The 144,179-nt window shown below is 45.5% G+C and overlaps 1 protein-coding gene and 1 pseudogene across 1 annotated transcript; one reads left to right on the top strand and one right to left on the bottom strand.

Annotated features, from left to right (window-relative positions):
- Positions 1–4,050: 4,050 nt before the first annotated feature.
- Positions 4,051–4,169, bottom strand: LOC137659399 (5S ribosomal RNA; annotated as a pseudogene).
- Positions 4,170–71,497: 67,328 nt separating this feature from the next.
- On the top strand, positions 71,498–123,418 carry LOC137658626 (zinc finger protein ZFP2-like). The gene is made up of 2 exons (XM_068393551.1): positions 71,498–71,631; positions 119,660–123,418. Exon 2 carries the CDS (start codon positions 120,409–120,411, stop codon positions 122,020–122,022), a length of 1,614 nt encoding a protein of 537 aa, XP_068249652.1. The 5' UTR covers positions 71,498–71,631; positions 119,660–120,408; the 3' UTR covers positions 122,023–123,418.
- Positions 123,419–144,179: the final 20,761 nt, after the last annotated feature.

The raw sequence follows: 144,179 nt of genomic DNA, 5'->3' as shown, positions 1-144,179 counted from the left end.
CGCCGAAGGGCGTGGGCGCGCAGGGGGACCCTGGCGCGTAACAGGAACAGGGGCGCGAATGCCTAAGGGTGAGCGCCGAGGCGCTATGTCAGGATCAGCAGGAACATCGGCAGGCGGGCGCGCAGGCGGTGCCTGGCGCTTAGGGGCGAGAGGCACAGTTTCGCGCTCAAGTCCCTGCAGCCCCGAAGGGCCTGGAGACTGCGCAGAGGCAGTATCAGGTGGCGCGTGAAATGCATCAGGAGCTTTAGAAGTAGATGGTCTGGGCGACAGGTCACAATGTCCTGAAGGACGACCATCCTCCGAAGGGGATTGTGAACGATCCCCGGAGAGGTCTAGGTTGGTAGCTGGCAGGACAGGAGAACGGCGAGTCGTCTCCTCCGCAGAGGAATGTGGTGACGACGAGCCGAAGAGGCGCCTCTTAAACCCCTTGAAGGGGGAAGGAAGGCCTCTACGGCGAAGGGGAGGGCGAGCCTTACGCCTTATACGTCCACGAGGGGCCGTGGGATCAGCAGGCTGACCATCGATGGGCCTCCGAAGAGGAGTCTCTGTAAGTGAACTCCCCCGAGAGGGAGTATCACCGGCAGGAGAGACCGTGGGACTAAGCTCCTCCCTCGAAGGATGTTCAGAGGGGGAGTCAGAGCCTTCCGCTACCTCAGCCACAGGAACAGGCGTTTGGCTAGACCCACGGGATGTTTCCGTCACAACAACGTCAACCACAGACAGAGGATCTATCTCCGCTGAAGTTGGCGATTGTTTGACGGCCGCACCCAGTTTGATCATGTCAAACAGAGCTTCCTTGGAGGGCGAACCCTGCAGCCCCAAGGAAGCCCAAAGCTGAAAAAGATCATTATTAGACACAACTCCCTCCTCCGGGGGGGGGGGGGGGGGGGGCAGCCGCCTCGCTATGGGAGGCAACGACCTCTCCCTCACCTCGGGATCGGTTAACAACATTACGGTCTACGCTACCACTCGCCGTCCTCTCGGAAGAGTGGGAGCTTCGGAAGAGGAAAGGGCGGCGGAAGAAAAAGACCTGGGATTTTCTCTCTTCCGAGAAGCCTCCGAAGGAGAAAGATCCCTTTTAGCCTTCTTCTTACATCGCCGGGCAAACCTCTCCCACTGGGCGGTAGACCACTCCCTACACTCAATATGACAAATTCGAAGATAATTTGTATTTTTCCTAACCATACAAACCTTAGCTATTTACATTGGGTTTACCTTTTAGCGCAGCTGAAATGGCGAGCCTTTAAAATTTAACGAGGGTGTATTACCCCCGTGCTAGTTAGCGGGGGGGGGGGGGGGGGGAGTGGTAGCTAGCTACCCCCCCCCCCCCTCACACACCGGTGAAGCTCACTTTCACTTAGAGGTAGAACTTGTCTTGGGGGACAGGGCTGGCGGGCAAATATGTGTAAATAGCTAAGGTTTGTATGGTTAGGAAAAATACAAATTATCTTCGAATTTGTCATTTATTCCGTAACCGAAATACAAACCACGCTATTTACATTGGGTGACTTGCCCCTTAGGTAGGGTGGAAAGTCCCCAGCCATACTGGCTTTGGCTTTACCCGGGGACTCAGAATCCGAGTGAGTCGCACTCGAGAAAAGGAGTCCCTGCACCTCACAAGTTCCTTGCTCCGCAAGGAACCGTGTGGCCTACATAAGCTTGTGTGTGAAGGAAGAAGTGTGACCCGTCCTAGGCAGTTGACCTGGAGTTCCAGAAGGACCTCTGGGTTAGGACGTTCCCAATACCACCTCGTCAGGGTATGGGGGACGCGACAGTATTGACTCAATACTCGGAACACAAGGAAGCATGGTTTACCTGCAGAGGTTCGAGGTCAGCTATGCAGAGACCAGGATGCTGCTTCCCCGTAGAGGGGATGATGAAGAAAGAAGTAAAGGCCAGACATACTTCTTTCGTTCATGCAGACTAAAACCTGATAACAATGCCCTCAACCTTCTGCTACCTGTCCAAAAAGGAGCCTGAGGTTAGACCAGCTGTTGTGTAGCCACCACAGAGCGATAGAAAACGTATCGAAACTCCTGTGGGTCACGCCCTGCAGGAAGCGTGCTGTGAAGGTCATTAGACGCTTCCAGACTCCAGCTTGTAGCACCTGCGTCACAGAGTAGTATCACTCGAAGGCAAGGGACGTTGCGATGTATCCGACATCGTGCTGTAGGGCGACGTGGCGGGGGAGGGTCTGGAGACAGGTCGAGATGAATGTCCTTGAGTCCGAGCTGAAGAGGTATACTGGTGACTCTCCCCCGTGTCCTTCTTGTGCTCCCAAACCGGCTGCAACTGAGGACAAACTGCAGCTGTTCCCAGAGCTAACCTCTCGATTCCTTTACTGGCAAGAAGGAGAAGGTTTTGGGACATCAGATACAGGATGGTGACTCGAAATATTTAAGGAATTGGACCGAAGGGCCGGGACCCCAAGATTCTGAGTCTAGCCAACAACTCAGGAGCGAACCTGAATGTTGTCTTCCCCCATTCCTTAGTAAGGGCGGAGTCGTACAAGACCAAGAAGATTGCTTACACACTGGCCGCGGCCAGAGTGAGCAGGAGACCCAAGACGGAATACGATCAGAGGCCTGATGTAAAGGGTCTTGAGAAGATCTCTTAAGGGACTAAAAAGTCCAAGCCATGCTTCAAGTTGGAGGTCTCACTCCGACTAGGGCAGGGACGTTCGCAGCTTCGCATGAGCGAGGAAAGGTCCAGCGGGAAGGAAAAAGTTATTCCTTTAAGCCTGAAGGTCAGGGAAAGGCTGAGCGACAGGCTTCATTGCCGAGAGCGGAAAGGAGTTTCCTCCCGCCGAAAGGCAATAAGATCGTTATTGCTGGAGAAGAGGCCTCAAGGGAAGAGGTAAATCTCCCACGACACCAACCACAGAAGACCCTTCACTTCGCCTGGAAGACCCCTGCGGATGACTATCGCAGATGACGCAACCTCCGTCCCGCGACTGTAGCGGGTTGTCTCTTCTTGAGGAGGAGGCGTAGTGTCTCCAGGCATGAAGCCGAAGCGACGCCACGGCTCGTGAAAGATGGTGCAGTGCGGTTGTTTGAGTAGCCTGTGCCGTGGGAGAAGCTCTCCCGAGAGTTCCATCAGGGGAAGCAGAGGGTCCGGAAACCGTTCTGCGCATAGTCCCAGTGGAGCTCTCAGGGCCATTGAAAGGTTGACAGACAACCTGGTCTTGTTGAGACCCATTCTCAACACACAACAAAGGAGGGAAGACGCAGGCGTCGATGTTGTCCCACCATCACCGGAATGCATCTTGCCAGAGTCTCGGGGTCTGAGACTGGGGGGAAGAACAGCGGAAGCTTGAGGTTCCAAGCTGTCGCGATCAGGTCCCCCAGACCAGGACTTGCTGGTTACTCAAGGCCAAAGACCCCCAGGTACACTCTCTCTACGAGGCTCTGCTCGGATAGTCGGAGAGAACATTCCTCTGCCTGGAATGAGAGAGCCGATGGTGGTATTGAGAGTATCTCAAATCATCTCGGTATCTCTACTGCAGGATGCGAAGGTGTGAAAATGCGTCCCCTGCTGGTTAGAACACGCCAGAACCAAGAAGTCGACGCGCACGGAGCGACTCGGCAGGAGTTGTAGGATCTGTAGAGAGGCCAGACTACAGCGCCTAAGCCTGCCTGAATGATGGAGAGGTATCCTTCAGGTCCTGACCATAGGCCTGGACCGGAACATGCCCCCCCCCCCTTTTCTTTGACGAGTCTGAGAACAGCATAAAAAATGTGGGGAAAGGACGAGAATATCCACTCCCATCAAGAGGTTCCATAGGTCAACACCCATTGCAGGTCTAATCGTTCCGCTGGTCCCATAGGGGCCAGAAAGTCCGGTTAATCGTTGCTTTGAAACCACCGGAACTTGGACCACCCCATATGGAACTTATCCTGAGGCGACCGTTCGGAACTATAGACGGGTCAATGAGGAAAAGAGAACTAGGAAACGTTCCAAAGTAGGGCTGAAAGCTCTGCTTGACTGAGAACAGGTACTGCGACTCTCCTCAGCCTTGCCACAGTCAACTGAAGGGAAGGCCGGAGGAGGTGGCAACAGAATCTGGCGTCCCCAGGTGGTCACCCATCCAAGTACCGACCAGAACCGACATTGCTTAACCTCGCTGGACGGACGAGAAGCAGGGTTTCCAACGTGGTAAGGCCGTTGACTCAATATCATGGCTAGATACTCCAGATGTTGAGGCAGAAGAAGAGAAGGCTCCTAGCAAAATACCATGAACCCCCACTCATGGTAAGCATCCGGAAGCTCGTCCCGGCGCTGAAGAAGGTCGAACCCGAGCCTACCGGAGTTGACCAGACCTCCAAAAGGCGAAGGAGGCAGATGCCTGCACCTGAGCGGCCATGAGAAAAGCAGGGAGAGTTTTCTGGGGAAAAAAACCTGCGATGCCAGGGCGGGATCGCCACACTGCATCTTAAGCAGGAATACCTGCAGTCTAGGCTGAACTCCACGAGCTTCCTGGAAGATGGATGGAATGGAAACTGAAAGTACCCGTCCTTCCGATCTAGGGCCTAAGGAGTCCTGTCGCCTCGTTACCAGTCTGATCGATTCTGCTGTTCCGCGCTGGACGAAGTTTGTTCGACAAACTTGATCAGGGCTGAGAGGTCGACTACGGAACTCCCGTCTCATATACTTCCTTACAAGAAAGGATCGACTGAAGAAGCCGGGGGTGAAGCCGTCGATGATCCTATGGAGGACCTTCTCCTAAGGCATGGATCATTCTGCCCAAACGGGCAAACTCTTGCCGACCCTATGGCATAGAGGTTCAGAGACACTGAACTCGCTGACAGAGACGGCAGGCACGATATCCTTGGCTGATCACAGAGATCGTGCAGGAATGGGCATCGGGAAGCTGTCATCCGGATGAGTAACCTTAGACATCCTCCCAGCGTGAAACCTGCAAGGGGGGGGTGCCAATCCTAGAGTTCGTGAACTCTGCCGCTCCCTCTAGGACTATGCCCCTTCCGGGAGAGCCTCCCGTGCCATCTGTTCCTGACAGGAGGGAACTGCAATTGGACACCTTGTCTCAGTTGTCGTAGCCGGTAGAAAGCGCCTTGGAAGAGTGATAACGGAAGTCGACTTCCTCCGTACAGCCGCTGTCTATGTCTCTGTCCTTGGGCACAAACAAACTCTTCTCAAGGATGGCCCTAGCTCTGGCTGTCTGAGGTTGTCGACATCCACGGATGAGACACCCGAAAGGGAGCCCTTGGTCATTGCGTCCAGATGGTCTAACATCGAGCTTGCCCGCAAGTTCGATACTTGACGACGAAACGCCAAGGTGCTTGAGCCCGAGAGGAGGAAAGTACCCATGACCTTCCTGTAGCTTCCTTGAACCAAACCTCGGGTCGTAACCGAGGAGGGAAAGGACCTGGTAAGCCCCTTTCACGAGATAGAGAAGAGGAAGGGGTAAACAGTCACCCCTTGGCCGATGGAGAAATCTCGAACGGAAAGCCCCCCGCCAAAAACCCTTCCAGGGAATGACGGGGAAGGGCTAACCCAGGTTCTGGAAAGAAGAATGTTGCTCAGACCTCCCTGAAGATTCTTCTTATTCTTGCATGTGCCGTTGCTCTGCGTTTACGGGGTGAGACCGTGTTCTGGAAATACGCTCCAGAAGACTCGCCAGGCTGGCCATGCTGCGAAAACCCCAATGGGAATCGTGGTCGCAATCGCCCTGGAGCTCGCGCGATGGTAAATCAATGATTTGCGCGTGGGCGAACGTGGAAGCGCCCATGAGCAGGCACGCAGGAACGCAAACGAAGGTGAGCGAAGGAGAGCAGAAGGAGGGCGAGCGTGGTAGGAAGGGCGAGAGCTGGTGGTCGGCGAGCGATAACCCAAAGGCGAGCAATGGAAACTGCAGAAATTAAGCCGACGTTCGCGCGAAGAAACACCGTCCGTCCGTCCGCGCGTCGGAACCGCGCCCGTCCGTCCGCGCGACGGAACCCCGCCCGTCCGTCCGCGCGACGGAACCCCGCCCGCCCGTCCGCGCGACGGAACCCCGCCCGCCCGTCCGCGCGACGGAACCCCGCCCGCCCGTCCGCGCGACGGAACCCCGCCCGCCCGTCCGCGCGACGGAACCCCGCCCGCCCGTCCGCGCGACGGAACCCCGCCCGCCCGTCCGCGCGACGGAACCCCGCCCGCCCGTCCGCGCGACGGAACCCCGCCCGCCCGTCCGCGCGACGGAACCCCGCCCGTCCGCGCGACGGAACCCCGCCCGTCCGCGCGACGGAACCCCGCCCGTCCGCGCGACGAAACCCCGCCCGTCCGCGCGACGGATCCCCGTCCGTCCGCGCGACGGATCCCCGTCCGTCCGCGCGACGGAACCCCGTCCGTCCGCGCGACGGAACCCCGTCCGTCCGCGCGACGGAACACCGTCGGTTCGCGCACGGGCGAACATTGGAGAGCATGTGCGCGGTCGCGCATGAGCGCAGGCGTGCAGGCACGTGGACGTGCGGTCGCGCGGGCACGTGGGCGCGAGGGTGAGCACAGGCGGTCGGGAGACCGATGACGCATAGGCGGGCGATGGTGCGTTGACGAGCGATGGCGCGTTGACGAGCGATGGCGCGATGACGAGCGATGGCGCGTTGACGAGCGATGGCGCGTTGACGAGCGATGGCGCGTTGACGAGCGATGGCGCGTTGACGAGCGATGGCGCGTTGACGAGCGATGGCGCGTTGACGAGCGATGGCGCGTTCTGGCGAGCGATAGCCCGTAGGAGAGTGAAGGCGCATTGGCAAGCGATAGCGCGTCGGCGAGCGATGGCGCGTCGGCGAGCGATAGCCCGTAGGAGAGTGAAGGCGCGTTGGCAAGCGATGGCGCGTCGGCAAGCGATGGCGCGTCGGCAAGCGACGGCGCGTTGGCGAGCGGTGGTGCATTAACAAAAACGCTAGCACGCAGGTGAAGAATCGCGCGGGCACGTAGGCGATTGCCAACGCGAGAGAGACTAGTGATGGTTAGCGCGCATCGCGCTAACAGAAGGCGCGCAGGTGCATCAGGAAGGTGAGCGCTGAAGCAAGCTGTTAATCAGGCGATCCTAGACGGTCAGAAAACCGTTGGCGCCCATTGGTGCGTGGCAAAGAAGGGCGCGCAGATGTGCGCTGGCGATTGAAGAAAGCTGGCGCACAGAAGGACAGAAGTAAAGGTGAGCGCTGGCGAGCAGGAGGAAGATCTACGGCAAGACTCAGCTACCGGAGATCGTGGTCCACAGCAGGCGAGCGCTAGATCGCTACTGATGATGGTCAGGGGAACTGACACGCGTGGCAGATCGATGGTGATCGTTGACACGTAGGAGATCGCTGATGAGCAGGTGAACGTTGACGCGTCTAAGGTCGCTGGCGAGCTGGTGATCGCTGACGAGCAGAAGGCAACGCGTGGAAGCCTGCGCGTAGAAGAAGAGTCCTTGACCCAGACCTGAACTGAAGTTCAAGATCGCGAGGGCAAACGTGGGCGCACAGGGCGCGTAACAGGAACCAACAGGAACAGCAGAGATGATCATCATGAGAGCGCTGACGAACAGGAGAGCGCTGACGAACAGGAGAGCGCCGGCGAACAGGAGAGCGCTAGCGATCATTAAAGCGCTGATGAGCAGGAGAGCGCCTGTGCGCTAACACTGAGCAGGAGAGAACACAGTAGAAGGGCGCGCAGGGGAACCCTGACACGCAAGGGAAGAACCCCCGTGGGAGGCAACCCTTTGCCCCGAAGGGATCGTTGTCCGTCGGGAGACTGATGTCCGTCGGAAGACCGTTGTCTGTCCGCCGGGAGACTGATGTCCGTCGGAAGACCGTTGTCCGTCGGGAAGACCATTGTCCGTCGGGAAGACCGTTACCCGTCGGAAGACGAGGTCCAATTGCACCAGGGGCGGAAGATCAAGAAGAAGGCGGAAGATCAAGAAGAAGGAGTTGTAGGCTGCATACGGAGATTCAAAAAGGCGCCTCTTAGCACCCTTATAGGGAGATGAGAGGCCCTTACGACGAGGCGGACGGTGAGCCTTACGGCGAAGGAGGCCAACAGCAACAGCAGCAGAAGAATCCTCCGAAGAGGAGTCTCTATGAGTGTACTCTCTCGCGTATGAAAGAGAAACACTTCGTAGAAGAAACTGGTCAGCCAGTGACCTAAAAGGAGCAATCCTCCGAAGGGGAGCTCCTGCAGTTGCCCAGCCCCTTGAGCGAAACTGCAGGTGCGACCGCTCAGCACCAAGAGCATAGTCGCACGAAAAAAAGGCAAGAGAAGAACCCCCCAAAAGGGGAAAAACTCAAGCCTGGACAGGAAAAACTTCCCTCGGAGGTAAAGTTACCCACCCAAGGAGGCAAGCCTGCTGAGAGTTCTAAAATGAACTGGAGAGCTGTCAATCGTCACGGGAGTACAGTACTTCCAGTAGAAGGAGACACGCCCCTGACGAAAATCCAAAGGGGAGGCAGCAACAGCCGAATCCCCAGGCCTCAACAAGACAGCTCACACCGTTGCCATATTACAGAAATGAACTAGATCGGTAAATGTAAAAAAATAAAACAAAAATCATTAGTACACATTCATTCCCCCGGGAAGGCTCCAAAGAGGAATCCCGAGGAAAGGAAAACAAGAATTACACAACAGGCACGTGCCCTCACAACCACTTACACTCACGGAAGGAGAGCTGTAACCAAAACAGAATTATAACAATTATAATTATGAACTATGTAATTATGTAATTTAAAAATGAATGAACACTAAAGAAAGAACGAAAACCCCGAAAGGAATCGTTCTACAAAGCTGAAAAACTAACAAATACAATTAGATTCATAAACTAATTGAGACAAAACGTACGGCGTAGCAACCCCCCCACACGGGAAGGAAGCTACGAAAGGCGTAGTAAACGTAGTAAAAGGGTGAACGACCTCAAGAGAGAGAGAGAGAAAGACCGAAGTCAAACTCGATCGCAACCCATAAAATTACACCGTGGTGGCCTGAACTGCCGAGGGCTCCACGGAGATATCGTACACTACACACACAACTCTGAAAGGAAACTTACTGATTTCTATACTCAAATATATATACAAACATGAAAAAATGTTTACATATATATTGAGTAAAAGAAAAGTAAGTGATTAAGTAAAGACAAAACAAACAATGGCTGCCAAGCGAGGACAAAGACAGAGATGTCTGTCCCAGTCCGAGCCAAAAGTGAAAGTGAGCTTCACCGGTGTGTGAGGGGGGGAGGGGTAGCTAGCTACCACTCCCCTACTCCCCCCCCCCCCCCCGCTAACTAGCGCGGGGGTAATACACCCTCGTTAAATTCTAATGTCTCGCCATTTCAGTTGCGCTAAAAGGTAAACCCAATGTAAATAGCGTGGTTTGTATTTCGGTTACGGAACAAACACACGTTAGACCTATCACACCGTTGGCCCCTACACTGAGGGCATAAGGAGTGAGGATCCGTGTCCACGGCCGACATAAAGGTACCACAAGGGCAGCCGGGAAGTCCAGGCCACGTACGCATGATGAGTAATAAAGGCCAACTTCACACACACACTGAAAAGAGAAAGCAAACAAAATTATGGCAGTCAACAAAGAGGAGAGCGCTGACAGGTCTGTCGTCTCTCCGAGCCAAAAGTAAAGTGAGCTATTCACCGGTGTGTGTGAGGGGGGAGGGGTAGCTAGCTACGCCTCCCTACCCCCCGCTAACTAGCGGTGGGGTAGGAAACCCTCATTAAAACTTTATGGCTCGTCATTCAGCTACGCCGAAGTAATTACCCCATGTAAATAGCGTGGTTTGTATTTCAGTTACGGAACAAACTTCTTTAAAAATAATCATGATTTTTCTAAAATCAAGAGATTGTTGGCCAATCTTAGGTCCTTCTTCCTCTGAAAGGATCCCTAAAGGAGCATTAGTAGCGAGAGGATCATCAATTTCCTCTTCAGAGAAAACTTCGTCCGACAAAATTAAATCCTTACGAGAAGGAGAAATCTCCAAATGTAGCGAAGGTAAGGCTTGACATCCTACATCTATTGTTACTTGAGACGTAGTTAAGGCAGGAGGGTCGACGTCACGTCGTGATTGCTGTGACTGTCGATCGACTACACGCCGTGACTGCAGTGACTGACGCTCGACGTCACGCCGTGACTGCGGTGACTGCAGTTCAACGTCACATAGAGACTGCTGTGACTGTCGCTCAACGTCACGTCGTGACTGCGGTGACTGCCGTTCAACATCACATAGTGACTGCGGTGGCTGACGTTCAATGTCATAGCGAGACTGCCGTGACTGCAGTGCGAGATCGCAGTTAGATTGAACAGACTGACGTTCAACTTCACGTCTAGGTTTACGCTCATAATCTCGTTTAGCCGTAAAGCTTACACTGGGGTTAACATTGGATTGACGCATCACTTCACGTTTAGAAGGTTGAAGACCTGACACTCGTTTAGTAGGACCATGGCGCACTGCAAGCAAAGGTTCCTGACGAACAGGAGCAGGACCATAAGCCTGCATAAGGGAGGACAATTTAGACTGCATGTCCTGCAAAACACTAAGCTTAGGATCTACCTCAAGCGGAACAGACCTAGATTTCGGTAACGTCTGTTCAAAAACGTCATCACTAACAACGAGAGACACAGTATTAAGGTCACGTCTGGAACGGCCAGAAAGCACAACGGGATCGTGACTCTTAGAAGGTGCCTCCGGGTCCACAAAAGAAGACGTTAAATATGGTCGCTTAATCGGAGAACCTTCCTCTGAAGAAGGAATACGTTCCGGGCTGCTCCAATGACTACAGCCAGGATGAATACTCTGTTCTGAAGGAACTAATTTTCTTTTCAACGGTCTCGAAACCTGACGCCAGGATTTTTTCTTTGCAAAAGAGTCATCAGAAGAAGAGGAGAACTTAGTCTCGCCTCTCTTATGGTAAGGACGTGCTTGAGGAGCAACGTCTGTAACCTCTGAGGGAACGTCTGCTCGTTGTTTAACGCCTATTGCTACCTTTGGTCTTGTGACATTCCTTCTCCCAGGGGCTGGGGAGCTTGAAAGCGGTCTCGGACTGGGTGAGCGTCAGGCACGAACAGACGAACCCTCCGCACTAAGTACAGTACACTGAACAAATTCCTACCACTTTTCCCTTTATCACTTTCACTTTTTAAAATTTTGACATCAGACATAAGCTGATTTCTGTCTGAGGCCAGCCATTCAACCTTTTCACCCAAGGCATGAATTGCTTTTAACATAGCCTTAAGAGAAGGTTCATTAGTGCAAGTAGGGGGTTCTGAAACTACCACTACAGGGGGAGGAAAAGGTTCAGGGGCATGGGAAGAGGACAATTCTAGCGAACGAGAAGAACTACGTCTACGCCTATCTCTTTCAAGTTTTCGAGTATACTTCTCATATTCTAAAAACTCAAACTCAGACAAAACCACACACTCCTCACATCAATCCCCTAATTGGCAAGTTTTGCCAATACAATTGATACAAATAGAGTGGGGATCGATGGAAGCCTTTGGAAGGCGCTTGTTACAGTCTTTTGAACATTTTCGATAAACCGGGAAAGGTTCAGTAGGAGAAGGGTCAGCCATTATGGAAAATTCAAAAACGAGATCCAAAAACAAGCAAAGTTCAGCAACAGAAAATCAAAAAAGGGATTCAAGATAATTCAAAGAAATTCCAGCACAATGATAGCCAAAAAACCATTACAAGTACTTCACCAATTGCAGAAAACTTTTAGGTTAAGCGCGAGCAAGGAACCAATGTTGACATTCCAATCGGCAGAGAAGAACTGGATGGTATCGGAATATATTTGGTATCCTGCCGACAGTTGGCGCTAGTGTACACCTTGCCACCCAGCATAGTGATCGCCCGCGAGTTTTGAATCTGCCGACCGTCGGAGACGTTAGCTTCATATATATCCACCGGCTAAGTTAAATATTTAAAAACAATATTTATAGGATATTGGAACTCACATAATCAAATAGATCTCTTCAAATACAGTACAGTATTTTGAACCTTATTTCCTATTGTTGGTGGCAACCTTTAACACCTTGTCATTAGAATCTCCTTTGGACAGTTCAAAATAAATTCTGATCGGTGGTTCTTCTGTCATAAGTTAATCATTCGAACAGAATCAAAGTTCTGTTTTATGTCCATACCTATTGGTTTTGTGTTTTAATATAAGGATATACAGTGTAATTAAGACATTATTTCAGTTACCATATGAATAATGATAGTTTAGAGTGGAAACATGACAAATTCGGAGATAATTTGTATTTTTCCTAACCATACAAACCTTAGCTATTTACATAGGGTATTACTTTCGGCGTAGCTGAAATGACGAGCCATTAGATTTTAACGAGGATTAACTACCCTCTCGCTAGCTAGCGAGGGGTAGGGGAGGGGTAGCTGGGTTAGCTAGCTACCCCTCCCCCCCACACACCGGTGAACTGATTCACTTCGCTTAGAAGTAGGACTTGCCTTGGGGACAGGGCCGGCGGGCAAATATGTGTAAATAGCTAAGGTTTGTATGGTTAGGAAAAATACAAATTATCTCCGAATTTGTCATTTGTTCCGTAACCGAAATACAAACCACGCTATTTTACATAGGGTGACTTACCCCTTAGGAAGGGTGGAAAGTCCCCAGCCTACTGGCTTTGGCTTTACCCGGGGACTCAGAATCTGAGTGAGCAGCACTTCGAGAAAAAGAGTCCCTGCACCTCACAAGTTCCTTGTTCCGCAAGGAACGTGCGGCCTACATAAGCTTGTGTGTGGAGAGAAGAAGTGTGACTTGTCCTAGGAAGTCGAACTGAAGTCCTTTAGCTGGAATTCTAGGCTAGGACGCTCCCAATACCACCTCGTCAGGGTATGGGGGACGCGACAGTTTTATCTTAATACTAGGGACACAAGGAAGCATGGTTTACCTGCAGAGGTTTGAGGTCAGCTATGCAGAGAACCCAGGATGCTGCTTTCCCCAAGAGAGGGGAGGATGAAGAAAGAAGTAAGGGCCAGACATACTTCTTTCATTCATGCAGTCTAAAACCAGGTAACAATGCCCCCAACCTTCTGCTACCTGTCCATAAGGAGCCTGGGGTTAGACCAGCTGTTGTGAAGCCACCATAGGGCCGATAGAAAACGTATCGAGGCTCCTGTGGGTCACATCCTGCAGGTAGTGGGCTGTGAAGGTCATTTGACACTTCCAGACTCCAGCTTGTAGCACCTGCGTCACAGAGTAGTTCCTCTTGAAGGTCGGTGACGTTGCGATGCCTGTGACATCGTGAGCTTTAAGGCGACGTGACGGAGGAGGGTCTGAATTCCGGGCGTGATGGATGATCCTATAATCCAGGCTGAAAAGGTATTCTTGGTGACCCTCCTCTTCGTCTTTCCTGTGCTCCCAAACAGGGCTGCATGAGAGGACGAACTGCAGCTGTTCTTTAAGATAACACCTCCGAATCCTTACTGGCATAGTAGGAGAAGGTCTGGGTCATCTGTTACAGAACGGAGACTCAAAATCCTGAAGAAGTCGAACCAAAGGTCCGGGGCTCCAAGGTTTTGAGTCTAGTAACCAACTCAGGGACGAACCTGAACGTTGCCTCCCCCCATCCTCTTGAGTGGGCGACGTCGTACAAGAGACCATGAAGTTCGCTGACACGCTTGGCAGAGGCCAGAGCGAGCAGAAGCACCGTCTTCCAAGACAGGTGACGATCAGAAGCCTGCGTAATGGTTCGCAAGGAGATCTCTTGAGAGTCCTTAAGAACCCAAACCTTGTTCCATGGAGGAGGTCTCACTTCCGACTGGGGGCAGGTAAGTTCGTAGCTTCGTATGAGCGAAGAAAGATCCAGTGAGGAGGAAATGTCTATACCCTTCAGCCTGAAGGCCAGGCTTAAGGCTGAGCGATAGGCTTTCATCGCCGAGAGCAAAAGGCGCATTTCCTCCCGCAGATATACAAAAATTCCGCTATTGCTGGAATAGTGGCATTAAGGTGAGAAATACCTTTCCCACGACACCAACCCCCGAAGACTCTCCACTTCGCCTGGTAGACCCCTGCGGATGATTTTCGCAGGCGTCGAGACATCCGCTCCGCAACTTGTTGCGGAATACCTCTCTTTGTGAGGAGATGCTGGATAGTCTCCAGGCGTGAAGCCGAGGCGATGCTACGGCTTTGTGGAAGAAGTTGCAGTGTGGTTGATCATGTCGTGGGAGGGGTTCTCTCGGGAGTTCCATCAGGGGATGCAGCAGGTCCGAGAACCATTCTGCATGATGCCTCAGTAGAGCTATCAGTCATCGACAGGTTGACCGATAGTCTGGTCTTGTTGAGCACTCTTCTCATCCGACAGAACTGTGGGAAGATGTAGACGTCGATGTTGCCCCACCGTTGAGGAAGACATCTTGCCAGAGAGCCTTGGGGTCCGGGACTGGGGAGTAGTACTGCGGCAGCTTGAAATTCAAGGTTGTCGCGAACAGGTCCACAAGGTCAGGACTTTGTTGGCTACTAAAGAGGGGCCAAAGTCCACCCGGAACTCTCTATCTGTGAGGCTCTGCTCAGACTGTCGGAGAGCACATTCCTTTGCCTGGAATGAAGCGAGCCGATAGTGGTATTGAGTGGACTCCGGTTCATCTCAGTATCTCTACTGCAGGATGGGATGTTATGAAAAGTTACCTCCCTGCCTGCTGAAATAAGCCACCACCGTGGTGTAGTCGCACACGGAGTGACTCGCCAGGGTCTGTTGGAAGTGAGGGAGGGCCAGACTATGGCCTTCATTCCTAGCAGATTGATGTGGAGTTACCCTTCTGGTTCTGACCATAGGCCTGATTCAGAACGTACACCCCCCCCCCTTCTTTTGACGAGTCCGAGAACAGCATCAAATGCGGGGGAAGGACGAGAAGATCCACTCCCTCGCAAAAGGTTTCCGTAGGTCAACCACCACTGCAGGTCCATTCGTTCCGTAGGTCCCATAAGGACCAGAAAGTCCGGGTAATCGTTGTCTGATTCCACCGGGATCTTGGCCGCCAATGCCGGGATCTTATCCTGAGGCGGCCGTTTGGAACTAGATGGGTCAAGGAGGAAAGGTGACCTAGGAAGCGTAACCAAGATTGAGCTGGAAGCTCTCCTCTACTGAGGAAAGGTTCTGAGACTCCTCAGCCTTGCTATCCTGTCATCTGATGGGAAGGCTTGAGGATTGGAGTCAATATCATGTCTAGATATCCCAGTTGAGATAGAAGCAGAGAAGATTCCTCGACAATTACCATGATCCCTAGATCTTGGTAAAGTCCCGGAAGCTTGTCTTGGTGTCGAAGAAGGGTCGATTCCGAGACTACCGGGGATAGCCAGTCTTCCAGAAAGCGAAGGAGACGGATGCCGCTCCTGTGTAGCCAAGAAGATATCAGGGTGAACCTTCTGGTGAACTTCTGCGGTGCTGTGGAGACATCGAAACACAGCCCCTTGAACTGGTATATCTTGTTGTCTAGGTTGAATCTCAAGTACTTCCTGGAAGACGGATGGATTGGGATCTGGAAGTACCCGTCCTTCCGACCCAGTGCACATGAAGACTTGTGGCCTTACTACAAGTCTGATCGACTCTGCTGTTTCATGCTGAACGAAGTTTGTTCGACAAACTTGTTCAGGGCTGAGAAGTCAATGACAGATCTCCAGCCTTCAGATGCTTTCTTTACAAGAAAGAGTCGACTGAAGAAGCTAGGGGGGAGCCGTCGACGACCTTCTGGAGGGCATCCTTCTAGAGCATGGCCTCGACTACTGCCCGAAGGGCTAGCCCCTTTGCCGATCCCATGGCATAGGAGTTCAGCGACACTGGATTTGCTGTCAGTGGAGGTAGAGATGTTAAGAACGGGACGCGATATCCTTGGCTGATCACGGAGATCGTGCAGGAATCGGCCCCGGGTTCCTGCTACCTAAACGCGCAACTTAGGCATACCCCCACTATGGAACATGCAGGGGGGTTGCCAATCCTAGCGTTTGCGGCCTCGGCCGTTCCCTCTAGGAATATTGCCCCCCCAGGAGGACCTCCCATCCTCCCTGTCCCTGACAGGAGGGGGCTGCTGTTTAGACACCTTGTCTTAGTTGCCGGAGCCGGTTCTGATGTCCTAGGCTGACGAGGCTGTTATTGTTGAGGAGCTGGAGGCTTGCAGGGTCTGGCTGTAAGCGCCTTTGGAGGAGTGAATCATGGTTCGACTTTCTCTACCTCTCAGCTGTCCGTTCCCCCGTCCTTGGGCTCAAACAAGCTTTTCCCAAGGATGGAAGAGTGTCTGAGCTTGCCGACATCCGCGGTTGGGACTTACGAGAGGAACCTCTCGGTCACTGCATCTCAATGTTTCAACATCGAGTTTGTCCCCAAGTTCGAAACTTGGCGCTGGAAAACGAAGGAGCTTGTGCCCGAGAGGAGGAAAGTTTCCATGACCTTCCTGGAGCTTCCTTGAGTAAATCCTCGGGTCACAATCGGAGAGGGAAATTCCCTGGTATCCTTTCCACGGCATGGTGTAGAGGTAGAGCTAAACCAGGCTCCCCCACTTGATGGGGCCTGCCTGAAAAGAAGGAGAAGAATGTTGTCCAGACCTTTTGAAGATTCTTCCTGCTCTTGAATGTGCTATGCGCTGCATTCACGGGGTGAAGATCATGACGATGATGATCTGGAAGTGCGTGCTCCAGAAAAACTCGCCAGGTTGCCCGTGTCGTGAAACCCGTCGGGAATCGCGGTCGAAATCGCCCTAGAAGCTCGCGCGATGGTACAATCGTTGGTTCGCACGCGGGCGAACGTGGGCGCGCATGCGCGAGGGTGAGTGGGCGCGCGGGCGCATGGCCTTGCGGGCGAGTGGGCGCGTGGGCACGCAGGCGCGTGGGCGCGCAGGCGCGTGGGCGCGTGGGCGCGCAGGCGCGTGGGCGCGCAGGCGCGTGAGCGCTGGCGGTCGGGAGACCGATGGTGCGTAGGAGATCGCTGGCGCGCAGCTGCGCGCTAGAAGATATCAGCAAGGGTGCAGAACCAAAAGGTGAGGTTGCGCGCAAGGGCGAACGTTCGTGGGCGGCACAGGAGACTTCACGTGGGCGCGCGGGCGCGCAGAAACTAGAGAAGATCGTCGGCGAGGAGGAGAAGGAATAATCTCCTTGCTTGCGCCCAGATCTGGTAGATCGTGGGCGCGTGGGCGAACGTTGGCGCGCATTGCGCACGTCAGGAAAGGGCGCGCAGATGCGAGCAGGCAAGCGTGGGCGTACAGTGAAGGAACAATCTCCTTGCCTGCACCCAGAACCGGAGATCGTGGGCGCGAGGGCGAACGTTGGCGCGCGTTTGCGCACATCAGGAAGGGGCGCGCAGATGTGCGCTGGTGAGCAGGCGATCGTAGGCGTTCAGGAGACCGTTGGCACCCATGGCGCGTAACAGGAATGGGCGCGCAGGTGTGCGCCCAGATCCAGAGATCGTGGGCGCGAGGGAGAACGTTGGCGCGCATTTGCGCACATCAGGAAGGGGAGCGCAGATGTGCGCTGGCGCGCAGGCGATCGTGGGCGTTCAGGAGACCGTTGGCGCCCATGCCGCGTAGCAGGAAAGGGTGCGCAGATGTGTGCTGGCGCACATAAGGTCTCAGACGAGCAGGTGAGCTCTGGCGCCCAGTGAGTGCTGGCGATCAGAAGATCTATGGCGATCGCTGGAGAATTGATTCAGCAGAAGACTGGTCAACAGCAGGCGAGCGCCAGAGCGCTGCGAGCGCGCAGGGGAACCCTAACTCCCAAGGGACTTACCCACAACGTGGGTAAAGTCTCTTTGCCCCGAAGGGACCGGTGCCCGTCGGAGACGGGATGAGTAGGCGCCCACTGCGCATCTGCATCCAGGAACGGAAGGTCTGGAAGGTCTGGCAGGAGTCGTAGATCGCGAACGATCTTCCGAGGGATTGAGAGTCAGCTGCAACGGTCGGTACTCGTCGAGGAGGATCCTCTGCGGGGAACGTCGAATGAAGATGAAGACGACCCCGGACAGGAGCACCATCATCAGTCCTCCGAAGAGGAGTCTCTGTTAGTGAACTCCCCCGAGGGGAAGAATCACTTGCAGGAGAGACCGTTGGACTCAGAAGCCCCCCGAAGGGGACTGAGCCTTCAGCAACAACAGCAGGAGGAGTCCTCCGAAGAGGAGTCTCTGTGGTGAACTACCCCCCGGGGGAGAAGCACTCGCAGGAGAGACTGTGGACTCAGCTGCCCCCCGAAGGAGACTGAGCCTTCAGCAACAGCAGCAACAACAGCAGGAGGAGTCCTCCGAAGAGGAGTCTCTGTGGTGAACACCCCCGAAGGGGAGAAGCACTCGCAGGAGAGACCGTTGGACTCAGCTGACCCCCGAAGGGGACTGAGCCTTCAGCAACAACAGCAACAACCGCAGAAGGAGTCCTCTGAAGAGGAGTCTCTTCAGGGCCGATGGGTCAGCAAGTGACCTAAAAGAGCAATCCTTCGAAGAGGAGCTCCTGCAGCTGCTCAGCCCCTTGAGCGTAGCTGCAGGTGCGACCGCTCAGCACCAAGAGCATAGTCGCACGAATTCCATGGTCCGGACTTGCAACCGCTCAGCCCCTTGAGCAAGGTTACAGAGGCGGTCGCTCAGCACCAAGAGCATAACTGCCGGAGGACCAGGAACAAAATAATAATTAAGGTAAGAGAAGTTCCCCCCAGAAGGGAAAAAACTCAAACCTGGGAAGGGAACCTCCCTCGGAAGGGAAGTTACCCACCCAAGGAGGCGAACCTCCTGAGAGTTCTAGATGAACTGAAGAGCTGTCAGATGTCACGGGAGAACTTCCAGGAGAAGGCGGCCTCGGCCTGGACATGCCCCTGACGAAGTCCTAGAAAGGAGGCAGCAACAGCAGACTCCCCAGGCCCAAAAAAGGCAGCTCTGGTACGTCGTCACATTAGGCAACAAAAAAACTAAATCGTTAACTGTGAAAATAAAAGAATAATCATTAGTTAACATTCATTCCCCCGGGGAAACTCCGAAGAGGAGCCCCGAGGGAAACCAACATAAGAACATAAGAATTACACAACAGGCATGCGCCCTCATACCCCACTGACACCCACGTGAAGGGGGAAAGGCAGAGAACTGTAACAAAAACAGAATTATAACAATTATAATTATGTAATTCAATTAAGAATGTTCACTAATAGTAGGAACGAAAAACCCCCGAAGGGAAGCGGTCTACATAGAAGCTGAAAAGTTAACAAATACAATTAGATTCCATTAAAAAAATAATTGAGATAAAATGAACAGCGTAGCAACTAAACCCTTATTACCGTAGTACGTAGTAAGGGGTGAATGACCTCGAGAAGGAGAGAGAGAGACCGTAGTCAAACTACACTCCCATGTTTCCTTCGCTGAAACCCAAGTTCCCCAAGGAGGAACAGCGGAGAGAACAATAATAAAGTCCAGCGATGGCGACTCCCCACGGCGTCCGAGGATCGGAAGCCGAAGGAAGAACCAAAGGACCAAGGAAGAGATCGCGATCCATGAAATTACACCGTGGTGGCCTGCCTGCCGGGCGGACTACACGGTGATGACGTACACTACACATACACAGCACAAACACTGAAAGGGAAACTTACTGAATTTCTATACTCAAATATATACATAAACATAAAAAATATGTTTACATATATATTAAGTATAAGAAAAGTAAGTAATTAAGTAAAGACAAAACATTAAATGGCTGTCTTGCGAGGACGGGAACAGAGATATCCGTTCGTCGTCCGAGCCAAAAGCGAAGTGAATCAGTTCACCGATGTGTGGGGGGAGGGGTAGCTAGCTACCCCTCCCCTACCCCTCGCTACCTGGCGAGAGGGTAGTTAACCCTCGTTAAAATCTAATGGCTCGTCATTTCAGCTACGCCGAAAGTAATACCCTATGTAAATATCATAAATTCGTAGATAATTTGTATTTTTCCTAACTATACAAACCTTAGCTATTTACATGGGGTAATTACTTCGGCGTAGCTGAACGACGAGCCATAAAAGTTTTAACGAGGGTTTCCTACCCCGCCGCTAGTTAGGGAGGGGTAGCTAGCTACCACTCCCCCCTCACACACACCGGAGAATACTACACTTTACTTAGAGGTAGGACTTATCTTGGGGGACAGGGCTGGCGGGCACATAACTAAATAGCTAAGGTTTGTATAGTTAGGAAAAATACAAATTATCTACGAATTTGTCATTTGTTCCGTAACTGAAATACAAACCACGCTATTTACATGGGGTGACTTAACCCTTAGGAAGGGTGGTAAGTCCCGGCCATACTGGCTTTGGCTTGCCCGGGGATTCCATATTCGAGCGATCAAGTACTCGGACAATAGGGAATCCCTGCTCCTCGCTGGCGGTTGTGAAACTGCCGCGGCCTACGTAAGGTGTGTGTGAAGGTGAAAAGTGACTTGTCCCAGGCAGTTGCCCTGGAGTCCCTCAGAAGGAAATCCAGGCTAGGACTCTCCCAATACCACCTCGTCAGGGTATGGGGACATGACAGTATTACACCTAATACTAGAAACATAAGGAAGCATGGTCTACCTGCAGTGGTTTGAGGTCAGCTGTGCAGAGAACCCAGGATGCTGCTTTCTCCGTGGGAGGAGAGGATGAAGAAAAGAATAAGGGCCAGACAGATCTTTTCATTCATGCAGACTAACACCAGGTAACAATGCCCTCAACCTTCTGCTACTTGTCCATCAAGGAGCCTGAGGTTTAGACCAGCTGTTGTGAAGCCACCACAGGGCTGATAGAAACGTATCGAGCCTCCTGTGGGTCATGTCTTGCAGGTAAGGGGCTGAGAAGGAGGTCTGATGCTTCAACATCCCCGCTTGTAGGACCTGCGTCACTGAATGATGCTCCATGAAGGGCAGGGACGTAGCTACGCCCCTGACATCATGGGCTCTAGGGCGATGCGACGGAGAAGGGTCAGGATTCAAGGCCGGGTGTAACACCCTGCGAATCCGGGCCGAGATGGTACTCCTGGAGACCCTTCTCTTCGTTACCCAGGATCCACGAACGAGGCTTGAGCCTGGAGACGAACTGCAGCCGTTCTCTGAAGACGCCACCTCAGACTCCCTACCGGCAAGGTAGGAGATGGTCTGGGTCATCTGCTACAGGACGGAGACTCGAACCCTGGAAGGAGTCGAACAGCGGGTCCGGAACTCCCGGATTCTGAGTCTCGGCAACAAACCTCAGGGACGAACCTGAATGTTGCCTCCCCCTAACCCCCTGAATGGGCGAAGTTGTATGAGAGACCATGTGACTCGCTTGGCTGAAGATAGGCTAGCAGGAACACTGTCTACCCAGAAAGGTGGTGATCTGGGGACTTACGTAGTGGTTCGTCAGGGGGTCTCTTTAGAGACATGAGGACTCGAACCACGTCCCAAGCAGGAGGTCTCACCTTCAACTGTGGGCAGGAGAGGACAAGGCTTCGGATGAGAAGGAAGAGTTCCAGCGAGGGAGAAATATTTGTCCCTAGAGCCTGGAGGCAAGACTTAAGGCTGAGGGATAGCCTTCACAGTCTAAACTGAAAGGCACATTTATCCCGCAATCCCACTAGGGGCTCCGCTATTGCTGGAAGCGGCATCGTGTGGAGGGATGCCCTCTCCCCGACACCGGCCACAGAAACTCGCTCTTTCGACTGGGAGACTACTGCGGAAGACTTGCGCAGGTGTCCAGGCCTCCTTTTCGCCACTTGTTGCGAAAATCCTCTCTCTTTGAGGAGATGCTGGATAGACTCCCGGCGGGAAGTTGGAGCAAGCTACGGAGGCAAACACATCGATGGTGTCCCACCGTTGCTGGAAGGCATCCTACCAGAGGGCCTTGGGATCCGTGACCGGGGAGCAGTACAGCGGGAGCTTGCAGCTCAGTGCTGTAGCGAACCGGTCCACAGAGGGAGCCCCACCGAGTCAGGACTTGTAGGCTACTTGAGGATCCAAAGACCACTCGGAATGTCGGAGAGCCCATTCCTTTGCCTGGAATCAAGCGAGCTGCTAAGGAGACCGAGGGGGACTCGGACCATCCCGGTATCTCTACCGCAGGATGGGATGGTTGTACTGAAAAGTACCTCCTAGTCTGGGCCACAAAACCATCACTGTGGTGTTGTTGATCCTCATAACCACAGAGTAGTCCGCCAGGCTAGGTGGAGCTACTGAAGTGCCAGAAATACAGTTTCCATCTCTAGTAGGTCTAGAGAAGGTTCTTCCTGGTTCTGACCACCGGCCTGAGGACCCGTGGATCAGAACGTGGCCCCCCCCCTTTCTTTGACGCGTCCGAAAACAGCATCAAGTTTGGGGGAAGGACGAGAAGGACCACTCCCTATTGCAGATCCTCGTCTGCTTCCCACCCCTATGGGTCCGTCTGTACCGGTTGTCCCCTAGGGGTCTCGGCGTCTGGGGAGACGTGCCCCCAACTCCCCCGCGCCCCGAGTCGCCACTGGAGAGAACTCATCCTGAGGCGACTGTGGAAACCAGACGGGCCAGGGAGGAGAGACGTAACAACCTTGGGTTGGAGGGTCTTCTCGTGTGGGGAAAGGTCTCGCGACCTTCCTCTGCCTTGGTACCCTGTTGCTTGAAGGGAAGGCTTTGGGAGATAGGAGCCTAAGACCAGGCTAGGTATACCAGACTCTGAGAGGGTTGCGGGGAGGACTCCTCAAGACCACCATGATCTTTAGAACTTGGCAAAGTCTGAGGAGCTTGTCCCGATGACGAAGGAAGGGATGCCTTCGAGTCTGCTAGGATCGGCCAGTCACCCAGGAAACGGAGTGGACGGATGCCGATCCTGAGAGCCCGTGAAGAGATCAGAGTGGAAGTATCGGTGAACTGTTGAGGTGCTGTGGAGAGGCCGAAGTACAGCCCTTGAACTGGTATATCTGCCTTCCAGACAAACCCCAAAGTACTTCCTTGAAGAGGGGTGAACCGGGACCGGAAGTACGAGTCCTACCGGACCAGTGTACACATGAAGTCTTGTGGTATCACCGCAAAGCTGACCAAGTCTGCTGTCGCTATGCTGAACGGAGACTGTTTGACAACCCTGTACAGAGTCGAGAAGGGAAGGAGACGATTAAGGAGGCCTCGGAACCCGTTGGCCACCTCTTGGAGGGAGCGTATCTCCGACATGGACTGGACTTCCGCCCGGAGGGCCCGTCCCCTCACCGATCCCTACCCAGGGAGGAGGGAGGGGCTCGATACCAACCGGGACTGTTGAAGGAGACAAGTTCGGAGAGCTGGCCCTCGGCCTAGTCTCTGGCGCTCTCCATTCCCTGAGACCAGGGCAAGCTGCACTGGCGTAAGGGAGTCCTTGGGTGAGTAGACTCGGTCTCGGACCGTATCCTTCCCTTACCGAAGAGGAATCTCTGAATCTGGGATCCCCTTGAGGTTTCTCCTGAGGGCCAGAACTTGCCAGAACGCAAGTTCCGACCCCTGGAGCTCCTCCTCCTGATGGACTGGCAGCGAGGTCTCCCATCCCCGGAAGCTCTTCCTGGGGAGACTCATAGACATGCCCCAAGGGTTCAACTGGATCCTGTCGGATCCTAGCGGAAGACTGGGCCTTAGGATCCCTCCTAGGAAGGAAACAGGACCCCAGCGATGAAGGATGTAAGGCTTTCGCCCCCTCCGCACGATAGGACTCTCAGGAAGAGGCGGGGATTCTCCCTATGGAGTGAAGGGGGAGAGGACCGGGTCTTCCGACCCTCCTGGGGATGGGTAATGCTCATCCGCAGGGGAGGGGAGATGAAGTCTGAGGAGGGCTCATCGCCTGCGTAAGGACTCGCGAAGGGACATTATAGTCCTTGGGGGAGATACCATGCCAGGGATTCCTCTCACCCCCTCCAGGGGGAGAAGCTGCTGCTACTGATTAGTGACCCCAGTCAGAAGGCACAGGCTCATCGCCTGCATGAGTGCTCTGACAACGGCATCCCAACAGGGATGCCGAGCCGACCAACCCTCACGCTGACAGGGAGTCCCTCTGAAGGGAAGATGATCGTTCGATCCTCTGGGGGAGATGACACATGAGGGTTCGCCCGTAGAGAATCTGCAATGAAGGGAGAAGAGACCTTTGACCTGTCCGGAAACCTCCCCCCCTCCGGAGAGGGCGCTGCTCTGCGCTGCGGGGGAGGGAAACGCGGAGGTGGCCTGACCGCCATAAGCGCGGTCGCGTCGGAGAACGGTGCGCCGATCACGCTGACGATCGCGCGAAAAGCACAGATCTGGGTAGCGCGTGAATAAAACATGCGTAGCAGTAAAACCGCGCCCGCATGCACGCGTACCCACGTGAGCGTGGGCGTATCGGCGCCCGCGTGAACGATCCCCGCGTATGAAGATCGCTGGCGCTTGCGCGTGAAAGATCGAGGGCGACAGCGAGGGAAACCATCCCGCGCGCGAACGATCTCGGCGACAAAGGATCGCCGGTGCTAGCGCCGTCGGTGATTGCGTGTGGGAAACCATCCCACGCGCGGAAGAAATAACGCTGACAATCTTCGGCGCTTACGCGAGTACGAAGATCGTCGGCGCTAGCGCGAGAGAAGATCGTAGGAGAAAGTGAGCGGGAAACCATTGGTGCCCGCGTGTGTATGATCTCCAACTATGTAAGACGATCGTCGGCGATTCGCGCGAGCACGGACGATCTTCGACGCTCACACGTGTGCGAAGATTGTCGGCGCTCGCGCGCGAGAGAAGGTAGTCGGCGATCGCGAGTGGGAAAACCTCGGTGCCCGCGCGCGGACGATCTACGACAAACGCGAGTGGGAAACCGCGCGTGGACGATCCGCGCGATGATTGCGTGAGCCTCAATCGTCGCGCGCGGAAAACCATCCCGCGCACGGAACGATCTTCGGCGCTTACGCGTACTGTGAAGATCGTCGGCGCTCGCGCGCCTAGCGCCAAATCCGAAGATCGGCGGCTAACGGCCGTCGACGATCGCGTGCGGAGAACCGCGCTCGGACGGCCTCGTTGTCGTGCGCGGTAAACCATCCCACGCACAGAACAATCATTGGAGCTTATGCGTACTATGAAGATCGTCGGCGCTTGCACGCTTAGCGCCGGATCCGAAGATCGCCGGCTAACGGCCGTCGACGATCGCGTGCGGAGAACCGCGCGCGGACGGCCTCATTGACGCGCGCGGGAAACCATCCCACGCACAGACTGATCTTCGGCGCTTATGCGCACTAAAAAAATCATCAGCCCTTGCGCGCCTAGCGCTGGATCCGAAGATCGCCGGCTAACGGCCGTCGCCGGGCTAACGATCTTCGCGCGCGGTAAAACCGCGAGCGGAAGGGCCTCGAAGATTGGCCGCGGGAAACCATCCCCCGCGCGCGCGAGCGATCTTCAGAGCTTACGCGTTAGCACGTGTCAGAAGATCGTCGGCTAACGATCCTCGACGATCACGAGATCGCGCGCGGGCGGTCTTCAGCGCTTATGCGCGAGTGAAGATCGTAGGCCCCTGTGAAACAGAAGATCGTCGGAGAGCGCGCACGCGCGCTTGGCTGAAGGGTCGGCTAACTCGTAGATCAGGAACTGGGATGTGTCCCTAAAAGGGAGGGCATCCCCTGAAGAGGGCCAGGAGGCCTACTTCAGTGCCGACGATCAACTGAGGGACTACTAAATACTCCGAGGAGTAGTCTCTGCGAGGTACCTTTCCCGCGAACGGGAGAGGTGTCCTTCGTAGAAGAGACTTAGAGACACCGTAGACTGAACCGCTGGTGAGCGCCTGTGCGCTATCTCAGGAACCCCAACGATGTGCGCAAATGCGCAGGGAACGTTGGTAGCAGCCTAACTGAATACTGGAACAGGGTGTCTCTGAAGGCAGTCTCAGGCAGGGGATACCTGGCACTTAAGGGACTTACTCAAGGTGTAAGGGAGGATATCGGGGGCGTGGGTGCCCAAGGCGCGTCTGCACTCAGGAATGGATACAGCAGGCAACAGGTACACTGAGGGACGAGAGACCAAGGGTCTAACGTAGCCTGAGTAGCGAGGCCCCGAGGGGATTAGTTGCAAGACCCCGAAGGGTCAACGCAATGAGAAACCGAAGTTTCTCCGTCACTAAACACCGAAGTGTAGAAGTGACTAAAGTTACAAGAGCCCGAGGAAACTGCGTAACTAAAGCTCCGAGACCCCGAAGGGTCAGGGAAAAAGATAAACCGAAGTTTCCCTGTCACTAAACATCGAAGTGCTAGTGACTGAACAGCAAGCTGTTGACAACAGGAACAATCCTCTGAAGAGGAGTCTCTATGAGTGGCCTCTCTCGCGAACGAGAGAGGAGAGCACTTCATAGAAGAAACTGGTGATGGAGCCCCGAAAGGCCGTGAGATCAGCTGACGTAAACAGGAACAATCCTCCGAAGAGGAGTCTCTGTGAGCGTCCTCTCACGCGAACGGGAGGGGACACTTCGTAGAAGAGACAAAAGGAGCAATCCTCCGAAGAGGAGCCCTTAGTGCGGCCTCCCTCGAAAACGAGAGAGGGCCAGACTGATCCTGCAGCTGCTCAGCCCCTTGAGCGTATCTACAGAAGCGACCGCTCAGCCCCGAGAGCATAGTCGCTAGTACCATGGTCTAGCCTTGCAACCGCTCAGCCCCTTGAGCAAGTCACAAGGGCGGCCGCTCAGCCCCAAGAGCATAACCGCCTAAGGACCAGGGAAAAGTAAAAAAGGGAAGTTAACTAACTACCCTGGAGGCGAACCTCCTTATCGTTCTAGGATGCAATGAAGAGCTGGCAGTAGTCACGGGGGAACTTCTCAGAGAAGGAAACGCCCCTGACGATTGCCTCGAGTGACGGCGGCGAAGCCGACTCCCCAGGATAAACAAGACAGCTCTGCTTCGAAGGCACACACAACAGGCACGAAGAAACAGCATCGTAAACTGGAAAATAGAAAAGAATAATTATTTAACAGAAATTCCCCCGGGTGAAACTCCGAAGAGAACCCCCGAGGGAAAGAACATAAGAACGAAAGAAGGTATGCGCCCCCCTCCCCCACCCGGCATGCCCAGGTGAGGGGGGGGACAAAAAGTTAACAAAACAGAATTATAACATTATAATGAATGTTCCAAGGATCACCGACCCCCGAAGGGACGTGAGCCCTGAGCTGAAAAGTTAAAACAATTATATTCATAAAAATAATTGAGACAAATAAAACGAAATAGCTACTCGGTCCTGAGAAGCTATTGTAGGCGTAGTACGGAGTAAGAGGTGAGCGACCTCAAGAGAAGAGCCGGGCTCCACGAAGGCAACCATGGTGGCCTAGGAGTGAAAGGCCGTGATCAAGAAAAGATCGTGGTGGCCTGGCAAGCCGGCGATCACTCTCGTAGAAGTACACAACACACACTGAATAACACTGAAAGCAAAGGAAACTTACTATTTTCTATACACAAAAATATATATAAACATCAATAATGTTTAAATACACTAAGTATAAGAAAAGGTAAGTTAAAAAGACAAAACAATAATGGCCGTCAAGTGAGGATGGGAGCGGAGACTTCCGATCGCCATCCGAGCCAAAAGTAAAGTGGAGTATTCTCCGGTGTGTGTGAGGGGGGGAGGGGTAGCTAGCTAACCCTCCCTACCCCCCCCCCCCCTTAACTAGCGGCGGGGTAGGAAACCCTCGTTAAAACTTTTATGGCTCGTCGTTCAGCTACGCCGAAGTAATTACCCCATGTAAATAGCGTGGTTTATATTTCAGTTAAGGAACAAAGCGTGGTTTGTATTTCGGTTACGGAACAAATGTTTGATATAATTGGTCTGATAATGAGAAATGAAAGCAAAATCTATCGTTCGAGCAATAACAAAATATCTGCTCAAGCGGCTAAGGAGCGCGGCGCAACCTGTACTGCTTGCAAGAACAGAGGGATAATATAACGTTAAACTGCAAGCAAAGAACAATAAGGCATTAAATAGTGATCATTCAAGGGACCAACATAACTTTATATACGTTTAAGTAAAGGCTGGGTTTGTAATGCGAAGGATACGAACGACTACCGAGAAAATGAGATTGAAACATCCAGTCTTCTATGCATCCAAAAGGCCTGACGTTCTACAAAGGTTCTGGTGTTTTGAGTTATGACAGTCGACTTGCATTTTCCCCAAAAAATCCATCCATTTTCAACTAGTTAGTATTAATGGAATTGAATAAGACTGGCATAGGGTGTAATTCATTGTTTTGAATGTTTTTGATGATGATATCTGGCAGAAATTCAGTTTTTTAAAGAAGCCAACCAATCATAACCTAAAAATTAAACCAGTTTCTCACTGGGGTCCACCAATACTGTCGTTATACAGTATGAAGGGGACTAAAGACTCATACAGATGGTTTGACCCAAAAACATGGTCAAGAGAGCAATTAGGAAACATATACAGTACTGTATAGTCCTCGAACAGCCAAAATCAAAGCGAAGGTTACACTACTTGACGGGTGGGTGGGTCCTACTACTACCGCACTTATACTTTAAACAGCTATTAAAGCTTTGCTAAAGTCATACTTATATCAAAGGAAGTAGATTTGCATTATGTTTAGCAACATGTACAAAGATAACTTGGATCAATGGCAGGTTTACTAAGAAACCTGCCCCATTTATTTCCAGGTCTCCCAGGTGTTTCAAACATTTTTCACGATGAAAACAATCAAACCCAAAGTTCTCACGTTAAGGTAATCAACCCACCATGGTTTTCCATCTCAATTTTTCTGTATCGATTATTGTACTATTCTACAATATTACCTGGACATCTTTACCAAAGCCTTTGTATATCAGCGGTCATTTCCTCCCGTGTCCATGAAAAATGAACAACTAACCTAAGGTTCCCCCCATAACCTAACCACAAGCCATGTCCGGTAAATTTGTATTGTATTACAGGGTGTGATTTCGAACAGAAAATATATGTTTTCCTGTAGTAAATAACAAGATTTAACCGAATTTGACCTTCATTTCAACCGCAAACAAACAGAACAACCAATTCGACTAACTTTAAGTTGCCGAATTGGTTTCTGTTATTACGGATGAAATGAAGGTGAAAACCAGTTAAATCACGTTATTTCCTACAGGAAAACATATATTTTCTGTTAAAATGGTTAAATATAATTACTGTTGTCATAAATGTTGTGTTAAAATATTTAAATATAAGCACTTGTTCAACAGTGTCACTACCCTTACGAATGTACTGCGACGATAACATTAGCAACGTTACCAATGATACACAGTGTTACAAACGTTGACGAATGGTACACAGAGTTACCAACGGCACAATGACATTAATAACGATAGCAATGATAGATATTGCCATACGAAGTTTAAATAATTTGTCCATATAAGTTTTACTCAATATATAAAAAGTACAAAAAGGGCACAAAACCTAACAAACCCACCTAACCTAACCTAGTAGTATGACAGGTCACAAACCTCAGGTATTTACTGAAAAAATGACAAATTCGGAGATAATTTGTATTTTTCCTAACCATACAAACCTTAGCTATTTACATTGGGTTTACTTTCGGCGTAGCTGAAATTGATGAGCCAATAGATTTTAACGAGTGTTAAACTACCCCCGCGCTAGTTAGCGGGGTAGGGGAAGGGGTAGCTTGCTACCCCTCGCCCCCCCCACACACCGGTGATTCGCTTCACTTCACTTAGAGGTAGGACTTGACTTGGGGGACAGGGCTGGCAGGCAAATATGTGTAAATAGCTAAGGTTTGTATGGTTAGGAAAAATACAAATTATCTCCGAATTTGTCATTTGTTCCATAACCAAAATACAAACCACGCTATTTACATTGAGTGACTTACCCCTTAGGAAGTGTGGAAAGTCCCCAGCCTTACTGACTTTGGCTTTACCCGGGGACTCCGACTACAAGTGAGTAGCACTCGAGAAAAGGAGTCCCTGCACCTCACAAGTTCCTCGCTTCGCGAGGAACGTGTGGCCTACATAAGTTGTGTGGAGGAAAGAGCGTGACTCGTCCTATGAAGTTGACCTTGAGACCTTTAGATAGGAATCCAGGATAGGACGTTCCCAATACCACCTCGTCAGGGTATGGGGGACGCGACAGTATTAGGCTTAATACTAGGAGCACAAGGAAGCATGGTTTACCTGCAGAGGTTGAGGTCAGCTATGCGGAGACCAGGATGCTGCTTCCCCAAGAGAGGGGAGGATGAAGAAAGAAGTAAGGGCCAGATATACTCTTTCATTCACGCAGACTAAAACCGGGTAACAACGCCCTCAACCTACTGCTACTTGTCCATAAAGGAGCCTGAGGCTAGACCAGCTGTTGTGCAGCCACCACAGGGCCGATAGAAAAAGTATCGAGGCTCCTGTGGGTCACGTCCTACAGGTAGTGGGCTGTGAAGGTCGTCTGACGCTTCCAGACCCCAGCTTGAAGTACCTGCGTCACAGAGAAGTTTCTCTTGAAGGCCAGGGACGTAGCGATGCCCCTGACGTCGTGTGCCCTAGGGCGACGTGACGGAGGAGGGTCAGGATTCAAGGCGTGATGGATAACCCTTCGAATCCAAGCCGAGATGGTGTTCTTGGTGACCCTCCTCTTCGTCCTGCCTGTGCTAACAAACAATGCTTGCACCTGATGACGAACTGCAGCTGTTCTCTTCAAGTAACACCTCAGACTCCTCACTGGACATAATAGCAGCTGGTCTGGGTCGCTTGTTACAGAACGGAGACTCGCGACCCTGAAAGAGTCGAACCGTGGGACCGGCACTCCAGGGTTCTGAGTCTTGGCAACAAACTCAGGGACGAACCTGAACGTTACCTCCCCCCATCCCCTTGAATGGGCGACGTCGTACGAGAGACCATGAAGTTCAGTAACTCGTTTGGCAGAGGCCAAAGTGAGCAGGAAAGCCGTCTTCCAAGACAGGTGGTGATCAGAGGCCTGGCGTAATGGTTCGAAGGGAGGTCTCTTAAGAGCCCTGAGAACCCGAACCACGTTCCAAGGAGGAGGTCTCACTTCCGACTGAGGGCAAGTAACATCATAGCTACGTATGAGTAGAGAGAGTTCCAGCGAGGAAGAAATGTCCACTCCTTTCAGCCTAAAAGCCAAGCTTAAGGCTGAGCGATAGCCTTTCACCGCTGAGACCGAAAGGCGCATTTCCTCCCGCAAATAAACGAGAAACTCCGCTTTTGCTGGAATAGTGGCATCGAGTGGAGAGATACCCCTCCCACGACACCAACCACAGAAGACTCTCCACTTCGCCAGGTAGACTCCCTCAGAGGACTTTCGCAGGTGCCGAGACATTCTCTCTGCAACCTGTTGCGAAAAGCCTCTCTCCATGAGGAGACGCTGGACAGTCTCCAGGCGTGAAGCCGAAGCGAGGCTACGGCTTTGTGGAAGATGTTGCAATGTGGTTGTCTGAGTAGCTCGTGTCATGGGGGAAGTTCTCTCGGGAGCTCCGTCAGGAGCTGCAGAAGGTCCGGGAACCATTCCGCGTGATGCCATAGCGGAGCTATCAGAGACATCGACAAATTGACCGATAGTCTGGTCCTGTTGAGCACCCTTCTCATCAGACAGAACGGTGGGAAGGCGTACACGTCGATGTTGTCCCACCGTTGTTGGAAAGCATCTTGCCAGAGTGCTTGGGGTCCGGGACTGGGGAGCAGTACAGGGGCAGTTTGAAATTCAAAGCTGTCGCGAACAGATCCACGGTCGGGGAACCCCACAAAGTCAGGACTTTGTTGGCTATCTGAGGATCCAAAGACCACTCGGTACTCACTATCTGCGAAGCCCTGCTCAGACTGTCGGCAAGCACATTCCTCTTGCCAGGAATGAAGCGAGCTGATAGTGTTATCGAGTGGACTTCGGTACACCTCAGAATCTCTACTGCAAGATGGGATAGCTGCTGCGAAAAAGTACCTCCCTGCTTGTTGATATAAGCCACTACCGTGGTGTTGTCGCTCATCACCACCACGGAGTGACCCGCCAGGGTCCGTTGGAACTGTTGAAGAGCCAGGAAAACGGCCTTCATTTCTAGCAGGTTGATGTGCAGATACTTTTCTGATTCTGACCAAAGGCCTGAGGTCCTCTGGTTCAGAATGTGCGCCCTCCACCCTTCTTTTAACGCGTCCGAAAACAGTGTCAATTCCGGGGGAGGACGAGAAGATCCACTCCCTTTCGCAGGTTCTCGTCGACCAGCCACTAACGCAGGTCCGCCTGTTCCGAAGGTCCTATCGGGACCTGGAAGTCCGGGGAATCGGATCCTTGATTCCACCGGGACTTGAGCCGCCACTGCAGGGATCTCATCCTGAGACGGCCGTTTGGAACTAGACGGGCCAGGGAGGACAGGTGACCTAAGAGACGCAACCACGATTGGGCAGGAAGCTCTTCTCGCCGAGGAAAGGTTCCGCCACCCTCCTCAGCCTTGCTATCCTGTCGTCTGATGGAAAGGCTTTGTGGAGATTGGTGTCTAACAACATGCCTAGATAACCCAGTCGTTGAGACGGCTGCAGAGAGGACTTCTCGAGATTTACCACGATCCCCAGATCCTGGCAAAGTCTCAGAAGCCTGTCTCGCTGGCGAAGAAGGGTCGACTCCGAGTCTGCTAGGATCAGCCAGTCATCCAGATAACGGAGAAGACGGATGCCGTTCCTGTGCGCCCAAGACGAAATCAGGGTAAACACTCTGGTGAACACCTGAGGTGCTGTGGAGAGACCGAAGCACAGCACCTTGAACTGGTAGGTCTTGCTGTCTAGGCTGAATCTCAAGTACTTCCTGGAAGACGGATGGATTGGGATCTGGAAGTACGCGTCCTTCAGATCCAGTGTGCACATGAAGTCTTGTGGTCTCACCGCAAGTCTGACCGTGTCCGCTGTCTCCATGCTGAACAGAGTTTGCTTGACAAACTTGTCCAGAGCTGAGAGGTCGATGACGGGTCTCCAGCCTCCAGACGCCTTCTTTACAAGAAAGAGTCGACTGAAGAAGCCTGGGGAGCCGTCGACGACCTCCTGGAGAGCATCCTTCTTGAGCATGGTCTCGACTTCCGCCCGAAGGGCTAGCCCCTTTACTGATCCCATGGCATAGGAGCTCAACGACACTGGATTCGCTGTCAGGGGAGGTTGAGATGTCTTGAATGGGACGCGATACCCTTGGCCGATCATGGAGACCGTCCAAGCATCGGCCCCATGTTGCTGCCACCTGTGCACGCAACTTTGAAGGCATCCCCCCACAGGTGGACACACGGGGGGACTGCCACTCTTAGCGTTTGTGGCCGCGGCCGCTCCCTCTAGGAGTCTTGCCTCCCCTGGAGGACTTACCGCCCCTCTTGTCCTTGGCAGGAAAGGGCTGGGGCTTAGACACCACTTTCTTAGCTGCCCGCGCCTGCTTCGGTGTCTTGCGAGGCTGCTGCTGCGGAGCTGGAGGCTTGTAGGGCCGAGATGCAAGGGCCCTTTGGAGAAGGGAGTCCTGGCTAGACTTCCTCCACCTCTCAGCTGTTTGTTCCATGTCCTGGGGCTCAAACAATTCCCCCCAAGCCTGTTGACATCCATGGCGGGGACCTTCGGATGGATCTTCTCGGTCACCGCATCACGACGCTTCAGCACCGAGTTGGCCCACAGGTTGGTAACCTGATGTGCCAGGAACTCGATGGAGCGAGTGCCCGAGAGGAGGAAGGTCTCCAGGGCCTTCCTATTGCTCTCCTTAGACAGATCCTCAGAGCGCAATAGGATGCCCAGAGAACCTAGCCAGACATCCAGCCACAAAGTGGCCTGCATGGCACACTTCGCGACCTTCTCATGGCTTAGGATCTCCGACGCCGAGAACGTCACCTGCCGGGCAGAGAGCTTCTCAAGAGGAACTCCCCTAGTAAGCTCTTCTAACGAATGGTGTAGGGGAAGAGCGAGGCTAGACTCCCCCATGATCTCGAAATACCTCCTCTGCTGGAGACGAGGAGGTGGGAGGAGTTTGTTCCCGGCAGAGAAACGACTGGAGGAAGCGAGTACTGCGAGCTGAGCGTTGGCCCTGGCTCTGGCACTCTTCAGCCCCTGGGACCAGGGCAGAGCCGCGCTGGCCTTTGGGGGCTTCTGAGTTCCATAAACCTGATCCAGGACCGTGTCCTTGCCTTCACGGGGGGCGATCACAGGGTCCATGAACCCGTTGAGCTGTCTCATCAAGCCCAAGACCGGCCAGAAGGCATGCTCAGACTCTTGCTGCTCTCCTTCCTGCGGACTGGCAGCTAAGTCTCCTGTCCCCGGAAGCTCTTCCTGGGGAGATACGTGGACGTTCTCCCGGGGTCTGGCTGGTTCCTGACGAATACGTGAAGAAGACTTCGGCAACGTCTTGGAGTCCTTAGGTTCCCTCCTGGGCGGGATACAAGACTCCAGCAAAGAGGTCTGGTAGGCACCTTCCGCGCGAGACGATTCTCCTCCACAAGGAGGTGACTCCCCCCTGGGTGCCGAGGGGGAGACCGCCGCCTCACTGGGCTCTCCCGAGGACGGAAAAGCCTCGTCAACGGGAGAAGGAGAAAACGACTGCGAAGGGGACGGGGCCTTCCTGACGGACCTCTTAGGAACCAACTTCTCCCTGGGAGAAGTCACCACGAAGTTCACTCCTCTCCTTCTCTTCAGCGGGGGCGAGGCCGTCGCTGGCTTGTGTCCTAGATCGGCAAGTGCCGGCTTCATAGCCCGCATCAGAGGACCAAACCAGGACTGCCGAAACACGGACACAGAGTCCGAAATTCCCGCTGGAGGGAAGGGGATCGGGCGATCCTTCATAGTGGACACCACTGGACCTGCCTGCAAAAAAGAAGGGGAAGAAAGTTGCCTTGACCTCTCCGAAGGTCCTTCCTTGTCCTGCAAAAGAGACCTGCGCTTAGGTGGAGGTGATGCCGACTGCAACCTGGCGACACGCGTCCCTGCTGCTGCCGCGATCTGCGGAACCCGACGCGAACGGGGGTCGTGCTGACGCTCGCGCGAGGGTGACACAAAAGTCGTGCGCGAGGGGCTGTTGGAGCGCGGGCGTGCAATCGCGAGGAGACAAACGAGCGCGAGGGCGAACGGGCGCGTGGGCTGGTAGGCGAATGAGCGAGTGAGCGCGTGGGCGAGCTGGCGAGTGAGCGCGTGGGCGAGCTGGCGAGTGAGCGCGTGGGCGAGCTGGCGAGTGAGCGCGTTGGCGAGTGGACGCGCTGGCGTGTTGGCGAACGAGAGCGCTCAGGAGACCGCTGAGGGCCAGGGGACTGATAGTGTCCTGGAGACCTGTGACGCGTGGGCGAGCGATGGCGAGTCGGCGATCGATGGCGCGTAGGCGAGCGATGGCGCGTGGTGGCGCGTAGAACGCGCAGGCGAACGACCGCGCGTAGGCGAGCTGATCGCAGGGGACCTATGTTTCTCCGGATCTGCTGGGCGCTGACGAGTAGGAGAGCGCATGCGCGCAGGCGATGGATCATGAGGAGGATCTGGAGATCGCCGACGCTCAGGGGAACGCTGACGCGCTGGTGATCGTTGACGCGCAGCAGATCGCTGACGAGTAGGAGAACGTTGACGCGTCAGAGATCGCTGTCGCGCTGGAGAACGCTGGCGAGCAGGGAGACAGCGCGTAGAAGGCTGCGCAAGAGTAATCGGCGCAACGCGCAAAGGCGAACTCTCGCGAGTGGGCTCAGGAAGAGGAGGCGCGTGGGCGTGCAGGAACTCTAGATGCACGCGCAGGACACCGCGCGCGTTGCTGCGTAGGAGAAAGCTGACAAGCAGGATCGCACTGACAAGCAGGATCGCGAGTGCGAGGAGAAGTTGAGTCCTTGCCCATGTCCTGAACCGGAGTTCTAGGGTGCGTGGGCGAACAGGGCGCGTGTCAGGAACTGGAAGCGCAGGTGCGCGTTGACGAGCAGGAGATCTAGTGCGCTCAGGAGACCGTTGGCGCGCTGGGCGCGCAACAGGAACAGGAGGATGTTCGTTGTCCTTAGGAGAGCGCTGGCGAGCAGTAGGGCGTTGATCATCAGAAGAGCGCTGGCGAGCAGGAGAGCGCTGGCGATCAGGAGAGCGCTGACGAGCAGGAAAGTGTTGGTGTGCAACTACGCGTGAACGCACAGAAGGGTGCACAGGGGAACCCTGACGCGCAAGGGAAGTCCCCACACCATGGGCGACATCCCTTTGCCCCGAAGGGACCGGTGCCCATCGGCTGACGAGACCAGACTGCTGGCCGTCTGCACAGGAAGTAGAAGGTCTGGAAGGCGTGGGAGAACGTGAACGATCCCCGGAGAGGTCTAAGGACGCGGCTGCTACAGATTGCTTCTGGTGAGGAGAGTCCCCATCGGAAGACGGAGGAGGAGAAGACTCGAAAAGGCGCCTCTTGACACCCTCATAGGGAGACGGGAGGCCCTTGCGGCGAAGCGGACGATGAGCCTTACGGCGAAGGCGGCCACGAGGGAGGTTGTCAGGATCATCAGTCTTCCGAAGAGGAGTCTCAGTCAGAGTGCTCCCCCGAGGGGGAGACTTAGCAGCAGGAGAGCCTGTAGGACCCCCTTCCCCCTCCGAAGGATTTACAGAAGGGGGAGGAGAGCCTTCAGCAACGTCACCAACATCAGGAGCCGCAGAGGTTTGACCAGACTCGTCGGAAGCCTCTGCCACCACGACGTCGACGATAGACAGAGGATCTACCTCTGCTATCACCGGCGACTGCTTGACAGCGGCCCCTACTGAATAAGGTCAAACAGGGCTTCCTTGGAGGGCAGGCCCTTAAGCCCCAAGGACCCCCAAAGCTGAAAAAGATCATCATTATACATAGAACTGTAAGTTTACTTGTGAACGAAGGTTCTGGAGTGGGAGGTGAGACCTTCCGGACTCACCAGTGGTAGCTTATACACCCCCCCCTGGAACCCCCCCAAGCGGCGGCGCGAGCCCCAAACCACGCCCCCTTGGGCGGAGTTACCAGGAACGAGCGGGTTGACTCTGCAATGGAAGTCACATTTTTGAAGTTGTAATAGAACAAAAAATAACACAGAAGTGGTTGAGCTTACCTTGGTAGTGCAAGTTATGAAGGAATTACTGTGAAGGTGCAAATTGTTGGACATAAAGGTCTTTTTACTAGTAAATTCAATCTTCTTGTGCTCTCTTGGTTGATATGAATATTGAAAGATTCCAGTTAGTTTGTTTTCTGTGGAATAATAGTGATTGTATGTGTGTGTTCTTGTATATAGCCTACTCTGTTGAATTATGAAGTTGTTAGAATATTCCCTCCTAAGTACTGTACATGGTCTCCTCGGCTCACGGGGGAAGGGTTGGAGGGTGACCCAGACTTTGAGTCCGGAAGGTCTCACCTCCCACTCCAGAACCTTCGTTCACAAGTAAACTTACAGTTCTGGAGAGGGAGGTCTCAACCTTCCGGACTCACCAGTGGTAGCTAGGCAGATGCTTCAGGGGGCTTGAAGATGAAGTCCAGCGACCACAGCATCGAAAGCTCCCTGTAAGCCGAGGAGAGCATAGTAAGAGCTGAAGACAGAGTCGCTACTCCAATTCATTCTGGACATGATTTCTTGTATAGATACTCCATTGTATAGCAGTCTTGATGAAGCTTGACCCCTTATAGAGTGAAAATTCGTTGACTGTTTAGTTGCATTTGGGTCGGCTCTGAAAATGCACTCCCTAAAAAGTTGTCTCATTTTTTGTAGAGACATTATCTTGAAGTGTTCATCTAGCCATATGTGGTCTTTTCTGTCTATGTTTCTTTCCATACAGACTTTGTTTGTGTATTCCAAATAGAAGTTCAATTGTCTGACTGGACATATTTTTGGTCTGTTAGGAAGCTTCCTAAAGCTGATCTCTATTGGCGTGTAGTTGTTCTTTTGGTTTTTGGCCATGAAGGAAGGGTGGTTCCGTAAGACAATGTGTTCTGGGGTGAAGGTGTTCCTGGAAATGCTGAGATTGTTAACTTGATTAGCTCTTAAAGGGCAAGCTAAGGCTACTAGGAACAAGGTTTTCTGTGTCAGTAGTAAGGTAGAGTTATCTCTCGTGGTGTTGAGAAACGAAATTACTTTGTCTAGATCCCAGCCAGGGAACTGGTGAGAATTTCTAGGTTTCCTTCTATTAACTCCCGATATCATTGCTTTGACATATTTGTCCTCTGCAAGACAGTAACCTGGGAAATAGCCTGACAAGATAAGACCTAAAGCTGCTCTGTAGCTCTTCAGGGTGTTGTAAGACAGACCCTTGTCTATAAGGTGATTGAAAAATAAAATAATTGCTAACAGGGGGAATTTGTTGTCTCTTCCATACATACTCCTTGTGAATGAAACTTTTAAAAATGTTGTATAGGTTTTCATACTTGTGCAAGGAGCTGTCCCTCAAGCTGACAGCAATTTTGGAGCAAACCTCAGGAGGAAAGACGTTAGGGAGCTGATCCTTTAAATTATGAAGGCGATCAAAGTTGATTGGAGCTTTGCTGAGGGTGAGATACAATCCTTGAGAACTATCTGGTAGTCTTCGATCTTCACAATATATCGTTTGTGCTGCTTCGCGACTGACTTCACTAATGGAATCCATGGTTCCGTCCCCTGCGATATGGTGCAGAAAAGCATATTATTATTGCATTCTTTATTGATTTTAAAAGCTACTTTGTGTAGTAAGAATCCTGGTGGAAAGGCATAGAGAGGTGTTGATCCCTTCCAGCTAATCGTAAGTGCATTATTGCTGATGGCTTTTTGGTTTGGAAGAGATGAACAAAACTTTTTGCACTTAGTATTGAAGCCATTTGAGAACAGATCTATTTCCGGGGTGAAATTGAAGTCAGAGCAGATTAAGGAGAATAGACTGTCACTGAGGGAAGTTTCTGTGTGAATGGAACCCAGGTCCCTGGAAAGTGAATCTGCGATGGTGTTACTTACTCCCCTGATCCATCTGGAATTTATCTGTATGTTGTGATCCTTCATGGTACTAAGTATTTTCCTGACTAGTTCATGGGCTAACTTGTTTCTGATACTACCCTGTTTCCTTAGCCAACAATTAGTAACCTTTGAATCAACATTTATTAAGACTACCTTGTTGTATAACCTTGTGATGAAGTGTTCCAAAGAATAGAAGCAAGCTAATAACTATCTTACATTGATGTGAAGGGAGGATTCTTCATTTGTCCAAGTTCCATTTATTGAGAGCATATTACCCGCTATTACTAATGCACCTCCCCAACCCTGGTTGGAAGCGTCAGTGAAAAGTTCTGCATCTATCTGTGGTTTTGGAATGTTAATCTCTCTGTACATTTGTCTCTGTTCCCATGGCTTTAGGTATTTTTTGAAGGTGTGGGGAATGATTTTGTACCCTGAATTAAAATAACTGTGGTATCTGTGGAGATATTTAAGATGGAATCTTCCCAAGCTTGTATAGGATGCACTAAAATTTAAAGCTCCGATTAACATTTGATAGGAATGCAGGTCGGATTTAACAGAGTTGGAGAAAGCTTTGGCCAATTCGACACACTTCTCTATGTTTTTCCCACTGGGATTCATAGTTTTCTTAATCATATTGTAATGCACTCCTAAAAATTCAATTCTTTGAGTCGGTTCAATTGTAGATTTTTTAAGTGAGATATTCCATCCTAAGTCTGACAAGATCTTAATGACTAGCTGAATGTGATTTTTACATTTTACATAATCTTTTGCTAATATAAGAATGTCATCAAGATAATTGAATATTAAGATGTTATATGAAGTTCTAATATACTTGATCACTGTGTACATTATCTTTGAAAAAATATAAGGTGCTGTCTTTAGTCCAAAGGGTATCACAGTCCATTTGAACTTCCTTTTACCTAGTTTGAAGGTTAGAAATTTCTGGCTACTTGCATGTAATGGAATGTGCCAATAAGCATCTTTTAAATCTAGTTTGCAGGCCCAAGAGTTTAGATGTAGATAGGGAAATATAGTATTGGCCTTGAGTATGGTAAAAGAAGGTTTTTTAATCATGGTGTTGAGCACCTTCATGTCAAAGATTAGTCGTACTGTTCCATCTGGTTTGAATTTATAAAATATGTGGTTGGAGTAGTAAAAGGAAGTTCTGGGGATCTGCTCTATGACACCTAGTTTTAGCAGTCTGTCACATTCACTTTCCAATATTTTACGCTTGTTAATTGAATAAAATCTATCTTTACCTGTTCTTTTTAATGACCTCTGGGCTTTAAGTTTATTATTAAACGGAATTCTCACCCCTTCATTGATAATTTTACAAGCAAAAGAGGCATTAGGAAGCTTTCTCCAACTATCAATATTCATCAATAATGACTTACCTATCCTATTCTCTGGGGGGCTCTGGGAGGAGTTATTCATTGGGTTTGAGGCCAAAGGCAAGGTCTCTTTACTTCTATTTTGATTTATAGCATTTGGCCCAATGTCATGATGGTCTGGTGCGGAGCAAAGCTCGTTATTATCTGGTGCTGAGCAAAGCTCATTAACCACTGGTGCTGAGCAAAGCTCGTTATTAACTGGTGCTGAGCAAAGCTCGTTATTAACTGGTGCTGAGCAAAGCTCGTTATTAACTGGTGCTGAGCAAAGCTCATTAACTGGTGCTGAGCAAAGCTCATTATTAACTGGTGCAGAGTAAACATCGTTATCAACTGGTGCATAGAATACTGGTGCTGAAAAAATCTCTCTTTGAACTGGTGCGGAGCATGGCTCAATTTCTATGGTCTTTCTTTTCTCTGGCTCCTGAACTATTAGCTTGTCCATTTTGTGACCTCCCCCCCCCCTGTACCCACCTCGCCTATTACCTCTTCTAAGCGGCTGAGACTTGAATCTAAAGTTAGGGTTACCTTTGAGGAAACTGAACCTTCTTCCCTGAAATCTGCCCCCGAAGTTGAATTTCCTACCCCTGAAGTTTGCTGCCCCTCCTCTGAGGAGGGGACCTTTGTGAAAGCAGGCAGCAATGGCTGATTTTTGGTCTTCAGTTAAATTCCAAACTTCTTTAATGTCTGCTTTGATTATAAGATCTCTTATTTCTTCCTTGAGGTATCTAGGAAGTGCTCTGCTTCTGAAATTTCTTATCAAATTTTGTATGAGGTCTATGCTCCTCCTTAGGGGACCAATAATAATTTTGGACAAAAAATCAATGTCATTTACTTTGGAGGGGTATACAATGTGTGCCAGTGCTGCATGCCCTTGTAAGGCAGAAATACTCATTTTAATATTTTCATACTCATTTTAATATTTTCAATGTCATAAAAAAATTTTCTCTTATAACTGTCATCAAATACCTTACCTTCAGGCCAGAAATTCAACTTTGGAGTATTAATTAATTTAAAAAAGTCTGAGAACTCCTTATTTTGACTACTAACAAAGAATTTATCCCGGTTATCACTATGGCCTTCACTGAAAGTTAATGCTACTAGTGAATTATTCAATTGAATTTTCCCCTCTCTATGAAAAGATGGTTCAGCTTTGAAATTGGTGGAAATATATGAAGGAATGGGTTTATTGAAGGTAAGAAGGTTGAAATCTTCGTAATCACTTTCATCTCCATTATTATAAAAGGAAAAGAGGTCTAAATTTGCATTTTCAGGTAATTCAGGTGATCGTCTTGAGCGCTTAGTAGGAGGGGGAGCCTCATTCTTCTTAGCAGGTGAACCACTTCTGCCGAGATGAATGTTTAATATCAGTGATTTATTTACCATAGATTAATTGAAATTTTGTTCAACAGGTATAGTAAATATGGACAGCAGCGGACCTAGAAGGCTGAAGTCAGGCAATGGGGTTCACGACTCAAATAGCCCTCTTAGGTTAATTCAGTGCCATATTTAAGTGAATGATAAGTTTAAATCTGTTATTATTAATAAACTAGACCTGCCTCATATGTAACCCTTATCAGATAGCCCCCCAGGGCCTAGGCTAGTGTCGATAGGTTTAAAGCGAGAAATGTAAGCTCGAACTTACCTGTGGTCTAGCCTACTGCCTATTAAGCTGCGTGCTTTTGATGTGTCAGGCAAGCAATTTGTTTTGTGTGCTTAATTATAATTTTGTAATATATAAAAATTGGAGTATTTGGTTTGTTTATACCAATTACTCGTGTAGTAATCATGCACATGCTTTGCTTAAGCTACTTACGCTATGTTCAGAAGTGCCTGCTCTAAGCATTCAAATCATAACAAGCTTACGTATGGGGGCCGCCATTTGCATTTGTGACGTCATTAGTCTAAATCAGCTGCTTTCCATGTGACGTTTTCGTTGTAAACAGAATTTAAAACCTTACCTTTTCTGGATGATTTTCATAAGAGTTTGATTCTGTTGTAGTAACATATTTACGATATCAGAATTAGAAGGCATATCACTATCTCCAGTCGATTGTGTTCGTTTTTCGTTACTGATTACGTTCTCCTCTCCGCTGGAGTCTTCGCTAAGCCGATGCACCTCCGCGGAGGTAAGAATTTGCCTAGACATAATTAAGCCGTGGGCTGAGATATTACTCTGGTTGCTGAGTGCAGAATAATGAAAATCAGCAAATAATGTTGGGAGCAGCGGGAGGGAAAAAGAGGAGAACATTCTGTGCCGAAGTCAACTTCAGAAATGTGACTTCCATTGCCGAGTCAACCCGCTCGTCCCTGGTAACTCCGCCCAAGGGGGCGTGGTTTGGGGCTCGCGCCGCCGCTTGGGGGGGTTCCAGGGGGGGTGTATAAGCTACCACTGGTGAGTCCGGAAGGTTGAGACCTCCCTCTCCAGAATTAACATTATCAAAATCCTCCCCCAGAGGAGGAGGGGGAACCGCCCCGCTATGGGAGGCGACGCCCTCTCCCGCACCCCGAGGTCGGGAAACAGAATTAGGGCCTGCGCTCCCACTCAGCGGCCTCTCACTAGGAGCTGGACGAGGGGGAGCTTCGGAGGAGGTTTGGGCGGCGGAAGAAGAGTCCCGAGAGCCTTCCTCCTTCAAGGCAACCCTCGAAGGAGAACGGTCTCTCTTGGACTTCTTCTTACGCCGGCGGGCAAACCTCTCCCACTGGAAGGCAGACCACTCCCTACACTCACTACAAGTATTTTCACTATCACACCGTCGGCCTCGACACTGCGGGCAAAGGGTGTGAGGATCGGTATCCACCGCAGACATGAAGGTACCGCAAGGGCGGCCGGCAATCCCAGGGCACTTGCGCATGATGAACACCAAAGGGCGAGGCCAACTTCAAACACACAAAGCTGAGGAAAAGCAAAAAAATGATATTTTCATTATAAAATAAATTTTTGAATATACTTACCCGGTGAATATATAAATAGCTGACGTCTCCGACGGCCCGACAGATTCCAAAAAACTCGCAAGCGATCGCCATGAAGGTTGCGGGTGTGCCCACCAGCGCCGACTATCGGCCAGATACCGCGTATACTTCTCAACCACTCCAGTTCTTCTCAGTCCGCAGGGTCTCTATCGGGGAGGAAGGGAGGGCCTTTAATATTATATATTCACCGGGTAAGTATATTCAAAAATTTATTTTATAATGAAAATATCATTTTTAAATATTAAACTTATCCGGTGATTATATAAATAGCTGATTCACACCCATGGTGGTGGGTAGAGACCAGTATTATAACAATAAAGGCATATATGCTCAAGAGTTTTTGACAAATATTTCATAAAAACAAACTTGAGTATAGGTACCTGGTAAGGAAGCTGACTCTGATGATTACTCTGCCTCATTAGTCCGCTTTCCTCACGAAGCCCAGCCATCCTCTCAGGATGCTGAAAGACTCCCAGGAGCTGTTATATCCAGGGCGAACACCCCTATAACAGGACCTCATCAATACCCTTAATCTGGGCGCTCTCAAGAAACAACATTTTGACCACCCGCCAAATCAAAAAGATTGCGAAAGACTTCTTAAGTCTCCCGTACAACCCAAAATAAGATTAAAAATTTCAAGAGTAGATTAAAAGGATATTGGGATTAAGGGAATGTAGTGGTAGAGCCTTCACCCACTACTGCACTCGCTGCTACGAATGGTCCCAGTGTGTAGCAGTCCTCATAAAGAGTCTGGACATTTTTCAAGTAATATGAAGCGAATACCGACTTGCCTCTCCAAAAGGTCGCGTCCATAATACTTTTAATGGATCTATTTTGCTTAAACACTACTGAAGTTGCTATCGCTCTAACTTCATGAGCCTTGACTTTAAGTAAATTACGATCCTTCTCACTTAAATGAGAGTGTGCCTCCCGAATCAAAAGTCTAATAAAATAAGACCACGTATTATTAGACATGGGCAAAGAGGGCTTTTTAATGGAGCACCATAAAGCCTCTGAACAACCTCGTAGCGGTTTAGTTCTGGATAAATAAAATTTAAGAGCTCTAACGGGGCACAGCACTCTTTCAACTTCATTCCCCAAAATCTCAGAAAGATTGGGGATTTCAAATGATTTAGGCCAAGGACGAGACGGAAGTTCATTCTTGGCCAAAAAACCAAGTTGAAGAGCGCATACTGCTTTATTAGTGGAGAAGCTGATGTTCTTGCTAAAAGCATGTATCTCACTAACCCTTTAGCCGAAGCCAAGCTCACCAAAAAAAGTGTCTTGAGGGTAAGATCCTTCAGGGAGGCTGAATTTAATGGTTCAAACCTGTCTGACATAAGGAACTGTAGGACCCCGTCCAAGTTCCAAGCAGGAGTCGAAATGTGACGCTCCTTGGAAGTCTCGAAAGACTTAAGCAGGTCTTGGAGATCTTTGTTATTAGAAAGATCCAAACCCCTATGCCTGAAAACACAAGCTAACATGCTTCTGTAGCCTTTAATGGTGGATGCAGAGAGGGAGCGAACGTTTCTCAGATAAAGCAGAAAATCCGCAATCTGCGCTACAGAGGCACTTGGAAGAGGAAATAGAGGAGGACTTGCACCAGTCTCTAAATACCTCCCATTTCGACTGATAGATCCTGATGGTAGAGGATCTTCTAGCCCTCACGATCGCTCTAGCTGCCTCCTTCAAAAACCCTAGAGCTCAAGAGAGTCTTTCGATAGTCTGAAGGCAGTTAGACGAAGCGTGGGGAGGCTTTGATGAAATCTCTTTACGTGAGGCTGTCGCAAGAGATCCATCCGCAACGGCAGACTTCTTGGGACGTCTACCAGCCATAGAAGTACCTCTGTGAACCACTCTCTCGCGGGCCAGAGTGGAGCAACCAACGTCAACCTGGTCCCTTCGTGAGAGGTGAACTTCTGCAGCACCTTGTTTAGGATCTTGAAAGGTGGAAAGGCATAAACGTCCAGGTGAGACCAGTCCAGCAGGAAAGCGTCTATGTGGGCTGCCTCTGGATCTGGAACTGGAAAGCAGTAAGTCGAGAGCCTCTTTTTTTGTCAGTGAAGTCGCAAAAAGATCTATGGTGGGTTGACCCCATGTCATCCATAGCTTCTCGCACACAGTCTTGAGCAACGTCCACTCCATGGAGATGACTTGTCCTCTTCTGCTGAGGCAGTCCGCCAAGACATTCATTTTTCCTTGCACAAATCTCGTCAAAAGAGAGATGTTACTTGCCTTAAATGGAGTTCCTTCTGATCCGTGGACCAAAGACCCGAGCATTCCAGACTGTCCAGTGGAGCTCCCTAACCCAAATCCGATGCATCTGAATACAACACATGGTTTGGGTTCTTGATCGCAAGAGAAAGACCTTCTCGAAGTCTGATGTTGCTGTCCCACCAAGTCAGACATGTCTAGACTGAGTTGGATATTGGGAAAGAGATACTCTCTAAGCCCTTCTCCTTGTTCCAATGGTTTAGGTGAAATTGGAGAGGGCAAAGGTTGAGTCTCCCCTGAGAGATAAACTACTCCAGCGATGAAAGAGTTCCCACGAGTCTCGTTCAAACTCTTACAGAGCAACTGTTTTTCTCTTGCAAGTGACGGACTTTTAACAGAGCTTGTTCCATTCTTGTGGGGGACGAAAAGGCCCGAAAAATCCGACACTGTATCTCCATTCCCAAATAAAGAATAGTCTGGGATGGAGTACTGTAAGTTACGAATTCTCTACATTCACTATGAGACCTAGCTCCTTGGTTAGGTCTAATGTCCATTAGAGGCTCTCCAGACAGCGATTTAATGACGACGCCCTGATTAGCCAGTCGTCAAAATAAAGGGAGGCTCTGAATCCTCAAAAAATGTAGAAAGCTTGCTACATTTTGCAAGGGCCTTCTAAAAACAAGAGGAGCAGGAATGAGGCCGAAGCACAGTGCTCGAAATTGGTACATAACTTTCCCGTCCACAAACCTCAGATGTTGTTGAAAGTTTGGATGAATCGGGATGTGGAAGTATGCATCCTGAAGGTCGAGAGAGACCATCCAGTCGCCTTCCCTTACTGCTGCCAAGACATATTTGGTAGTCTTCATCGTGAACTTTGTCTTGACAATGAACACATTGAGCGCACTTACATCTTAAGTACTCCTGCAGTGAACGTGGCTGCCAGATCATTGGAGCCATCCCTGATAGCCTTGTTCATGCATGACATAATTGTACAGCAATACATTGACAGCTGGAGAGACCTTCTTACTTAAGGCTCCCAGGGACCAATCCAACAAATAAAAACTTCAAACGCTCAAAAAAAACTCCTAACAGGAGATGGTCTAGCTCTGAAGCAGACCAAAAAAACTTGGAGCGTCTCATGGTTAGACGAGGAGGAGAGTCCACTAGGCTTGAGAAGTCTCCCTGGGCAGAGGCAGGTACTCCCAAGCCGAGAACTTCTCCTGTGTCACACCAGACGCCCGAGCGAGAAGCTAATTAAGAAGGAGGAAAAGCAAAAGCAGACTTTCCTAAACTTCTCCTGGATTCCAACCAGTCTCCCAGTAAGAGCATGGCCCTCTTGGAAGAACAAGAGAGAACTGACTTCGTAAATGTAGGAGTCGAAGAAAGTCATGCCAAGAGTAAACTCAGACGGCGGAGCAGCCGTTACAAAACGAGTAGGACAAAATTTCACTAAAGAAATTCATAATTATAAAACAAGGGATTGTTGGACCACCCTAGGTTACTCCTCTTCTGAAAGACTCCCCAAAGGAACATTAGTTGAAAGGGGGTCATCAACTTCTTCAGAAGGCACATCATCTGATAAATCTAAAGTCTTGCGAGAAGGAGATTTATGTTCAGAATGACGTGAAGGAAAAGCCTGACAGGCTACATCAACTTGTATATGAACAGAAGTTAAAGTTGGAGGGTCGATGTCACGTTGTGACTGAAGAGAATGTTATTCTACTACACGTCGTGACAGAAGTAACTGACGTTCAAACGTCCCGTAGTAACAGCGGTGACTGCTGTTCGATGCTATATCGTGACTACGATGACTGACCCTCGACGTCACGTCATGTCTACGGTGTCTACCGCTCAACGTCACGTCGTGACTGCGGTGTCTGCAGCTCAAAGTCACGCTGTGACTGCGGTGGCTGACGTTCAAAGCGATCAAAGTTACATCGAGATTTATGCTCCGCATCTCGTTTAACAGCAAAGCTGTCACTAGGGATAACGTCAGCGTGGCGTAACAAAGCTCGTTTAGAAGGTTGAAGACCCGAATCACGTATCCCAGAACCGTGACGTACAAAAAGCAAAGGATCCTTTCGCACAGGAACAGGATCAAAAGCTTTTATTAAAGAAGAAAGCTTTAACAGCATATCTTGCAAAACACTTAACTTCGGATCAACCTGTGACTGCGGTGGCTGACGTTCAAACGTCACGTAGTAACAGCGGTGACTGCTGATCGATGCTATATCGTGACTACGGTGACTGACACTCGACGTCACGTTGTATCTATGGTGTCTACCGCTCAACGTCACGTCGAGTCTGTGGCAGAAACGTCTGTACATGAACGTCATCGCTATGAACGGGACTCTTATGATGACTACAGCTAGGACGTTGAACTTGTTCTGATGGAACTAATAAACGTTTCAACCGTCTCAAAACCTTACGCCCAGGCTTTTAAAGAGACGAATCATCGGAAGACGAGGAGAAACTTCGTCTCTCCTGTCTTATGGCAAGGACGTGCTTGACGAGCAACGTCTGATACCTTTGAGGGAACGTCTGTTCGTTGGTTTACATTCCTCACTCCCTTAGGTCCTACGACATTTCTTCTCCCTGGTGCAGGGGAGCCTGAAAGAGGTCTCGGACTAGGCAAGTGACAAGCACGAACAAACGAACCCTCCGCAACACAGAACATGTTTTTTGCACTTACTTCACTGATATCGCATTTTTTAATAATTTCACATTAGACATGAATAAAACTGATTTCTACCTGAAGCACGCAATTCTCCCTTAAATCAAAAGGTTAGAATTGCGAAATGAGTCGTATAATGTAAGCACATTAGTACAAAATGAAACACACATGCAAAAATCAATAAACATATACATATATATCGAATAAAACGGAAATATATAAAGTTAAAAAGATCAGTGACTGGGGATGAGACTAAACACTAGTTCACTAAGTACTACGTTTCCAATCTCTCACCGTACAGTGCCTTGGGAAGAGAATAAAAACTAAAACGTTTTAACCTCTCTCCCCGTACAGAGACTTGGGACGAGAGTAAAAAAAAAAAAAAAACTGAATCGAGAACAACGTTACTCGCTCCCAAACTCCTTGTAGAGAGACTTAGGACGAGAATAAAGATCGGATCGTTCTCTCTCTCTCTCTCTCTCTCTCTCTCTCTCTCTCTCTCTCTCTTGGGACGAGAATAAAGATCGGATCGTTCTCTCTTTCTCTCTCTCTCTCTCTTGTCACTCACAAGAGAATGGCCCACTCACTCTTCGTCAATAACAGGTTATTTGACTAAAGGAAAAAAACTGTAAGGACTAAGAAAATGAAAATTAACATGTTCCTTTAAATTAGTATCTAAAAAACTTCAGTTTGAAAGAAGAATGAACAAAACATCAAAATCGATTTACTCTTTCTGCAAAGTGAAACTGTGATTCTCTCTTTCTCTATCGTAACGATAGAGCGCAAACTGCGTAGCATAAATAAACCAAACGTTAGTTCATCTTTGAAAAACAGCACGAAGACTATTCAAAGAATAAATTTCTTAAAATATTTTCTGAAAATATTCATCTCATCACTCTTACAGAGCAACTGTTTTTATCTAAACAAAAATAAAAGTTGAATGGGCTCAACGTTGTTTAACTCCGTTTTCCAAGTCAGGTAAAGGCCGCATATAAACAAAAACATAAAATTTATCTTGATGTTTAGTATAAATGGAAAGCTAATCGAAGAGGCCTAATAAAGGCGGGTGAGATATAAAATATATAGAGGTAAATCTATAAATATCAACAATAATTTATAAAGTGATAAAATAATTACTAAAAGCCTTTAACACACTTCCGTACACTGAGGGAAGGGTCGGCCATCTTTTCTCTATGGAAAAACCAGAGCGAGATTAAAAAAGCAAGGGCAAAAAACTTTTCCTCTCCTTTCAAAAGCATTTCTTTTGAAGATAGTATTGAATAATCCAACACGGCGAAAGCAATAAAACCAAAACCAAAACCAAGTACTTCACCAATTCGGTAGAAAACTCGAGGTCTAAAGCGAGCGGAACCAATGTTGTCGGTGACACCGACAGAGAAGAACTGGAGTGGTTGAGAAGTATATGTGGTATCTGGCCGATAGTCGGCGCTGGTGGGCACACCCGCAACCTTCATGGCGATCGCTCGCGAGTTTTTTGGAATCTGTCGGGCCGTCGGAGACATCAGCTATTTATATATTCACCGGCTAAGTTTAATATTTAAAAAAGATTAAGGCTGTCAAAAACGAGGACGATAGACAGACACGTATGCACAACGTCCGAGCCAAAAGTGAAGTGAAGCAAATCACCGGTGTGTGAGGGGGGGAGGGGTAGCAAGCTACCCCTTCCCCTACCCCCGCTAACTAGCGCGGGGGTAGTTTAACCCTCGTTAAAATCTATTGGCTCGTCAATTTCAGCTACGCCGAAAGTAAACCCAATGTAAATAACGTGGTTTGTATTTCGGTTACGGAACAAGGTAAAATTCTCCATGTTACGAATGATACACAGAGTTACCAGCGGTACGGTGACATTACTAGCGATAGTAATGATAGATATTTCCATACGTATTTTAAATAAATTTTCCATATAAGTGTTACACAATATATAAAAAGTACAAAAAGGGCACAGAACCTAACAAACCCACCTAACCAAACCTAGGAGTTCCCCGGTCACAAAACACATATAATGACTATTGAGGAATGACTTACCTTTATGAAAAAGACGACGAATCTTGCGGGTCACGGGAGGGTGAGACTGACGGCTTAACTCCTATGACTAGGATGAGGATGGTTGTGGAGCCAATGTTTATGTAAAAAGTGGTTTGCAAATAATATTATCTTCCATGGGGGTAGACACCTTTTTCCCAAAAATGTATCTTTATAAGAAGTAAGGGTATAACCACAACGACGTTTCTTTTTGGTTTTAGGTATGTTGGATTCGGTATTACAATAAAACATGTGAATGACTTTCCTGTAAGATAAAAAAGAACGGCACTTGGGGCACTGTAAGAGTTGAGGAATTACGTTGTGTGATTTCAGGAAATTATCAACATTGGCTGAAGAATCATAAAAATCACCATGGAATTTAGCAAATGCTTTTAGGTACAGAATACTGCAGCCGTTAAAAGTTTCTATAACTTCCTCCATCGCAAAATACGGAAAAATATCTCACTTGAAATGACGGACACCTTACTAGGACAAAGGTTTCAAGGGAAAAGGGATTGGTGGAAGGCGTATGAACAGACCACTAAAAGAGATAAAGGAAGGGGGGTAGGGAAATACCAGTTGACAATCCCCTTGTGTAAACTTGGAATGAGTATCGGTTCGTGATTGGTTAAGGGAGAAACAACGGAGTCTAGAGGGGTAAACTTGAATGAAGTAAATTGGGAAACTAGTCCAGAGAAAGTAATTATGTGAAACCGTGGAGTGAAAAAGAAATAACAAAAGAAATAAAAACAATATAGAAAGATTAAATGGAATGTATGATAAATAATATTGAATGGGAATATAAAATGAGATGATTTTACCATGAATGAACTGGATAGGGAAACTAGTCCAGAGCAAGTATTTATGTGAAACCGGGGAATGAAGAAGGAAATAACAAAAGAAATAAACCCAATATAGGAAGATAAAATGGAATGAATGATAAATAATATTGAATGGGAATATAAAATGAGATGATTTTAAAAGGTATACGATAATAAAATGAGTAATTGAAGGGGGAAAAGCTTTCTGCGCAGGGGGAGGGATATTTGCGCAGGTCAAAAACTGGTATGCACGAACGAATGTACGTACGGGTGCTAATGTTAGCATGGAATGCTAACATTTGATCTACATCAGACGTTGGCAGCACTGGTTACTGTATTTTTTCATGAAATAATCTTTGCAACGGCGCCTCCAAAGTTTATCCAGTTATACTGTTTTGTATTTTCCTCTGATAATAATACATTCAAGAAGGTAATGTATACAGTGAACCCTCGTTTATCGCGGTAGATAGGTTCCAGACGCGGGCGCGATAGGTGAAAATCCGCGAAGTAGTGACATCATATTTACCTATTTATTTAACATGTATATTCGGACTTTTAAAACCTTCCCTTGTACGTAGTACTGTTAACAAACCACCCTTTAATGTACAGAACACTTAATGCATGTACTACAGCACCCTAAACTAAAACAGGCACAAATATTAAAGGCGATTTTATATCATGCGTTTCCTAAACACCTAAAAAGCACGATAAAAAATGGCAACCAATGTTTTGTTTACGTTCATCTCTGATCATAATGAAGAAACAAACTCATTTAGTGTACACATATATGTATAGGTTAGTTTTTGCATCGATTATATTGATTATACAGTACTGTATGTTGATTTTTTTATTACCAATGTTTTAGTTTACGTATTTTTCTTAGGACTTCCAAATGAAATCTTTTTCTTTATGACGCCGCCTGAAACGACGGCGTGTACGCTCAGTAAACAACCACGCTCAGAACAAACAAGGCATTTAACGAGCATGATGATAGTGATAAATAATGATACAGTACATACAGTATTTACAGTAAAAGCATTTACAAAATATGTTACCTTACAAATACAAATTATACAGTACTTGTACGTAGCAAAGCAGGAAAACAATTTACAAGAGAGAGAGAGAGAGAGAGAGAGAGAGAGAGAGAGAGAGAGAGAGAGAGAGAGAGAGAGAGAGAGAGAGAGAGAGAGAGAGAGAGAGATTGTTTTACCTACGTAAATGTAAATTTTAAACAAAAAAAATATGATAGGTTACAACATGTAGACTTTTAAAACCTTCCCTTTAACTTAATGCATACAGTACGTACATTACTAAACTATAAAACAGGCAGTAAGAATATTAAAGTAAAAAATAAAGATTGTTACTGTACTCACCACGAAAGAAGTTGAAGAAAAACTTGAATGGTCATGGCGATGAATTTGCTGCACAGTAGAAATGATGATGATGAAGCTGATGATGTGTTCTACTGTGCAGTCAATGATAGTATTTTACGTCTCTTCAGACGGAGGTGTCTTTTCCTGGGACACCTCTTCAACTTCTTCCTGGGAAACTTCTTCAATTTCTTCCGAAGGCGTACTAGCAGGAGGAACTGGCTCTTTTTTGCGAGGCTGGAAGAACATTGTGATCGGAAGTTGTTGCCGCTGCTTCTTTTTTCGATCCAAGAGCATCCTATAGGGAGTCATGATGTCATCGACCTTGTTGGAGAATTGCATCGAGCGAACCATATCCTCGTCCCACTCTTGTAACATTTCTTTCGCCTCCTTCATATGGTTGCAGAACTTGGCAAGCCGTTCTAATGTTAAGCCCGTTTCTTCGACATTTTCTTGGGTCTCTTCCTGGGTACCCTCACTCTCTTCCTCACTTGCCGATTTCGTCAGGTCTTCGAGGTCTGCGTCAGTTAGGGGCTGGGAATGGCAGTCCAACAACTCGTCGACGTCTTCAGTCGTCATGTCGCCAAACCCGTCACCTCCAATTATGGCAGCCAACTGCACAGATTTCCGTATTGCAGAGTGTTGGATTTCCGACGGAGTAAATCCCTTGTCGTCGTAAACAATATCGGGCCACAGCTTCTTCCAGCTCGCATTCACGGTTGCAGGTTTCATCTCTTGAAGTGCCTTCTGAATATTCTGCAGGCACGTGGCTATGGTGTACTGCCGCCAGTACGCCTTCAAGTTGAAATCTTCATCCTCGTCATCTTGGGCAGCATCCACACACGAAACGAGGTCCGCCAAGGTATTCTTCGTGTAGAGGGCCTTGAACGCCCTGATAACCCCCTGGTCCATCGGTTGAATTAATGACGTGGTGTTGGGTGGCAGGAACTCAACCTGAACGCCCTCACGCGACAGGTCAGTTGCGTGTCCACCAGCGTTATCCATAAGGAGAAGGATCTTGAATGGCAAGCCCTTCTCTAAGAGATATTCATGGACTTGCGGGATGAAACACTGGTGGAACCAGTTGGAGGTCAGCATCTTCGTAATCCATGCTTTTTGATTATGCATCCAGTACACGGGAAGGAGATTCTTATTTTTATTTTTCAAAGCGCGAGGATTTTTCAACTTATAAATAAGCCCCGGCTTTAACAAAAATCCAGCAGCATTGCCACACATCACGAGGGTAACGCGATCCTTGAATGCCTTAAAGCCAGAGGCTTTGGCTTCCTCTTTGAACAGGAAAGTTCGCGACGGCATTCTCTTCCAAAACAAGCCAGTCTCATCCATATTAAAGACTTGTTCCGGCTTGTATCCACCTTCGGCGATAATATTCTTGAACGTCTGGTTCACGTAAGTTTCAGCAGCGGCAGTGTCAGCGGAAGCAGACTCCCCATGCAGGGAAACGCTTTTCAGGGCGAAGCGTTTCTGAAACTTCGCGAACCATCCTTTGCTTGCGGAAAAACGTTTCTGAGGCTGGGAATCAGTGGATGTCCCTGGTTGAGGATCATCTGCATCATCATCATCTTCAGCATGGTTGCCGTCGTCGTCTTTAGGTTCCTTTGCAGCAAAATGTTATTTTTATTAGTAAAATAAATTTTTGAATATACTTACCCGATAATCATGTAGCTGTCAACTCCGTTGCCCGACAGAATTCTATGGAGGGATACGCCAGCTATCACAATACTAGAAGGGGGTGTACTTACCAGCGCCACCTGTGGCCAGGTACTCAAGTACTTCTTGTTGACACCTCCTCAATTATTCCTCGGTCCACTGGTTCTCTATGGGGAGGAAGGGAGGGTCGATTAAATCATGATTATCGGGTAAGTATATTCAAAAATTTATTTTACTAATAAAAATAACATTTTTCAATATTAAACTTACCCGATAATCATGTAGCTGATTCACACCCAGGGGGGTGGGTGAAAACCAGTGTACAAGATTAAAGGATAGCTAAGTATCCCATATTTCATATAACAGTTATCTCAAATAACAATGAAATAATAAGTACCTGGTAAGGAAGTCGAATTGAACCGTTACTCTGCCTCTTTTTTAAGTTCGTCTTCCTTACTTAGCGCAGCGTTCCTCTTGGGAGGCTGAATCAACTCAAAGGTGCTAAAGTATACAGGGCTGCAACCCATACTAAAGGACCTCATCACAACCTTTAACCTCGGCGCTTCTCAAGAAAGAATTGACCACCCGCCAAATCAACAAGGATGTGGAAGGCTTCTTAGCCGACCGTACAACCCATAAAAAGTATTCAAGAGAAAGGTTAAAAGGTTATGGGATTATGGGAATGTAGTGGCTGAGCCCTCGCCTACTACTGCATTCGTTGCTACGAATGGTCCCAGGGTGTAGCAGTACTCGTAAAGAGACTGGACATCTTTGAGATAGAATGATGCGAACACTGACTTGCTTCTCCAATAGGTTGCATCCATAACACTCTGCAGAGAATGGCTCTGTTTGAAGGCCACTGAAGTAGCCACAGCTCCCACTTCATGTGTCCTTACCTTCAGCAAAGCAAGGTCTTCTTCCTTCAGATGAGAATGTGTTTCTCTAATCAGAAGCCTGAATAGTAAGAAACTGAGTTCTTAGAACTTGGAAAAGAAGGTTTCTTGATAGCACACTATAAGGCTTCTGATTGTCCTTGTAAAGGTTAAGACCTTTTTAGATAGTACCTAAGAGCTCTAACTGGGCAAAGTACTCTCTTCAGATCATTCCCCACCAAGTTGGACAGGCTTGGGATCTCGAACGACTTAGGCCAAGGACGTGAAGGAAGCTCGTTTAGCAAAAACCGAGCTGCAAGGAACATGTAGCCGTTTCAGATGTGAAAACAATGATCCTGCTGAAGGCGTGGATCTCACTTACTCTTTTAGCTGTTGTCAAGCACACGAGGAAAAGAGTTTTTAATGTGAGGTCCTAAAAAGAGGCTGATTGGAGAGGTTCAAATCTTGATGACATAAGGAACCTTAGGACCACGTCTAGATTCCAGCCTGGAGTGGACAACCGACGTTCCTTTGAGGTCTCAAAAGACCTAGGGAGGTCCTGTAGATCTTTGTTGGTGGAAAGATCCAAGCCTCTGTGGCGGAAAACCGCTGCCAACATACTTCTGTAACCCTTGATCGTAGGAGCTGAAAGGGATCTTACTTTCCTTAGATATAACAGGAAGTCAGCAATCTGGGTTACAGTGGTACTGGTTGAGGAAACTGCATTGGTCTTGTACCAGCTACGGAAGACTTCCCCTTGAGACTGATAGATACTGAGAGTGGATGTTCTCCTTGCTTTGGCAATCGCTCTGGCTGCCTCCTTCGAAAAGCCCCTAGCTCTTGAGAGTCTTTCGAAAGTCTGAAGGCAGTCAGACGAAGAGCGTGGAGGATTGGGTGTACCTTCTTTACGTGAGGTAGACTAAGAAGGTTCACTCCTAGAGGAAGAGTCCTGGGAATGTCGACCAGCCATTGCAGTACCTCTAAGAACCATTCTCTCGCGGGCCAGAGCGGAGCCAACCAACGTCAGCCGTGTCCCTTTGTGAGAGGAGAACTTCTGAAGTACCCTGTTGACAATCTTGAACGGCGGGAATGCATACAGGTCGAGATGGAACCAATCCAGCAGAAAAGCATCCACGTGAACTGCTGCTGGGTCTGGAATCGGAGAACAATACAACAGGAGTCTCTAGGTTATCGAGGTAGTGAACAGATCTATGGTTGGCTGACCCCACAGGGCCCAAAGTCTGCTGCAAACATTCTTGAGAAGGGTCCACTCTGTGGGGATGACCTGACCCTTCCGTCTGAGGTGATCTGCCATGACATTCATACCGCCCTGAATGAACCTCGTTACCAGTTAGCTTTCGATCTTTAGACCAGATGAGTAGGTCCCTTGCGATCTAGAACAACTTCCACGAAAGAGTCCCTCCCTGCTTGAAGATGTAAGCCAGGGCTGTGGTGTTGTCAGAGTCCACCTCCACCACTTTGTTAAGCTGGAGGGACTTGAAGTTTATCAAGGCCAGAATAACCGCCAACAACTCCTTGCAATTGATGTGAAGTGTCCTTTGCTCCTGATTCCATGTTCCCGAGCATTCTTGTCCGTCCAAAGTCGCACCCCAGCCCGTGTCTGATGCGTCCGAGAGGAGACGGCGGTCGTGTTTCTGAACAGCCAAATAGACTTCCTTGAGAAGAAAGCTGTTCTTACACCACGCGAGAGAAGACCTCCTCTCTTCGGAAACAGGAACTGAGACCGTCTCTAGCGTCATGTCCTTTATCCAGTGAGCAGCTAGATGATACTGAAGGGGGGGGAGGTGGAGTCTCCCTAACACGATGAACAGGGCCAGCGATGAAAGTGTCCCTGTTAGACTCATCCACTACCTGACTGAGCATCGGTTCCTTCTCAGCATGCTCTGGATGCATTCTAGGGCTTGGAAGATCCTTGGGGCCGACGGAAAAGTCCGAAAAGCTCGACTCTGAAGATCCATACCCAAGGAGACAATGGTCTGGGATGGGACGAGCTGAGACTCCTCAAAATTGACCAGGAGGCCCAGTTCCTTGGTCAGATCCATAGTCCATTTGAAAATCTCCAGACAGCGACGACTTGTGAGAGCTCTTAAAAGCCAGTCGTCTGACGGAGCCGGACACAAGATCATGGTACTGCTGCACAGTCTGCGAACTGTCAATCATGGGCAAGCGAGGAAGTACAGTGACAACCCGAATCTGTCTAGACTGTCTGGGTCGTACAGACAACTCCTTATCGGGTTGCTAAGGTTGCCGCACTGCGTCACAACAAGTCACTTCTGTTGGTTGTTGAACGTCTTCCCCGTGACACATTGACTCCGTAAACAAAAAATCCTCTAACAAGGACTAAGCTTGGACTGCATGTCTTGCAACACAGCTCAAGGTCTATGGGAGCAGGTGTGGTAACAGACGGGATTAGCGACTGAAGTGGAACCATTACCTTCCCTGGAAGCATGTTATGCTTAAATAAAAGTCCATAAGAGGCTATGCAGCTAAAGGCTCCCTCCAAATGACAGAGTCCTCAAGGGAATATCAGAAGGAGGGAGAAAAGAACTTTCTCATCTACAGGGACCATATCCTAGAAAAGCTAAGTTCTCTCAGTGAGGGTTCACTGGTGCAAAAGCAGCAGACCAGAAGGCAACGTTATGAAACTGCTTGACAGTCTAGTGAGTTGGCAACAACCAAAGATGTGTGACTGAGAAGCATGCGGTAAGGTATGCAGAGCATGTTGTATGCAGAGTATGCTGTATGCAGAGCATGCTGTATGTAGAGCATGTTGTATGCAGAGCATGCTGAATGCAGAGCATGCTGTATGCAGAGCATGTTGTATGCAGAGCATGCTGAATGCAGAGCATGCTGTATGCAGAGCATGTTGTATGCAGAGCATGCTGTATGCAGAGCATGCTGAATGTAGAGCATGTAGTATGCAGAGCATGCTGAATGCAGAGCATGCTGTATGCAGAGCATGTAGTAAGCAGAGCATGCTGTAAGCAGAGCATGCTGTATGTAGAGCATGCTGTAAGGTAAGCAGAGCGTGTGCATGGCGTTTAACATTTCTCAGAAATTCCATGACCAGTGCTAGAGTGCTTTATGCATGCTTGCATGGGGTTTTAATATCAACATAATATTTACCTTACATTCATAACTCATGATTCATATTTTTGCCATATTTTGCGATATTGTTAAAAATATATTGCAAGGAATACAAATATATTTTATAAGTAATACAAATAACCTCCATTATCATAAGGTTTGAAAATGGAGGTAAGGTATGCTGAACAGCAGAGTCAGAACGAGCTGGAACAACAATAGTTGTGGTTTCCTCTTCAAGACTCTGTTGAGGGAACACCTGAGGCTCAGTCTGCAAAGGCTGAATAAAAGACAAGCAGAAGGAAGGCGCATGGGTGGAGGAGGCTGACTCCTAGCATGAGTGGTTGAACCCAAGGGTTGCGCTTGCTGAGCGGTTGGCGGAAGCGGAGTAGCAAGTTCCAGTTCCTGTGGTGTGAGCGGAGCGCGATGAGGTAGAGGCTGCGCAGAACAAGGTAAATGTCTCGCAAGCTGAGGCTCCTGAGGCGCAAGGCTAAGGTGTTGTGGTGCTTGCCTTGTGGAGGGTTGAGCTCGCTGCAGCGAGAGCTGAGGAGACTGACTCATGGACGGGAGAGGTTGTTGTACCTCAACCGAGTGTTGCATCACTGGTGGAGCAGCAAGTGGAGGCGGAGGAAGAGAGGTATAATCCTCCTGATCCCATTGTAAAGGTTGCCTTAAGGAAGGCGGAGGCTGAACACCACTGGGAACAGCAAACTCAGAACGTGGCTCAACATCGTACGCCTGGCAGGTGGTACTGCGATCAGGCGGAGCGAGCGCAGGCGGAGGGAGTGTAGGCGGAGGCGGAGGCGCAACACTCTCAGCCCGACACTCACGCATCAAGTCCGAAAGCTGTGCTTGCATGGACCGTAGTAGAGTCCACTTGGGGTCGGCAGACACTAAGGTCTGCTGAGGTAAAGCCTTAACAGCAGAGATCTGTTGCGGCAGAACCTTACTCCTCTTAGGCGGAGTGCATTCAACTGATGACTGAGGAGAGTCAGAGCTAACCCAATGACTGCATCCGGGTTGTTGAACTCTAACTTCGTACGTCTGGCATAGGTCTGGAATTTACGTTTAAGAGGTCTTGAGACCTGAGACCAGCGTTTTCTCCCCTATATTTCTTCTGCAGACGAGCAAAATAAGGGCTCAATCGTCTGCGGGTGGGAGTGACGGTCTCGGTAAGACACGCCCACAACCACCGAGGATACTTCTGTGCGCCGATCAAGGCCTGCTGAACCCTTTTGTCCTTCGACATTGCTTCTCCCCTGGGCTTGGGAGCTTGCAAGAGGTCCCGGACTGGGAGGACGACTGGCGCGCACAGAAGTACCCTCACGCACAACACTGACACACTTTGCGCTAATCACTTATCACTTTGATTTTCTGTTTGCACTTATTTCACTGAACTCGAAACTTTAAGTGGTTTGTACCTGAAACACGCAATTCTATCCTTTCTCAAAAGTTAGTAATTGCGAAAACAGAATTACAATGTAACAGAAAAATCTAATGAAAGATAAATAATTCAGTGGCTGGAAAGAGACTAAACACTAGATCACTCTAGAAACGTTTACCTTCTTCCCCTAAAGAGACTAGGGAGAAGAGCAAAAACGATAACAACGTTACTCGATTGAATGAAACGTTTATCCTCCTCTTTCTCCCTCCGTCTCTATCTCTCTCTCTCTCTCTCTCTCTCTTGACTTAGAACCTGAGAGAAGAGCCCAATCATATATATCGTTAAAACATATTATTGTTAAAGGAAAAAACTGAAATATTTCCCAAAATGAAAAGTTCCTTTATTAGGATTAAAACCATTAAGTTAAGAAAGAATGAACAAAACGCTAGACACGGTTACTCTTACTGCAACGTGAAACCGTGAAAATTCTTTCTCTATCGTAACGATAGAGCGCAAGTTGAACGTTCTGAACGTCAACAACTGCAGAGACAAAACAAAACGTTAGTTCAACTTTGAAAACAGTACTAGACTATCAAAGAAATTCTTTCAAAGACATTAAAATAGCATAATATGTTAACAGGTAAAACCGAAATGACGGGCTCAATGTTAATTAACTTCGGTACCAAGAAAAGACCGCCTACTATTAGGAAGGTCGAATATAAACGAATATAAAAATTAATTTTAATAAGTTTATAAAAAAAGGAAGTTAATCGAAGAGGCCTATAAGAGGCGGAGAGATATAAAATAAATCTATAACTTTTGTTAAGCAAAATTAAGAAAGAGAGTCTATACTCTCTTAGACACCAACACTTCCGTCTAAGGGAAGGGTCGGCCATTTAAAGGTGAAAGAGAGTTCATACTCTCTTCGTCACCATAATTAATCAAATAAATTCCAAAAGCTAACTAAGCTAATATAGAAGTTTCCAGTAAAGCGACAGCCGAAATCAAAGAGAAATACTTCACCAAAGTCGTGAAAATACTCCAAGAACATAGCGTATCCCAGAACGTCTTGCCGGAAGCACGACAGAGGAATAATTGAGGAGGTGTCAACAAGAAGTACTTGAGTACCTGGCCACAGGTGGCGCTGGTAAGTACACCCCCTTCTAGTATTGTGATAGCTGGCGTATCCCTCCATAGAATTCTGTCGGGCAACGGAGTTGACAGCTACATGATTATCGGGTAAGTTTAATATTGAAAAATTCTCATATAAACTCAAAGCCTTTGTTTGGATGGTGTTCGTATCCAAGGCTATGTTCTTCTTCCGGCAGTCGGCAATCCACACAGCTAAAGCATCTTCCATGCGTACGATCGTTTTATTACGCGTTGTAACGACTCGCTTCGCTGATCTGCTAAAGGTGATTGCAGCCGTCTTTCTAATGTTCGCCTCGTCCTTTTTGATATAGCGAACGGTGGATTCGTTGATGCCAAAATGGCGGCCGGCGGCCGCGTAACTTCTACCATCTTTTAACATGTCGAGAAGCGTAACCTTCTCAGCTATCGTCATCATCCTTCGGTGGCGTTTAGGCTCACTACCAGCCTTACTAGAAGCAGAACGCTTGGGAGGCATTGTACAGTAGGATTTAACAGAAAGTTCAACAAAAAGTTCAACTTAAAACAGTCACACACAGCACAGATTAAACTTCACAAACTTAAGAACGTCTACTCAGCAATACGCGGAAAGAGAAAGTGAACGATCCAGCCCCGCGAGAACTTTGATGCTGCGGGTAGAAGATGCGGGCAAAACACCAATCACAGGCTAGATAACAAAACTTGAGTTCTGATTCGTCATCTATCAGCGCTTGAACCAATCACAACCCGTCTTACAGTACTATGATGCGTTGGTTACTCATAGAAGATGCCCCGCGCATACTGAACGTACGTAGATTAAGTACAATACCGTAATAATAATAAATAATGATAATAATACTGTACAGTAATAATAATAATAATAATGATAATAATAATAACAATAATAATTTTATTAACAACAACAACAACAATAATAATAATAACAATAATAATAAAAATTTACGTACGCTATTTTACGCCTCTCTCTCTCTCTCTCTCTCTCTCTCTCTCTCTCTCTCTCTCTCTCTCTCTCTCTCTCTCTCTCTCGTACGCTTATTCGAAATGTGATTTTTGCAACAAAGAATATTATTGGATGCAGTACTGTACTACGTACGTATACATACAAAAGATTCATGGAAAAGAAGCACATCCATTACAGTACACACCATTCTAATATGGTATGACTGCATCTGATTTGCGTTTCATGTTCGATTTAATTTTACTACGTACTGAATTATCGTATGATCACATTCTCTTTTCGTGTTTTATTTCTTTCTGTGCTGAATTATATATCATATGTAATGCAATGAACAATCAGTAAGAGCAGATATTACTAATTACAGTATTAATGGAATTACAGGTAACAAAATATCGTATTTGGTTGTCTTCAGATTTCGCGGTATTTTCGAATTTTCCGGAAAATCCGCGATATGTATATATATATGGGTTATGGGAAAACCCCGCGAAGTGGTGAATCCGCGATTGTCGAACCACGAAGTAGCGAGGGTTCACTGTAGAGAAGAAAAGGCTTGTTTTACAATTATATATCGTTTCCCCAATATGTTTTCCCCACCCAAAACCCCGAGTTCCCACTGGGGTCCCCCATTATCGTAGGATATAGATGTATATATATATTTCTGAAACTATTCATTTGCGACGGGAACGAGTGTCATTTCGAAGAGAGCGTAATTTTTTCTATAAGAGAAAGTAGGGTAATTTTGTATTGTATCACAGGGTGAGATTTTGAACAGAAAATATATGTTTTCCTATAGTAAATAACGTGATTTAACCGAATTTGATGTTCATTTCAATCGGAAACAAACAGATCAACCAATTCGGCTAACTTTAAGTTGCCGAATTGGTTGCTGTTATTACGGATGAAATGAAGGTGAAAACCGGTTAAATCACGTTATTTCCTACAGGAAAACATATATTTTCTGTTAAAATGGTTAAATATAATCACTGATGTCATATATGTTGTTAAAATATTTAAATATAAGCATTTCGTCAACGGTGTCACTTCTCTTAAACGAATGTACTGCGAACGATAACATTAGCAACGTTACCAATAATACACAGTGCTACCAACGTTGACGTATGGTACACAGAGTTACCAACGGCACGATGACATTACTAATGATAGCAATGATAGATATTTCCATACGTATTTTAAATAATTACTCCATATAAGTTTTACTCAATATATAAAAAGTTCAAAAAGGGCACAGAACCTAACAAACCCACCTAACCTATCCAAGTATTATGACAGGTCACAAACCTCAGGTATTTACTGAAAACGGTAAAATTCTCCACTTACCTTTACGAACAAGACGACGAAACTTGCGGGTCACGGGAGTCTTCCATGGGGGTAGACGACTTTTTCCCAAAAATGTACCTTTATAGGAAGTAACGGTATAACCACAACGACGTTTCTTTTTGGTTTTAGGTATGGGGGATTCGGTATTGCAATAAAACACGTGAATATCTTTCCTGTAAGATAGAGGGGAACGACACTTGGGGCACTGCAAGCGTTGAGGAATTACATTGTGTGATTTCAGGAAAATATCAACATTGGCAGAAGAATCATAAAAATCACCATGGAATTTAGCAAATGCTTTTAGCTACGGAATACTGCAGCCGTTACAAGTATCTATAATTTCCTCCATCGTAAAATACGAAAAAATAAATCTCACTCGAAATGGCGGACACCTGACTAGTTCAAAGGTTACAAAGGAAAAGGGCTTTGTGGAAGAGGAAAGAACAGACTACTTAAAGAGACAAAGGAAGGGGGTAGGGAAATATCAGTTGTCAACCCCCTTGTGCAAACTTTAAATACGTATGGGTTCCTGATTGGTTAACAGAAAAATAAGGGAGTTTAGAGGGTAAACATAAATAAACTGGGTAGGGAAACTAGTCCAGGGAAAGTATTTATGTGAAACTGCGGAGTGAAAAGGAAATAAAAACAATGTAGGAAGGTAAAATGGAATGAATGATAAATAATATTGAAAGGAAATATAAAATGAGATGGTTTTACCATGAATGAACTGAATAGGGAAACTAGTCCAGAGGAAGAATTTAGGTGAAACCAGGTAGTGAAAAGGAAATAACCAAAGAAATAAACCCAATTTAGAAGATAAAATAGAATGAATGATAAATAATATTGAATGGGAATATAAAATGAGATTATTTTAAAAGGAATAGGATAGTAAAATGAGTAATAAAATGGGAAAAAGCTTCTGCGCAGGGGGGAGGGGTTTCTGCACAGGGCGAAACTGGTATGCACGAACGAACAAACGTACGGGTGCTAATGTTAGCATGGAATGTTAACATTTGATCTACATCGGACGTTGGCAGCACTGGTTACTGTATTTTTTCATAACACAATCTTTGCAACGGCGCCTCCAAAGTTTATCCTGATATACTGTTTTGTATTTTCCTCCGATTATTATAATTTCAAGAAGGTAATGTATAGAGAAGAAAAGGCTTGTTTTACGTTTATATATCGATTCCCCAGTATGTTTTCCCCACCCAAAACCCCGAGTTCCCACTGGGGGTCCCCCATTATCGGAGGATATAAATGTATATATATTTCTGAAACTATTCATTTGCGACGGGAACGAGTGTCATTTTCAAAGAGAGCATAATTTTTTCTATAAGAAAAAGTTGTTGTTTTCCTAAGTTACATTGCCCTGTAATACACTACAATGAAACCAAAAGGAGTTGTTTTCCTAGGTTACATTGCCCTGTAATACACTACAATAAAACCCCGTGTCCTTCCCTACTTACCTAACGGAATGGGCTAACGGGCCCCCACCTCTTACACTCGTAATCTAAGTCAGCCGTCATCATACATACACCCCCCCCTCAGGTAAAACACTCAATATTAACTAAAACAATAATAGTAGTAATTCCAATAGAACATTGACAGTTATGGAGAGTTCCTTAAGGCCATTCCAAGGAGACATTATCTACCGAAGCTTAGGCTATGAGCGTGCAGTACTGATGGCCATTGTAATAATGCTTTCTTGCGAATAAAGCGAATTAGATGCACATGTTATGTATTACTTGCGTATTCATTGTTCCTTCATAATTACATAAGCACTTTATCACTCTCAATATAGTGTTACTTTTCTTGATAAAGTGTAAGGCTGCTAAGGCAGCCAAATGATTTCAAATTGCACACTAGTTCAGGTTGAGGTTCACGTCCATTTCAAGGCATCGCCTATACATCGGCGCCTCTTGTGTCTTTAGTTTTGTGTGTTCCTTATTTTTACTAGTTTTTCTCATTACACGCATATTTGTTGTAGTACCCTTTCCTTATTTTCGATATTTTCTACACAAAAAAAAAAAAAAATTCCAACTGTTTGTGCTTTTCTTCTTCGTGTGGTTGTTGGGGCTCAATTGCTTTTATTTTTATATCACTTTACAGTACTGTGGACAATATAACATGATGTGGTTAATATTCTCTTCTACATCACAGAATACAGTTTATATTTCCACTTCGGTGTCTGTTTTCTTATATTCAAGCCAATTGTGTTTGCCCTTGCTCTGAATAATAAAATTGACGAAAATGTGTCATATACTTACTCCTCCTTGATTTCACTTTTCCATTTTTTACAAAATCACACCCACCTTGCACTCCATTTCACTCTTCCATTTGCTTGTGTACCATTCTCTTGTTCTCTTCTTTATGTTCTCTTTCGTGCATCTCTTGACTTCTCTCATCGTCATCCCACATTCTTCAGCATACTTCTTCACATGCATCCACCACTTACTCTCTTTTTCTCTCATAGCATTGACTAATGTTGTTAGTATGACCTTCTCTCCCTTATAAATGCTATTAAAGTACATTAGCTTTCCATCCATTACCCTTGTTTTCATAGCAGATGCTCCTACATCCCCTCTCAAGGCTGCATTCTTTATCCCGCCTAATATCCTTCTTTACACTCCATTTTCAATTCTCTGCAACTTTTCTATTTCAGTTTCCGTTAAGTTTATTACATTTGTTCCATATAATATAAAAGGCAGTGCTACATTTTTCCAGCATGTTTTCCCTACTAGTATTTTATTGCATTTTTTTTTCTAGGATTGAATATGTAATATTTGCTAGCCTTTGTGCCTTAACAATAATTTTACTTCTCTGTGTTTTGAACATGTTTCTACTGCCATCTACCTTGATACCTAGGTATTTAATATTGCTTACTACTCTTATTCCCTCTACGTTATCTGGTTTCTCCTTCATATTATATATAAGTACGCCACTTTTATCTCTATTCGTGTATAAACCACACTGCTTTCCTATATCTATCACTTTCCTCAAGTTCAATTCAGCATCCTCTATACTCTCATCAAGCACCAAGACATCATCTGCAAAAAAATACTACTACTAACTTTGGAATATAATTTTTAAAACCATTACCTTCTTCTTTTCTACGAGTTTTATAATCAGATAAGTAATTGATTTAAGCATTGTTGTGGATCCAGTACATCCTTGCTTTATTCCACTACTTACGACCATTTTTTTTTCTTTTACTTTCCCCTGTATCTAATGTAGTAGTCTCCCACATATAAGTCTACATCTGCTTTTCATTCTTGATCTTCTTTTTTTTATCTTCATCTGCATTTCCTGCTACGAAATACACTAGTATTATCCGAAATATCCAGTTGTAGATTTTGCCTTTTGCCATCATTACATCGCCGTGTTTTATTTCCATTTCCTCTAATTCAGTGATATCGTTATTTCAAATAATTAACATTAACCCACCAATCTTTTTGTCTTTAAAATCCCTTCTTTTTTTCTATCTTTAACAGACCTTTACCTAATTGTATTTATCTATCTTTTGGTGAGTTTCTGTCAAACAAAATATATTAATTTTATTTGTGTTCATCTCATTTTCTACTTCTATTAATTTCTATTTGGTTAGTGTTTGAACATTTAACAGGCACATTCTTATACACTAACTTTTTTGTCTAAATTTATGCATTTTCTACTTAGTTTTTCTTTCGTTTGTTTTTTTGACGAAAATTGTCCTTTCTTACTAGTTTGTGAAGAATTTTACTTCACTCTTCTCTCTTTTGTATTCAGTCTCTCCTAATATTGTTGTTACACCTTAAACGACCTCTCCTGCAATACGTTTTCTTTACCAAAACGTACGTTTTCTTTACCAAAACACAAGGAAAACTATCTTAAACTAACTAAACTGTTGACAATAGAGCCCTTTCATTATACGTCATCAAACTTCCGGTCCGCCATCTTTGAGGACATATAAAGACGCGTTCAGTGAATAGCTGTGGTTGAACTCTTGAATAGTTAGCCATCTCATCACATTCACATTCACACAATTCCCAGTTTTTGCGCTATTGTTGGTTGTGGGAATCGAGGACAAAGAGATGACAAGAGTTTTTACCGCATACCGGCAGTTATTCAGAATCAGGACAAAGATACAGAAAAATTATCCAAGAGCAGACGTGACTTGTGGTTGACCAGAATATCACGGGCTGATCTACGTGAATCCTCACTACCCTGGGCACGTATCTGTTCTGATCATTTCATATCAGGTCAGTCTCGGCTAGGCCCTAAAAGTATTATTATTCCTGTGTAAACATGCTATATCCGATCGCATGGGTGACTTCACAAGTATCATCGTCAGTTCAGTGTTGTGTGTGTGGGGGAGGGGGCATCTCAGTTTTTAAACATCAAAAGGGGCATCTCAGATTTTCAAAACAAAAATTAAAAGCACCCATATTGGCTATATTAACAAAGGCTACTTACCTATTTCGTCAAGGTGCTCATGCCTATATATACTGTAATTAAGTGTATATTTATATTTATTTTAATTTGTGTATTAAATTGTGCAGACATACAGGCCTATGCGATGAATAAACATTGATTATAAATAATAATAATAATAATAATAATAATAATAATAATAATAATAATAATAATAATAATAATAATAATAATAATAATAATAATAATAATAATAATAATAATAATAATAATAATAATAATAATAATATCTGAAAGCTGGTTTAACCCGAAGGGGTCTTCAGCTTATATATGAAACATCGAAAAAATAATTAAACTTGCGCATTTAATTGCAAGGAGGCAAAACGATCATCAAAGAGCATTACAATAGAGTTTGTCCATCATATGTTTATATGTATATAAGAAATTATAGCATTTGTAACCAAACACAAACACAATGGTTAGGCATGAACTGATAAAGATTTAACATTATAATGCAAAACTTTTACATACATTTTGACAATCAAAAATTATAATACACAAGGTTAGGCTAAATGATCAATATTAGCTTTATAATTATAAACACTCTCTTCATTGGCCCAATGTTTATCTAATTTTGGACTTAAAAGCATTAAAGGGAAAAACAACAAATTCTGGAAGCAGATTATTCAATGGAAATGTATGCCCACTCATGTTCTGCCTTTTTAAGTTTAAAAAGCATCTGAATTGCATGTGCCATAAGTTGAATGAATTCTGCATCTGGTATGGATCGGATCTAGGCCATCAATTAGATCGAGTTTCTGCTTGTAAAAACGCTTATCATCACCCGACAAATGTTTGACAAAGTCGCTCTCATTGTCCATATTCGCTGTAGCAGCCGCTATGTTTTCGCTTTGTATGTCCTCCAGCATGGCCGCCGACGATTCCCAGTGACGTCATTGAAAGGACTCTATAGCGTACGCAATATTCGTGACGTCACAGCATAGATACGCACAGCAAAAGCCTTACGCCGGCGTCAGGTGGTTATTTCCTCAAAATACACGGGTGGAGATAAAATATTACACTGGTTTTGTATATAACTTTAATAATGCTGACTAGACTGCAGCTTTTATCTCTTGGTACTAATTCAAGTCTGTTAATTTTAAGATGTCGTTTCTTAGCATAATTATTGAATTTTAAACGATATATCGCAAAGAGTTGTTGTTGATGGGCACCATAGTGAGGATAGGAATGTGATATCTGGTGATCCTCGGGGTAGTGTTCTTGGCCCATTACTTTTCATACTATATGCACATGAAATGTGGTTTGGTCCAGAAAACAAGCTTATTGCATATGCAGATGATGCTAGTCTCTTTGCATCAATTCCATCCCCTGAATGTAGACCTGAGGTTGCTGAATCCCTTAATAGAAATCTAGCTAGAAATAGTGCATGGTGCAAATTATGAGGTATGAAATTGTATCCTAACAAAACTCAAAGTATGATTGTAAGTAGGTCAAGGACTGTGGCTCCTCTATATCCTGATCTCAGAATTGATAATGTTTCTTTAACTCTGTATGACTTTTAAAATTTTAGGTGTAATTCTCGACAGCAAATTTAGTTTTGAGAAACACATTAGGTCTGTGTCTTCTTCAATTGCACAAAAAAAAAAAAAAAAATGGCTTACCGAGTAATTCTTTCGAGATTTTTGATGATCAACCTATTCTGAAGTGTTTTAATTCTTTCATTTTACCTTGCTTCAAATATTGTTCTCCTGTCTGGTCTTTTGCTGCTGATTTTCATCTTAATTTGTTGGACAAGAACTTATGGTCTATTAAATTTCTTATTCCTGATCTAGATATTAATCTCTGGCACAGTCGTTCAATTAGTAAATCATGCATGTTGCACAAGATTTTTTTTTATAATTCCCTTGATTGTGGTCAGGAAGTTCGTATAGTTGGCCTTGATTTTGGTGCTGCCTTTGACCGTGTTAATCATGAGGCATTTGTTTTCAAACTCAGACAGTTGGGAGTGGGTGGGTCGTTTCTTAGCATTATTATTGATTTTTTAAGTAATAGATCTGAAAGAGTTGTTGTTGATGGGCACCATAGTGTGTGTAGGGATGTGACATCCGGTGTTCCACAGGGCAGTGTTCTTGGCCCCTTACTTTCCATACTATATAGGCTACACATGACATGTGGTTTGGCCTAAATAATGGGCTTGTTCCATATGCGGATGATGCTGCTCTCTTTGCATCAGTTCCATCCCCTGAATGTAGATCTGGGATTGGTCAATCCCTTAGTGGATATATAGCTGGAATTGGTGCTTGATGCAAATTATGGGGTGTGAAATTGAATCCTGGCAAACTCAAACTATGATTATGGGTGGGTCAAGGACGGTGGCTCCTCAACATCCGGATCTCAGTATTAGTGATGTTTCTTTGAATTTGTATGACTTAAAATTTTAGGTGTGATTCTCGGCAGCAAGTTTACTTTTGAGAGGCACATTGGGTCTGTGTCTTCTTCAATTGCGCAAAAGATTGGCTTATTGAGAAAGTCTTTTGGGATTTTCAGTGATCGGTCTATTCTGGGGAAGTGTTTTGGTTCTTTCATTCTACCTTGTTTTGAGTGTTGTTCTCCTGTCTGGTCTTCAGCTGCTGATTCTCATCTTAGTGTGTTGGAGAGAGACTTGTGGTCTATTAAATTTCCAATTCCTGATCTAGATATTAATCTTTGGCACCGTCGTTCAATTAGCTCATTATGCCTGTTGCATAAGATTTTTCATAACTCTGACCATCCTTTACATTCAGATCTCCCTGGACAATTCTATCCTGTCCGTAATACTAGGCAGGCAGTTAATTCTAATAACCAGGCCTGCTCCGCCATGAGGCTCAGTATTCTAGAAGTTTTATTCCAGCTGTTACCAAGTTGTGGAATGATCTTCCTAATCAGGTAGTTGAATCAGTAGAACTTCAAAAGTTCAAAGTTGGAGCAAATGTTTTTTATGTTGACCAGGCTGACATGAGTCATTTTATAGTTTATATATGACATATCTTTTTTTTTGATGTTGTTAATAGATTATATATGACATATCTGTTTTTCACGTTGTTAATAGTTTATATATGACATATCTATTTTGACGTTGTTACTGTTTCTAGAATGATTTATTGTTAATTTGTTCTCATCATTTATGTATTTTCTTATTTCTTTTCCTCACTGGGCTACTTTTTCCTATTGGAGCCCTTGGGCTTATAGCATCTTGCTTTTCCAACTAGGGTTGTAGCTTGGCTAGTAATAATAATAATAATAATAATAATAATAATAATAATAATAATAATAATAATGATAATAATAATAATAATACTATCCTTTACATTCAGATCTTCCCAGACAGTTCCATCCTGGTTGTAATACTAGGTAGGCCTATGCAGTTAATTCTAATAGTCAGGCCTTCTCCATCATGAGTCTCAATACTACACAGTACTCTGGAAGTTTAATTCCAGCTGTGACCAAGTTGTGGAATGATTTTCCTTATCGGGTAGTTGAATCAGTAGAACTTCAAAAGTTCAAACACGGAGCAAATGTTTTCTTTATGTTGAACAGGCTCACATAAGTCTTTTTATAGTTTATATGTCAAATATCTGATTTAATGATGTTAATGTTTTTTAAAAATTTTATTTTAATTTTTATTACTTCTTATATTGTTTATTTATTTCCTTTCCTCACTGGGCTATTTTTCCCTGTTGGAGCCCTTTGGCTAATAGCATCTTGCTTTTAAAACTAGGGTTGTAGCTTAGACAGTAATAATAATAATAATAATAATAATAATAATAATAATAATAATAATAATAATAATAATAATAATAATAATAATAATAATAATAATAATATGTCTACAATTGGTTATAGGACTTTCAAATATACGACCCAAAGCTTTATAACTAGCTCTCACTATAGGACCAGTTTGTCCTATACGTTCTTAGACATTTAGAGTATCGGTGTATTCTCTGTTAACTGTTAAATACATATTATCGACACATTTAAAAAAAGATTAAGTTTCTTATTAAAGACCAAAATAACTTGCCTTTCAGATGTCTAGTGGGAGCTTACTGTAGTCTTGTGTTCGCATATTTTAAAGTTTGACTCCAATAATATAAAACCAACTGAAACTATCACCATGTCATGATTGGTTGACTCCACGATACATAACAATTGTCTTAGATATTTGTTCATATTAATTGTAACTGATCAACCAAAGGGCTAAAACAAGTTAATGTATTAAGAAAAGAAAATTCAGAGCGAATCGTGGAAGGAAAGAAATTCGAGGAAGCAGATATGTAAATATTAAGATGGGGCGTTCTAAAGACTAAATCTTTGCTTACCAACTAAACTCTTTCTTCTGTTGACCTTTAGCGTTTAGAAAATATTCAGTGATTAACGACAAGTGAAGTGTTCTTAAACTACTATTCTTCTGTATTACAGGGCAATGTAACTTAGGGATAAACCTTCGTTTATACACACATTAGGTAAGACAACTTTATACTTGATTGGTTTACCGTAAAGTGTAACGGTAATCTATTGTATTCTACTCTTATAGCGAAATACGAAAAGACAACCTACATTTATGATCGATTCACAGTTCAGAACAATGTTAAAATTGTGTGTTTTTTTTTAATAACGATTTATACGTATTGGGGTAGTACCGTCAGTACACCTAAAAAGGTGCACTCTAGGCATTAATATAAGGTTTTTGCTGCATTTTTGGCCGTAAAGGACACCCGCCTTATAGTTAACAGTACCTAATTTCATTTTTCTTTCTTCCAGCTTGTTTCGAACAAATATGATTTCACATATATAAGAAATGCATAGTTTTGAAAATACAAAATCCCTTTGTACAATGAAATTTGGGGTCTAGAGCAAACTCTGGCATATGGATAAATGGGTTCTTTGTAGATCAGTGGCCAGGTCCTCCTATAGAAAATGGGAATTTTCTTCTCATTTGCTAGGCATTCGTTAGACGTGGCCTCTGCACTACAACAACTGTGTCCGTTGCTCTGCAAAACCTCTGCACATGAATACCACCTAACCTAACCTACAAGTCGTGTCCTTACCTTCTAGGCTAAGTCAAGGGGAGGGGGTAATGCTCTCCTGCGACTCCCCTTACACCGCTGTATTATTAGCTTGCTGTGGAGTTATGGGGCATGGCTGTCAGTCATACATACAGGTGGCCGCTGTCATACATACCCCCCTGGAAAAATACGAGACAAGTACAATAAAAGAATGGAGCATGAGGTGGGGGGGGAGTTTGTTCCCCATTCCTCAGTTCCCAGTGTTACATTTTGAAGGTTCAGTTCATAAAGTATGGTTTTAAAGTATTAATGCTATACTTTTATTAAAATATCAGCTAAATCATTATGGAAAAGAATAACACAATCTTTAATTATGGTAAAAATGTACAAAACCTAAATATGTAATGAATCCAACTTTTTAGCCGCCATAGTAATGTATGTAACATAATAAAAGTATCTGAGATGTAGTTGTGGGTGGGGTCTGACCAGAGTCAAGACATTAACTGGCTGTGTCGCAGTGACACTATCCCAAAGTACATCTACTTATCTAGTCATCTGCCAAACATGATTGGATCTACTCAACCACTACCAGAAACTATAACTCTCGTTGAGTGGTATTTCATCAGATTTTTGTAAAACAATACAGACAGTCCTTAACCAAGGAACACAATGGTGAGTGAGAGACTGTTCATAGCATGAATTGCTCGTAAAGCGTTACCGTACAAGTACCAATAGAGTTAAATTTTGGCCTAGGGTATGCATAGCCTAACTCAAATGGCTATGACTTTCAGAAGTCAACAAATACTGTACAGTAGTCCCCTTTCATGTAAAATCAATATCAGGTTCTTACAAAAGTTTGACTTACTTCATCATCTTACATTACTGTATATAATATTGTAAAGTATGTAATTATTAAGAGAGAGATGTGCCAGTGGTTTACACAAACTACATTTGTGTAGATACTACCTTAGTGTTCACACTACTTTTTGAATAAATGTACAGAAAGTGTTTTTATATTCATTAATGAATTCTATGCTATTAACTTAAGGTATTTATCTACTTCATGAATGTTTTTGTAGTGTTGAATAAAATGCAGATGATTATTTTATTTGTTGTTGTTTAGACCAAAGGTGGCAGCCAAAATTTTTATTTTGTTCCCCTAACAGGAATACAAATCACGCTATTTATTAGGGGTTATACTTTCGGCGGACCTGAAATGACGAGCCATTTAAATTTAGCGAGGGTTACTACCCACACCGCTAGTTAGCGGGGTTAGGGGGGGTTAGCTTGCTACCACTCCCGTTCACACACACACCTGTGATTTAGTCACCTTACTTTTGGCTCGGATCGAGAGCGGTTGTTTCCTCTCTCCCTCCTCACCTATTCTGGACTGCCATTAATTTTTGTCTTAACTTACTTTTTCTTATACTTGTATACAGTATATATGAAAACATTCTTAATGTTTATGTATATATATGTGTATAGAAATGTGGTAAGTTTCCTTTTCAGTGTTTGTGCTGTGTGTGATACATATACGAAACCGACACTTGCGTAGTAGCAAGGCCAGCACAGTTCCACTTCGTGGGGAACGACCTCTCCCTCTCTGGTCCATCAGTCTTCCTGTCGGCATATAACCGTTAACTCGGCTGCCGCCGGGAATCGTCATTGCCTGGACCCTCTTCATTCAACTATTGTCTTCGTCTTTTCCTTTTTTCCTACGGGAAACATGGATTCTGAGCGAAGGGAATGTGGCCTTTCAATGATTTACTACGGTCTCTCTCTTCTCGAGGTCGTTCACCTTTACAACAACAGCGTACTATTGGGGAAGCTCCTATCCCGGGCGCGGGTTAGGTTGCTCTTCCGATTGTTTGTCTCAATTATTTTTAGTGAAAATATAATTGTATTTTAACTTTTCAGCTTTCTCCGTGGGGAACACTTCCCTTCAGAGGGTCAGTGGTTCTCACTATTAGTGAATATTCTTAGCCGATTTAAATAACTGTAATTCTGTTTTTTCAATATTAAACTTAGCCGGTGATCATATAAGCTGTCAGCTCTGCTGCCCGACAGAAAAACCTAATGACAAAATACGCCAGCGATCGCTATACAGGTGGGGGTGTACATCAACAGCGCCATCTGTCGAGCAGGTACTCAAGTACTCCATGTCAACACAGAACCAATTTTCTCTCTGTCGTGCCACTGGCAAGACCTACTAAATACGCTGTTGCTTACTGGATTGATTTTCACATTATTTGGTGAAGTACTCATTTCTAGTTTTTAGCTTTCGCTTTGCAGAGGTTATCTTCAATACTTCCTTGCATTCTTTGATTGAATTTTGGATTATTTGTTGACGACTTGGATAGATTTTGAATTTCCCCTTTGACTAATTCAAGATGGCTGACCCTTCTCAAGTCCCTAAATACAGGAAGTGTAGTGCTAGGGACTGTTTTAGGCGTCTTCCGAAGGCCTCTATCGATCCTCACACCATTTGTTCCAATTGTCGGGGTAAATCCTGTCAATGGGAAGATCGGTGTGAGGAATGCGTTGGGCTTTCGGAATTCGATTTTGTCGAATTCCTTAAATATTCACGTAGGCTAGAGAGAGATAGAGTCAGGAGGAGTTCATCTCGCTCAGTTGATTTTTCCTCTCCCCATGCCCCACAACCTATTCCTTCCCCTGTAGTGGTTACTCCTGATCCCCCTTCTAGCACTCAACAACCTTCGATGGCAGATATGATGCGTGCCATCCAGGCTCTGGGTGAGAGAGTCGAGTCATTGGCGAGTGACCGCAACCAACTCATGGCAGACGTCAGGGAGTTGAAGGGTAAGAGTGCAGTGGGAAGTGAAGTGAGTGGTAGTGCCGTGAAAAGTGTTAGTGTTGCGCTTGAGGGTGCGTCTGTTCGTGCCTGTCGTCCGCCCAGTCCGGGACCTCTTGCAAGCTCCCAAGCCCAGGGGAGAAGCAATGTCGTACGACCAAAGGGTTCGACAGGCTTTAATCAGCGGACAGACGTTCCCTCCGTGGTTTCGGACGTATCTTGCCAAGATCGCCCCACCCACAAGAAGACGAGAGAGCCCGTTCATTCCTCGTCTGCGGAAGAGGTTTCACGCCAGAAACGATGGACCAAGGTCTCACGGCCTCTCAAACGCAAGGTCCCTTCCGCGCAAGTCCAACGGCCCAGGTGTAGCCACTGGGTCAGTTCGGACTCGCTGCAGTCTTCCGATGACTGCACACCTCCTAAGAGAGGCAAAGTGGTACCGCAACAGGCAGTAACACCGTCTGTTGCCGCACCTGCTGCTGTAGACCCTAAGTGGTCTTTGCTACAGTCTATGCAGACACAGTTAGCATCTTTTATGCAGGAGTATCGTGCGGAGAAGGTTGACGCTGCACCCGTTAGCCTACAACCATCCACGGTTGTGCGTATGTACAGCAGACGCTGACGCTACCTGCTCCCGCACTCCGCCTGTGAGAGTTCCACCACCCATGCGCAGTGTACCCTGCCAGCCGCACGTTGACGTTCACAGACGCACGCTACCCTCCGTTGACGTTCGCGAGTTACCACAACAACAGGAGGGTGGAGTTAAGTTGCTTTGTTTTGACGCTGTGCGTCAACCTCCGCAACCCACTGTGGTTACCGCTACTCGCCCGCAGCAGACTAGTCAGTCAGGAGTAGAAGCTTTGCTTCCCCATACAGCTATGGTTGTTGCCAGCTCACAGACTGACCAACAGTTCCATGACGTTGCGTCCAGTGCAGTCACGCATGCACCCGTGCTGCCGGACTCAGCCGACCAGCTGATTCCTACTCCTTTCCCGCTTCCTCTTCAACATTCAGACGATGGACTCTCTGATGATGACGACGCTGCACATCTTGACGACCCGCACACGGACATCGACGAACCCAAGACCACGCCTCCCTCCTTGGACTTTAGGAAAGTGCTTGCACTGTTCAAGGATTTATATCCTGATCAGTTTGTGTCTGCAGCACCACGCTCTCCTCCCTCTGAGTTCGCTTTAGGCATGCAGTCATCCGCACCTGCCTTTACGAAGCTCGTACTCGCCCGCTCATCCAAGAGAGCTTTTAGAGTGCTGGGAGATTGGTTGCAGTCCAAGAAGCAACTTGGGAAGACAGCTTTCATGTTTCCCCCTGTCAAGCTTGCTTCCAGATCTAGCGTCTGGTATGCCACGGGAGAAGTTCTTGGCTTGGGAGTCCCTGCCTCTGCCCAGGGCGACTTCTCAAGTCTTGTAGACTCTCCCCGCAGGCTGGCCATGAGACGCTCCAAGATTTGTTGGACTCCTTCGGATTTAGACCATCTGATGAAAGGAGTATTCAGAGCGTTCGAAGTTTTTAACTTTTTGGACTGGTGTTTGGGAGCGTTGAGCAGGAAGACCTCCCCTTCTGACAAGGAAACTTCCATGCTCATAATGTCCTGCATGGACAAAGCCATTCGGGATGGTTCTAGTGAGCTTGCGGCTTCTTTCGTTTCCGGGGTCCTCAAGAAACGGGAACACCTTTGCTCCTTCTTGTCAGCTGGAGTAACCCCATGTCAAAGATCGGAGCTTATGTTTGCTCCTCTTTTGAAGTGCCTCTTCCCTGAGGAGTTGATCAAGGAGATTGCTGCCTCCTTGATTCAAAAAGACACACATGACCTGGTTGCGTCATCCGCACGCAAAGCCACCCCTTTGCCCTCCGTGTCTAGACCCAGGATGGATACTCCAGCGTCTCATTCCGCCCTTTCGTGGCAGAGCCTCCAGCAGAGGAGGTGCTCGTGCCGAAGGTAAACGTGGGAGCAAGAAGAAAGGTTCCAAGTCCTTTAGAGGCAGAGTCTGACTGCCACCTTCTTCAGACAGCAGTGGGAGCCAGGCTCAAGAACTACTGGCAGGCCTGGGAGAACAGGGGCGCAGACGCACAATCTGTGAAGTTACTCAGAGAGGGGTACAAGATTCCATTCTTGCGCAAGCCCCCTCTAGCAACAACTCCCATCGACCTCTCTCCCAGGTACAGAGAGGAGGACAAGAGACTAGCTTTGCAGCTAGAGGTGTCTCTCTTACTTCAAAAGGGAGTGGTAGTCAAAGTCCGGGACCATCAATCCCCGGGCTTCTACAACCGTCTCTTCTTAGTCGTGAAGAAGACAGGAGGGTGGAGACCGGTGCTAGACGTCAGTGCTCTGAATATCTTTGTCACAAAGCAGACGTTCACCATGGAGACGACAAAATCGGTTCTAGCATCGGTCAGGATCAGAGTCAAGCTTTTCGGGCTTTTCCGTCGGCCCCCAGAATCAGTCAAGCCCAAGAATGCATCCAGAACATGCTAAAGAAGGACCGATGTTCAGTCAGACAGTGGATGAGTCTGATAGGGACGCTTTCATCACTGGACCAGTTCATTGCGTTAGGGAGACTGCACCTCCGACCCCTTCAATTTCATCTAGCTGTTCACTGGAGAAAGGACAAGACGCTAGAAGCGGTCTCGATCCCTATTTCCGAGAAGATGAAGTCTTCACTGACTTGGTGGAGGGACAACATTCACCTCAGAGAGGGTCTGCCACTGGCTGTTCAGACCCCCAACCACGTTCTCTTCTCGGACGCATCGGACACGGGCTGGGGTGCGACATTAGACGGTCGGGAATGCTCGGGCACGTGGAACGCGGATCAAAGAACGTTACATATCAACTGCAAGGAGCTACTGGCAGTTCATCTGGCCTTGAGAAGCTTCAAGTCCCTCCTTCTAGGCAAGGTGGTGGAGGTGAACTCCGACAACACCACAGCCTTGGCGTACATCTCCAAGCAAGGAGGGACTCATTCGATGACGTTATACGAGATCGCAAGGGACCTCCTCACCTGGTCAAGAGATCTAAACCTGTCTCTAGTAAAGAGGTTCATTCAAGGCAACATGAATGTCATGGCAGACCGCCTCAGCCGGAAGGGTCAAATCATCCCAACAGAATGGACCCTTCACATGAATGTATGCAAGAGACTATGGGCCTTGTGGGGCCAACCTACCATAGATCTATTTGCAACCTCGATGACCAAGAGGCTCCCAAGTTATTGCTCGCCGATCCCGGACCCAGCAGCAGTTCATATAGATGCCTTTCTTCTGGATTGGTCCCATCTAGACCTTTATGCATTCCCCCCGTTCAAGATTGTCAACAGAGTACTGCAGAAGTTCGCCTCTCACGAAGGGACAAGGTTGACGTTGGTTGCTCCCCTCTGGTCCGCGAGAGAATGGTTCACCGAGGTACTGCAATGGCTAGTGGACGTTCCCAGAACACTTCCTCTAAGAGTGGACCTTCTGCGTCAGCCACACGTAAAGAAGGTACACCCAAGCCTCCACGCTCTTCGTCTGACTGCCTTCAGACTATCGAAAGACTCTCGAGAGCTAGAGGCTTTTCGAAGGAGGCAGCCAGAGCGATTGCTAGAGCAAGGAGGACATCCACTCTTAAAGTCTACCAGTCGAAGTGGGAAGTCTTCCGAAGCTGGTGCAAGTCGGTATCAGTATCCTCAACCAGTACCTCTGTAACTCAGATAGCTGACTTCCTTTTATACCTAAGGAAGGAAAGATCTCTTTCAGCTCCCACGATCAAGGGTTACAGAAGCATGTTGGCAGCAGTCTTCCGTCACAGAGGCTTAGATCTTTCCAACAACAAAGATCTACAGGACCTCCTTAAGTCTTTTGAGACCTCGAAGGAGCGTCGTTTGGCCACACCAGGTTGGAATTTAGACGTGGTACTAAGATTCCTTATGTCAGAAAGGTTCGAGCCACTACAATCAGCCTCTTTTAAAGATCTCACTTTGAAGACTCTTTTCCTCGTCTGCTTAGCTACAGCTAAAAGAGTCAGTGAGATACACGCCTTCAGCAGGAACATCGGATTCTCATCTGAAACGGCTACATGTTCTTTGCAGCTTGGTTTTCTAGCCAAAAACGAACTACCTTCTCGTCCTTGGCCGAAATCATTCGATATTCCAAGCCTTTCTAATTTGGTTGGAAATGAACTAGAAAGAGTCTTGTGCCCTGTTAGAGCTCTCAAGTTCTATTTAAAACAAACTAAACCTTTACGAGGACAGTCAGAAGCTTTATGGTGTGCTATTAAGAAACCTTCTTTACCCATGTCGAAGAATGCAGTTTCCTATTATATTAGACTGTTGATACGAGAAGCTCATTCCCATCTGAATGAGGAAGACCATGCTTTGCTGAAGGTAAGGACACATGAAGTTAGAGCTGTCGCAACTTCAGTGGCCTTCAAACAAAACAGATCTCTGCAGAGTATAATGGACGCAACCTATTGGAGAAGCAAGTCAGTGTTCGCGTCTTTTTATCTTAAAGATGTCCAGTCTCTTTACGAGAACTGCTACACCCTGGGACCATTCGTAGCAGCGAGTGCAGTAGTGGGTGAGGGCTCAACCACTACATTCCCCTAATTCCATAACCTTTTTAATCTTTCTCTTGAAATGTTTTTTATTGTTGTTTTTGGGTTGTCCGGAAGGCTAAGAAGCCTTTCGCATCCTGGTTGATTTGGCGGGTGGTCAAATTCTTTTCTTGAGAAGCGCCTAGATTAGAGGTTTTGATGAGGTCCTTTAGTATGGGTTGCAACCCTTCATACTTCAGCTCCTAGGAGTCGCTCAGCATCCTATGAGGATCGCGAGGCTCAGTAAGGAAGACGTACTTAAAAAGGCAGAGTAATTGTTCAAGTCGACTTCCTTACCAGGTACTTATTTATTTTATGTTTGTTATTTTGAATAACTGCTAAAATGAAATACAAAATACTTAGCTCTTAATAATGTCAACATGTAATGCTGGTCTCTACCCACCCCCCTGGGTGTGAATCAGCTTATATGATCACCGGCTAAGTTTAATATTGAAAAATGTTATTTTTATTAATAAAATAAATTTTTGAATATACTTACCCGGTGATCATATATTAAAGGACCCTCCCTTCCTCCCCAATAGAGACCCAGTGGGCCGAGGAGAAAATTGGTTGTGTTGACATGGAGTACTTGAGTACCTGCTCGACAGATGGCGCTGTTGATGTACACCCCCACCTGTATAGCGATCGCTGGCGTATTTTGTCCTTAGGTTTTTCTGTCGGGCAGCAGAGCTGACAGCTTATATGATCACCGGGTAAGTATATTCAAAAATTTATTTTATTAATAAAAATAACATTTTATTACAGTTACTCCGCTCCCCCCTGCTCCCGTGGATGTAGACTGGGGAAGGAAGGGCGCAATACTTAATTTTATGCTTTCCCCTCTTCGGAGTTCCTCCTGGGGAATTTGTTAAATAATAAATTTTTTGTCGGTGCAATACTTATTTTTTGTTGTTCCCTCGGGGTTCCTCTTCGGAGTTCCTCCCTGGGGAATTTCAGTTAAATAATTATTTAATTTTATTCTTTCCCAGTTACTATGCAGTTTTTCTTCGTTCGACTAAGAGTGCCAACGAGCAGAGCTGTTCTGTTCATGCGTGGGGAATCTGCTGTCACTGCCGTCCCTCAGAGGACGTCGTCATGGGCGTCATCCCTTCTCATAGAAGTACTCCCGTGACAACGTGACCAGCACTTGAGATCATCTTAGAACGCTATAGGAAGTTCGCCTCCAGGGGTTGGACAACTTCCCTTACGAGGGAAGTTTCCTCCCCAGGTATGAGGTTGTTTCCCTTCAAAGGGAGAATTTCCCACATCCTAATAAATTCATCGTCTCCGACTGCTGTTGCTGCCTTTGCCCAGACTTCTCTCCCCCATTGCTGATGTTCTCTTCCTTCAGGGGCGGAGCACGGTCTTGGCAAGTCTCCTCTAAGAAGTGTTCACCTCTCTCGTTCGCGAGAGAGGCCACTCATAGAGACTTCTCTTCTGAGGATCGCTACTGTTAAGGTCAGCTTGCTGATCCACTGGCCCTCATGGGTGTCATCACGGGTGTCTTCAAGCCTCTTCCACGAAGTATTCATAGAGAAACCTCTTCGGAGGATCAAGCAGACCTACCAGCGCAGCAGACCTACCAGGACCTCATCGGTGGGTGCTCGCCCTTCCAAAGGGCACATCTCAGTTCCTGATCGTCCTGCCAGCTGACCTACCGATCTACCAGCACAACCTAGTGCTGCAACGTAGTCCTTTGGACTTCAGTCCGGGACTCTAACAAGGACCTTTTTTACGGTCCCCATTGGTGGATGCTCGCCCTTCCAAAAGGCACATCCCAGTTCCTGATCGTCCTGCCAGCTGATCTACCAATCCACCAGCGCAACGTTGCAGCTTTGGACTTCGGTCCTGGACTCTAACGCAGACTTGCTTACGGTCCCCATCGGTGGATGCTCGCCCTTTTTTAAAGGGCACATCCAGGTTCCTGATCGTCCTGCCACTGGTCATCCTACCAGCTGACCTGCCAACCTACTAGCGCTACCTTTGTGCGCGAGTCTTCAGCGCGCAGGTGCCTATGGCCTCCCGCGCGCGGCTATGCTTTTGCATGCGAGCGCCAATGCTCTTGCGCGCGCGTCAACAGTCTTCTGCTCCCGCATGCCGACGATCTTCCGTGCGCAGGCGCCGATGGTCTCCCCCGCGCGCGCCGATGATTTTCCGCGCGCGCTAGCGCCAATGCTCTTGCACGCCCCGACTATCTTCCGTACGCAGGCGCCGATGATTTTCCAAGCGCGTAAGCGCCAATGCTCTTACGCGCGCGCCAATAGTCTTGCACGTGGGCGCCTAAGGTCTCCCGCTCACGCACCAACAGTATTGCGCGCGTGCGCTCCAACTTTCTTCTGCGCGCAGGCGCCAATGGTCTCCTGCACGCGCGCCAACAGTCTTGCGGGCACGTGAGCTCGCCAACAGTCTACCGCCACGCGCGTGCGTGCTCAAATAATCTTGAGTGCGCGCGCGTGGACGCCGATGGTCTTCCGCACGCGTACGCCAACAGTCTCCACGTAGTACTCTCACGCACGCGCCAATGCACCCACCCTTGCGCAACTAGTCACACACTTTGGCGCATTTTAGGTAGAATTCACAAAACTACACAGTGCCTTACTGCACGCCATCGCTCTTCCTCACTTTCCTGCGCAGTTACGGTCCCGGATCCAATACGCCAGCTCTTGCCAAAGAGTCAAGGCTCACAGATCCAATGCACCATCTCTTGCCTAAGAACCAGCGCTTGCCTGCTCTCCAGGCAGATATTAAGTATCAGCATCATCCTGTTTACCATCGCTCCAATACTCTCCTACACACTCGCGTAATTGTCAGTAAAAAGGAATGAAACTTTTTGGACAGGTCACCATTGCCCCATTCCTCCCCGAAAACACATAAACATTGCCCCAAGGAAAAGAGGAATAAGGCTTCACAGAAGGATTCAAGATCTCGAAGATTCCATCCTACAAGGGGAATCAAAATGGGGAATCCTTGGTCCCTGTCTCTTCTGAAGTTTCTTTTTCCTTGACAGACCACCGTCGGCAAACAGTAAAGCATCAATAGACTGATCTCTAGATCACTGTTTGCTGATGGCTAGTTCACAGTTTACTGATCGCTAGATCGCCGATCACCAGATCGCCAATTGCTAGCTCAATGCTGATCTTTGACCTCTAGTCCCTCCAATGACTAACGATCTCCAGTTGCTAGCGTTTCCAATCACCGATTGCCATTCAATAACCAGTCATCAGCTTGCTGATCACTAGATCACCGATGGGCAGCTCATCTTTCTTCGATCATTGAACTCAGCTCGCTGATCTCTGACCAGCCCATCTTCAGCTTGCTCATCTCTGACCAACCAGGGGGACCATAATCAGCTTGCTGATCTCAAACTCACCAACGGCTCACAGACCATCGATTCATCGGTCATCGGCAATTTGCCAGCAGTTCGTGACTCGAACTATTCAACCGCTTCCTGTAGTTCCTAGATCAGAAGGTATACAACATACTTCTCGCTACTGGCCGTTCGCCATCACACTAAAGTGATCGGCAAACGTTCGACAACCCTCATCAACGGCTTGCCAACAGGGAACTACTTGCGAGCACTCTCCAACTGCACAGTAACCACGATACCCAACGGTTAACCATTGATTAACATTCGCCAGATTGATTCTATTCTAAGGAATAGTATCAATCCCATTAGGGCGCATGGTAAGGCTAAGCGTTGCCTTCTTTCTGTTAGTTAAAGAAATTCTCTCTCAGAGAAGAATTCTTACACTGGGTATCGCGCCTGATCCTTTACGACACGTGTCAAGACTCCATCGTCGACAATCTTCCATGCAAAAGGATCAGCAAGGAGCTGTCCCTTTGGGTCGATGTCCACACCATGTTGGAGTTCGAACAAGGGCTAAGACCTCAGGTCTTCATTTGCACACTGGACCTAAAGGACACTTACTCCCAGGTCCAAACCATCCATCTAGGAAGGTTGGAAGATTCAGTCTAGACAAACAAGAAACACCAGTTTAAGGCACTGTGCTTCGGTCTTTCCACTACACCCATCCTGGTCTCAAAGGATCGGCTTCTGTCTCCTCTCTTTCGGGACGACTGACTGACCTTAGCAGACTCAGTGGTAAACTTGCATTAACACTGGAACTTCTGAAGTCTTTTTACCAAGATCCAGTGATCAGGGTAAACCTACGGAACTCCTCCCTACTTCCCTCCCAGGAGACTGGTGTATCTGGGAATGATTCTAGACACCAATCTCCACAAAACCTTCTCGAAACGAGAACGACTTCCATTCCAAGAGACTTAGGTCAGAAAAAAGAAGAAAGGAGGGACCATAGTGCTGCACCACACGACCTCAGCCCTTTGGACAGAGCCCGAAGGTACCTTCACTTGAATCTCTTAGATGAAGGCCAACTTTCTGGTCCTTTAGCAGCCTCATCAGTTCCTAACAGATCACTCAGTGATGTGATGGACGACACACCACACACCACATAGAGACTCACATCGACAAGCAAGAAGGAACTTGCTTGTAGCCTCTTCCCACCTAATCGTATAAACACCAAGATGGGCCAAAGTCCGTTCGGTACCACTATCAGCCCGCTTCATTCCAGACTGGAAGAACGTGCTCGCCGACAATCTGTGCACAGCATCTCAGATAAGGTATACTGAATGTACTTTGGATTGCCATGTAGCCCACAAAGTCCTGACTTTACGAGGTCCTCCAACTAGGGGTCTGTTCGCAACGCTCCTGAATCTCAGGCTACTGTTGCTCACCAGCCCTAGACCAAAAGGCTCTCTGGCAACATCGGTGGGTACAACAATGACGTTTACGTCTTATCCCTGTTTTATCTGGAGAAGGGCACTCAACAAGGCTAGAACATCGGTCAACCTCTCAAGGACTCTCCTAGCTCCGCTATGGCATTATGCAGAACGGTCTCCAAACCTTTCGCAGCTCCTGATAGTCTCCAAGAGAACCCTCTCCACATAACGGACAACCCACTTTGACACCTACCACAAGCTATAGCTTTGTTATGGTTGTACGCCTGAAGACTACCCAATACCTCTTTGCAAAAAGGTTGTCTAGATATCTGAGGAATTCCTCAGCATCAGTCTACCAGGCAGTATCGCATCTTGTGTGGTTGGTGTCATGTGAAAGTGTCTCTCCACTCGATACCTCGATTCCAGCAATAGCGGAATCCTCGAGTATATACAAGAGGAAAAGACCCCCTATTCAGTTCCGACAGGTAAAGATGATCACTCAACCTTGATCCTTCACCTTCAAACTGAAAGAAAGGGACACCCTCTCATCGATAGACTTTTCCTAACTCATACGGACTTACAACTTGCCTTTCCCCAGTCAGAATTGAGACCTTCCTCTCAGAACATGGTTCAAATCTCCGATCCCTAAAGGGACCTCCTTATGTTCCACTTCACCAGGCAACAAATTTTCTCCTGACTTAAGAACACAATGTTCCTATACACTCGGACAGCAACCATACGAGTCAAGGAACTTCATGGTCTCTTTCAACATCGGCCATTATTGAGAAGGGCGAAAGACAAAGTTCAGTTTCGTCCCTGAGTATGTCGCCAGACACAGTCTCCAGAGGTGACGGATCCTACACAAGTCTCAACTAGGTAACGAACGATCCAGATCATCCGTTACTGTACCCAGGGTAAGGTATGAGACTTTACCTAAAGAAAACAACAACAGCCTGCCTGGGTCCCTTCTCTTGTCAGCACTGGGAGAGACTAGAGGAGGATCACTGAAACATCATCTCGACATGACGACTCACAGTGTCAGGGGCATAACTATGCCCCTGGTTCTTCTTAGCAGGTTACTCTGTGACGCAGGTTTTACAAGAAAGGATGTGAATGCTCCAGGTGACTTTCACAACCTTTCTCCTGCGAGACGTGACCCACAGGAACTCGATACGATCTCTATCAGTCCGGTGGTGGCTGCACGACAGCTGGTTGTATACTTCAAGCTCCTTATTGGACAAGTAGCAAAAGGTTTAGGGCACTGTTACCCGGTTGTAGTCTGCGTGAATGAAAAGACTTGACTGGCTCTTATTCTTTTCTTCATCCTACTGTCTCGTGGGGAAAGCAGCATCCTGGGTTCTCTGCATAAGCTGACCTCAAACCACTGCAGGTAAACCATGCTCCCTTGTGTACCTAGTATTAAGCTAATACTGTTGCGTCCCCATACCCTGGCGAGGTGGTATTGGGAAGTCTTGGTTACGTCAGCTTTTTTCTACATAGACTCGGAATAACTTTACCTAGACAGTCACACTTCTGCACGTCTCAACACACAGCTTGCGTAGGCCGCGAACCTTGCGCAGCAAGGTTTAGCGAGGGCAGGGACTTCTTATTTTTGAGTACTAACATACTCAGATAAGGAGTCCCCGGGCAAAGCCAAAAGCTAGATTGGCAGGGACGTCCACCCATCCTAATGGGTGAGTCACCCCTAATAAATAGCGTGGTTTGTATTCCAGTTACGGAACGAATGTCAAATTTGTAGATAATTTGTATTTTTCCTAACTTTACAAACCTTAGCTATTTATACAAATTTGCCCGCCATCCCTATCCCCCTTGAAGTCCTGCCTCCAAGCAAAGTGACTAAATCACAGGTGTGTGAACGGGAGTGGTAGCAAGCTAACCCCCCACCCCCCTACCCCCGCTAACTAGCGGTGTGGATAGTTAACCCTCACTAAATTTCAATTGCCCGTCATTTCAGCTCCGCCGAAAGTATAACCCCTAATAAATAGCTAAGGTTTGTATAGTTAGGAAAAATACAAATCAACTTCAAATTTGTCATGTTTTTTGTTCGATCAGCTGAGCTGAAGTGTGACTCTCTTTCTATCTCCTATATATTCTGCACATTACACAACACACACAGTGCAGTCAAATATATAGTACAGTACTGTACATTATACTGTAAATATTAGGTAAAGTAAAATATAAAATACCCTACTGTAACTTACATTTTTAAACCAATTCTGATGCCATAGTGTATAATACTGAAATATTCTTTGTAAATTAGTACAGTACTGTACAGTAATGTACTGCTGGGTAAAATATACAGTACAACACAGTAATAAATTATATTTAGAATATATGGTTTCTGTATACTCAGCATACAGCAAAACTTGTGATATCTGAATTCGATGATTTTCAATATTAAACTTAGCCGGTGATTATATAAGCTGCAACTCTGTTGCTCGACAGAAAACTCTACGTTCAAAATACGCCAGCGATCGCTACGCAGGTAGGGGGTGTACATCAACAGCGCCATCTGTCGAGCAGGTACTCAGTACTCAATGTAAACACAGAACCAATTTTCTCTCTGTCGGGTTACCGGCAAGACCTACTAATTCGCTGTTACTAACTGGATTTGTTTTCACAACTATTTGGTGAAGTACACTATTCTAGTTTTGAGCTTTCGCTATGCAGGTGTTTTATCTTCATCTCAAAACTTGAACTCGTTTTGGATAGATTTATTTATGGTGACAAAGAGAGTATGGACTCTCTTTCACTTTTAAATGGCCGACCCTTCCCTTAGACGGAAGTGTGTTTAGGTTTTTAGTAATTTTGCTTAACACGTTATAGATCTATATATTTTATATCTCTCCGCCTTTATTAGGCCTCTTCGATTAACTTTCCATTTATTATAAACATATAAAAATAAATTTTTATGTTTTGTTTATATGCGACCTTTCCTGATAGTAGGCGGTCCTAACTTGGAACCGAAGTTAATCAACGTTGAGCCCGTTATATCGTATTTAGCCTTTAAAGAATTTAAAACTTTTTAAATTTAATGTTTTATGAAAGAATTTCTTTGATAGTCTTCGTACTGTTTTCAAAGATGAACTAACGTTTAGTTTTTTAGACTACGCAGTTGTTGACGTTCAGGACGTTCAACATGCGCTCTATCGTTACGATAGAGAGAGAGTGTATCACGGTTTCACTTTGCAGTAAGAGTAAATCGATTCTGACGTTTTGTTCATTCTTTCTTAGCTTAAATGTTTTAAATTCTAAATTAAAGGAACTTTTTATTTGGAAAACCTTTCAGTTTTTTCCTTTAGTCAAATAACATGTTTTTTTGACGATATATAATTGGGCTCTTCTCTTAGGTGCGAAATCTAGAGAGAAAGAGAGAGAGAGATAGAGACGGAGGGAGAGAGAGGAGAGAAAACGTTCCGTTCAAGCGGGTAACGTTGTTCTCGTGTTACTCTCGTCCCTAGTCGCTGTACGGGGAAGAAGGTAAAACGTTTCTAGGGTTTTATTCTTGTCCCCAGGCTATGTGCGGTGAGAGATTGTAAACGTAGTTTATTTGAACTAGTGTTTAGTCTCTTTCCCAGCCACTGAATTTTTTATCTTTATATATGTTTTCTGTTTTTTGCTAGTATTAATGTGCTGCATTATACGACTGATTTCGCAATTACTTCGTTTTAATGAAGGGTAGAATTGCGTGTTTCAGGTAGAAATCAGTAAAAGTTTCGATTTCAGTGAAATAAGTGCAAAACAGAAAATCGATAAAGTGATATGCGCAAAGTGTTTCAGTGTTGCGTCCGAGGGTTCGTCTGTTCGTGCCTGTCGTTCACCTAGTCCGGGACCTCTTGCAAGCTCCCAAGCCCAGGGGAGAAGTAATGTCGAACGACTTATGGGTTCGAAGAGGCCTTGATCAACGAACAGACGTTTTTTCCCTCTGTGGTTTCGGGCGTATCTACCCAAGATCGCCCCACCCACACAAAGACGAGAGAGCCCATTTATTTCTCGTCTGCGGAAGAGGTTTCTCGTAAGAAACCATGGACCAAGGTCTCGCGGCTTATTAAGCGCAAGTCGGTCCCTTCCGCGCAAGTCCAACGGCCCAGTTGTAGCCACTGGGTCAGTTCGGACTCGCTGCAGTCTTCCGACGACTGCTCACCTCCTAAGAGAGGCAAAGCGGTACCGCATCAGGCAGTCACACCGTCTGCTGCCGCACCTGCTCCTGTAGACCCTAAGTGGTCTTTGCTGCAGACCATGCAGTCTCAGTTAACGTCATTGATGCGGGACTTTCGTGCGGAGAAGGTTGACTCTGCACCAACCTCTAGCCTACAACCAACCACGGTTGTGCGTCCTGTGGACGCTGAGGCGACCTTCTGCCGCACTCCAGCTGAGAGAGTCCCGCCACCCATGCGTTCCAGTGTACCCTGCCAGCCGCATGTTGACGTTCAGTAACGCACGGAACCTTCCGTTGACGTTCGAGAGGTACAACAACAGTCTAAGTTGTTTTGTTTTGACGCGGTGCGTCAACCTCCGCATTCTAGAGTTGTTTTGACTGCTCAGTCTAGACAGTCAAAGCAGTCTCGAGTGGACACTGTATGTCCTCACGCACCTGTTGTGGTTGACAGTTCAGTTGTTGACAGTTCACAGACTGTCAAGCAGTTACATGACGTTGCCTTCTGGTCTGCTACTAATGCACCAGTGAGAGACTCACTGAGGTAACCTAGCTTTTATCGGACAAGGTTCCTGTAGATGAGGAAGTTGCTGTTCTCCCTCCTACTGATATTCCCTTGAGGACTCTGTCATTTGGAGAGGAGCCTTAAGCTGCTTAGCCTCCTATGGACTTTAATTAAATCATGATGATTTTTTAAGGATCTTCGTCCGGATCTTGTAACTGCTGCTCCTCGTTCGCCTAAACGTCAGAACTTACACTAGGCCTAGCTACTTCGAAGCCGTTGTTTTTAAGCTAGTGCTCTCTCGCTCTCTTAGAGAGCGTTACGTTGGCTAGGCGACTGGTTTTTGCACCAGAAGGAGTTTTAGGGATACAGCCTTTGATTTCCCTTCTTTTATACTGGCTTATAGAGCGAGAGTCTGATAGGACACGAGAGAAGTTCTCGGCTTGGGAGTTCATGCCTCTGCCCAGATAGACTTCTCAATTCTGGTAGACTCGCCCTGGCGCCTAGCCAGGAGACGCTCCAAGTTGTTTACAGGTCAACTTATCAACTTTTGTCGAGCCTTTGAAGTTTTGCTGTACTATTATGTCACACATAACAAGGCTTTCAGGGATGGTAAATGGTTCCGCCTCAGTCGCTAACCCCGTCTGTTGCCACACCTGCTCCCGTAGACCCTAAATGGGCTTTGCTGCAAGACATGCAGTCCAAGCTTGCGTCCTTGATAGAGGACTTAAATGCGGAGAAGAACCTTCTGGCCAACAACCTTCCAACCGGTCGGTTGTGCGCCCTGTTGACGCTGAGGTAACCTACTCGCGTCTGCCAGTTGAGGTGGTTCCTCCTTCTGGCCAACAACCTTCCAACCGGTTGGTTGTGCGCCCTGTTGACGCTGAGGTAACCTACTCGCGTCTGCCAGTTGAGGTGGTTCCTCCTTCTGGCCAACAACCTTCCAACCGGTCGGTTGTGCGCCCTGTTGACGCTGAGGTAACCTACTCGCGTCTGCCAGTTGAGGTGGTTCCTCCACCGATGCGACCCAGTGTGGGTTGCCAGTCGCACGTTGACGTTTAGCGACGCTCGGAGGTGGTTGTTGACGTTCAGGACGTTCGACAACCAGCAGAGGTGACTTGTTGTGACGCAGTGCGTCAACCTCAGCAACCCGGTAGGGTGTTGACTGCACAACCCAGACAGTCTAGACAGTTTCGGGTTGACGCTGTACTTCCTCGCGCACCCATGGTTGTTGACAGTTCACAGACTGTGCAGCAGTTCCATGATATTGCGTCCGGCTCCGTCACGCATCCAGTGCGACCGGATTCAGCGAGTCAGACGTTGCCCACTCCGTTGCCGTTTCCTCATCAGTTTCGGATGAGGAACCCTCTGATGAGGACGTTGCTGAACAAGACGATCAGCCCCCAGCCCTGCTATCCATCCAGAAGATGCTGAAGAAGGAACGCTGCCCAGTCAGGCTGTGGATGAGTCTGGTAGGGACACTGTCATCCGTGGATCAATTTGTGTCACTAGGAAGACTACACCTCCGTCCTCTTCTATACCATCTAGCTTTTCACTGGAAAAAGGACAAGACGCTAGAAGCGGTCTCGATCCCGGTTTCCGGAAAGATAAAGTCTTGTCTGACTTGGTGAAAGGAGTATATCAACCTTAGAGAGGGTCTTCCCCTGACTGTTCAGACTCCCAACCACGTTCTCTTCTCGGACGCATCGGACGTAGGCTGGGGTGCGACATTAGACGGTCGGGAATGCTCGGGATTATGGTACTCGAGTCAAAGGACAATGCATTTCAACTGCAAGGAGCTACTGGCAGTACATCTGACCTGGAAAAGCTTCAGGTCTCTCCTTCAAGGCAAAGTGGTGGAGGTGAACTCGGACAACACCACGGCTTTGGCGTACATCTCCAAGCAAGGAGCGACCTACTCTCTGACATTGTACGAGATCGCAAGGGACCTCCTCACCTGGTCAAAAGGTCTAGACATATCACTAGTAACGAGGTTCATCCAAGGCAACTTGAATGTCATGGCAGATTGTCTCAGTCGGAAGGGACAAATAATTCCAACAGAATGGACCCTCCACAAGGATGTATGCAAGAGACTTTGGGCCACCTGGGGCCAGCCAACCATAGATCTCTTCGCAACCTCGATGACCAAGAGGCTCCCAATATTTTGCTCACCAATCCCAGACCCAGCAGCAGTTCATATAGATGCCTTTCTACTAGATTGGTCACATCTAGATCTATATGCATTCCCTCCGTTCAAGATTGTCAACAAGGTACTGCAGAAGTTCGCCTCTCACGAAGGGACAAGGTTGACGCTAGTTGCTTCCCTCTGGCCCGCGAGAGAATGGTTCACCGAGGTACTTCGATGGCTAGTAGACGTTCCCAGAACACTTCCCCCTAAGGGTGGACCTTCTACGTCAGCCACGCGTAAAAAAGGTACACCAAGGCCTCCACGCTCTTCGTCTGACTGCCTTCAGACTATCGAAAGACTCTCGAGAGCTAGAGGCTTTTCGAAGGAGGCAGCCAGAGCGATTGCTAGAGCAAGGAGAACATCCACCCTTAGAGTCTACCATTCAAAGTGGGAAATCTTCCGAACTGGTGCAAGTCAGTATCCGTATCCTCGACCAGTACCTCTGTAACTCAAATAGCTGACTTCCTCTTATATCTGAGGAAAGAACGATCTCTTTCAGCTCCCAATATCAAGGGTTACAGAAGCATGTTGGCATCAGTCTTCCGTCACAGAGGCTTAGATCTTTCCAACAATAAAGATCTACAGGACCTCCTTAAGTCTTTTGAGACCACGAAGGAGCGTCGTTTGGTTACACCTGGTTGGAATTTAGACGTGGTACTATGATTCCTTATGTCAGACAGGTTCGAACCGTTACAATCAGCCTCCCTGAAAGATCTCACCTTAAAGACTCTTTTCCTGGTATGCTTAGCCACAGCTAAAAGAGTCAGTGAGATTCATGCCTTCAGCAAGAATATCGGATTCTCATCCGAAACGGCTACATGTTCTACAACTTGGTTTTCTAGCCAAAAACGAGCTGCCTTCTCGGCCTTGGCCAATATCGTTCGATATTCCAAACTTATCGTATGATTAGAAATGAACTAGAAAGAGTGTTATGTCCTGTAAGAGCTCTTAAGTTCTATTTAAAACGAACTAAACCTTTACGAGGCCCGTCTGAAGCTTTATGGTGTTCAGTTAAGAAACCATCTTTGCCTATGTCAAAGAATGCTTTATCCTATTTTATCAGACTGTTAATACGAGAAGCTCATTCCCATCTGAATGAGGAAGACCAAGCTTTGCTGAAGGTAAGGACACACGAAGTTAGAGCTGTCGCAACTTCCGTGGCCTTTAAACAAAATAGATCTCTGCAAAGTATAATCGACGCAACCTATTGGAAAAGCAAGTCAGTTTTCGCGTCTTTTTATCTTAAGAATGTCCAGTCTCTTTACGAGAACTGCTACACTCTGGGACCATTCGTAGCAACGAGTGCAGTAGTGGGTGAGGGCTCAACCACTACAATTCCCTAATTCCATAACCTTTTTAATCTTTCTCTTGAAATGTTTTATTATTGTTTTTTGGGTTGTCCGGAAGGCTAAGAAGCCTTTCGCATCCTACTTGATTTGGCGGGTGGTCAAAGTCATTTCTTGAGAAGCGCCTAGATTAGAGGTTTTGATGAGGTCCTGTTGTATGGGTTGCAACCCTTGATACTTCAGATCCTAGGGGTCGCTCAGCATCCTAAGAGGATCGCGAGGCTCCGTAAGGAAGACGTACTTAAAAAGGCAGTGTAATTGTTCAAGTCGACTTCCTTACCAGGTACTTATTTATTTTATGTTTGTTATTTTGAATAACTGCTAAAATGAAATACAAAATACTTAGCTCATAATAATGTAAACAAGTAATGCTGGTCTCTACCCACCCCCCTGGGTGTGAATCAGCTTATATAATCACCGGCTAAGTTTAATATTGAAAAATGTTATTTTTATTAATAAAATAAATTTTTGAATATACTTACCCGGTGATTATATATTAAAGGACCCTCCCTTCCTCCCCAATAGAGACCCAGTGGACCGAGGAGAAAATTGGTTCTGTGTTTACATTGAGTACTGAGTACCTGCTCGACAGATGGCGCTGTTGATGTACACCCCCTACCTGCGTAGCGATCGCTGGCGTATTTTGAACGTAGAGTTTTCTGTCGAGCAACAGAGTTGCAGCTTATATAATCACCGGGTAAGTATATTCAAAAATTTATTTTATTAATAAAAATAACATTTTTCGTCCGAAAGTCACTAACTAGCAACGCTCACATTCTTCACATTGCTAATGAGACTAGGTTCCTGGGACAATGCATTTTGACACTTCCCTGAATGAAAGATACAGTTCACTATGCATGATTTTAAAGAATTTATGCTATATTTTTTTTGTCCAAATATCAGGTAGATCATTATGGAAAAAAATAACACTATGATCTTTAACTACAGTATGATAAAAAGGAAAAAAAAATAAATAAATAAGTCTGACTTTTTAGCCACCACAGTTATGTATTTAACATGAAGAACGTATTGGAGATGTAGTTGTGGGCAGGGTCTAACCGGACATCAACTGGCAGTCTTACGGTGGCACTCTCACAAGCAAGTCATCTGTCAAAAATGGTTAGAGGTACCCAACAGCTACCAGATACCTGTAACTAGTTAAGCTTATTTCTCCAGATTCTCTATAGAAATAAATATGTATAACCAATTGTCTTACCATCAACGAAACAACTGTTTATAGATGGCTAAGCGATACAGTGAAGGAGAAAAATTGAAAAGCCATCCTAGGAGGTGAGAGACCTCGCTGCTGCACAACCGCAGAAGATGAAGAGTTACAAAGCCAATAGCATAGGCCTAGACTCCAATGCCATCCTATTATCGTCACCATTATTATTATTGTTATTATTACCAATATTGTTATTATATTTCAAGATACATTGTTATTGTCATTCTGTAGAATCTGCACATAACACGTGTGGTTGAATATATTTGACCTGATTATAGTTTTCTGCTCATAAAATAATAGAAAGATAGAATTAATTGTATTCTTAATAGCGAAGATAATTCACCACCTCGCCTATTTATTTACTAATTTTTCCTCAAACTGAAGAAACCCATTGGGAGACTAGAATTATACAAGTAGCGGTGACTATAGCCTAAACTATGAATTGTAATAATTTATTGCAAGTTTTGAAATCACGATCCTAACTAATGTTAGTTTTATACACAAAATGACATATGGAAAAAATAAGTACTGGTAATAACTTTGAAAACATACCCCACATGCATAAATTTTTATCATTAGACTATAGCACTGCTTAAACTGTACTCCATCTAGACACCCTCTTTCCCAGTTTGAATCCTTCTATCCAGATAGACAGCTCAAAGACTAGTCTTTTACTGACTCTTGCGGAGTCTCATTGACAAAGGGATTCATGCTACAGTAACATATTTAATTTTTTCTGAAACATCATTTTGGCATGAAATGTTTTTTTTAACGATCTAACATTATTCAGTGATAAAATTATCCATAACAAGTGACCAACGTTGTCTCATACACACACATTTGTTCCGGCATAAATACAAACCCCCCGCTATTCATAGAGGTATACTCTTGGCATAGTTGAAAGATGAGCCATGATAATTTTAGTGAGGGATAACTACTCCATCCACAAGTTAGCGGCTGGGGGGTGGGGTAGACTGACTACCCCCCCCCCACTCACACCTCGCGGCTGAGTAACCACTTTACTTTATGGCTCAAAAGAGGACGGACATGCTGCCTTTTTCTCCCGAAAAGACTTGCCTTGATTGTTTTTCTGTTTAGTTTATTCTTTTGCATGTATTTTTATCTTATACAGTACATACAGTATATATATGCGTGTATGTATGTATATATGGAAACATACTCTTATGTTGTTAAATACTTGTAAAGTTAATTACTGTTGACGACGTATCCGGCGGACTCCGCCATAAGGGAGTTGTCATTGTGTTGATATACCTCCCCTACCTTGCCGCCCTTCCCTGCGTGGGTGGCCGGCAGTTCCCAACACTCGTGTGTGTTTGTTCAGTACATAAGTTAAAGTTTATAACAGTTCCACTCCCTTTCAAGGAATTCTCTTACAAGGAAGGCGACTTATTCCCCGAATAGTTCATGTTATGCAGCGGAGTTATGAATTGTAATTCATCACAACTTTTATTTCCTTTTCTACAGACAGCAGCGACGTAGAAAGCAAAACCGATGGCTTCGCCCACTACGGTCAATGTCTTGTGCTCCTGTGGCAGCTCGTGAGCTGCCCACCTTACGAGGTAGCACTCATTGCCGACCTTCAACTTGAATAAGGCTTGTTGATGGGAAGCATAGAACACTGCCAGGAGGTTTGCCTCCAGGGGTTGGAGAACCTTCCATTATAAGGGAGTGTTAACCTTCCTCAGGATTGGGGTGGCCCCCCCCCCCCTTCCGAGGGAAAGCTTCCCTACTTCAGCTTTTCAGCAACCTTTCCTCTTTTGGGAAGAATTGTGGACAGCTCGACGAGATCTGCTTCTCCTATCTTGTCGCCGAGGACTGTGTTTCTTCCCCTAAAGATGGGAGAAAGCTTGTCTTAGGCAATGTCCTCCTACACTTTTTTCCCATAGAGCTGAGAGAAAGCTTGTCTTAGGTGATGCATATATGGAAGCTGTTAGAGGAAGTGCACCTCTACAATTAAAACCATTACTATGTACAGTACTCAAAATGCAACGCCAGCATCAGATTTGGAGCCATCAGTATACAGTATATAAAAGTCTATCCCATAGGTTATGCAACATGTTCCATAAAAAGAGATCTGGATTCTAAGTCAGTCATATTCTTCTGAACTCCAATAAAATATTTACAGAAAGATACCTCTGGTAATTTCATGGAGGCATTGGTGAAACCTTAAATGGAAGCATCTTACTTCTAATTATATCAAGACTGTTTAACAATTATTTCACCCAAAAACCATAAGGTTGAGGAGATTTTGGGTGCAACTCAAAGTATGATGTGTGCCTTACAAGGCTTGTAGTCTTTGTAACCTAAACCAATACCGAACAGTAGAAGACTTTCGGTAAAGGTCTAGAGGTAATTCTCCAGCATCAACAAGGATACTTGTGATAGGCGCAGTTCTAAAAGCTCCTGTGGACAATCTGATACCAACATGATGCATTAAATCTAACATCTTTAATCGGCTAGGGGTGACTGAAGAGTATATTTCACATCCATAACTAATTTTTGAAAAAATCAGGGCCTTTTATAATTTTAAAATAGTATTGCAGTCTGCCCCCCATGATGTATGGGACTACTATTAAAAGATTCAGAGCCTCAAGACATTTAGCTTTTAACACTTTTAAATGAGACACCCATGTAAGCCTACAATCAAATATCAAACCTGAAAATTTAGCTCCACTTACACATGGGATACGTTGACCTTTAATGTAAGTAGTTTTCTCTCAATCATTGTCATTCTAGCTCCAGTAAATGATATGGAGTTATCCACAAACAATGTTGAGAGAACATTTGGGGAATGACTGAGGATATCACATTAATTGCTAGTGCAAACAGGGTTACACTCAGCACACTACCCTGAGGAACTCCTTCCTGACATTTACTCTCTGAAAGAGTTTCCCCCACTCTCACTTGAAAAACAATGTGAAAGAAATGACTGAATAAATAGTGGTAGCTCTCCTTGTAAGCCCAATTCATGAATTGTTTTAAGTATACCATATCTCCATGTAGTATCATATGCCTTTTCAAGGTCATAAAAGACTGTCACATGGTGCTGTTTGGAAGCAAAGGCCTCACAAATAGAGGACTCAAGTCTTATCAACACATCAGTCGTTGAGTGCATTTTCCTGAATCCACATTGAATAGGGGATCAAATACCCTCTTTTCAAGGTACCAAATCAGTCTTGCATTGACCATCTTCTCCATGATTTTACATAAATAAGATGTCAATGCTATAGGGCAATAGTTTGCTGCTAAAAACTTGTCCTTACCAGGTTTTTAAAAGGCTAAAATAATGGCTAGTTCCCAAACACTTGGATAACTATGATCACACCATATTCTATTAATAATGCTTAGAATAAATAACTTTGTATTAAAATGTACATGTTTGATTATAGCATTTGGAATTCCATTGGGTCCAAGGACTGTATCATTACAATTAGCAAGTGCAGAATCAAATTCTCTTTGAGAACTATACGACTTCACTTCTTGTTGCAAAATTTAATTTTTCTTTTCTTCAATGCTCCTATACTGGTGACCAGGAGCTCCTTCAGACTTGCATGATACATTTGAAAAATGATCAGCCAGGGCATTGCTAACATCATTTGCTTCAGTAATATACTGACCGTTCACCTTCAACACTGGTGGTGGGTTTGGGGTAAATTTGCCCGCAATCTTTTTTTATTTTCCTCCATACAGAAGATGGTGGTGTTCTACTGTTAATGGAGGAAACAAAAGACACCCAAGACTGGCATCTAGCTTCTTTCATGGCACCCTGGAATTGTGCTCTACACTTTTTGTGTGTTATCAAATTTTCCTCAGTACGGCGTCTATGCAATCTAGTCAGAAATTTTCTGGTAGCTCTGTGTAAGACAGTTAATTCTGAAGACCACCACGGGACTGGTCGTTGTTTGAATAATCCTGTGGTTTTTGGAATTGAATTGATTCCTGCTGTATGGAGAGTTCCATGCAGTTGGTCTATGGAGCTCACGAAAATTAACCCAGTCTGCCTTGTCAAGATTCCATCGTGCCAATTTTTGTAAAGGCGGACCCTTTTTGGTGTTTATAATGATTGGTGCATGATCACTAGTATGTCCATACCATACCGTACCCAAAGGATAGCACCAAAATAGATATAGAGGCACAGGTAAGCAGCTCTTCTAGGAGAAGGACACTCCAAAATCAAACTGTTGTTCTCTAGTCTTGGGTAGTGCCATAGCCTCTTCCACTGTCTTGGGTTAGAGTTCTCTTGCTTAAGGGTACACTCGGGCACACTATTCTATCTTATCTCTCTTCCTCCTGTTTTGTTAAAGTTTTTATAATTTATACAGGAACAAATTATTTTAATGTTCTTACTGTTCTTAAAATATATAATTTTCCTTGTTTCCTTTCCTCACTGGGCTATTTTCCCTGTTGGGCCCCCTGGCCTTATAGCATCTTGCTTTTCCAACTAGGGATATAGCTTAGCAATTAATAGCAATAGTAATAGGTGTAAGCTGAACCCGCCTGTTAGGACTGAGACCAAGAAACTATGGAATCATCCTCCCCATAGCTGTAATGATGGGCTTCCGGCCAAAAGCCGAGAGTCCTACCCCTACCACTGGATCCCCCTGGATTCCGAAGAACCAACACTTGAGAATAGTTCCGCCAAAAAGGTTCAAACCATCTTCGGGATGGCTGAGATCATTCTATACTCTCACATATAGCTTTGAATGCAAATACCTCCCAACTGCGACACCTCCTCCAATTCATCGAAGCAGGCAGCAATAACGGATGTATAAACATCCACGCCAGTGGCTATAATGGATGAAGAAACATCCAAGCCAAAAGAGAAAAAAATATAAATATATTTATATGTACATAATATATACATACAGTATATACTGTATATGTATAAGGGAAATTTTTCTCATAGAGATGGGAAAGCAACATGGAAGAAAGTTTATAAAATTAGGAGAAGGTCGAAGTAATATTGAGAGAAAGAAAAAGATGAGAGAGAGAGAAATTTAGATTCAAACCGAGGGAGCAATTTCCCCAAGTTCGAGAGCCCTTTTGCCTGCCACCAAGTTTCAGCTGAAGCGCAATGACTTCATCAAGGCTCTCTCATTAAGAGGGTCTGTTGCCTGGCATAAAGGTTCGTAGAGAGGGGCCTTCAGCGACCGAAGGACCCGAACCGCGTTCCCAGGAGGAGGTTGAGATCCGAAGGGGGACAAGTTATCTCAAATTTGTATGAGTAAAGGCATCGAAGGGAGAGAACCCCATTCCACTACATCAGTCACAAAGGACCAAACACTTCACCTAGAACACTGACGCTGAAAAGTGTCTGAGGTATCTAGACATCTTTTCCGCAACTTGTTGCGAAAGGCCTCAATGGGAGAGGAGGTGTAGGACTGTTTCCAGGCGTGAAGTCGAAGTAAAGCTACGGCTTTGGAAAGTGTTGGCATGTGGCTGCTTGGAAGATCATGTCGTAGAGGAAGATCCCTCGAAACTCGGTCGGGAGCTGCAGAAGGTCTGGGAACCATACTGCGTGATGCCATAGCGAAGCTATTAGAGTCATTGATAACATCTTGCTTATCCTGACTTGGCTGAGGACTTTCTCACCAGACCGAGTGGAGGAAAAAGCGTACACCTCTAAGCTGCCCCACCAATTTTGGAATACATCGTGTTTGAGGGCCTGGTGTTCCGGGACTGGGGAACGGTTGAGCGGGAGCCTGAAGTTCAGGGCCGTTGCGAGCATGACCAAAGTCAGAGGACCTCACAAAGTTAAGACTTTTTTGGCTACAAGATGATCCAAAGACACTAGGAGCCCACTATCTGAGTGGTCCTGTTCAGATTATCTGCAAGCACATTCCTGTACCAGGAATGACACGAGCAAATAGGGGCACCTAGCTGTCCTCTGTCCATCTGCGGCTTCCTACTGCTAGATGGTTTTCTAAGAGAGATGAATTCTGGTACCTGTCTGAATCGGGCCAACAGACGAAGATGGAAAGGTTCGGCATATGCCCCCTCCCCTCTTTTGATGAATCCAAAGAAAGCATCCGATACAGAGGGGAGACAAGAAGATTGGCCTCTTTACAGAAGCTCTCGTCTGTCACCCACCATTCACAGTCCGTCCGTGGGGGGACGGAGATTGCATAGCAATAAACGCATCTCGAGGTGATGTCAAGACGTGCAACCACTTTCACGTTCTTGCAATGAAGGGGAGGAGTCTGTCCTCCCTTCAACTGCCACCAATCTAGTGTGGGTTGGCCGAAAAGGACTGATGCCAAACGGTAAACTAGTTAGTCAGTACAACTTACAGCTTATGTCATAAGAGCGAATCTCCATAGAGGTCGCCTTCCGGACAAGAGACCGGTCGGTAATTACTGAACGCAGCCAACCAACACCAAGAAGAGGTTGACACTTATCTTCTATCTATTGTTGGATTGGTAATAAGCATTAGACTACTATGGAGTGGCAACACCAAACTGTGACCCTGACAAGCATACGGGCTTAGCCCGACTTAGTCGTGCCCGGAACTCTGTGGAGAACGTTAAAAACGTTTGTAGCGGAGATTCCTCCTTTATAGGACGAAAACATTTGTACTTTGTCTCCGATCGGTAAACTAGCATAAGTATTGAATGTTCCCTACTAGGGGACAGATATGCTTATGAGAAGTTTCCCGTCAAAGTCATTGTGGGAGACTAAGACTTACGATCGGAGGAACGGAAGAAGGGAGAACGTAATTGCGGTATGTCTGGTTACAGGAAAGTAGGCAAGTAATATACTGAATGACCTGGTTTCAGTAAGGGATATAGCTATACAACTTAATAGAACGGAGTTCTAATTGCAAGATGTATATAGCCCTTATTGCCAGAAAGATCGCTTACACGCATATGTACTTGCCCATCTGTACTAGTGCATGCGTAATATCTGCCTCCAGGAAACGTTTGCAACGAATCCGGTTGCGGAAATAATGTATGTGCGACGAATCGCAACATTATTCCCCAATGAAAAGCTGCCCAAGCTGTTGCTATTGTCCTAATACGTAAGTTAACACTGCTCCTTAGGGACTAATTGCTTGAGACAATAACCCTGTAAGAAGCCTATCGTGTAAAACGATAAGTCGTTGTACCTGAGGTACATTGACGTTGTACCTGAGGTACATTGACGGGATGCGGCTGACTCAATCAAACGGTAGAACCCAAGTTTATGACAATAACCTCACATTTTTGTCCTAGATAGAATGCGTGCTCCAGGAAGACTTACAGCCTTTATGTTTTAACAACACCCGTTGAAGTTATGTAAAACTTCTCAGGAATGGTAGTCTCCCGAAAAGGGTGAAGTCTCCTATGTGGGGGTTTGCTTTAACAAGACCATACATTAGATTGCCATCAACAGCTTACCTGAAGGAGTTGTCATCGAACGCTTTCTCGCTAGCGAGAAAACTACCATCTAATTCAGGCAAGGCCTGCCAGGGGAAATGAACTGGAATATAAAAAATTTCCATTCCCCGTTAGCTTCCGTCCTGGCAATTGAGGGTTTCTCGATGACGAGAAAGGATCACAAGCCGTCTGCTAACCCAACCACTCGAAGTGAGAGGGTGGAGAGATGATGATGATGGTTCGTTCGAAAACGAAAGGATCGGTGCTGGCAAGACTAGCCTAGCTTACATAGTGATCAGCAGGGAGTGTAGAGTGGTGAAACAAGTCACGCTACGCTGGAAGATCCATCCCCCATCCCGTAAGGGGAGGGGAGGTCGGCCTTAGAATTATCAAACAAACTGGATTGCGGGAATCAAGAGATTCGATGCGACGAGAACCTAGGGGCTCTGAATTTATTTAGTAAATTCCTTTCTCACGCCCTTAAGGAATCGTGAATCTATTTCGCGCGACCCTAAGGGATTGTTGTGACGAGAACCCGCAGGAACTCTGTCACTGATTCCTGATGGGATCTTCAGGAATCGTGTTGAGTGAAAGGAGTTCACGCGACCAGAAGCATGATCAGAACCCAAAGGAACTATGTCATAGATACCTGTAGGGAGACGGAAACCCGTAGGCAGCAGGTATCCCTTAGGGTTTAGGAACCTCGGCAGATTTCGCAACCCTCTTACCTGAGGGAGGCTTCCCAGCAGGCAAAATTGGCACAGGTCTACCCTTAGGGATAGGATCTGGGCGTAGTCGCGTGGGCGACTGCTGTCTCTGCAGTGATGGAGGCCTATGAGACTGGAGAGACTGATGGGTGTCTCGAGAGGCTGATTTGGTTCCGCGAGCGTGTTAAACCGCGAGAACCCTCTCTTGACTGAGACGTAAGAACGTCAAGAGCCGGTGCTTGGAGATCGTTGAGTGACGCTGTTCTGTCGCATGACACAGCGTGAGGAAGAGCTGTGTCTAGAGGTGGGAATCCTAAGGGGGCGAGTAACAGAGGATTGCGAACCACGATCGCTCGCTCTGTCAGAACTCGAGCGGCTAGGAACCTCATCACTAACTCCTGTTGGGATGCGCGTGCCTGAGGGTTCAACATAGTGTTGATTGCTCCCACTGAGATGGTCGCACGCGCAGAGTTGCTCGCACACTTCAACATAGTGCTGATTGCGCGCGCCTGGATGGTCACGTGTGGAGAGTTGTTCGCGTGCGCAGTGTTGGTTGCGCACGTAGGATAGGACGTGCGCATAAGGTTGGTCGAGCGTGCAAACGCTCCTCATGACAAAAGTCCAAAAACTCTCTGTCGTAAGAGTAAAACACTTGGTGACTAGGTTCACGAGAACCAGAAGGTTCAGCGTGATCGCATGAACCCATAGAGGTCGTGTGCTTAAAAGAGAACTCCTTGCTACAATAACCCAGAGAGATTCAACGAAGCGCAGGTTGCGCGAGCGCAAACACTCAACATGACGAGAGTCCGAAAGCTCTCTTTCATAAGAGTAAGACTCTTGATGACGAGCGTCATGAGAACCCAAAGGTTCAGCTTGTTTTGTGTTGCGAGACCCAAAAGGGTCAGCGCAACGAGGAACCGAAGTTCCTCTGTCACGAGGCACCAAAGTGTTAGCGTGACTAAAGGTACAAGAACCAGAAGGTTCAGCACGAGAGCCTACAGGCTCGGGGATACCAATGTTACGAGCGTAAACTGTGTTGCGAGACCCCGAAGGGTCAGCGCAAAGGGAAACCGAAGTTTCCCTGTCACAAGGCACTGAAGCGCGAGCGTGACTAAAGGCACGAGAGCCCGACGGTTCAGGGTAACGTGTGTTGCGAGACCCCGAAGGGTCAGCGTGACTGATGGTACGAGAGCCCAAAGGATCAGCATAACCATCGTTACGAGAGCCCGAAAGCTCAGCGTAACTGAAACCCAAAGGTTCCAAGTCGCGTGAACTGGAAAGTCCAGCGCGACAGAGGCCTGAAGGACTTCTAAGGTCTACAGAATCTGCAGGATCAACATGACGAGAGCCCGAAGGAGAACCAGCAGGTTCAAAAAGACGTCTCACAGCAAGAGGAGGAGAACGTCCAGAATGCAGAGGGGTCACAAACCCTTCCACTCTACAGTCCTCCGGAGAGGAACGCAGAGCAGACTCTGCCTGAGGGGGAGACTGATACAGCTCTAAAGATAACTCCTCCGCAGGGAAGGTTTTGTTCTCCCGGAGGAGAACGTCATCAAGACAAGGCTCACTCTCCGCCCCTGGAGGAGAACCATAAGAGTAAGGGGCGACCACCAATACATAGAGGCGGTCTTCTCTCGAGAACGAGTCGAAGGGGAAACCTGCTTCCGAGAAAGCTCTGCAACTGCCCCTGGTGGATCAGCAAACTCCTCGGCGTCGGAAACAGACTCAAGGCCTAACTGACTGGCTGCAGCGCCTGCGGCAACCCACAGCTCTAACACAAAAGCTGAACACAAGTTTTCTCTCGCAAACGAGAGGATAGTTCTCCTGAAGGAGATCCCCTAGAACAAGCTTTCTCCCAGCCCTAGGGGAAAAAAGCATAGGCGTACAACATATGTTGATCACTGAACACTCTTTCTCGAACGAGAGAGAAATCCTCCCAAAGGACGACATCATCTAAGACAAGCTTTCTCCCAGCTCTATGGGAAAAAAGCGTAGGCGTAATGATCTCTCTTACGAACGAGGGAGAAGTCCTCCCGAAGGAGGATATCATCTAAGACAAGCTTTCACCCAGCTCTATGGGAAAAAAGTGTAGGCTTAATAATCTCTCTCTTGCGAACGAGAGAGAAGTCTTCCCGAAGGAGGATATTGCCTAAGACAAGCTTTCTCCCAGCTCTAGGGGAAAAAAACATAGGCATAACAATCTCTCGCGAATGAGAGAGAAGTTCCCCCAAGGAGGAACAAGCCTTGGACTTGCTTTTTCCCACTCGAGGGGAAGAAGCACAATCTTTGGCGATGAGATAGCAGATCTCGTCGAGCTGTCAGCAATTCTTCCCGAAAGAGGGAAGGTTGCTGAAGTGGGGAAGTTCTCCCTCGGAAGGGGGGCAGCCCAACTCCAAGTAAGGTTACCACTCCCTCGTAAGGGAAGGTTCTCCAACCATTGGAGGCAAACCTCCTGATAGCATACTATGCTTACCATCAACAAGCCTTATTCAAGTTGAAGGTTGGCAACGAGTGCTACCTCATAAGGTGGGCAGCTCACGATCTGCCACAGGAAGCGCACTTTCTACGTCGCTGCTATCCGTTAGAAAAGGAAATAAAAGTTGTGATGAATTACGATTCATAACTCTGCTGCATAACATGAACTATTCGGGGAGTAAGTCACCTTCCTTGTAATAGAATTCCTCAAAAGGGAGCAGAACTGCTATAAACTTTAACTCAAGTACTGAAACAAATACGGGAGTGTTGAGGAACTGACGGCCACCCACACAGGGGAGGGCGGCAAGGTAGGGGAGTAACCAAAAACCCCTTTAAACTGAGGTTTTACCCAGTGAGGAGTCTGTGGTGTTACCTTGAAAGAATGATACCAGCTTGCCCCTGTGTGTCGGCAGTGTTGACCAGCACAGGGAAGGTCAAGAGGAGGATCACAAGGATATCCTTCCCCTCGGGATCGGAAGGGTATGGAGTTTGCTCTCAATCTGGACCCTCCTCTATCCTAGGACCCACAGCTTGTAACGTCAGTGGCGTTGCTACGTCCTGGCATTCAAGAACCTACTCTATGGCGCAGATACTGTAAGTGGGTGAAGCGTCAATCGACCTTTATAGCCCACTACCTGCAAAGATGTAACCCACAGGAACATGGAGACCTTTTCCATTGGTCCTGTGGTGGTCGCACAACAAATGGTCTAAACTCCTCAGGCTCCTTGATGGACAAGTAGCAGAGGGTTGAGGGCTGGGGGTATCCAGGTTAGTCTAGGGTGAATGAGTAAGAAGGACTGGCTCCTTTTTTCTTCCTTTCACCTTCTCCCCTCTGGGGAAAACAGCTCAGCAAGCCTCAGCATAGCTGACCTCACCTCGCTGCAGGTAAGACTCATTTCGCTTATGCCTCCTAAGTATAGAATAATACTTTGTTACGTCCCCAATACCTTGCTGAGGGAGGGTATTGGGTAAGTACTCGAGTTCCTATGTTAAAGACAAGCCACACTGTTAATTCCACTCATGCACAAGCTTCTGCAGGCCGCTATCAGTGCATTACCTCATATCGGCACTTGATCACAGATCGAAATAGAGAAAGCCCCAGGCCATGACCAAGGCCAGTTGGTGATGACTTCCTCCCTCCTAAGAGTAATCCATCCCTACAAATAGCGGAGGGTTTGTATTTACGCCGGAACAAATAATAAATTTGGAAGTAATTTGTAGTTTACCTAGTACACAAACCTGGCGCTATTTATACAAATTGGCCCGCCACCCTGTCTCCCGAGAAGTCCTGCCTTAAAGCAAAGTGGTTACTCAGCCAAGAGGTGTGAGTGAGCGGGGTAGCCAGTGTACTCCACTCACCACCCGCTAACTAGCAGATGGGGTAGTTATCTCTCACTATAATTATCATAGCTTGTCTTTCAGCTACGCCGAAAGTATACCCCTATAAACAGCTCCAGGTTTGTATACTAGGAAAAATACAAATTTAAAATTTGTTATTTTTTTATCATATACAGTATATCCAATCTTATCATAACTAGAACATTTTTACAATTTGTAATATTTTTTTTTCTTAAATGTTTTGAATACATTGGAATTTAGTCCATTTATTTTCTGCAAGACTATTATATTTTAAATATAGCTGTTCATACCCAGAAAAATGTAAAACTAGCTGTGCAGCACACTTAGAAGAGAGTTGAGGAAGGAATTTGCTGATTTATAACAAAAATAAACAATGCCTCATGACTAACTTTTCTCACTAACAGAACTATTCCTTATATGGTGATTATATGCACACACACATTTATACATTAAATTCACTACTTTTTGATTGCTTGAGATTGATGGTAAATTCCCTTTACTGATAGATCATTAATTTGATTAGCCTGTTTTGAGAAAATTCTCAAGTGCTATGAAATGTTTTGCTTGATTGGAATTTGCAATTTTCTTATATTTGAAATTATAAAGAATTCATGTTTCTTTGGTTTCTAGTACATGTTTACAGACACACTTGAAAGTCCCATACAAAATCTGTAACTATAAAACAGAAATCTATTTTTGGGTGAGATAGCCATGTCGTCCTGATGGAAGGTTCCTTTAAGTAGCTTCCTAGGGTATATTTGATTACAGTGATATTCCCAGAGAATATACCTCTAGGTCTCCAGAATTCTAACTCCTGGCGCAAATATCCTTAAAATTTCTCTCAAGGATATCGCATAATATCAGGGGACGTATATCTTGATACGACACATAGCAATCTTCACCCCGAATAGCGTTTTCACTTCGAGGGGGAAAGTGGCAAAAATAGAATGGGAGCCGTTATCAAGGTACCCCTCCTTCGCTACTACCTTGAGTATCTAGATGGCGCCATCGTCGCCGCCATGTTCATTAATTGTAGCGTTGAGTAAGGTGCTACAGATATAGTACTGTAGTTTCGGGAGGGATCCTGCCAAGCCCAAAAATAGATTTTTCGCGTCGCTCAAAATCCGTTTTTTGGGCTCAGGCCATGTCCTGATGGAAGGTTACCAGAGCATTATTTAGAAAGTACTGTATCTGTGGATTTTCCAAATGTGCCTTAACTTCAAGACAATATTTCCTTGGTCACTCAGACCATAGAGATATATGGCGTTACCGGTATACGTCATTACTTTTAATCTTGAACTATGTTAGTGCTTTCTGCCCCCTGCAGGGAAGAGTCATACTAGACTCAGGAAAAAGTCTCGAGATTTGCATATCCCATATGAACAAACCTAGCAACAAGAGCATACGGGTCTCACTGTATGCAAAGCCAGTCGAAGTTTGTATTCTCAATACAAACAAAGGTTTATATGAGCCACCATAGCATCCAGAGCATGCAAGATTAGCTGTATGTAAAATCAGACAAGTTTGTACCCCTATAGGAACAAAGTATGCATAGGCCGGGAAAGGTTGTATTCATGTTAGAACAAAGTTATTTATTTTGTTCACATGTCCATATGCAGATTATTAAGGATTAAATAATACTCACACATATCTTTATTCACTCAAATTTGGGGCGAAATAAGACGCAAATACCAATCAAATATTTATTGGTAATCAATAAATAGTAATTCAACATACATTATATAGCAGTAATAAAATGTTAGTGAATACAAAAGAAACATAAGATACAGACGAGACCAGAAATGCTTACTTCACCTGAAAGGGAATAATAATTACAGTAATGCCACAAAAACTGAAAATTTAATAAATTTTCTAATATGCATTTCTATAAATGACTCTTTTCACACTGTGTAAAGAACATATGGCACAAGTGTTATCTCTATGTTTCTTCACCTTAATAATTGGAACAGTTCATAGTGCCACCTTGGTGACACTTCACTTTACGTGTTGCACTGTGAGGTGTCAACACCTTCACCCAATTCTTATGTCCCAGTCAATTCATTGTTCCTCACAGCGTTAAGCGACAGGTTTTAGCACACTACCTGCCGCCACCACATACCTTTTTAGCTCTTGCACTTGCTTCGCGTAGTGTTTAAGGAATACTCTGGATGACTTCCATCCAGTATACGAGCGAAGACGATCAAAATCCATGTATTGGAAAAAGTTCAATGACGAAGCAATTTTTCTGGGATCATGACTTGCGGGTGTACTGTCAGGATCCGCTCTGCGAATGAAATAGGTGATCTTTGCCCTTAGTTGTTTTAGGGATAAGTTTGAGCCCGAGGTTTCTCCTTTAAAGAGCTGTCCTCCCCTGAAGTCTCAAGTTCTACGAAGATAGACCTTTAGACACTCTACTGGACACAGCGTGACATCTTCCTTCAGAGGGCAGATTCTCCAGGGACCCCACCTTTTGGTCGGTAGCTCGTTCTTGGCGAGAAACGTTGGGTCAGGGAAGAGATTCAGTTCTCCCGCTTCTGTGAACTGAATATGGCCCTCATCCCGAGAAAGGGCCACTATTTCACTAACTCTGGCCCTTGAGGCTAGAGCAAACAAGAATATAACTTTTTGAGTCAGGTCTTTCAAAGAGCAATCCTCATTGTTCACTGTTGAGGCAAAGTGTAGAACCTTATCCAAGGACCATGGAATGGGGTTTAGAGGTGCTGCAGGCCTAAGTCTAGCACAGGCCTTAGGGATCTTGTTAAAGATTTCATTGGATAAGTCTACTTGAAAGGCGTAAAGCAGAGGTCTAGTCAAGGCTGACTTACACGTTGTTATCGTGTTGGCTGCTAAACCTTGTCCATGAAAGTGATTAAAGAAGGACAAACAGAAATCTGTTGAGATTTCTTTTGGTCTTCTTGCCTTGACAAAGGTAACCCAATACTTCCAAGACGACTCATATTGCCTTCTGGTAGATTTAGACTTATATTCTTATAAGAAGTCTATACTGCCTCTCGAGATCCCAAACCTTTTCTTAACTGCTAAGGAGAGAAAATCATGAGATGAAGGTTTTGGGTTTTCTGTGATGAAGCGAAGACAGTCGACTTCTGTACTTGTTGAGTCAGAACTGGGTCCATCAGAGGGACCAGCCTCAGCTTCAATTCCAATACTAGAGGGAACCAATTGCTCTTCGGCCACTTGGGAGCCACTAGGGCTGCCGTTCCCTGAAAGGATCTCAGCTTGTTGAGGACCTTCAACAGAAGGTTGGTTGGAGGGAACAGGTAAACGCAGGTCCATCTGTTCCAGTCGAGGGACATGGCGTCCACCGCTTCCGCTAGAGGGTCCTCGTATGAGGCCACATAACGAGGTAGCTTCTTGTTGTTGCTCATTGCGAAGAGGTCGATCTGCAGTTCTGGGACTTGACGTAAGATGAAGGAGAATGATCTTGCGTCTAGGGACCATTCTGACTCTACCGGCGTGAGCCTGGATAGAGCGTCTGCCGTCACATTGCGGAACCCTTGAAGGTGAACTGCTGATAAGTGCCATCTCTTCTTTTCTGCCAAGCGGAAGATGGCCAACATCACTTGGTTGATTTGCGGTGATTTCGAACCTTGACGATTCAAACATCTCTCTATCACCTCGCTGTCCAGAATCAGTCTTATGTGGACTAAATGGTGAGAGGACAATTTCTTCAGCGTGAGAAAGACTGCCATGGCTTCCAAAATGTTGATGTGGAAGGTCTTGAATAGAGAGGGCCAAGTCCTTGGACTTTCCGTTGGTGAGTGACCTCCCCATCCTTCCTTTGATGCGTCCGTGTGGATGATGACTGAAGGTAGAGGTGGTTGCAAAGGCACAGACCTCTTCAGGTTCTTGGCCTTCGACCATGGCTTGAGAAGTGATCGTAGTCGAGTCGGTATCGGTCTTCTTAGATCTCTTTGAGCGTTTGATGCGTATCTTCTCCAGACTCTGATGCATCCTTTAGCTGTGCTCTTAGCACCGGGTCTGTCACTGATGCAAACTGAAGGGAGCCCAGCACTCTCTCCTGTTGGTGTCTTGATATCCTGTCGGATTTCAGTAGTCTCTTGACAGATCCCGCTATCTCTCTCCTCTTCTTTGGTGGAATGGAGAGACGGTGTGACTTTAAGTTCTAATGTATTCCGAGCCATTGAAACTCCTGAGCTGGAGATAGTCAAGACTTTTTGACGATCTTGAATCCCAGATGTTTCAGGAACTGGATCACTTTCTTGGATGCTTGCATGGATTCCGTCTCGGATGCTGCCCACACCAGCCAATCGTCCAGGTAGGCTACCACATGGACACCTTCTAGGCGTAGTTGTTGAATGACTGCATCTGAAAGCTTTGTAAAGATCCTTGGGGCTATGTTTAGTCCGAAGGGCATGGCTCTGAAGGCGTATTTCTTCTTCTGTAGCCTGAATCCTAGGTAGGAGGAGAGTGGGCGATTGATTGGCATATGCCAATAGGCATCTGCCATGTCTATGGAGACTGTGTATGCCCGTTTTGGCAGCAGAGTCCTTATTTGTTGAAGGGTTAACATCCTGAGCTTGTAGTTTTTTATGAACTTGTTGAGTGTCGACAAGTCCAGAATGACTCTGAGTTTGTCCAAGTCCTTCTTGGGAACACAAAACAGCCTTCCTTGGAATTTGATGGACTTTGCCCTCCTTATCATCCGTTTGCTCAAGAGTTCTCGGGTATATTCTTCCAGGAAGGGGGTGGAGTGTTGGAAGAATTGAGGGAATGATGGTGGAGCTGTCTTCCAGCTCCAACCTAGTCCGTTCTTGATTAGGTTGTGGGCCCAGGGATCGAAGGTCCAGCGATCCCGAAATGTTTGGAGTCTTTCTCCTACTGGAAGCATCTCATTGCTTTGGTTGTCCGGAGGACTTGCCTCCTTTACTGCACCCTCCCCTACCCCCTCTTCCTCTTGAAGGGCGTCTAGAGGAGCCTCTATTTGACCCTCTACCTTTAGGGCGAAAGGTAGTGGTCTGCCTCTCATAGGCGGGAGTAAAGGCTGGTGACTGGGTCACCATCTGCTGGGGTACAATCTGGTAGGTGGGTTGGGGTTGTGCCACCATCTGGGGCACCGCGGTCATTGGAAGTTGCTGTTGTTGTCTGACAGGGCGAGAGGGCAACCTTGGTCTCTTTGTCTTTCTCTTCGGTTGGGGATCCTCATCCGGGGAAGACTTCCTCTTAGCCGACATGCCCCACTTTTGGAGAAGTTTCCTGTTCTCCGTGGCAGCCTTGTCGACTATTTCCTTGACCACTTCACTCGGGAAGAGGTCCTTTCCCCAGATATTGGAAGATATCAGCTTCCTGAGTTCGTGCTTCACCGCAGCCGAAGAAAACACGAACTCCCTACATGCTCTTCTGGCCCTAACAAAGCCATATATAGTGAGACCTCTACATACGATCGTAATTCGTTCTGTGAGCTGCTTCTTATGTTAAAACGATCGTATGTTGGAGCAAATATTACCATAAGAATACACTGTAATTTGTTTAATTCGTTCCTCAGCCTAAAATCCCATGATAACTCCTTAATAAATTGCTACACATAATTACACATAACAATACAATTGAATAATACAGAAATATCTAAAAAAGAATAATAATAAAGAAATAATAAATAAAAAAGGGTTTTTTATTAACACTTTACCTTAGAGACAGGCGAAAGATCAGCGAGATGGTAGAGACAGCGACTGCGATAACGTACTGTAACTTACTTTTACTTACACTATGTGAACTTTAACCTAACTTGGCTTATTTTTTTTTTTATTTTTATATTTTATAATTTTTTTTTTTTTACATTTTTTTTCTTTTCTATTTTTAATTTGCATCACTTTCACTCGATTGGGTCTTACTTTTCTTTGCTTCACTTTCTTTCTCTTCATCATGATCACTAGACCGTTTCGTAGATTTTTAAAAAAAACTATCGAAAGAAAGTTGCTTGGTACGGCTTTTGAGAATTTTTCTTAAGTGTGTTAAACAAACATCATCGAACTGCGCAACTACAAGGCAAACCTGAAGTTTCTGTGGGTGATGCTTATCGATGAAATCAACCACGTGTTGATGATATGCCAACATCTGTTTTATTTCAGCCGTACCTAAGATGTGACCTACCTCCTCGATCTCCTCCGACTCACTCAGCTGCGCTTGGAACTCATCATGCTGCATGGCTTGCAGCTCCTTGAGTTCCTCGGTGGTGAGCTCTTCATGATGCTCATCGACAAGTTCGGTGATGTCATCTTCATCGACCTCCAGACCCATGGACTTGCCAAGGGATACAATCTCTTCGAAGTCTTCCTCGACGGCAAGCACAGGTCTAGGCTCGGGGCCAAACCCTTCAAAATCTTTGGGAGCAACAGCATCAGGCCAAAGCTTCTTCCAAGCTGAATTCAGTGTCCGACGAGTTACTCCCTCCTAAGCCTGATCTATGATCTTTAAGCAGTGCACGATATTAAAGTAGCTCCTCCAAATTCACGCAAAGTTAAATTGGTGCTTTGCGTGACATTAAAGCACTGCTTAAATAAGTGCTTGGTGTACAGCTTCTTAAAATTAGAGATGACTTGCTGGTCCATGGGCTGGAGGATAGGGGTGGTATTCGGTGGAAGATACAACACTTTGATGAATTTGTATTCGTCGATGATATCATCTTCGAGTCCTGGGGGTGAGCGGATGCATTGTCCAAACAAAGCAAGCACTTCAAAGGCAAATTCCTCTCCTGAAGGTACTTCTTGACAGCAGGGCCGAAAACTACGTTTACCCATTCCACAAAGATATGCCTAGTGACCCAAGCCTTAGAATTAGAATGCCATAGAACATGTAGCAGGTCTTTATTAATTCTATGTGCTTTAAATGCCCTAGGGTTTTCGGAATGGTAAACTAATAACGGCTTTATTTTGCAGTCCCCGCTGGCGTTGGCACAAAGCGCGAGAGTCAACCAATCCTTCATAGGCTTATGTCCAGGCATTTTCTTCTCTTCGGCGGTAATGTATGTTCGACTAGGCATCTTTTTCCAAAACAAACCGGTTTCATCACAGTTGAAAACCTGCTGCTCTACGTAGCCTTCCTCCTCCACGATCCTTTCGAACTTTTTAACAAAATCATTAGCAGCCTTGGTGTCCGAACTTGAAGCCTCTCCATGCTGAACAACTGAATAAATCCCGGTCCGTTTCCTAAATTTCTCGAACCAACCTCGAGACGCCTTGAATTCCTCCGTCGTAGGATCGGTTGAACTCTCCCCCGCGTCACCCCCAGAGCCCGCCGCCTTCAAGTCACAATAGATAACGCTGGCCTTCTCACAAATGATCGTTTTAGTGATCGTATGGCCAACAATCTCCTTGTCCTTTATGCAGATCAACAAAAGGCGTTCCATCTCTTCCAGAGTAGGGCTACGACGTTTAGAAATAATGGTGATCCCCTTCGATGGTTTCACTGCTTTAATGGCTGCCTTCTGTTTTATGATCGTCGAGATCGTAGACATATTCCGGCCATATTGTTTAGCCAGATCGCTAACATGCACACCTCGCTCATGATATTCTATTATTTCTTGTTTTAGTTCTAATGAAAGCATTGACTTCTTCCTTTTCTCACCATTACTACTTCCTGAACCGAAACTAAGCTTTTTAGGACCCATGATTATAAGTAAAATAAAAAATGAAACGTGAGAAAAGGAAGATAAAAAACACTGTTAATAACTGAGCAAATAGAGAACAACCACATGATGCGCACTAGATGAGAGGACTGATCAAGGCGACGCTCGATTGGCGTCCCTCCGATGTGCTGCCGTCTACCGGCGTAAACAAGAAACTACGATCGATGCTTCGAGAAAATTATACGCATACGTGTATGATCTACGTCGGATGTTGGAGCAAGACTTCAGGTGTCGAGACAGAAATTTGATCGAATTTTACTTTGGATGTTGGAAAATTCATATGTAAAAACAATCGTATGTAGAGGTTCCACTGTAGGTCCTTGACCAGCGTTGCCAAATGTGATTTGGCCACGACCATGAACATGTATGGGGATCTATGATCAGTTGCCATTGCCTCCAAGGTAATTTGGAGGGACGGAGATGCGGCAAGCCTTTCCTTTGTCTCTTGCTCCCTACGCAAGAGAAAGTTAGACAACTTCGGGAGGTTTTCGCTGAACTGGCGTCCAGCAATATCCGCCTCCAACTTCCCAACTGAGAAGGTAAGATGTATTTCCTTCCAGTCTTTGTCACCCGTAGGCAGAGCTAGGGATAAAGGTCTACACTCCTCAAGTGTAGGACAAGGTTTCCCAGCTTCTACTGCCTTGAACCCTTTTTCCAAAAAGGGAAAGGCCAGTTTAGCTGGAGCAAGAGAAGAAGAGTGTTTCTTACTCAGGGCTGGCACTTTAGAATTAGTGAAGCCCCTGTCTTTCAGACTGCTAGCCATCAAAGCTCGAGCTTTCCCATGGACACAGGTTCCGCCTTCAAACGGACGAAGCAGTCTGGGTAAGACTCAAAACTGGGCCAAAAGTCGACATCCTCAATGAGGACGGCTCCCAGCTTCTCTGAAATAAAGATCTTCCCGTTTTTAATTGGCATGTACTCTGCATGCCTCCAAGGGTTTACTTCAGAACATGAAGGAAGATCCTTCACATTGAGTCTCTTGTGAGACCCACGGGACGCTGCGAGATGGTGTATCTCTTTCCTCAATGCAGCTTCCCTTTCTTCGTTTTGCTTACGAAGACTCTCCATCATCGTCATGAGACTAGCCAGGGCTTTTCCCATTTCGTCAGATGGATGAGCAGAAGACGTAGAGGGCACTGGTTCTGGGGCTGGAACCGACGAAACGGACTCCGCTTCGACGTCATCCTCTTCAGTCTCAGGGGCCAAGGTAGACTCCTCTTCTTGACTCTCTGCAAGAAGGTCCTTCTCGGTGTCTTCTGACACCTCTGACATCCTCTCATCTAGATGGATGTCCTTCATCGCGTCCGAAACATCCATATCCACGGAAATCTGGACGCAAGGGATCTCAGGGTGAGGCTGTGGTATGACTGCATCCGCAGTTGCCTTAGGGAACAGATAGGCCCGCATCCGTTCATTCGAAAGGTAAGGCCCCGTGGCATTCTTCTGGAAGCCACGAACCCATCTGCGTAGCTTACTCCGAGCTGCATCCCTTGACTCCGTTGTCTTGGGGTCATCAAAGGCCTCAGTAACCAAGGCTTTGCATACATTACATACCTGGGGGTCCCAATACTTGAGAGTTCCCTTGGTGATGGAACAGAGGAAGTGCGCCCTGCACTCCTCATGGCCGCAGAAGTCCCTGCTCCTAACGTTGCAGAAGACTCGCGCATACTTAGGATGGTCCTCCTGTAAAGAGAGGAAAACTAAATGAGTATATGGTAGTTCATCTCACCTAATAAACTATATAAATATTATTATTAATATTTTTGCATTTTTATTGCATATAGCTTAGACAAGCTAGAAAAGAATTAGGAAAGACAAACACATGTGTTTCTTGTCCAGCCAATTGCTGTGACCTCCCTCAAAATTAAAGCCTAGGGTTATCCTATTCAGGAAGTCCAATGGAAGAGTTCTACCCTGTAAGGATAGATAAGTGTAACTTAACACTGACTTCGCAAAGGTTTAATAATGAGGGTCATTTGTAACTGATCATCTATCAGTATATGGAAAGAAATCTTCCTTTCCTTATATAGTATGGTCTCAACTATACTATATTTCTTGCCAGCATGTTGCCGGCAAGGCTCGCCGGCTGGGGTGGTGGCCGGCAGCTTGCCGGCTGCCGGCGCACTAGTCCACTGGCTAGGGTAGTGGCCGGCAGCATTAACCCGGCCGGCAGCTGCCATTTAGGTTAGTACCCGGCGACACAAGCCGATAGAGAGAAAGAAAGCAAGGAGTGAAGGGTGATGTAAGAGCTCAGTCTTGCTACCTTCCTCCAGAATGAGGGTTCAAATGGAAGGGGAGAATGTATCATTCTGGCTTCCACCCACCCATAAACCATTGCCGGTCTCTGCCGGCCACAGGTCTGTGAATGGCAGTCCAAGAGAGGACTGAAGAACACTCTACAGTAAAGGGATCTCCTGTCGGCAGCCGGCCCAGCCGGCACAGCTTTGCCGGAGCCTTGCGTCCATAAGGGAAAGCTGAGCGACTAAGCCACTACAAGGAGAAGCCCCGGCCGGCCCCACAACCTGCCGGAAAGCGGTGAGATTGTAGGACAACGGCCAAAGGGTTGCAATGGCTAGGCCATCACTAAAGGAGAGAGGGGGGGGGGGGGGGAGGGTCCTGCATGAGGTGTGGAAGGAGCCGACAGGGTTGCCAGTCCATCCACGCCTTTGAGAAACTCTGTTTCAGTATCGGCGCCATCCTAGGCGGCAGGAGAATATCTATTCTCCAGCCTAGGGTCTGCCAATACAGTTAAGGGGCTGGCAGCAAGCTTGCCGCCTCCTCTTAACAAGAGAGAAACAGAGTTCCAGTGCTGGCGCCATCCTAGGCGGGAGAAGAATGTCTCTTCTTCAGACTAGGGTCTGCGAGCACAGGACTAGTCTACTAGACCGCAGGGAGAAGGTGGCAATATCATATAGCCTCTTTAGGTGCGTCTAGGGAGGTCTAGCCTCCTATGCCGGCAGCGTAGTCCGGCAGGGGAATGACTATTCACCCTGCCGGCAGCTGGCCGGCAGAAGACTATATATTCTGAGGTTCTCACCGAAACCCAAAACCTGCTATCTGCGGCTAAGGGAAGGGGCAGAAAACCCTAGCCTAGTCCTGCCTGAATGACAACTCGAGGCAACGCCAACTAGGGTTGTAGCCTAAGGCTACACTCAGAGGGAAGGAGGGATTACCCTTAAATCTCCATTGGAGACAAGTATCGGTTTATATAATAATTCTAAGAGATATCTATCTCCGCCTGATTTGATAAAACGATACATGAGGGTAACCGGGGAACATGTATGAAAGTATACTAAAGCCACTAGGCTAGTAGCCTAGTGGCAGGCGAGAATCGACTACCTTAATCACCGAAACTCATATACTATCTCAGAAGAGGAAATTTTATATGCAATCAATGTATCTTACATGTATAAATTGCCTAAATAGCTTCATTTATATTTAATAGCACTAGAAATGTCTATTATATCATGCATGAAAGTAAACTAAAACGTCTAGGCTAGGAAGCCTAGCGTAAGGAAGGTTCGGTTACCTAAATCGCCGAAACTATTACGAATACAATCGGCATAATATAATTAACTCCTAGCAATGAAAACTGAATAGCTATAGTTATTCATGCTACTGTGTTTATACCGGGAAAGTCATTCTGGCTAACTAAATAACTCATGCGTTACGAACGACAGCGCCCATGACACCTCCGGTTCAGGCAACAGCTCTTCCACTTAATTTAACCTAATTTCACTGTGAGACAAGAGCTAAAATTTATACAATGTAAAGATCAAATACTCAACTTTCCAGAGGCATAAGAGGCTGGAGATTGCATGATAAATCCAATGAGATAAGCGAAAATACGAGAGCGAACAGGAAAATCACCGAGCTAGTAGCACTACACTTAAAGGAATAAACATGGCGGCGACGATGGCGCCATCTAGGTACTCAAGGTAGTAGCGGAGGAGGGGTACCTTGATAACGGCTCCCATTCTATTTTTGCCACTTTCCCCCTCGAAGCGAAAACGCTATTCGGGGTGAAGATTGCTATATGTCGTATCAAGATACACGTCCCCTGATATTATGCGATATCCTTGAGAGAAATTTTAAGGATATACGTGCTAGGAGTTAGAATTCTGGAGACCTAAAGGTAAATTCTCTGGGAATATCACTGTAGTCAAATATACCCTAGGAAGCTACTTAAAGGAACCTTCCATCAGGACATGGCCTGAGCCCAAAAATTAATGTCCCTGACTGGTGAACACCAGACTGGGGTTCGATTTGCGCTCTGACTCGATAGTTTCGTTGGTCCCTGCAACCTCACAATCCTTGTGGGCTAAGGAAAAGGGGTTTGGGGAAGCCTATAGGTCTATCTGCTGAGTCTTCAGCAGCCATTGCTGTACCCTCCTTTGTCCTAGCTTGGGTGGAGAAGGGGCTTGGGTGCTGATCATATGTATATATGGTCAGTCTTTAGGGCATTTTCTTGCTTGATAGGGCAATGTCACTGTCTATTGCCTCTGCCATTCATGAGTGGCCTTTAAACCTTTAAATAGTGTGGATGATAAATCATTCTTGGATTTGAGCAAATTATAAAAATCATAAGGAGCTGCCAAACCGAAGTTTTAACTGGTTCCACAATCACTTAGAAACTTACAGAACTTGTAAAGGTCATGTACTTGAACTCTCGTTTTCCAAAATGGTCGTTGGCTCTTGCATACTACTGAAGTCTTGGTAACCACTGAGGACTGTGTAACAGGGCTGCCGGATTCTCCACACTAGGCAACTCCACGCTCAGCGGTGTCGCTGATTAGTCCCAGTTTCACCTCTCTAAGTCTCACTTGATAACGTTTGTCAGTTACACTATATTGAACTGAGGAGGAATGTGCTATCATACTAAAAAAAAAGAATAAACTTTTAGATTTTTCTTGAGCTGACGAATCAATTCATCAAAAGGCAACTGTTATGCTGCAATAGCAAATAATTAATTAATCAAATAATCAGTCTTTCAGTGAGTCGGCAACATCAAGCGCTGAACTCCACTGAGCCTCCTAGTCCCATAGCATCCACACTTTCATAGACTTCACAATTATTGTAATTTTTATATAGATATCACGGGGAAAATAAATAATAAAACACTCATATTAATTATCTATTACTTTTTATTACATTTTAATCAACATACATCATCTCTTAACAAAGTGTGGAATTTATCAGCACTCGGATTCCACATTCCACACATGATCAAGATGTGGAGTAGATTAGCCGTATCGATGACGTAATTTCCACGTTTCGGCAGCCCTGCTGTGTAAGGGAATGTTTACTATTTAGACCAAAAAAAGTAATCCTAGAAGATGGCCAGCAGTGATGGATGCTTTGTAGCCTAGAGACAACTGCGTCTCGACGATCCTTCTTGACCAAGATAAACAAGAGAAAACATGGACTCCGTTTGTTGGTTCCTAAGCTGTAGGTTCAGCTCAATTGTTGACTTACCTCAAGGACCACGCTAAACCATTGTTCTCTAGTCTTGGGTAGTGCCATAGCCTCTGTACCCTGCTCTTTCACTGTTTTGGGTTATAGTTCTCTTGCTTGAGGATACACTCATGTACACTATTCTATCTTATTTCTCTCCCTCTTGTTTTGTTAAAGTTTTTGTAGTTTATATAGGAAATATTTATTTTAATGTAGTTACTGTTCTTAAAATATTTTATTTTTCCTTGTTGCCTTTCCTTACTGGGCTATTTTTCCTGTTGGAGCCCCTGAGCTTAAAGCATCCTGCTCTTCTAACTAGGGTTGTAGCTTAGCAAGTAATAATAATAACTTATTTAACCACTTAGTTCTTGAATATTGTTCTGTTTAATTGAAGCTAGTGGAGTCTATCTGTAAAATAAACAAAACAGATTCAGTATAGCTATCTATTGTTTGGTCAAGAAACTAAAATACCACGTTCTAATTGCTCAACATTAAAGCAAACTTTAAACAATATAATTACAGTACTCTCAATAAAAATTATATATAAATAAATTTTCAGATGGATTTTGGTAACAAAGGCTCTACATTGTATCTTGCACCTGAATATATTTGAAGTACAATATCCCATAGTTGATAAAAATTCTATGTACAGTAGATTATAGCCATAACTAAATTGTATTATACTCTAGAAACCCATGCTAAATAGATATCAGCTATGTAATTCCCAGGGAAGTATTGAAATAATTTTAATATTAAAATTTCTTTTACTCTCATTTTTTAAAGTAATAGATCATCTAATTTACTGAGAAACTGTAACATCCTTATCATTTTATTGCATATAATCATAGCATGCGGAAATTGATTTATTATATTTACTTTCAGATGCATCAGTCTTCAAACGTGGTGGACTTCTTCATACAAGGCTCATTTCTATCAAGATTATAAAACTGTAAAGCAAGTACAGTAGTTTTATCCCCATGAAATTTGTGCATAAAGTATAAGAAACTTGAAATGTCTCATACAACTTTGGAAAGGAAAGGAGTTGATGTATTCTAATAAGTTGACTTGCAGAAAATGTGAATGAATAACTCACAAATTTAAACTTGTTATTGTATTCATAATTAGTTTTTATTTGGACAAAGGCTACTATGTGTTTTTGCAGCTAGATCATTTGTTTAATATTATAATATGTATGCATAGCTTGGATTTCCATATGAAGATATAAAAATATTGAGGGTTCAATTCTCATTTCCTTGTAGAAATTAGTATAGTAATCCATTTGGAAACCTAACTCCATAAAAGTGTGCTAAATCCTTTTTTATATCTTAAAAACTTACTGTTTATCAGTAAATGGTAACAATTTCAGTGAAGAATTACAATAAGAAATCAATACTTATAAATGAGGAAGAAACTTAAAACAAGATATTTACATATGCAAGAGATGTGCTATTAAAGAAACAAGTGTGGTGGCACTTGACAATTTTCTGTTAATTCAAGTTACATGACGTATGATAGGACCTTTCATTCTCTGAGTTGATTCACTGGATGTTTTAATAAGGATTGGTCAATTTTCAGTAAACGAACATCATAACAGCAATTTAACAAGATATATTAAACAGAAAGTAGGTAAAATGGATCCAGCATTTATCCCAGAAGTAATTTTGAAACAAGAAGATGTCCCATTATCACTGAAGCATGAGACTGAGGATTCAGATGACCATGGGTCCAACAATGATGATAATTCTACTTATTTAGGACCGTTTGTAAGAACAGAGTCAGAACTTGAGGGCTTAGAGACTAGAAGTCCCCACAATAGAGACTTATCAGAGATTACGGAAGACCCTCTGAAATGTGATGAGGAAAATAAGAAACGTGCAAGTGTTGACGGAAATCCAGTGGCGGAATCCAATCCGGTGGCGGAATCCAATCCGGTGGCAGAATCCAATCCAGTGGCGGAATCCAATCAAATGGCAGAGTCCACTGACTCTTCTAATCAAGATGTTAATTCCCATCCGAAAGCAATCTCTCAAAATGGCTTTACAATAATACATGATGATAGTGAGTGCAAAAAGGATGAAGAAGGATCCCCTAATGAAAGCGGGAATATTACCAAGCCAAAAAGGCGTTTCGTGTGTAACGAATGTGGAAAAAAATTCACCAAGAGAATTAATGTTATTTTACACATAAGAGTTCATACGGGCGAAAAGCCCTTTGTCTGTGCTAAATGTGGAAAACGTTTTTCCAGGAAGAGCAATCTCACCACTCATCAAAGAGTTCATACAAAAGAGAAGCCCTGTCTTTGCACTGAATGCGGAAAAAGATTCTCTCAAAACAGTGCGCTTCTTGTGCACATGAAAACTCATACAGGAGAAAAACCTTACTTATGTAGTGAGTGTGGCAAAAATCTGGCTCACAAATCAGATCTCATAGTCCACATGAGAATTCATACTGGAGAGAAGCCTTTTACTTGTTCCCTGTGTGGAAAGAAATTCTCCAGGAGTTGTACCTTGAAAAAACATCAGCGAAGTCACACGGGGGAGAGGCCCTTTCCGTGCTCTGAATGCGGGAAAGCATTTTCTCAGAATTCGGCACTCACGGTCCACATGCGAATTCACACTGGAGAGAAGCCCTACGTCTGCACGGATTGCGGGAAGTCATTTTGTCAGAAGTGGGAGCTCACGCTTCATACGAGGAGTCACACAGGAGAGAGGCCATACTCGTGCCTCGACTGCAACAAAAGCTTTTCAGTCAAGAGCAGTTTGAAGAAGCACTTGCAGCTTCACTCTGGGGAAAGGCCATTCCATTGCCCGATATGCGGACGGGGATTCACTCAGAGGAGTAACGTAAAGAAGCACATGAGCACGCACATGGGAGAAATCCCCCCGCACATGGGAGAAATCCCCCCGCACAGGGGAGAAATTCCCCTGCACAGGGGAGAAATCCCCCCGCACATGGGAGATATTCCCCCGCAAAGGGGAGATATCCCCCCGCAAAGGGGAGATATCCCCCCGCACAGGGGAAATAGCCCCCCACACCGGGGAGATATCCCCCCACACAGGGGAGATATCCCCATGCACAGGGGAGATATCCCCATGCACAGGGGAGATATCCCCCCGCACAGGGGAGGTTTCCCCCCGCACAGGGGAGGTTTCCCCCCGCACAGGGGAGATATCCCTTTGCACATGGGAGAAATCCCCATGCACAGGGGAGATATCCCCACGCACACAGGAGAGAACCTGTCATAGTGAAATGTTTAGAGAAAAGTATTTTCTCAACTTTGTTTCTACATAAATAGTAAAACTTGATTTTTAATGGTTATTAATTTAGCATAAATTGTAGATGTAGATAGACCAATTGACCTTATTACCATTCCATATATGTGAGGTAACTTGTGAGAAGGCTGTCCGTTCTGGTACTGGTAGGAGGGGGTCGTAATTCCTTTGCACTAGCAAGCTCATTCATCCAGAGAATATTGTATCCACCTTATTTTATGAATTAAAACCTTATTATAAATCTTTTATACTAAATTACATCATACCTCTCTCATTTTGTCTCTTCTGTCACCTTTACACTTTCACAGTGGAACAGTTCTGACTTTCTCCCATTCTTTCAAAACTGTTCCCTCTTCCAAACATACTTTGGATTCATTGGTTAGACACTTGATTGCTATCTGTGCATCTTCAAAAGTCTCTTTAAGAAGCTTTCTTCAACTTATTATAACTCCTCTGGCTTTTATTTCATTCAGCTTTGCCACTCTTGTGTTGTCTACCCTAAATCTTCATCATGTAGAACAGTAGCCTATTAATTTCAAGGAGCATCTCATCATATTTATTTTATGCTCTATTTGGTAATTGAATTTCATCTTTGCAATTGCTTCCCCATATGACATGTAATTCTTCCTAAATTTTTGCTTGAATTCACCCCTCTATTTTCATAACCCTTTTCTCTGTCCTTTTCCATCCTATGTTTTGTATGTATATATACAATAATGCCTCACAACACGAAATTAATTAGTTCTGGAGTGGCTTTAGTAAAGTGATTTTTTCGTGTTGTGAGTCACATTCCACATGCAAATTGCCTAATTTGTTCCAAACCCTACAAAACACCATATTAAATCTCAATGAAGCTACAGTATAACCACAATGAAATACTGTACATCCAAATACATTTGAACTATTCAATATACTGTACCTAAACTAAATGTTAAGACCTGTAAATTAAGTAGTTATTACAACATAATGTAATCATAAATTGAAAATAATACAATACATACAGTGCAAAATGTACAGTTCCGTATGTACTGTACTATTATAGTTACCCCTATCATAGACTACAGCTACATTTTCTGTTGTCTGAACCTATTTTCTTTAACTCTGTGATGGGTGACTATTTCATTCTCAGCCTGGCTGGCAAATCTCTCTTGTTAAAGTGAAGCATTTTTCGTAAAGTGAGTCAAAATAATATGCGCATCTCGTTTTGCAGCTTGAAAATTTCGTAAGCAGAATCTTTTGTGAAGAGAGGTATGAGTGAAGCATTTTTCGTAAAGTGAGTCAAAATAATATGCGCATCTCGTTATGCAGCTTGAAAATTTCGTAAGCAGAATCTTTTGTGAAGAGAGGTATGAATATATGAATATATATATATATATATATATATATATATATATATATATATATATATATATATATATATATATATATATATATATATATATATATATATATAAACTCCCTCTTACCCAGCACCACTGGTTGCCAGATAACTGAATTTTATGGATAATTTAGCATAACTTCCAATTACCATTGCAGCTAATAAAACTCATTAATGCTATATATCAGTATTGTCATAAGTTCATCAGTACTATGAATATAGTGTAAATGAGAGATGTATGGATTAATAAAAGTGTAATTTTAGTAAAAGACCAGTTTTATTACCTTATTAGAATACAAGTACTATAGGGGGGGGGCAGCTGTCAACTGGTGAGGATGAAGTTCCAGTTATAGCCGAGGTTACCAGGGCAGGGTGGGGTGAGATAGAAGGTTCTATGACATCAACTGTGGAAAGCATAGCAGTGTTCCTAAGGGTGGATGGAGTTTGGATGGTTTGTTTTCATAAGTTTCTTTAGCACCTTTCATGTATCATCTTGGTCAGATCACTCTCTCTCTGTATATTACATCATTGCCCTCCACAGAAATGTAGACTTTGCTTTGTCTCTCTCTTCATCTTTATTTTATTTTACTTCAGAGTTGGGAGTCAATCCATTAGAAACTTCTGCATCCTCCATGCAGACTGTCTTCCCAGGCTTCCTTCATATTCTAAATTATGTTTCCTCATGCAACAGCCAAGCTACAGCCTGACTTCCTGTTGTTCAAAAGTGACGACTTGAGGTGCAGGGAACACAGACTGCAAATTGTGAGAATCCCTTTTAGATGTGAAGCAAAGTAAACTATAACTGACGCACGATGTCAGTTAATGTGAGGGATATATTTTCAAGATTACCATTATGTACTCCTGTTTTACCCCTGCCCCTACCTTTCCCATACCAGCATAAAGTTGAATCCAAAACACTTAGTGCCAAATGGTACCACTTTCTTGCAAACTTTCTGCAAGTTCTTTTGTCCTTCATATTTCTGCAATGATTTTCTGCTTTCAAGTCTGTTCTTATAATAGTACTCAAGCCATTTCTGCTAATCTTCATCAACCTACATCTGAGTCAATTCCTACCAGGTGAGCTCCAAACTGTGCTCGCTTCTCAAACAACCTTCCTGATCATACTCGGGTTGTTTCTGCTAATATTTTTCATCCTCCTGCTTCCTACTCAATGAGCGTTCCTATTTCCGGAGTTGCAAGGCTGTTATTCCTGTGCTGACTCCTTTCTGTGTTTCCTGATATGTGTTTGGTAGCTTAACATATTGTTTTTTTTATTAGCATTCTGCAGGTCAAGGGTTCAAACCTCTCAAAGACCCAATAGTTTTTAAAGTATATGCACAACATTTTTAACAATGCTCTAGGTGCTACTGATAGTACTGTACTACTCTTCTTTTATGAATTGTCAGAGTGTCTACAGTATTTACCCATACAGTGAGCCTTTCTGTACCTCTGCTATTATGCTTTTATTGACAAAACAAGACACCATGGAGCCCTTTAAAGAATCTTACATCCACCAAATGGTAGCATGACCAAATTATTTAAAGTGCTGAATTTATTCACTGGTCTCAAGAGAAATGTGGTCTCTTAACCCACTAGAGTAAATTTGGAAATGCCCTGTTATTGTAAACAATCCATGTCTCGCATGCTGGAGGCTTCTTCCCAGGGTCGTCATTTGGTGACACTTGATACTATACAAAAGGTCATTACTGCAATCCTTCTGCTTCTCAAGCATACACAGTCTTACCCATTCCGCCAGATTTAGCTTTCATGAAGTATGCTTGAATTCAACCTTAAAATCCTGACCACTTGCTCTCTTGCTTGCTTTTAGGCAATATTGTGTATTTCCAGGTACTATTATGCCTTCACAACCCATTATACTTCTAGAGCTATTATGGAACTGAAAATCAGCAGTAGAATTCTTCTAGCCAATGTACCATGACTTAGCATGTTTCTGTACTGGCTATGCCTTCACGGGGCCACTGTACGAAATGTCCTTCTGAAAGACTATTTCTGTTACGATCTTTTGTTGCATTCTAAGAATATCACACCCAAGCAAAGGATGAACTACCTGGGATTGCTGATTGAGAAGGACTATATAGGCTCATCTAAGACAACTCAGGGACGTAACACACCTGTTCCTCATCAGACAGGAACTGCTTGGCTTGAAGAGGTCTCCGTAAATCATCAGTCAGTTGCAGGTGATTTCTCCTTCCTTCCTCTTCCAACAGGGGAAGTTGGTGTGGGATGATTTAACCTGGGTGGTAAATGACAGATCCTTGCCATGGGAATTCGATGGAACTTTTGATGTTTCTGTTCTCAGATAAATCAAACGATAGGTGGGGTACACACACGTAGGACCTGGTTTCTTCTAATGTAAGCTAAAATGCCAGTTGCACATAAACATTCCAGAAAAGCATCAAGTAAATTATCACTTGATTGTTCTGTGTGCGACAACATGACCGTAGTGGCCTACATCAACAATCAATGGAACACAGAACCCTGGCCTCCTGTTAGATGACACAGCAAGTGTACACCTCAGTGAGCTGTCATTTAGACTGATTGGTTGCTATCAAGGTGCATTCTAGGTTGGAGAATATCCTTGCAAATCAGTTTCGTTACTAGGGGCAAGTTGTAGGGACTTGGTTCTTACAACCTTACATGGAGGTAGAGTACTGCTTTTCCACCATTCCTCCTCTCTGGTCTCAGGATGATCCTAGAGGCCTACAGTCGAGTACCCAGATATACAACTTCTTCTGGTTGATACAAAGAGCGCTACAGCTTAGCCTCATCTTCTCTGTGCTGCTTCTTCACTGGTAAAGGTGCTATAACTGCATTCTGTAAGACACCATAATTTGCAGATGGAAATTTCCAATATCATCTTCGAGTGAGAGGCTCTCTCGTTCAGTCTCTATAGAGATATCAAGTTATATGTGGGTTTCTCACCAGCTCCGTACTGTACCAGGGAAGTGGGCCATTCTTTTTAATGGGGTCATAGAATGTGTCTCTACAACAAGAATAACTTTTCAGCAGATCACAGATTTCTTTGCCTTCGTCTACTGAAGAAGTTGCTCGGTAAGATTTAGATCTCTCCTCCTTGGGAGTGTTTCATACTTGTAAAGACTAATTGAAAGTGGAATTTTAATTCCCATGTTCACATTTATAAGTAGCAATGGCATCTGAAATGATCTTGATACTAAGGCAACTATTTACAGTTTGTATTATGAGAAGTTTCTCAGTGATGGGACCTTTCTATTACTGAGGAATTTTCCATTTGTGGCTGGCTTGTTATGTCTACTAGAAATTTGGATTTCATAATTTTAGATAAAGATTTCCCAAACTTTGTTTTTTTAATTGAACTTCAACTGATACTGCTAAAAAATATTGATGCAGGTTTAAGGCCTTGAATGTGAAAATCTGTAGCTATTCTTATTGTCATGTCCTCTATCAATAAATTTGAGGCTTATGTCCTCTATCAATAAATTTAAAGCCTTCTCTGTCTTCACTTACACCTGGTCACATATTATCACACTTATTATTGCTGTGGAAGGGGATGTTGCGATTCTTGCTTGGATCTCCTTTCTTTAAATATTTTATCTCCTTAATTAAAGACTCAGTCTTCCCATACTTGTATGCAACTGCAGCCTAAGATTTCTGATTTCAGTGAAAATGAGATGTTGTCCCTCCTCTACAAGGGGCAACACATGACGAACCCATTTAGCCTTTGGGCCAACAGTCGCTTCACCTGATATATGATAAGGCTATCACACGCTCATGATACGAGATGTGACATAAGACTGAGAACAATATACGGAAGGAGTGTGGGTATTTTACTTACAGGTTTGAATGAGGACTCGATATGTGAAAGTATCAAGCCAACGACTTCATTGCCTGGGTGTTGAGCAGACAATGAATGGCACATTAAAATTTTTGCACACTGCATTCTTTAAGCGATATCAATTTGTCGATGGCTTAGAAGTGAATCCATGATTAGCAAATCAGATTTAAGGAGGGCGGTCAGTATTTGTATTGACTATTTTAGATATAAAAAATCACCTAATATCTAATTGGAATTTTTCTACATAAGCAACAGGTAGTAGAGGTATTGTACTGTATAAATTTCTAATAACCTGGAGTTTACTTCTGCAATGCTTTGTCATATTCTTCAAAAGCTACATGTAACAACAGCAGTACAATTATACAGTTTTGAGAAGGATTATTCCTGTAATGCACAAAACAAAAGATTACAGTAAGCAGTACTTGAACATATGCCTCCTACTAGGACAAGTCCAAAGGTACGGGGAGGCTGTATTAACTATGAGCCTTGGGAGTGGAGGGGGGTTTCCTTGTGATTAAGCAAGGATAAACAAACAATTTTCAGTCAAGAAGAAATTCTGATTCAGAAGCATCAATAGTTGAGAATTACAGTAATAAAGAACTTGTGAAGGATTCACCGAGCACATAAAATTTGATAGCTAAAAAGTTTCATATACCTTAGTATCAATTTTTATTCAGAATTCACCCCTACAGTTTCCAGTAGGTCTTTGGAATGAAATTGTGAACTCAATTCCCCTCTAAAACCTGAATGAATGTGTTAAGAAAATGGATAAATGATAAGATACTTAACCTATTAAAGGGACACAGAAATTTTCTGAAGTAATTTCTTTCTTCTTGTGTTCTCAGTCTTTCTTTACTTCAAAGAACAGGAAAAAATGCTTGCTAGCCAGCCAATATGTTGCATACTCGTGTAAAGGCAAAAAGGAAAAAAAATTCCGACTCGTGAAAATCTCAAAAATTCAATAAAAAGAAAAAGGATTCAAATCCCACTTTCTCAGGTTCAATTAAACACTTGCTCCTTGAGATTATAAACGATAGAGAATATTAATAATTAGGATTATATGAATATTACCCTAAATTACTTTTCAAATATCTACCTGTCAAAAGTTCAGGAACAATTCAAAAACTTTAATCACAAGAGTTTACCAAGTCATAGATACTGTATAGTAAAATCTTGGTATTATGAACTAATTAAGGGAGGGAACATCCACATATGTCAAAGAGATCCACATATGTCAAAGAGAAGGGCCTGTATGACTTTTATCTGTATAATGCAGATGAAAATGGATTATTCTAGAAGCCTCTTCCCCAGAAATAACAAAACATCTAAGGCGTTAAGCCGCACCTTTAGAAGAAAATTTCAGGATTGACTAAATTTTGACTTGTACTAATGCTAACGTGTCGCATCAACTCAAATCCATTCCTGAGAGGAGGAATAAAAAACTCAGAGCATTGAAGGATATAATTGAAAAGATTCTTGTAGTGTACCACAGCAACTCATCAGCTTAGTTAACCCAGGACACCATTGCGAACAGGTTCAAACATATCTTCCACCCTACAGTTTGCCAGTAACAAGCTGGTATGGCTCGAGGAAGGAGGATGTCAAGGCTGTGCTCCTCCTAGGCAATGCTCCAGCCCAATCTGTTAAAGAGCTTTGCTGCAGTGATGAGAAAATCAAGGGCATGTATTTGCCACCTAACACTGCTGCCTTGATTCAACTCGTGGATAAGGGGTGGGGGCATTATTGAGAGTACTAAGAGGCACTACCAGAGCCTCTACTTGCAACAGTGTCTAGTCATGACTGAGGAAGGAATGGAAAAGGAAGGTTACATGGAAAACATAGGGAAGAAGACTTTTCTTCATTTCAAAAGTTACAAAAATAAAGATGGCATCTATATTGTGCAGAAGCTTGGAAACTAGTTCCAATCACCACTTGGGAAAGCAGGGTGCAAGATGATCAAAACTATCAAATATCCATTACTTCCATATGATTTTGAAGGGTTCAAGCCTCTGAAAGCAGCTGGAATGTTGGTTGGTGCTGGGCAAGGTTTTATCCCAAGAGGAGGATCTGGGGGAGTGGGTAAATGAGAACCATAGTCTGCCAGGCTACCACCACCCGATTGAGGAAGAAATATCCAAGGAATTAATCACACCTGTAGAAGTTGAAGATGAAAAGAAAGCACCTGTACTATTTTTTTGTGGAAATTGCTGTCCCTGGAAGATGAAACTGGGGGATCTCTGTGTCAGAATCATACTTGCCGTGCATTATTCGGCTGGACAGTAAGAAGATGCAACAGATTAGGAATGTCCATTACTGTATAAGGTCTCGGATTTATTCTCACCAATCTTGTTTGTTGAGAAGAAGCAATGGACAACATAAGAGATGATCAGAGTGTTTTTATCTTCTAATAATTCCTCAGTCAGCCTACAGTAGTGTACCCTGTTTGGTGGGTAAAAGTATTACTTCATGTATTTCAGGCAACAGCGCAGGTACTACCAGTTAAACCAGATCCACAGGAGCTCCTTCTAGATAATTTTCAGGATGAGTAAGTAAACAGTGCTGCATTGTACAGTGTACATAGTTTATAATGTTAAGTGTAGTAGATTGTCTTTGGTACCAAGTTTACAGTATATTACAATGAGCGCAGTATTAAGGAAAGTATTAAATATGAGTACTGTACCAAGTTTACAGTATATTACGATGAGCGCAGTATTAAGGAAAGTATTAAATATGAGTAGAGTGAGTACGGTATAAAGTCGTCCGGTGTGGTCTGGGTTATCTGTACAGTGTGATGACAGTAGAGTATCTGCTTCTCTCTTATATCTCCATGCCTCCTACTGACTACAGCATCACTTCTGCCACTTGAAGAACCATACAAAAATATGAGCTACAGCATTTTCAATGTATCACATTTTTCTCAAGAGCCAATGGTTCTGTATATTCTGATACGGTTATATGGTTTTTAATATACATTAGTATATCTGTGCTATTATTCATTTGATTTTGTTCTTATGCATATACAAACCTGCAGCCCTTTAAATAAGACTCGCTTCTTGGTGGGATAAAGTCTCCTAGAACCAGAACTGGAAGGTTCTTTTTTTGGGCTCAAGCCATGTCGTCCTGATGGAAGTTCCTTAAGGTAGCTTCCTAAGGGATATATGTACTACAGTGATATTCCCAGAGAATTTTACCTTTAGGTATCCAGAATTCTAACTCCTGGCGCGAATATCCTTAAATTTTCTCTCAAGGATATCGCATAATATCAGAGGATGTATTCTTGACATGCCTCATAGCAATCTGCACCCCTAATAGCGTTTACGCTTCGAGGAGGTGTGGCAAAATAAAAGGGAGCCGTATCAAGGCTACCCCGTTTTCGTACTACTATTGAGAATGATAACAGCGCCATTCCCACGATGGCGGACATTCCTTTTTTTGTAGCGATTTCGCTCGGTGGTATTCCCTGGTGATCTAACTTTTCGATCGTTTTACAGGATTATAATTATGCTTTCTCCATCTTCTTCCGCCTCTGGAAAGTTGAGTATCAGGTCTTTACTATGAGTATATTTTAGTTCCCGTTTCACAATGAAATTAGAGTATTTTATTGTGCCTAAGAGCTAGGCCAGTTACTGGAGGCGCCATGGGTGCCGTCGTTCGTTAGGCATGTGTTATTTAGATAGCAGAACGACTTCCCGTTTTAAATAGCCTTATTTAATTATTTTAATTATTTAGCTATTTAGGCAATTATTCTTGTAAAGATTTGATAATGTGCATAATTTTTATCATTTTTCTCTGTCGATCGTATAGTTAAGAGTTTCGGTGATTTAGGTAACCGAGATCTCGTCTAGCCTAGGTAACCTAACCTAGATGTTTTACTATATGTTCAGACATTCCCCGGTCACCCTCGTGTATTGTTTTCATTCAGTGGAGACTGATACCTCCTAGAATGTTATGAAACATTACATGTCTCTTCGGAGATTTATGGGTAATCTCTTTCCCTCTGAGTGTAGCCTCAGGCTACAACCCTAATAGCCGTGCCTTGAATTTTATTCAGACATGGCTAACTTAGGGTTTGTCCTGCCTCTTCCCTTAACCGTTGGTTGTGGTATACCAGCAGGTTTTGGGATTTAGTCAGAATCTCAGAGTATTTAGTCTTATGTCGGCGACCTGCCGGCAGGGTGAATGGGTTGTAGGACACCTTCATTCCCCTGCCGGCTAGGTGGCCGGCAATGGAGGTTAGCCCTCATTAGCCGCACTCGAAGTTATGGTAGGATACCATCTTCTCCTTGCGACTAAAAGACTAGTCCTGTGCCACAGTACTCTGGGCTGAAGAGTGATATTCTTTAGCCTAGGATAACGTGGCACTGGAACTCTGTTTCTTCTTTGTTGAGAGGAGGCGGCAGTGCCGCCATCCCCTTAACTGTGTCGGCAATCTCTGGGATGGAGAACTGAGTCTCTCCTGTCACCTGGGATTCTGCTGATACTGAAACAAGAGTTGCTTTTAACAGGTGGTAGGACTGACAATTTTGCCAGTTCCTTTCACACTCGTTACAGGACCCTGTTCCCTACCCCTCTGTCCACTTTTGATGGCTGAGCCATTGTCTTTCTTTAGGCCGGCATCTTGCAACCTTACCATTGCCGGTAGGTTGCCAGAGCCAGCCAGACTCCTCTAGCCATGACTTTGGCTGACGGCAGGGCATACTGCCGCTAACCACCGGCTGCTATGGTCCCTGCCGTTAGCTCATGATCTTGGCTGCAGACAACTGGAGACTGTCAGCAACTGCCGGCCCAGCCGGCTGATCCCGGCGGCCATGATGGCCGTAAGTGGGAAGACCCTTCTGTCCCCAAGGTTCTTTAGTCCTCCCTTGGACTGCTGCTACAGGTTCTGTTGCCGGGGTACTGCCAGCCAGGCCGGCAAAGATAGTGCTGACTCAGTTGGCAGCACGCCGACTGTACTGGTACTGCTGGAGGCTTGCCGGCCGGCAGTGTATCGGCGGTACCTTGCCGGCAATGGTACTGTAGCTGCATGGAAGCCTGAATGGTACATTCTCCCCTTCTATTAGAACCTTCTTTCTGGAGAAAGGCAGTCAAATTAGACTTTTACATCCTTAATTACTGTATACATTCACAGTAAGGAGTAGCCTTTTTTCCATGCTATCTCTCTCTCTTTCTCTCTCTCTCTCTAGCTAGCATGCCGGGTATGCCGGCAAGACCTAGCAATGCCGGCTGAACTACTGTATATATTATACAGGTAGCCAGTATATCTGCAGTATAGATTATACTGCAGATAGAAAACTACTATATATTTTATACTAGTAGTTATTTCCAATATATTTTGGATATCCAACACAGGCATTTGCTGAGCCCAATCCTATATTGAATGAATATGATTTCTTCAATATCCTGATTAGAATCAGTATTAGGATTACACTACAATATTAAACACTTCAAGGCAAGAGTAATACACTCCTAACCCTTAAAGGGTAGAGCCTTTATCCTTGAGTCTCCCTGATCAGGAAACTCTATATTTTAATATAGTAGGAAGACTGCAGCAAATAGGCTGAGTGGGATATACAAATATATGTCTTTAACCTAGATGACAGAGTACCAGATGGGCAATATTAACTTGAAAAACTACCGAATCGAACAAAACCAAAATGGCTGCCGTCACCGAGGACGGCCAAGCCTCTTCCAAAATTAAAATCCACATTACTGGAAAGAGAACAAATGCCCGGTACTGAAAAAACTGTCAAAACAAACTATGGTACTTAACATTGGTAAAGGTGAAGTAGCAGCGTCAGTCATGTTGAATTAACGACAATCACTTGCAAAAACACCGAGCACAAAAAAAAATTACGACTTTGCGGGCAAGTCCAAAACAGAAGGATGACCTGGAGAGCGCGAATAGCAGGTGTCGGTGGGGTAGTCTAACTGTATTCTCTAGGGCCTGTCACGGCCCTCCCCTTTGATGAAGGGATTATCTAAATGGAAGACAGCCTGTGAATAGTGGTTTTCACACGCCCTTGTTATATACACGACACCCATAAGGTGATCGCGCAAGGGTAGTAACCTCTGCATTCCATGGTTTTATCTTTCTCTAGTATATTTGGAAGATTTATATTAGAAAAGTGTAAATAAGGACCCTTTTCACCGGGCGTCACAGGTCTCTCCCCAGAAATAGATTTTTCCTTCGTCAAAATCCCTTTTCTGGGTCGATCTGTGGCGCCGGGTGAAAAGTCCTTCTTGTATGTCTTTTCTGATAAAACCTTCCAATTATACCAGAGAAAGATAAAAGCATGGAATGCTGAGGTTACAACCCTCGCGCGAGCACCTTTTGGGTGTCGTGTATAAAGCAAAGGCGTGTGAAATCCACTATTCACAGGTTGTCTTCCATTTAGTTAATTCCTTCGTCAAAGGGATGGGCCGATACAACGGCCCTAGACACACCCCCATCGCCGCACCACCCACGCCACGACGCGAGCGCCATCTGAACTACATCCTTCTTTTTGGAATTCAAAGTGTTGATTTGTTTTGTTGTGCTCTCGGTCTTTTTTTTCTATCGTGGATTTATTTTGTCATGTCCGAAGCTTCATCTTCACACATTCCAATGTTAAGTACCATAGTTTGTTTTGACAGTATTTTATTGTACCGGGCTTTTGTTTTATATCCAGTATAGTCTGTTTTATTATTCCCGTCTGGCCTTTCATGGCGGCCATTGTTTGTTCACTTGTTGGGAATTCATCTTTGTCTGCCCGTTTAGTACTCTGTCACTTAGGTTCTTGGTTAAGTCCCTGGCCTTATGCCTTTAGAACCGTTATTATTTTTATTTTTATTTTATTTTTTTTTTTTTGGGTATTTATGCTCATGGTACTTTTTGCTAATAAGTCCAGCCTACGAACGAGATAGCGATTTAGCTTTGTATTTGTTTAGTGCCCGCCCCTCCGAGGCGTTCGTCACTCGACTGTGCTATTTATTTAAGTTTTAGCAGATGCTATTCTTCGATCGTAGTGTTATATGGATGTACATTTTTATTTTATACGTTTATAATAGTGTTGTGTGATTTTTAGTCCTGTTTTTGTGTCCAAGAGAGCGAGAGATTGTGGTCCCCGTTTTCTGTTCGCAGTCACGAGTTACCCCTTTCTCTCGTTTTCTTTCTTTGCTCTGGTGGTTGAGCGGATTTCCCGTTTTCCGTTTTGTGCGTTCAACGGGTTCTCCCTCCCTCACCTCTCCCCCTCGGGGTGGATGATAACTTACGAGTTATTTATTTTTCGTGACTTTTCAATTGTTAGCGTTATTTTGGTCCGTGTTCGTCCTCTCCCCGTTACGGCTCGGAAGTAGTTTATGAACGTTTTCCACTCCGCCTTGAGTTCTACTCCGGCTTGAGGGATTCTCAATGACTTTCGTTCTATTGTTATATTTATATATTGTTTACTACATGGGACGGGCTTCATATTGTTTAGATACGACCCTCCGGTGGCCCTTACTGCGGTCTCAGGCCACGGCCATATCCACAATAGCCATTGTTATTACAATTGTGTTTTTATTCACAATAATTATTCAGGACCTTTCTTCTCCCTCCGGCCTCACCGGAGTTTGTAAATACGCTTTGCTATGATCTAAGCCTTAGCCTTTAGCTGCGGCTTGGCTTTTATATCTTCACAATTGAATTATTAGCCACAATTGAATTATTCAGGGTATCTCATTATCCTCCGGCGTCACCGGAGGTCGCCCATACACTTCACACTTATATTTGCCTTGCCTTTGGCTAAGACGGCATTATTCAGGACATCTCATTACGCTCCGGCTTCACCGGAGGTCGCCCATACACTTAACACTTATATTTGCCTTGCCTTTAGCTAAGGCTGGTGTTTATATTTATTTTAAGGGCATGTCACTGCTTCCCCGACCCTCGCAGGTCGGCAGATTGCTTTAAGTTATTTATCCTTATGTCATTAACAGACATTAGGTAAATTACAAATATACAAACATTTGGATATTATAGTGCCAACAATGGTTTTGGCCGAATAGCGATTTAAACGTTTGCGATTTAGTCTGTTAGTCTGTTAGTTTGTACTCGCCCCAGGAAGGCTCGATTTAGACTATATCCTTATTTATTGGTTACGTTGTCGTTATTCTTCGTTTTTGGTTGTTACAATGACTAAAAATGAAAAAGAAAAAGGAAAAAATAAAAATAAAATAAAAACAATCAGTTTTATTTTACTTTCCTTATATTATTGTGTGATGTTAGCTTTTATTATGTAACCTTGAGAGTGAGAACATAGGGTGCTCGTTTATTAGCTCGAGTAAGGGAGGTGATTTTCCCGTTCTCCGTTTTTATACGTTCACGAGTTATTCAGGCCTCCTCTTATTATCAGAGTTGATGATAGTATGTTTAATGTTATACACGTTTTATTGATGTGGTTACTGTTAATATAGCTAACACTATTAGTAGGAACGTTGGTGTATGAGTCATTAATTGGGTTCGATTTATACCGACACCCTTAGCTCCGCCTTGAGTTATGTTTAGCTCCGCCTTGAGTTATACGCCGCTATAATGGATACTCATTGGGTGAGAACTAGTCAGATATTTGGAGTGCAACAGTGAAATCCGGCACTCAGACTCCGGCTGAGACCTTTTTGCACATGAACCTTTGTCATGTTTGATCTCAATTACACCTTTCCGGCCCCTTTTTTCATCGAATCTCCGGCTTCGCTGGAGATAACTCAAACATTCATTGAGGTTAATGTTATCGTACTGGTGACGGTCACGATCTCACGGGGACTAGCCTTTGCTACCGGATCTCCCATACAAACAGAGATCAAGCAGACGTCCAGAACCGGAGTTAACAATGTGATACCGATGAGGATTTCACAGTTTCATTATTACGGTCCCTTTTTCATCGAATATCCGGCTTCACTGGAGATAACACAGACATTCAGTTTTAGAGAATGTTATCGTACCGGTGAGGATCACGTTTTCACGTTGCCGGACCTTTGTCACTGGTTCTCCGGTACAAACTGAGATCAATCAGACGATCAGAATCAGGGTATGAACCCTTTTTCATGAATAATCACAATATCGTCATTACGATTCTTTTTCATCGAGTCTCCGGCTTAACCGGATATCGTACAGGCGATCAGCATTGAGGTTAATATTAGATTTCCTCTGGTTCACGTTGTCACTATGACGGACCTTTGTTTGTACCGGGGATGGTTACCGGAGATCCGGTACAGTCGGAGATCACTCAGACCACGGGTGGCCAATCTTTTGTTTTACCTGTAAAGGGAAGGATTTAAAAAAAAAAAAAAAAAAAAAAAAAAAAATTATTATTTATGAACGTAACTATGCCTATATTTATGCATGTATTTAATTCTAACTATGTATAAATATGGATAAATATCCATACAACATCGTGTTCAAATAGAATTAAATTAATTATGCCTATATTTATGCATATTCAATCCTAACTGTCTAAATATGGCTAAATATCCATACAACATAGTGTTCAAATAGAAATACATTAATTATGCCTATATTTATGCATAGTCAATTCTAACTATGTCTAGATATGGATAAATATCCATACAACATAGTGTTCATATAGAAATAAATTTCCACCCAGTGGCGAATGCGCCAACAGTGTCACATTTCATGAATACAAGTGTCGCACTATACCCCAGAAGATAATACATTAAATAACTTGTCTTTAAATTTGCTTTTTAAGAGTTATACAGCTGATCCCAGCCTGTGAATAGGATCGCTAACCAAAGTTCAAGGAACATCCAGACTTATGTCCCCTTTGTGTTACAGAAGGTTCGCCTGCATGGTTCCCATCAGGATGATGATGATTCTCTCTGGCCTGCAAGAGAGGCTCTCCACCCTTGGGTATCGAAGTTGGGAAGGAATGCTCCATCTAGAGGTCCCTATCTCCTCGGAGTGTCCTCTCTAAGGTTGGACAACGACCCCATGGACGGGCAGGTATGTGGGGATGAGTTTTGAGCCTTCAGCTTTGCAATTACCTACGTCACCGACCTAGGACCATTAAAGGATCCTAATGTTCATGTTACCCTGCATAAACTGTGACGGCTAAAAGCAACACATTCTAAGGAAATCCAAGGGGCTATGACGAGCTCTAAGGTATGGTGGTGAGTCAGTGCCGTTCAGGAACTCGGATATAGTTGGTACCATAAATCTGGAGGGCATAGACGTCCTCCCTCTGGGGGACCTAGATTTTACTCCCAGGTACTAGAATTCCCATTCAACGGATTCGTTCGATTGAAAGAGATTGCCTTGGTTAGCTTAGACAAGGTACCGAAGGTAACGGTATTATTTCCTAAAGGGCAGGCCCGATCTGTCTGGACCAGGATGTTGTCAGCCTGGGGGGTACGATAATTCCAGGCTCTGCCCTTCCAGTTCGACCTACACGTTTGTTGGTCTGATCGGGTCAGTTGTGGGAAGTACGTTCTGTCTGAGACCTCTATCAGACAGGAATCGATAGTCGGTTTCCCACTCGTCATCACAGCCTTCCTCTGGTTCGACGCTTTTGTATCTGACCCCCCATCATCAGGTGGTCTACCTCACTGATTCCCCAGGTACACAGCCCAACTCCGTTGGGATGTTTTGCCTGCATGCAGCCCTAGATTCGAACCCTCAGGCTCCTTTCATGGACACCAGAGAGGAAGCTACAGGAGTAGAAGACAGTCCCGACATCAAGGCGGACCTAGGAAAAAGGGGGCTCGGAGAAGGGAAGGACCTAGATTCACTCCCTCACAACGCGGTGGTCCCAGTAGAGGGAAGACTTTACCACTTTCGTGACCATTGGACTCGGTCTGTGGGATCATAGCATAGTCTCTAACGGTTTGAGATGAAAATGGCCTCAAGGTCCTCCTCCTCCGCCAGTGACCTTCTCCCAGAAATACACTCCCGTCCTGAAAGAGTACACCACAGGGTTACTCAAGAAAAAGCAATCAAACGACTATCTCTTAGGTACGGACCTTACTTCCCCGTGGGACCGTCACCACCTCTGTCGATCTTACCGACCGCTATTAGCTTGCGCCTATAGCTCGAAACTTCTCTTCTTATCTGGGTTTCCACCTAAGCAGGAAAGCCTTTGTGTTCAAGACATGCCCTTCGGCCTCAACATTGATCCCAGGATATTCACGAAACTGGGAGAGGCAGTGTTAGAACAACTCAGGAACCAAGAGATACAGATCATTGCTTATCTGGCCGGTTGGCTCATTTGGGCCCGGCCGGCCATAGAAGGCAACAGAGCTACGAAGGAATTACTTCGATCGCTCGACAACCTGTGATTTCGGGTCAATCTCCATAAGTCTCGCCTGCGACCATCAGGCCACTTAGAATGGTTGGCCATTCAGTGGGACCTTTCGAAGCACACGTTGTCTCTCCCTTCCAAAAGTAAGAGGAATAGGTTCCAAGATCAAGAATTTCTCAAGCACAAACAGGTGTCCAAAGAGCCTAGAAAGTATCCTCGGCCTTTCCCAATTCACTTCAGTAACAGATCTCCTAATAAAAGCCAAACTCAAGACATCAATCGATTTTGGAGAAAGAGAGCTACAGTACCTATAAGAAGACAAGGTCTCGAAGATCCCCTCTGTCGGGAAAATGAGACTACGCCCATGGTCCGAACCGAAGAACCTCTCCAAAGCGGTTCCTCTACAATTCCCACCTCCACAAGTGACATTCCATTCAGCCGTGTCTCTAAGTGGATGGGGGGATTTCTCCGAACATCAGATGTTTCAGGTTCTTGGTCACTAGCCATGAAACAGTCCCATATCAATGTTCTCGAAGCCATGGCAGTGTTCTTGACCCTGAAGAGAGAGACTCCTCCGAGGTCGACCCACATCAGAGTAGTGTCAGACAGCACAGACGAGGTACACTACGGAAACAGGGGAGGATCCAAGTCACCCAACCTGAATCAGATCCTGGTCACTTTCTTCGCCTGGGCAACAGAAAAGAACTGGTTCCTGTCAGCACCTCACCTAGCGGGAGGCCAGGATGTGAGAACGGGCTCACTATCCAGGACGAGTTCCCTGGAGTCAGAATTTCACTCCGGTGGATACTCAGGTTCGTTCCAGGCATCCAGGTAGATCTATTCACATCTCAGATCAATCACAAACTTCCTTGTTATGTGACCCCAATCCTGGACCCTCGGGCTCATGCCATGGACGCATTACCCCGGGATTGGAACCATTAGAGGAAGATTTCCCTATCTCTCCCAGTGAATCTTCTAAAAACTTTAACACCGACTGCGCTCCTTCCGGGGCGCAGTGGCTTTAGTACCACCTCACTGCCCAAGAACAGTTGGTTTCCTCTCCTCCTCGAGTGGAAACTCCGTCCCATCCGGATCCCGTTCCTCAAACTGACCCGAGTATTCCAAACTCACTGTGTCAGATTACTCAAGGATGTCCAAAACCCTAACTTTGTGGACTACAGGAAGTTGGCAGCTCGTAGAGACTCGAACATTGAACCGGAAAACGATTTCTTCATCGAATCAGACAAAAGGGACTCGACAATTCGCCAATATGATTCGGCCGTTAACCCCCAATATAGGTGGTCCCCTTGGAAAGTTATTCCTCTTCTCCAAGATACTTTTCTATGTCCGGTCACCACTCTCAGGGCCTTTTTAGCCACGACTGCTACCCGATCGTCTGGCCCCTTGTTTATCAGAGAACAAGGAGGTACCATTCCCATACGTGGTATTAGGATATAGATCCTATACTTCGTTTAACAAGCCAATCCGGGATCATTTCCCCCAGAAGATGGACTTTGATGACCTTATAAAGTTCACGGGTTGGGAATCTCCTATGGTCTTCAAACGCCACTATCTAATGAACTTACAGGCTCTTAAATACCCAACAGTTGCAGCTGGGAGCCGTATCTCTCCCCAGTGATCTTTTGTTCTTCCTTTCATCCATCTCTTTTCTTCTCCCTCCTACCCGCCACTCGCACCACGACGCCGCTTCCTTGGTGGTTCGTTAGCCCTAAGTTTATTACATATTAGGTTATGTTTGTAACTATTATTGATTACCGTTGTTACAGGGTTGGGATATTCTTAGCCATGTCAGTTTTGTAGCATGTTTCCTCTGATACTCGGAGGCTTCCCTGTTATCATGTTTGTTTACCTTAATTATTTATGATTTTCTTTACATGGTGTTGTTTCTCTCCCCTCATTAAATTAGTTATTGTTGGGCTTGGAAGGCATTCTCTGGTACATTTTCACCCGGCGCCACAGATCGACCCAGAAAAGGGATTTTGACGAAGGAAAAATCTATTTCTGGGGAGAGACCTGTGGCGCCCGGTGAAACCCTTCCCCCTTTATTTTACACGATCCCACCCTTTCCTTTCCAAGCCGTCATGACCATTACAGAAGGATGTTGTTCAGATGGCGCTCGCGTCGTGGCGTGGGTGGTGCGGCGATGGGGGTGTGTCTAGGGCCGTTGTATCGGCCCATCCCTTTGACGAAGAAATTAACTAAATGGAAGACAACCTGTGAATAGTGGATTTCACGCGCCTTTGCTTTATACACGACACCCAAAAGGTGCTCGCGCGAGGGTTGTAACCTCAGCATTCCATGCTTTTATCTTTCTCTGGTATAATTGGAAGGTTTTATCAGAAAAGACATACAAGAAGGACTTTTCACCGGGCGCCACAGGTCTCTCCCCAGAAATAGATTTTTCCTTCGTCAAAATCCCTTTATTTTCCTAGCCCCGCTGGCTTCATGCTAGATGGACCGTACTGTCATATGCTACTATGAAGGCAGCATAATGACTAGACTACAATACATGATGTACAGTAGCCAGTAAATTGCAATATAGACTTACTGCAATTAGAAATCTACAGTACCATTATACAGTAGTGTTTTCTGACATACCTTGGGTACCCTTGTACGAGCATTCCGCTGGTACCGCTCATATATTGAATGAATAGTTTTCTTCAATATTCTGATCGAGAATCAGTCATCCTGACCCCACAGTATTAACATTATTTTTGGACAGTGATTTGATACTTCTCTACCCCTAGGGGTAAGAGCCCTTCTACTTGGAGTTACTCAATAGAGAAATCTCCATGTAGTTAATACTGAGGGGAGGTAACAGCATTTGCTCGCAGGGGTACACAAGTATGTATCTCCTACTATCCCTTTATAGCTTACTATCCTAAGCTACTCTATTGTAAAGGACATTTGCATGTTGATTGTCAAGGAGCTAATTCATTGTATACTCATTTGGTTTTCCTTTCTTTACAGGAGGAACACCAGATACCTTGTGCTGCAGTCCTCTGCAAGGCCAAGAGTAAGTATTTTTACGGTCATAATACTTGCAGGTTTCATGTCCCCTGCAATATTATTTCCGGATCCCTTCATTATTGGAACCCACAGGTTTGCAATATATGTCGGACATTAATGTCTGAAGGTTTTGAAAATCCCAAGTCTACGGAGACTAGGGATACAGCTCAATATAAATTACGCAACTGGGTGAGAGGCTTTCAAAAGATCTCTCCGGGACCTTTCCTACCTAATGATAGGATGCGTAAGCTACTATTTCCGAAAGCAAGTGAGGAAATAGTAGTGCCTCAGGAGCCAACTACATCCCCTGACGGCCAGAAAACCTTTGGGATTGAGGGCAAGAAGTGCCCCAGGGTAGAAGAGAAAAATGTTGTGTCGGAATTTCCTCCGCCTATGCCGGCTATAGAGCCATCGATGTCGACATCTTCGTCTTCTACCCCTCTATTGGATAAAGTGGTACAATTATGTATCCAGCTGAAGAATCAAATAGAGTGGTACAATTATGTATCCAGCTGAAAAATCAAATAGACAGCTTTCGTAAACAAAACGAAAAGCAGGAAGTAAAACGCAAGATAGAGCATCGTAAAGCTTCTCTTGTCGCTTCCCAGGGGTCAGTCAAACGACCCATGAATCAAGACCTACCAACATGCTCCATAACCAATCCCTGGAGGTTTGCGGAGCAGATGCCGATTTCAAAAGGCAATCTCTACATCTCAGAGAAAACAGGTGCTGTTCCTTTGGACAAAATTCAATTTTGGCCAAGCTTTGATGCTTTCCCTAATTGTTGGGTTCGACTGAAGTACGAACCAAAGTCAAGAAAAGGAACGGAACCAAAGGAGGTCATGATTCTCGAACATGATAAGGCACAGACTATCCTTTCAGGTAGTCTAAAAAAGGCGGGTTATTCAGAGTCAAAGGTATTCTCACTGAATAACGGACACCCTTCCTTTCTTGCTCCTACTTCACTCTCATTCCCCTTTATGGGGAAGGCATTTACTTCTGTTGCCAAAGCGGTAGAGGCGGGTAAGCCATGTCCCACACTCGATGAGTGCAAGCCTTTATCACCAGCTTTTCCCAGACAGGAAAAGGATTGGAAGGAAGTCCATTTGACATTTTCAGTAGGAAAATTAGACAAGGATGTCGCAAGTCGACAATTCAAGGTATGTCTCCCTAAATTGTCTGAGTTGCTCTTGTATAATGAACATGAGTCAAAGGAGAGACTTGTGACATCCCTTTCTCTACAAAACTAAATAGAGTTGTGTTCAACCTATGAAAATACCCCAGACATGCTCATGGTCATAGCCAAAATGCATATGGCTACCTTGGTGAAGGACCTTTACGCCTTTATGAAGGCTAGGAGAGCATGTAGAGAGTTTGTGTTCGCTGCTGCAACAGTGAAACACGAAACAAGGAAGCTAATATCTTCCAACATCTGGGGTAAAGACCTCTTCCCACACGAGGTCATTAAGGAAGTAATTAAGAACGCCACCATGGAGAACATAAGTCCTCTCCAAAAATGGGGCATTCCTTCAAAGAGAAAATCTTCCGTGGTTGTGGGTCCCCAACCTAAAAAGATCGAAAATGCTGGAAATATCCAGGCTGCTCAACAACATCCCACTATTCCAGTGACCACGATGCTACAGGCAGATGGTCAAAAGTCTAAGGCTACTGACTATTCGAAGCATAAAGACGCTTCGGCTAGGAGGAACTTTCCCTCAGGATCGCAGGACCTTCGATCCTTCGGTCCAAAGCCTATTAAAGATGAGCCATTGATGGGAAACAGAAATGTCCCTACCATCGTTTCCTTACCTTCTCCTACAGTTCAAAACCCTCCTGGAGGAGTATACCTGAGAGCTATAGAGCATACAGGTGGTAATAAAACTATAGCTCATCGAGTTCCAGGGAAGGCTGTTTTGTGCTCATGAGAAGGACTCAAGAAATCTCTGAGTGATCTCTGAGTGATTCTGAACTTGTCGCAACTCAACAAGTTCATAAAAAACAGCAAGTTCTGAATGTTAATCCTTCTGAACATATGGACCATGTTCCAATTAGGGGTGTTTGTAGTCTTGTCAGACCTGAAAGGTGTCCTTCGGAACCTTCCAGTCAACCACCCACCTTCCTCCTATCTAGAATTCATGTTACAGAGAGTATCATTCATCCTAGGAAAGATACGTGTCGGACTCACATTCCTAAGTATCTTCATAGGATTGACGAACTTAGTCACGTCAAAGTCAAGCCTAGAAATATACCTGATCGAGAGGCTGGGGTGGGCAGCACCCGAAGTGTATGGCCAATGTGCATTCAAAGAGATGACTCAGTTCCCAGGACATCATGGATGCAAGATAAGCTTCTAGAAGTCTCGACTTTCTCCAGCTCAGGGGTTTCGTTGGTTAAAAAACCATCGAAGCTCTCAGTCACATCAATTCTCCTTTCCCTTGGGAATATAAAAGGAGCTCGTTAGGTCTGTCAAGAGACTCGGGTAATCAGTCAGATTTCCATAATGCCAACAGGGAAAAGCGCTAAACTTTCCCCAGTTCGCAATAGTGACAGACCTGGCGCTAAGGGCACACCCAAAAAATGCGTTAAGAGCCTGGAGAAAACACTCATCAAACGCTTG

This window comes from Palaemon carinicauda, chromosome 19 (genome assembly GCF_036898095.1).
Source record: "Palaemon carinicauda isolate YSFRI2023 chromosome 19, ASM3689809v2, whole genome shotgun sequence".
Classification (NCBI taxonomy): domain Eukaryota; kingdom Metazoa; phylum Arthropoda; class Malacostraca; order Decapoda; family Palaemonidae; genus Palaemon; species Palaemon carinicauda.
This window is presented reverse-complemented; position numbering and strand designations above follow the sequence as displayed.

Excerpts from the sequence above, each read along its gene's own strand:
- LOC137658626 (XM_068393551.1), top strand. The coding sequence starts at position 120,409 with ATGGATCCAGCATTTATCCCAGAAGTAATTTTGAAACAAGAAGATGTC.